Source organism: Rhopalosiphum maidis, chromosome 2 (assembly GCF_003676215.2).
Source record: "Rhopalosiphum maidis isolate BTI-1 chromosome 2, ASM367621v3, whole genome shotgun sequence".
Classification (NCBI taxonomy): domain Eukaryota; kingdom Metazoa; phylum Arthropoda; class Insecta; order Hemiptera; family Aphididae; genus Rhopalosiphum; species Rhopalosiphum maidis.
In genome coordinates this window covers 74,471,428-74,615,606 of record NC_040878.1, presented here as the reverse complement: position 1 = coordinate 74,615,606, position 144,179 = coordinate 74,471,428, and the positions used below count along the sequence as shown (strand labels likewise).

The window sequence follows — 144,179 nt, the reverse complement described above, 5'->3', positions numbered from 1 at the left end:
TAAACTGAACATTTAAATAAAATTTCCGACGGATGACAACCTTTTATGCATAATATTATACGTAACCTACATATTATACACTGTGTAATGTGTATATTGAATATTTAAATATGTAATTACACAAGTATGAATCAATAATTATTACACGAACAACATACACTTTTAGGTGATTTTTATTGTTTCTGTGATTAGTAAACATTTTGTCATCGATTGAACTGTGAACTATATTAAATTGTATTAGGTTGTATTTAATTCCATACGTAATATATACAATATACATAAATAAATAATAATATATAATAAATATTTATAAACAAATTGTAAAAACAATATTTCAGAAATTAATTGAGAATTCAATTGTTCCATCTGAATTTTCAGGCTATTTTCGGATTTTCCATTACCTAGGAGTATTAATTGTTCTGAAAAAGCCTTCAATGTAGGATTATGTATTTAAATAATACCCTCATATTTTTTTTAGCATTATAATTTCTGTATGTTTCCAAAGATAAAAATTTTTCAAGCATGTATCAATTTGGTCAACCGGTGTTCCTTGTGTTATTATTGGTAGTGTCTGTCGAAAGTTAAAATAACAACTACTTTTCCCATTATAGATTTATTGTTGTTTAAATCTTGTAGAGTTCTGTGTAAAGCTTCGGGTCCTTTTTTATTCACCATTGTACATTCATCCCAAACAATTACTTTAGTTCTTTTTAGTAATTTACAGGTTGCTGGGTTATCTATTATATTACAAGTAGGCTCTTTAAGTAAGGATAGTAGGAACTATAATATTTGTACAGTAAAATAACTTAATTTATCTTAAGATATAATTGCAAAAATTGCGGAAATAATTAAGTAAAATATCTCGAATTACGATATAATATTAATTCAAGAAAACGAAATTAAAAAAATTATAATTTTAGGTGTTATAGAGGTGGTAAAAAAAATTTGAGAAATAAATACTATGTATTCAAGATATGGGAGAGAATTGAAAAAACAAGAAATACAGTTAATTGATGATAGTGATGAGGCAAGGCTTCAAAATTCAAAATCAAATAAAAAAATTAATATTTATACATTTCCTAGATTGCCCTAACTGTATGGTATGAACATATAAATACATTCTTTGGAGAAAAAGATATGATTATTACAATAGAAAGAGCGTGGATAAATGAATATCGAGATAAAAAATATTTGGCATTAATGCAATCATCAGAAACAAATTATAATGTAAAACCCTCTGAAAGAAAAGGGTAATTATTCGTATAATATTAATTCACGATATTCGGAAAATTTATTAATTATTATTGCTAAAATTTTCAGTTTCTATGAATGTTATTCGTTGAAATATAATACAGCGGAAAAAATAGAAGAATCAAAACCATCTACTTCTAAAAATATAAATTGACGATTGTATTTATAATACTAAATGTATTATATTAATTAAAGACTACGTAATTTTCAACTTCTTTTACTGCCTACATTAATTTTTGTTACGAGTATTTAGAATGGAAAATCATTATATTTAAAATCAAGTATATTAAACAAAAAAATTTTTCTACTTTAAATTGTTGTGGTCACGACCCGGGCTAACCTAATAATATATTATTATAATTAACAACTGACAGTCAATAAATATAACCATAAAATATCTATGGCCCGGGCGAAGACCGGGTAACCCTAGCTAGTATTTTAAATTTAATATATGTTTGTGCAGGGTGATTCACAAAGTATGATCAGCCTTATTTTTCTTTAACGTTGAATTTACTATAATTCTAATTTATAACATTTTTAATTACTTATTTTCAAATAGTTGAACTTTTTATACCGTTGGAGAACTGTCCTGTGGTAATACAAACTTCTTTTTTTCAAACGAAAATTAACCTTAATACCTACTAGAAATTATACAAACTATTGTAAATTAGATGATAACTTTGCAAATGGTGATATAATCAAATTTAAATTTGTACGAATAATTTGTAATTTGTACATTGTATATACTAAAAACAATGATTCTTAAAAATGTTTGAACAAAAAAATTAGATGTATTATTGAAACTAGTATTTATTATGATCAAACAGTTTAAAAAAAATTAATTAAATTTTATGTTAAATTTCCAAATCGTTTAAGTCACTATAAAAATAGTCCACGTTATAAGACGCTTCTTAAATTGTACAAAAATCTAAATACTTAAAAATATAGCTCTTAAGTAAGTTAACTTAAAAATTTCAAAAATCAGAATTTGAATAAATGCATTGTTCTTCTTTTTTTCGTCCTCTGATTTATACTATTAGGTCATCAGCTTTTGTAATACACCTAAATTAATAAATTCAATTGCAAAAGAAATCATTTAAATTGGAATGCTTGGTGAATTACTATTTATCCTACATGTATAATAAATTATAGGTAGTACGTTATGAAGCTCGCTCAACTGCTTACAAAATCAGCTCAGGCATTATTGTCTATCCAAGGTCGTCAAATACAATAACAATAACTATATAATATTATAGAATATTACAAGAAAACATTGTTTTTGCAAAACACGTGTTGTTCAAGTGAATGGAATTACTTGAGAGTTGAGGGCGATATATTTGATGAAAATAACCATACGAAGAAACGTGTCTGTAATTTCCTCGTTTTCGAGACTTTGTAATAATGCAACGTTGCTGTCTATTTACCATGACTATTCATTACGTGAAATTCATAAACAACACGGAGGTAGACGGTGTACACTGTACATGCATATATAATATATACAATATATTGTAAGTGTATCAATAATATAAACTTTAGATTTAAACCTACAGCTTTACAACACCAGTGCAGCAATACTGCGCGTGTAACATTATTCATCCGACTGACATTTAATCTAGATTTTCAATAATTCAACAAATGCTAAAGAATATATGGATGTACTTTAAAGTTCAAACAATTATTTATATCGAACATACGCCGTCTAGGAGTTATTAAGCTTTATGGTGATGGAAAAAAATGACGATAAAAGAAACTTTGATAGCCAAATTTCTTTTATCAAAAACTATTCCACAGAACTTTTTTTTGAAAATAAATTATTAGTTAAAATCTTGTATGTTAAATTCGAATGAATATATTCATTATATTATTATTATTATTTCTGAATTTTCTGAATAATTAAAATAATTTAATTTCAGATATAATATAAAAAAATAAATTAAATCATTATTATTTTTTTTATTGTTTAGCTTTACAATTTGATTATTTTTTTTATAGATAGAATAAATTAGTACTTATTGAATAAATCGTAATATGCAAGTTGAGATAATAACATTTACCTATTATATTAATATTTTTTAAAAAGATAAGTTTTTATTTAATTTAATACATAGTGTATATTTTCAATAAAACTATTTTGTTTTCAATAGAAACTGCATGTGTAGGTAGTGGAAATTTCACGCTCAATTAAAATTTTGTTGTTTTTATGATTTTAAAATAAACTGATTACTAATTTAATCTTTAAATAAATCTTTCAAAACCTGACGTAGTACCTATAAATAATTACAGACATTTCCTTTTTATTTCAGATGACTCATTTAATTTGTTTACCGAGCAAAATAATTACAATAATTAATTCTCTACGCATTCATAATACCAAACAATCTATGTGATTATGTGATAAATTCGACGTCTTTAAACACATACGATACACTTAAATACATCACATACAAACGCATAACAACATACATAAGGTAGATGTAGAATATTTTGCAAACGTGCAATTCTCTCCCAATCGAATGTAATTACTAAAATAGTTTTGTTGTTATTACCGGCAGTGTGAGAAGAATTATTAATCGACATTACACAATAACATATTATGATAAAATAAAACATCAAAACAATTGTCGTTTAGATCTGTACAGATGCAGGGAGGGAGGTTTTTACGTTCACCACGATGAACACCCGTCATTTTCTGGTCGCATTTGACCAGTTTTGATACAATTTTCAAAGAAATTGACCATAAAAAAACGTTTTCACGCAACATTTATTCTGCCAGCACATATATTGGTAGTCTCGCCTCTATCGTTCGACCATCATGTACGCGGTGTTCTGTAATACTTGTTGCCAAAAGTTTTTCGGAGAGGAGTGACGACATTTTTACCACCACCACCTGCATGCCTTTTCACTCGTTTTTGTAAAACTTGTGTTGTACGTGCACATGTTTCAGTCAGAATGGACGTGGGATGCAATTGGGGTGTATAATATGAGCAGGGGCGTAGCTGTGGAGAACGATTGCCGTACGAATGAAAACGTCCATCACACGAAGTCTGTGCACACATGACCCTCGGGCTTCGACAGCCGTCGAATGATTTTAGTAGATTATAGTCTACCGACTACTACAAGGTGGATACAAAATTAAATAAATAAAAAAAATTATCTGTTTTGTCACATGATAAAATATAATAACAGCAATATATTGTATTTTACCTACTGTTATACACACTACGGCCAAGAGATATGTTCTCAATCGAAATGCAATGGTTTCTGTGTCGTTCCCTTTCAAAAACTATTGTACTTAAAGGTAGTTAATATTTACTATTAATTAATATTAAAAAATACTTAAATTAAGATGTCATTCTGGTGTTTTAAAAAAGGTTAAACATATTAATATCAAGTATTATGTTTATCAATTTCCTAATATTGATACAATAATTACAATAATATGATAATACGGCGACTTGGGTAGGCAGTTTAGGTACATCTCTATTATAGATCTTTTTTGCAATGCATCTTATATTCTTATAAAATTATTGTATATAATACAACGTATCATTTTAAATTTGACCAATATACTCAGTAACTTACGATATAAGTGAGTAAGCATAAGTAAAGTGAAACAAGGAGTATTAACATGTATATTAACTAAGATGAATGGACGCGATATATTAAACAACCGATATTAGTGTAGTTAGTTAGTAAGAGTTTATATTTATTATTACAACATTTTTACTTATAAATAAATAATTATTTCGGTTCGTTTTTGAATAACTTAATTTTTATTATTATATCGTTTTTAATAAAACTGTTATAATAATAAAATATTATAATGAAAAATTAAAATATCTAGTAGATAGTTAATTTTCCTTTATATTTTTTTACATATATACCTATAAATATATGAAAAATAAGATATATAAATATGTATTTCTTATTAAATATCATAATTTAATGTTCTAGAATTGATTAATTAACTAATAATTTAAATTATATGTTTTCATTGTACACTTAAATTATATTATTATTATTACATTATTACATATTATAATAATGACGATGCATAATGCATATAATTACTACAATAATACATTTTGCGTAGGATACATACATAGTATAATATACACATTGTTCTTTTATTATATTTACGCACGTTTGCCAATAGCATTAACGACATGAGCTATATTATTATTGTAGTGATAAATATAGTAAATCCGTCAGCCATCAATACAATAAGAACATCGTATTGTCGTAGGTGTCGGATCATATCGTATATTCAATATAATAATTAATAGGTATTATATGTGTACGGAACAATGCGGTGGAGATTAGATGTCGGTGGAGAACATTTAAAGCCGTTCAACTTCTTGATTACGTAATACACTGAGACAACACAATGATATTAGAAATGCTAATTATTATGAAGTAAACAAATGCGTTATGCGAATATACGATAGCAGACAAGGAAAACCGATATCGTAACGTAATATATAGGAGTACCGATTATTAATATATTGTATTAATGTTATGTTTGTTTTTTGGCTTGCCTCGGTACTTATATATACGCGTGTGTATTATATATGATATAAATTAATGCATAGGAAGGTACATAATATCGGTATGATGTTGAAATATAACGGATCATTGAAAATTAAGCGAAATTAATGTCGGGCTACTATTGTAGAGTCTGCGTTATGAATTGAACTTTAAATTGAATTTATGAATATGTCCATTATAGGAAACACGATCTGAAATAAAACACGCACTTTGAAAATTTAAATTCAAGATTCGTTGATGTGTTTTTAAGACTTTCGACATTTTGTATACGGGTTAGTTTATTTGTTCGCGTCCGGAGAATAGCGGTTGTAATTTATCAATTTTGACGTATCACAATAATGTCATCTGCATACAATTTCCTGTTTTTTTTTTTTTTTTTTAAAGCAAAGCACTTAAAATCGGAACGCTGTACAGTAAGCAAGAAAATGGCTTTAGAGACACCGGACAAGCGACCGCAGCAAATAAGCAGTATTGATCGAACAGGCCACAGATTCGGACAGGCCTTGGTACATCGCTAAGTCGTTGATGTGACCTGGCAAGATATCTGTGGTGGATAGTAATTAAATGTTGTGCGCGAATCGATTTTATAAAGGCGAAATATTTCATTTTAAACATTTACAATAGTTCCTCATCCGATCCATAAACTGTTTGCACAAAGGCAGTCAAATAACGATAATTATTCGAGTGTCCTTAGGTATACAGTTTTCGTAAATGTCATCCGACTCCTAAGTAAAATAAATGGTGATTTTCGTCGGATTTAAATAATTTCAATCTAAATTTTATCAATAATTTCAAATTATAAAATATTTTAAATCAAAAAATGCGATATATATACAAACATAATTTCACATACCACTAGTCAAAATTTTAAATGAATCGACATAATATTGTTTGTAAATGTTATATTGTCCACCCGAACTATTAAGAGTACCTATTAAATGATATATGATTTTAAGATTAATAAAATAATTACATCTATCATCCATACAAAATACATATTAAATGTTTTTTTAACAATATTCTACGTATTTCTACAATAGAAATTTAGATTTGAAATATGTATGAAACAAATTACCAACAATATTTTATACGTAATGTTTTCAATCTGATTTAAGTCATTATCTATTGATTGACAACATATCACAATCTCTTTTGACAATATTTAATAGTCCTTTTTTGATAAACATCATGTATTCGTACAGTACAACTGTATCGTTTTGCACGTCGTATAAAGCGTTTAAGTTGTGATTCAAATATCCTCAATTTATGCATTTTCGTCAGTCGGATATTTTCTTGAGCAGTTTGAAATAAAATTTTTCCATTTGTTCTACGTTCGATTCATTTCCATACATATTTGAATATTTCTCATTTCAAAACGGACAGATGAAATACAACATTTTGCGGTGAATTGCATATAAAATTTTATCTGAAACATGTTTTTGTTCTATTTCGTATTAATCCCCTGATCTGTTTTCATAATATTATAATAAAAGTGAAAAAATAAAATGAGAATATTCACACATATTATATTTAATCTTAAAAACACTGTTAATAGTTGCTTAGATTTATTTTTGATTTGATAATACTCAAATAGTTATGCGTACGTACAATAACTATACTAATACTCTAATATATTATTTTCTTTAAGCTTGATTTCATATGAACAAAATATGATAAATAACCAGATTAGCAAATTTAATTCAAAACAAATGTTATTTAAAAAATCATTAAAATTAAATCATTTTTAATGCATTTTTTTAGAACTATTAATACTATTCGCATACATAATAATTCATATGATTTAAAAAAATAATATGTTAATTAAATAATTGTCATTTCTATGTAATTAAAATCGTTATTTATTTTATAATTATTTGTTTAAAAATTATTCGAATTATATATTTTAAAAATTAAAAATTAATTTTATTATATTATAATATGAACATATTTTATATTCAAATGATTATCCAGATAAAAATCTGCCTCAATTTCCAAAAATATATATAGATAGAAACCGCGTAGGTATGTTTGAATAATAAATACAACTTATTGCTTACTCTGTGATCGTTCAAAATATTAAAAATCAACACTAATCAACTATTAAAATAATATTAAAGTAATGAACCTTTTTATAATAATCATTACTTGAATTTTGTTAATTACTCATTTATATGCATATTATTGTTAGATATAATTTTACAATCAAAGGGTAGGTGATAGCATATCACCTATAGTAACTCCGTGAGGTAATTTTAAAATTGTTGTACAGCATTTCCTACTAAAATAATAAACTATAATTCAATTTTTTATGAAACCTGCTATCTCTATAACGGATTTAACTTGAACAATTGTAAATATATCCATTAATTTATATAAATATAGTATATCTTAAATTTAAAATAAAAGTCATTTCATAAATGCAAGCTAAATATAAAAAGTTTTATTAAAATTAAATGGATTAAATTAATATAATGTATATGTATTTTCTACTGAGTCAAACGAATTTAAGAAAACAACTATTCAGTTAGTGGTATATTTTATTAATGGATATTTTTATTATTATTATTATAATGTATTGTAACTATTCAAATTCAAAACATTTGAACTATATTCATAAATATCCCGCTGTGTCATTTTTTTTGGTAAGACTTTTGAAAAATAAAATCGATATTAATTGTTTGATTTTTCAGAATAAATTGAATAGTCACTAAGAGCGTAAAGCGGACAGGAGGTAAACTTTAAAATGCATATAAAATTATTTATTTATAGAATTTTATAACAAATAATAATTTATCATCATGGTTAATTAATCGATTGCCATTTAATTATCGCAAAATTATTATTATATTCCCTATTCAAATAAAACGTATCGCAAAGATAATGGAGACCTTGCTTCTGAGCATTTAAAAATTGTATGACGGGTAACTTGTCATTAACTAAAATATGGAATGTAGTTGAAGAACTCAACATTTACCATCAGCAAATTATTAAGTTCCAATACATCATTTACTTTTACTGTGTTCTTATTGTTAAGGATTGTTAAAAAATTATATTTAATTTACATTGGACGCTTAAATAATCGTAACAATAATTACCAGTGTTGGTTTTATTAGAGAAGCCACTCAATGCGATTTATTGTATTGTTTGTCATCCTTTGTCAAAATTACTTATTTTATTTTCATCAACGTATTTGCGTTTATTCATTTACCTTTGGTAATACAACTTCAAAACTACTGAATGATAATACAATTATTAAATAAATTAGGATAAATGTAATTGACATTGAAAATCCCATGTCGCATTCAAATAAATACTAAAACAATTATCTTCAATACCTACTCATATTACTGTAATATATTTATATAATGAAAAAAAAAATCTGAAAAAACATGCTAATGTAGATGTAAATTACAATTAAATCTGAAGAAGTTTCATTTAAGACTTATCAAATCGTTGATTGGTTTATAAGCCCATAACTTTTATCAGAAATCATGATTTTTCAGTACATAGCGACGAATGTATTTATTCTAAAATGATGCATGTTTATTATTAATTGTATCATCAATAACCTTTTGAAAAGGTTTAGATACTTCAAGAATTTAGAATGATTTTCAGGTACTTATGGAGGGAGAGGTCAAAATTTCCCAGTAAATACTTTTTAAAATAATTAGGAAAAACAATAAAAAATTATGGAAAATCAGAAATTATTTCTTAAAACTAATTTTCAAAAATATCGATTTTGTTTTTGTTGAGGAAAAAATAACAGCTATAGGGTCTACTTTTTTTTGTAGTTAAAAATTCATATAATTTTTAATTTTATATCTTAAGTTTGAAAAATTAATTAAAGATTCCTTTCAAGTCTCATTCAAAGGTAATTAAAAAAAGTTTTACGAAAACTCGCTCTGTAAATGATTTAAGATCAAATTTTGCTGATATTAGATTTTAAAACATAATATAATAACTTTAACGAATTTTTTCTCATCCAATGATGATTAATCATAAAAACTTGAAACATATCACTTCTACTCAAATTATTATTTTTTATACACAGTATTATTTTCATAATACTATGAAAATTATTTAGAAAAATTGTAAACTATTCATATAGGCTTTTAAAAATTTTTATTTATTTTATTTATTTAGTAATTCAAAATATTTAGACTTAGTCATAATCTCAAAAATCTAATACAAGATCATATACGTATTAAGTTAGTTATAAAGTCATTTAAAAAAATTTTTTATAAGCATTTTAAATACACATTTAGACAGCATTGGTTATTTAAACACATTAACTGTGTCGGTAGTAGAAAGAAATAGTTAACAGATATTAAAAATGTCAAGACATAAATCCCTAGATCTATAGTTCACTAATCCCACTTGAATTCATTTAAAGACCAAATGAATTGGTATGGAGTATATAAAATTAATTCCATCAAGTCATTTTTCACGCAAACAATGAAGCGTCTCTTGCGCATCAAATAGTTGATTACCTGTGTCTTAAAAGCCACTAAAAACTACGATTTTATAACGTTTATAATGATTTATATTATCTACAAAATCTTCTTCATTAAAAATGTTTTTCTCCTACAGTTTTATTTAAATATTGTTATTTAATATTTATTGTTAAAAATAAATGATAAATAATTATTCAATTATTTCAAGGTATACTATTGAAAACCAGATAAAAGTTTTATTAAAAAGTAAAAATGAATATGAATATTGATATCAGCTATTCGAAATAAAGAAAATACTTTTATATTTTACTTAATAAATATTGTATATTATATTAGCATATCACATAATTATAGTTCACTATCTACTGATATACTCTTAAAAATGCGATAATTTATTTTAATTTTGAATGAATTAAGTATTACTATTATTAGTATTTTTTTCGTTTGATATACAAACGTTAATACTAATTGCGAATAGATAGTCAAATTATATACATTAAACTCATCAATGTGACTTAAATACATTAATTTTTTATCATTACAATAACCTGTATTTCGATTATTAAGGAACACACGATTCAATATCACCAATATGAGCTTAATTTGATTCATTGCCTTGTTAATTCGTTGTTAAATGTTTTATAAACGGCCATGAATATGATAATTAAAGTGTGATTTATTAGCCATTGCATCTGTATTAAAAACAAAAATAACACGATGATAACTTTTAATTCTTTTTTTAAATCAATATTTTAACATATAAACATGTTGTTGATTTGTTTTTTATCCATTGGAATATAATATAATTGCAGTGCAAATCCAGTAAGTATTATGCTACTCTTTTTAACTTGCCTTGAAATACAACTTACTTATTTAAGGTTTGATTTTCGCCATGAACCATGACTGTGTAAAAATGCAAACTATAGTTCATGGTTTGAATTATTCAATGTTTTAGTACCCATTGAATATATGATTCATACATTTTTTCTTCTGTTAAATCAACTATAAAAAATTATGCAGTGTCTTGTTGTTACTTCGAGTTATCATAAACTATATTATGATCGTTAATGTTTTTATTACACGGAAATATTAAAAAAAAACCCAAATAATATCGTCATTCGAAGAATTGTAGGTACCTACAATTTCCAATCTACAAATAAATGACCTTAACTTTATTTACAAAAACAACCTAACGTGAAAACACTGAAAACTCATGGTCAGAATAAGATTAATTGTCCGTGTCGTACAATAATGAGATTGTTGAGCACATAAGTACTATGTACTAGTGGTTTTCGTGTTCAAAAAAGCTATTAAAAAGTTGTTGGCAAACGTACAGTTTTGACTAATTGTTTAATTTATACGAAATATTTAAATGTATACCTACAAGTATAAATACTACCTAATACGTATACTGTATAAGTGTGTAAGACACATAAGTATGCACAATGTAATATTAAAGAATACAAGTAAATTCAAAAACAAAAATTAAATTTTACACTATTTAGAATTAATACTAATCTAGAATGATATTCACTATTGTATTCAATTTGATTGCAATTAAAATTAAATTTTATATTAAATACGATATTAGTAGTTTGTATGTCTTTTGTTTGTGAAATAATGACAATTTATCTATTTTAATATCATCCAAATATATTTATGATAAAAACAATATATCACATACGATGTTGTCAAATATTTTAACTATGTTAAAATATCACTAAAAATGTTTTCTTATTTTCATAAGACCAATTATTTTATTGCTCCTCCCAAGGAATTTGAGTGAAAACTATTTGTATTGATTACTATGTGAATTATCTTAGCATAAAAAAAAGTTAAATACGATTTTAAAACAAGAGAGTAACATCTACTAAGGTTATTAAATAAACCTTTTTCAGTAAAACCCCTTAAAACGGCTTGTAATATATTATTTTATAACGGCCATGTTATTAAAAGGGTAAATATACACTAATTAATCATTCCAGTTTCGTTACGTAGGTATATAAAATAGTTGTTTTAGAAATTATAAATTTTGTATCAAAGAGAAGATATGGAAGTTAAATGTGTCATATGTAATATACACTTTGAAAGCAGGATTTATTAGTTGACACTTTGTTGAAAATTCCCTGAATTATAAATGTATTTAAAATTTGAAAAGTTTAAACAACTTTCCTTTAACATTGGAATTTATTTGAAAATCAAATTCACAAAAAAAAGACAAAGTTGTTTAATAAGCTATGACTTGACAGTATTAAGTAAAATACTTCATAAAAATAAAATATTAATCTGATTTTATTTTTGAAAGCTTGTTAGTATAAATACAAAAACAATACTAATTTTACAGTTATAAAATATAAGAAAATTTATAAAAAACATATTCACATATTTCGTATCTTTCAAAAATTGGACAGAATACAATGTCTATGTTTTACTGGGTACTATAGTTTTTATTCTTTTACCAAAAGTAATTTTCTCTAAACCTACTGAGAAATACAAAAAATGAATTGTCTTGGGTTTTGTATTCAACTCCTGGCTGATAAAAAGAGCTTGGAAAAATATTTTAAACAACAAGGAAGAACGTATATACTAACAAAACAATATATTATCGTATGGGTTTATTACTCGGACAACCAAAATTTACAAGTCAGTAATTTAAATTAAAAATAGTAAACCTACATTGAAATTTGATTAAAACTTTAAAGGGGTACCATTAGTTACGTAAAGAACGTATTTTGAAAAAAAAATATGTAAATAACATCAAAAAATTTCCAAGAATTACGAAAGAACCAAAAATTAGAATTTCAATAATTTATAATATAAATCCATATTATAGTTATACTATTATAATATAGTCACTGATATTATGTAATATCCAATATAAATATTATTAATGGAAACATTTAAGTTTGAAAAATAAATTTTCTTTAGAGATTTTTAACTGTTTAGAGATGTTAACGTTGCTAACCGACTTATAACATTTAATATTGTTGAAAAAAAATTACCAGTTATTGAATTAATGAAAAGTAAAAATACATATTTTTTTATTTAAATGCGAAATTTATTGTACTATACATTTGTATTATTGACCTTTTTCTATCAATCTCTCCTTCTTGTAGCGCATAGATCCCTGTGGTCCATATTACATAGTGAATATAAATATGATTTTACTACAACTTACAAAATAGAATATAGTATATTATAGAATATGCTATTTGTTTTCCTCTACGGAATCTTAGAATGACTTTTTGCAAACTTACCGTTATATTTATTTCATAGTAAAAATCCTACGATAATGTGTTTATAGTAAGAGTGTGACACATGTTTGAGAATGCACATGTGATGTTGACGTTTAACTTTCTCTTCTCGGAATTTATAGACGATACTGTCTCGCTATCGTGTCATTTCTACGATGATAATAATAATGTATTCCGACACAGTCAGATAAAACATATTATTAATTGCACGTGGAAGGACGACGGACGTATTCATTTGAATTATACGCAGGACAGTTATGGTATGGTGACAGGTTTAGTGTCCGTTAATCAAGTACAGGATTGAAATATTTTAGAACTATCACTCGATTTAAAAATTTTAATTAAGTGTTCATTCAAAGCTGAAAAGCCATACATAGTTACATAATATTTTATTATAAGTTATATTTAAAGTGTTGAGTTATGAACATTTAAAAAAAATTAGGACATCAAAAATATTGTTCTTAATAATTGTATTTATTAAAAATTCAAAAATTGATTGGAGACTAGGTAAGGATAACTGCAGATTACCTACAATATAAATGTATAAAATGCGGCAATTGAATAATATTTTACACTTACACAAAATAAGTATTCATAGAAATTAAAACGTACTTTATTTAATAAGAGTACAAACGCCGTTAATACATAATTTTTTTGTTTTTGGAACTCAAACTTGAGTTACTTATTTAAGACATTTAACTCATTAATTAAGTAATTTTAGGCCTAATAATTTGTTGCAATGTCAAATATAAGCTCTATTTTAATACTTTAAAATTGGCTAATAGAGCCAGAATCTTATCGAACTTGATGATCTAAAAGCTTTAAAGATTTTAAGATTAAAAATGTTTAATGGTTTTATAAAATTTACCAAAAGAAAATATTAAAGAACATCAAAAAAATATTTTGACAACTTCAAAAATTATGAATATATTTCTTATAAAAGAAAATGAATCGAATAAAGATTATTTTTTCACGATTATATTGTCATTACGAAATAGCAATAAAAAAAAAAATAGGTATCTACAGACTTTAAAGAGGGTTTGTATAGAATTACAAAAGTATAAATAATGTATTTAATAACATTGAAGAATTAAGCTAAATTACGTCATATTTTATGTTGCGTCTGTGTTTTTTCCAATTTGTTATTATTAATACCTATAGAAATTAGAGAAATTAAATTTTAAACTTATTCTTTTGGATTTTAAGTAACTTAAATAAAATTCCTATAAAGACAAGTTCTGTATAAAAGTGTTAAGAAAATTTGCAAATGCATCGTGTTCCGGACCCTATTAAACATTATATTAGTTCTTGAGTCCAATACTCAATCCATGAACTATTATGTTGCTGTACTTTTTATTAACATAAAAACTATTCAAATGAATAACTTCTTTAGTGTAATTGCACTTCAAATCGTTCTAAAACACACTTAATATATCTAAATGTGCTGACAAATGATATATTATATATATTATATATACATACATGTATATAATTGGAAGTAAAATTACTTCCGTTTCTGTAATTGAAACTGTTCCTTAAAATGGCTCCAAGCCAATTTGATTGTCTTGTGTAACATAATATATTATTATATTATATTGACATGAACTATTGTACTATGTGATGTAATATTATTATCTGAAAATGTAACTAGATATAATTAAACTATATAATTATGTTTTTGAGTATCACTACACTACCACAACGTGATTTAGACATTCTTAAACATAAATCATTTCATTTTTCATTTTTATAGAATTCGTATCGATAAATATATCTAATGAAATGCATATGGATTTAAAAATGGAATCAAAACGTGATGCTAAAAAGTAATTTTGTATTTTTCCACTTATTTACTTATCAGTAAAAACAATTGTAATATATTTTTTTTTTAACTCACCATTACCAGTGTCTAACAAAATCTATTAAAGTAATATTAATTCTCCTTTGCTTCTTGTAATATTGTATTTCTTCTTCATTATACCGAGCAGCTTAATTTTAATTTCTCAATAGTCTATATCGTGTTAGACGACTATAACAAACCATCCCGTTGAAATGATAATTTTATCGTGCTCGAGAGACAGCGCAGATGAACTTGTGCACAAAGTATTAATAAACAAATCAGCGAAAAACCGACTGGACAATTAATGTTGCGCGTATGAACTTCCGTTGGGATCCTAAACACTCCATATTTCTACTATAAGCACGCAATTTTTTTTTTTATAAGTATTAACTATTGTTTGTAGCTGGCTGAAAACTTGAGCATTACTGTAACATTGTAAAGGTGTTTTACTGGCATGATGAATAATGTGTGTGTACTTTATTACTCACCAGCTACCACAAAAATTATCTTAGGTAAACTAATAGACATAATATATATATATATATATATATATATATATATATATATAGGTGTTCTAGAGAGTTACACAATATATATATATATATATACATTACAGTCTGGCAAAACGTGACATGAATTAATGAAACTCGACATTTCGTTCATGTTTTCAGTAAAAACCAGAGACTTTTGATATTGCCATGTCAAACCAAGATTATAGATTACTGCGGTGAATAACATCGACGGAAAAAATAAAGGCTGCTGGTTCGTAAGCTCAAAGTGAATTGAATTACAGTTTATATTTTATAACCATAATGTTCGTTATAAAGCAAAAATTATAATTGTCGTTAAAATATAAATAAATAAATATTCCTTGATTTCTATAATAAAATCGGAATGGTATACAACCGCATATTTTTCTAGGTTATCGTATTATTTGCTGCATAAGCACATTGTTAGTGCAGTTTATACGACGTTAAGATCGCATTCGTCTATATTAAATGCAAATGTAGGTGTTTTGTCACCATAGATAATATAATGTATTTAAGAAAATGTTTGTCAACATATTTCGGGTAAAGATGATTTATGCACCTACATATTATATTATATTATTGTTTTAAATTTCAGTCACAACATTTTTTTATACTCTATTAATTGAATAATAATAATTTAAAATATAAAATAAATAATTTATTTTTATTTTTACAACATTTTAAAGAGGACATAATATTAATTTAACCCACATTTATTAAATAATCATATGAAACAAAACATTTTTACTCAAACTAGTATGATATTTTTTTGTTAAAATTTACATTTTTGAATATATTATATAATATATTTTTGTGCATACATTATACTTACACATATTACTAGTTTATTGGTGAATGAGACTACGCTTTCTAATATTTACACTTTAAATATTCAAAGATAAGTTTGACTTGGCTTTACCTATGCCGGATTGCGTGAACAATCACTAAGTATTAAATGAACCAACAGTAAACCCTCAAATATGATTTAGTGACTGGTGATTGGTCCATTAAATTTTATTGAACCATTAAATTAACCAACCATTCATGCGACCCTAGCATTAGTGTTTAAATATGTTTAAATGCATTAAAACTGATATTACGTTATCACATGTCGATACATAAATTGTAGACATAGGATTATGAGTTTATAACTATATAATATACAGAATATTGTAATATACAGTTATAAAAATAATTTAATCAAAAATCTGTTTATATATCGATCAACTAATGTTATTGTCGTTTGATTATTATTAAATTGTTCAATTATTTTCAGATTTTGTTTTCAAAGGCAAAATATAATATATTATATCAATCCTCCACGAAATAGTTTAACGCCGTAATGGTTCGCATGCACAGTAATTTTGTTTTCTTTTGATCATTTAGTTTTAGCTTAACTACTTCAACGTCGAGAATATCCCTTTTTGGCTTAAAATGCAAAAAGCGTCCTTGTCAATTTCGTCTGTAAGACCTGACTGGACGGATTCCAAATCGTTAGCCCATAATCCAAGACTGAACGAACCCTTGAGACAATTTACGCAACACAATCTGAGTCATTTTCCGAAATAAACCCCAACGTCTGTGTTAGTCGTGTTTTGTAGGATATATCCTAAACATCCTGTTTGTTTAACCTTGTGCTGTTTGTTTGCGATAATAACTATGTAAACAGCAAACACTCTTTATATAATTATGTTATTATAGAACTATGGTCGCAATAACGAATATCTATAATAATATAAATAATATAATAATTTATTATGATTATGATTTTAAATAGGATTTAAACTAACTATTATTATTTTTTAGCGAAACATTGATGATGTTTGATGATATTTGTAATCTGCATATATATTATTTTAAAGCTTCGACATCTAAACTATTACAGATTTTATGAATAATATGAACAAAACATAAATATATTAATTTACAATTCACAACTGACACAACTAATATTATTAGTGTATTTTCAAAAAATATATTGTACTAAAGTTACAGATTAAATCAATTATACACGTGACATTATATTCGTTGCGTATTTTTTTTTTTTTTTATATTACGAGGAGAAGTTGAGTATTGAGCGTGTTATTTATGTCTTCAAAGAACGCTTAAAATTATAATAATATATAATACATTCATTTTTTTCTAAACTAAATATTCACATCAAAAATTTGGCATTCATTTGTACAATGCGTATACATATATTATTCTATTTAACACATTTAAAAATCATTAACTCTATGAGGAGTATGAAAAAGTCATCATATACTTTAGGCGTATATATTTTAATAAAGCACAAGACCCCCAGAAATTTATCATTTGTAACATAAATGCTTAACTCTAACATCAAATTGTAAACATCACACAGATGTTCATACAAGTCGATTCCAAGTTTCGATAATGTTCACAACATCAATCACAAACCACAACCTTAATAACTTTCTTGTTGAAGTACTTTGCTCGTGTATAAACAAACCCAGTGTCTATAGACTTAAATGTTCAAAAACTTGTCAAAAGTTGTATGTAATATAAAAATAAATAAATAAAAAAAAAAAAACAAACGCGTACAACACAAATGATAAAACGTATTTACAGCTACTCAACAATTAATAATTAACGTTTTGGTATTCTACGTTAGAGTCGTTATAGAGACTAACAACGAGCGTTTAATGCACAATATACAACTTAATATGTAAGACAAATGTAAATGCAAATGATTTTATAAAATACCAGCATATAATATAATATTACATTCACCGGGATAATAATAAATTAGTTAAATTTAAGCCCGACACAGCGACAATATCTGCGGAGGTACTTAAGTCATAGCAGGGAGGATATTATGTCATAAAATCTGTATTAATGGCCAAAAATGATCAATCATTTTTCACGTCGTTTGGTGAATCATTTCTAATGGACTGTCTTGCATATACCAGTAATATATCGTGAAATAGCACCGATGGGAATCTCTGGTTGATTTCATAATGATGATAATAAATAATAATACTTTGAACATATGTATCTATCGAAATAGATGGTTTGAAAACTGAACACATTTTAATATATTTTTACTAACCTCAAAATATCATGAACGATAAGGTTTATTAGATTGTAATTATACTATATTATGTAAAACCATACCACTATATAAGTAAAAATAAATAAAAATAATTTACTTATGAATCGGCACAGCCATAATCATTCGAGAAGAACAATCGATGAATGAAAACAACGAACGACATAATGCTATTCACTTTTCGAGAAATTTTAAATAATACATTTTAGAGAAATTTTTGAGAAACATAAAAATCCTTTATTCAAATTGCTAGTCTTATAATAAAATCTATGTACAACGTGATGCTCACCAATAGCAGTCTTGCACCGGAATTACGCGCGCGTACGACATTTTGTACGCACTGTTGAGAAACATACTGCATACTTACCAAATTATCGACATTATAATGTCAAGAACGCATAGACCTTGCCGGCTAATTAATATTCAAATATCACTACGTAATCGTTGAAATGAGAATTCCACTATTTAGCGCTAGGAGCCCGTGGCGTGAGGTGCAGTGAGATCAGGAAAGATTGAAAATCTAGAAAAACGAGTTTTTCAAACGAGAAATGGACACTGAAAAAACCGCACTGCTCGTCCATAATCCCAATAGGTTAGGTTATAGGCCTACAGACGTCCAGAATATATTATCACATCTTCGATATTATTATAATATTATGCAACGCGTTCGTTCGATTTTTTTGGATTTCATAGGATAGATAATGATATAGATTCGCGTTATAACCGTCGAGTATTTTGTTCAAATGCGCAAGTTGTATTTAATTGGTATACCACGACCAATCCGTCATTAAATCGGTTGAAAATATTTCAACTATTCGCAAATAAACTATTTTGTGAGAACGGTAGTTAAAAATTATTTGAATATGCACGAAGGTATTAAAAGAAAAAAAAATTATTACTTAACAAACGTACTTTCTCAAAATATACTTACATTTTTCATAAGGCTTTCGTTTAATGGCTTCAGTATGACTATATTTTTCGGGAAACAATGTGAAATAGTTTTTATATATTTTTTCTTCTCTAATTGTACGGTTATTCATTATTTTTTTATTTCAGACCCTTATATTTAATAATTGGTACTAAAATATTTTTATCATTCGTTTAAACAAATAAAAAAATTCAATTTATCTAATACATTTAAATATTTAACGTATAATTATTGTAAACCGTATTAAGCAAATGCTTTAAATATTTATAATATTTAATAGTCATCTTTATTGCAATAGTTAATATCACATATATTAATACATTTTAGTGAAATCTATTATAATCACAAATTATCGGATAATGTTGCTAATAAATTACCAAATTTGATTAAACGATACTTATATACGAGTAATTACTATAATAGCTTACAAAATACAAATATTTAAGTGAAAGTGTTTGTTAATTATTTAATTAATTTATTGTTATTTTAATCGAATAATTTGGCCCGCGAATAATAAAAACATCATATATAAACATAAACTAATAAGGAAATTCCATAAGGGTATTATTGAGCAATCGCAATTTATTTAAAGTTGTATTATTCTTCGCGACAAATTGAATTACTACACGTCACGTTCGTATTTAATGTTTTACTTAATTTGTCAGATGAACTATTACTCGATCGAACTTCATGTACGGCTTATCGAATATTATTGTTACTATTAATATTCGTACGGCCACAGGCCCACAAGGAAATGCAAAATTTTATTAACTTCTTGCACACGTCGATTTATTTTAAGTCGGCGCGTAGTGGGTACGTATGATCATTGATTATAAATACTAGCACGATATATACGTATTTATAATCAACGGTATGATGTACAGTATTACGGTTGAAGCACAACAATGTTATGCGCGGTATAATATACGCTCCGTCCGTTTCGGTTAAATCAGTCGGACGGATTTTGACGTACAGCGTGCGCAGAAAAAACTGTAAATAATAATATTGTACGAAACGGTCTTGAAGTAATAAAAAAAAAAAAAAAAAAAATGCAACGCGAAAATGTCTCGCTGTAAACTGTATGCAGTAGGTATACGTTATTGTTGTTATTTTTTCCGTCACCCGTCGCAGTCCAATAATGTGTAGACGTTTTTCTGTGTTTGTCGGATTTGAATTGGCACTTTGTGGCCGCACAATGATGTCCTCTTTTAATAATAATTGTTTCTTTGGGGCGTATTGCTTTTAGTGGCTATTGTCAATCTCGAAAACCCGTCGTGCAAACACTTCCACGACATTCGGCGATGTTGTTTTTGCCAGAAGTTTCGGCTCGGCTAGACTTTTTACTTAATAAATACACGTATATACGCCCTAAAGTTAAAGGTTAAACACCGCGTTTATACTTTGCTTGCGACGACCGCACAACGGTTATACTACAATGGACGGTCGTTATACGCGTTATATGTACGTATAAATTGTATAATAGGAGGTCGCGTCTTCCGTGCCAGTTATTTCGGAAATCATTTCAAAAACTACGCCATTTAATAATACGATTTAAAACAACGTACAAAATATTTTGACGACAGCGTGCTGTGTGATCTATACACTTTAGTTTCGATACCCGACTATATTATTGGCTATATATATTTTGTATTTAAACCTACACGAGTGTGCACATTTACTCGGTACCTAGTTTTAAACAATTAAGTTTGTGTTAAAAAATGTATAAAATAAACTTTCAAGTTATTTCTTTAGTTACACTAATTATATCGAAATTGGATGATTGAAAATTAAACTAATGTTATTATGATAACAAAAATGTTTTAAAATTATGAAAAATAGTATAAATAATATTTTTTTTTCCTTCAGAGTGTATAATAACATATTATAAGCAAGTATAACATTTAAGTACAAGGAATATGTGTCTCGAGTGGAAGTCACCGACTTTCGTCATTTAATAGTAGTATACCTTAAGGTTAAGACTTAAGTTATGACAAAAATCTCTTTAAGGGGGTTAGGTACTACAGTCAATTTTTTTTTTAGTTATGGTAAATTTATTTTTCTTAAATCAAAATCAAACCCACTATACATTTTTAAATGTATCTTTAAGACATTTCAACTTTTTATTGTAATTATTTTTAATATTAAAGCTTTTTTATTGATCTATCAACTAATTTATTTTACTGAATAATAATAAAATAAATAACAATTATACTACGAGGGAATATGGTATTATTTGAAATTATACCCAATTTTCTAAAAAAATTTTAATTTTTTATATTTATTTTTACTTTTTTAATTTAATACATTTAGCTGTGTAAATATTATATACCTAAATAATATTTAGACTTTTAGTTCAAGTAATATTATTGTTATTAGCTCTAAGAATAAAAAACCGATAATTAATTGAAATATCTCTGTATTCAATTTCATGTAGTCGTAGCTTAATAATTATTATTTATTAGTAAAAAATTAATACTATGAATAACAATTGGGTGTGTGGAAAATTGTATTATGGACAACGCGCGCTTGATAAGACATCAAACTATTCAAGATAACTCTAATTTATAGCTATAAAATAATAATCTACCTACTTATGATATGAAAGTGTACTACTAATTACACAATTTATCATTCAACATAACCATGACCAATTAGTCTGGATTTACACTAATCCTGGGCATAAATCATAATAATCACATATAATTGCGTATTGACATTTTTTAGTAAAAATATCATTGTAAAGCAGCATAGACGTTTATTTAAAAAATACGTAGGTTAGAGATTATTATTATTCACAAACTTACCATGATCTCGTTTTTTCACTTATTAAATTGCGTGGTTATTTGAATTATTAATAATAATAATTAACGAATCGTTATTATCCATTAGGGTAACAAAATTAAACTGAGAAATAATATTGCATTCGAATACTGCAACAAATTATTATTTAGTGCAGCTAGATTCGAATATTATTTTTTCTAACCACGCTGCTAAATTATGATTAGTTTTTGTGAGGTCCTAAAAGCTATAAAATGTGTATCATAGCATTTGTTAATTTTTTTGCTGAAGACGAAGCTCTCTCCGAACAATATCCTTCAGACAAGTACCTACAAATTTGCCCTATGTTAAATGGGGCGCTCACGAATTGTCTCCCATCTGACCCCAAAGCAAATAATTATAATAAAAAAAAATTAAGTTTATATAACATTATAAACATCTTAGTAAATAGACTGACTCAATTATAAAAAAAATAATAAATAGTCAATACGTAAAATAATTTAGACGAAATGTCAAAATAAAAATTTCAATACAATAAAATATAATTAATAAACAACACATCAAATTTAAAAAAAAAAAATTATAAAAATAAAAATTTAAGTTTGTTATATTGTATCTTAGCATAGTTTCGGTTTCCATTTTGGATGATTTAATTAATCTAATTTTTGAACATTATGGGAATAGATATAATAATCGATAGTAACTATCGATAATCTAAGCATGCTATGGGATGCAATACGAGCAAAAAAAGGTTACCTACCTAAATTTGAGAGGAAATTCGAGTGTCACCGTTAAATGTATTAATGAAAACTAATACCATACAAATTGTTACGGTGCTCGTAATACAACGAAAGTACAGAGTTGTTACAGCTTACTACGTGGAATACAGAGTAGAAAGTCTAATCGAAACTACCTAAACCTATTGATAGTTTTATAATATAATTTGATCATTGCGTTGTACTGTTATTCGCATTATATGTTAACACCTTTAAATAATATGTTTAATCGTTTAACACAAATATGATTTGTTCGTCGATTAATAATTTCCATTTGGAATCGTGTTCATGTAACTAAATGATTCATCACGTTCGATTTTAAAATGACAATACATCGTGTACTGCTTACCCAAATACAATAGGAATACACTCCACTTGTGCAGAATACGATACGGTTGGTTTTTCGATTAATTCCAATCAATACACGCGAATATAATATTATAATTATATTATTGTCAGTACGTCATTACACGTTTATACCAGTGGATTGGAATTCGACATAATACATTTAATTTTGCCGTAATATATGGGTAGGGCACATAGAAATTATTAAATACGATTTTATCAAGGTCATAGAGAATCCAATGACATATATCATAATTGTACCTATTTAATTTCACTATTAAAAACACCCAAGAGCTGGTAAGTTGTCCCGTGTGAATCGGGTGTGTGTAGAAAAAACTATTATTGCACCGATCTTATCACAGAGCTAAATTAGCGCGTTTATTACTGGGTGAAAAAAATTGCGCGTAAAGTAAGTAGTATATTAGATAAGGTATTAATAGTACATGTGACGGTTTTTTCCGTATACCTCATTACCTAATTTATTTATAATTTGAAGAAAAAAAATATAAGCTGACGATGAGCTAGAAGCAGTTACAAAACAAAAAATAAAAATACATTTCCACGTCTCCCGGTGCGTCCCGTCATTTGGCATTCTACAGTATCATCATTTGAAAAATCAATACAATTTTTTCCTTTATATAACTCCGTTCGACTCGCAAATAACAACGGAAGAATATTGTGTAATATATGTATATATATATATTATATTTGCTGTCATAATTTTAACATCCTAGTGAAAATTGCACCGTCATTGCATAACACGCAGCAGTATGCAACTGCTGCATCGGTGGTCTGGTAAAAAGTTTGTGATTAAATCAATTTAACAGTTTCGTACCGACGGCTAACGAATTCTTTAATGAATCATCGTTTAATTAACTACGATCACAACAAGTACCTACTACACTTCTGGTACAGGTAGGTGTGGGGGGAAAGGACGAACGGATCAGTCTGGCTCCATACTGAATCAACTTCTCTTTTATGCCGTATATCCGATAGCTTTGGCACACATTTACGGGGTGAGTACGGAATGAGCTTTCACTCCCCACCGCATGGTCGTCGCCGGAGTTCGGAAAACGTAATTTCTCAAACAAGAACAAGACCGTACACCAGTGGGAATTTTAATCAGCGTTGAGACTTGAGACTCGTCTAAAAGGTGTAATTTTGATCTGATAATAATTTATTAATGTTCTATTTATTATTACCTTTACCGATATAAATTATTATACTATGAAATATTATGGACGTAACCTATGCGTTGTATATATTATCTAAATAAATACCAGTGTCGTTTTAGTAATCTTATCTCTTTAAATTAACTTTATTTCCAGAACTTAAAAATAAAAAAAAAAAATACCGTAATTAAAAACTGATTATAATTCACATAGCACGGCAATATTAGTACCCGGAGCAACTGTATTTATTACTTTTTGAATTGTATATTTTCGTTGAGAATTTATAATATTATATTAGCATAAGTACATAATTAATAATTTAAAATATTACCTAATTAGCTATTTACGAACCTTTATTTGACCTATACGATGTCTAGATTCGGTATACATTCGTGATTGTCTAATGTAGATATTTACAATATTAAAATTGTATTTTTTGAATTAAACCAAGATACTGAATAAAACCATTGTTAGTTATTATATTGTACGTAAAATACTGCCAAATTATTATTTTAATTTGTTGGTAATATTATTTTTTTTTTAAAGATACTCTACAAAAGGTTTGACATTCTTAGAATTTTGTTTTATCGTTTTTTTTTTTTTATGTCTGAGCACATTCGCTTGTCCAATCTTAATACAATACAAATGGTAAGTATCTTTATTTACTAATATCGAGTGTTAGACTTTAAAATATTTTTCGTTATTAATTGTGTTTACTATATTGTTTTTTCTTAAGCCATAGAAGAAACAATACACTTTAATTGGGTCACTATTACATAGGTTTAATTTCCAAAAATTTGTCACACCCATTACACATAACCATTACGATATTAAAGTTTAGTGTATTACCGATGTTAATGTAAATAAATCTAAACATAATACAAGCATAGTTAATTATACATAATACCCATGTACAACTCAAATGTAGACAATTAAATAAAACAATTAATGTTAAGTTAGCGTTCAAGCGATTAGCTTATGAATTACAACTGTAAAAAGTTCCCAAATATATTCAAACATTTTGTTAAAAATGCAACCTAAACTCTATCCTTTTCGTATATTATTTTACACAATATGTTATCGATTTAGACAAACCATGTATTTAATTCTGCTAAACTATTAAATCAAGAAATATTGTTTGTTTTACATTTATTTCAAATCATGTCTATACAACGTAATTAAACAAAAATAATATTTTCTTTAAAATATTTTTAATTAGTTAAAAACATTACAGTTATTCATTTTAATGAACATGATCATAGCTTCACGTACCTTTATAATTTATCAAATTAACTGAAAAAATATAAATTATTACAATGGATAATAATTAATCTATTCAAGTTATTAAAGTAATAATAATGGTTATAATGAAATCAAAAAAAAAATTGATACATTTTTTTAATAAGCTAATACTAACCTTTGATGTACATAATACACCATGCTATTATAATGATGGTTAAATGCGTAAACACTGTATCGCGAGTTGTAGTCGTCGTTTAATATCTGTGTACATTTTAAGAAAGAACGGCCTTGTCTAGTATGATTAAACCGTAACCGAGTACTTTCCGTACACCGCAAAATAAAATGTTTAAAAACATATATTTTTTTCCCCAGTACTCATCGTTACACATTTTGTCTTTTTCTACAGAATATTACTCCACAATACTACATTCACGGTATTGGGCTTATAATTTTTTGGCGGCTGTCCAGAGAAATTTACGGTTTGCCACACGAGACCGTTGGGAAAGATTCGGGTGCAGCATATTATACGCAACGTCTATAGCAGCTGCCACCTGCCACTGAACGTACTAGCTACCTATTATTTGCTGACGTCCAAACGATTGCCGGTTGTGGGTAGGCACTATTAATAACGCCGAAGTAAATTCAACATTGCTGAAAGATTAGTGCGAATAAGTGCGGTACCTTAAATACAGTATTGACCGTCATTAGAGTGTATAATTGTTTGCGGAACATAATAATATCGTATTTTATTATAAAACGCAGTAATAGTATAACGGTTTCACGGGCCGTAGCTAAATAGTTCGTGCATTTGACAAACTGCGTAGGAAACCCGCGATTACGAACAACAGTAAAACTATTTCTAAAATAATCCGCAAACACGTCCGGTAGTCCGTTCGAGCATTCGAGAAAATCTTGAAGGGACACTTAAAGTACTAGTCATAGGTGTAAGGTGTAAATAAAAAGGCGTTAATAATGTGAAGAGTTAAATGGATCGTTGTTTTATTTTGGTCACACATAACAGTATAAACCTTGATGAGCCCAAACAACCCAAATCCGACACTTTCCACAGCGCGAAAATATTGTTCTCCAACATTAAATCATTTATTTATTAGATTAATAACGATGGACATATTTTATATTTGATTCGATGTCACAATATTATAGTTTGACGAAACAGAAAATAATAAAATATACGGTGTTGTTGTGACTATTGTCTCTGTTGATTGCTTTTGATATTCGGGTAAAAAAATAAGACTCCTTTTGGCGTATCAATAATCAATTACTGTCGCGAATATTTCGTGGATTTTATTCACCGCGGGCTTTAAAATGTACGGCGATAAAAGTTCACAACACGTGGCTATACGATATCAATTAATGTTAATAGGTTCATCGACTTTGCGCCCATCGTTGTTTTATCAAACCAGCACGGTATAAAATAATACAATATTAGCTTTACGCCCCTAAGGCTATACGACGTGACTGTTACTATTATAATAGTACAGTGACAGTCACATAGACTGGTATACAGAGTGACTCATCAACCATGGCCACCCTAATTTTTTTCTCTTAGTAATAAAATTATTTAAACTTTGATATTTTGAACTTTTAAGTATAGAAATAAATAACATGTTTTATATCATAAATTGAAGAATGTATTGTGGCAATACAACCAATATTATTTACTTTAAAATGTTAAAAAGTTGATTTTTTTTTTTAATATTGATATATCTACAAAAAAACTTGAAAGAGTAATAAGTTTCTGGGTTATTCAAATATACACACTATGGAAAGTTATTTTATAAAAATGATTTTACTAAAATGTAAATTATATTTGATTTGGAATTTATTATGATTAGGCAATTTTTACATATTATTAAAAAATATTAATAAGTTAATATTAACTATTAAAATGGTCAAATCATCATAGCCCCTTGTAATGCAAACTTATTATCAGTAGCGTAATTTTAATTTATTTTTTGGATATGGTATTTTACGCCAATTTTATTATTTATTTGTGCCACGACTAAAAACGAAATAGAATATATTGTAATCTGTGCCACACTTTTAATTTCAATTGTTGGAATTTAAGTATACTTATATACATTTATTTGTATCTATAATGTTGCTGAATTTTATACATTGGAACTATACTTTTTTTTTAATTACTTTTATAATTTTCTAGAAATATATAACTATTAAAATTAACTTGATTAATCAATAATTAAAAACACAATACGTTAATCTGTAAAAATAATTGTTTTAGTTATTTTATTATTATATACATTTATTTATAGTTATAATATGACTGATTATGTTTTTTTTTTAATCACAGGAATTGTAGGTACTTATATTTAATATTTTTTAAAATAATTTTCAAGAAATGTATAACTATTAAAATTACTTGATTGATCAATGATTAAAAATACAACAATATGTTATTTTGTAAAAAAAAATTCTTTAGTTATTTAAAAGTGGCGCAAATTACAATTTATAAAAGTTTAAAATTGTGCAGATTATATAATGTCCTTTTATTTAGTTTTATGTGGTACAAACTATAACCTTAAAAAATGCCGCAAATTACCAAATAAATTTTCGAATGTGGCACAAATTACATAAATATTTTTTTCTTTAGGTTGTTTTTGGCGCAAATTACGTAGGCCCTTTTTTTAATTCGCATATGACGTATAGAGCAGGCCACTTAAGTGCAAGCCTTTATCAATTATTCAGTTCAATCAATTTATAAAGTGGCCAAATTACTACAATATTGGATTTTAAATATGCAAGTATATACCCTGCGCGATCCAAATGACGCCACTGCTTATTATGATAACCCTAATATGTTATACTTTGTGTACACTTAAAAAAAAACTATTCAATTTGGATGAATCAGCATTTCCAAAAATAAAAAAAACATCTGATTTAACATTGACAGAAAAAATGATGATTATCATTTGAAAAGAAGAAGCTGGTATCGTCACGCGACACTCGTTGGGTGGTACAAAGAATCTAAGTATTTGAAAGAATGGTAAAATAATTATGAACAATGGGGATGAACTTGATTTAATCACCCTATATAATAAATTATTATAATTATTGCTATGAGCCGATATCGCGCTCTGTACACCAAACCGCAAAGCACTATAACGCACGTGTGTGTATTACGCACACCTCTGCGCGTAATGGAAAAAAACAAAAACAATACCGATCATCGTCGCACACACCCGTACCAACACCGCACTTGGTGCACTGTTCGTGTTGTTCTTTACAAACTATCACCATTAGTCGAGTACGCTCTACAAAGGGAAATACAAAATACACATAATAAAATATATCTACATGAGCTATTTGTTATACTGTACATGTGTATAGCTGCGATCGGGTTAGGTTTGATTTGCGGACGTGAGTATAATACTATATTATAATAACACTGTGAGACAGACGTAACGGGTTTTTACAATGAGCTGTAAATTATAATATATTAATTAGGTATAAAAATGCAAGATGATTCACAATGATCCTCACTGAGAGCTATCATATTTGAAAACCGTCTACTTATTAAAATATTTTTCTGGAAAAGTTAATGTATTAGTACGTGTAATTTTCACAGCACACTATTTGTATACAGTGCGTTCTTTACTCTCGAGCCTTTAATTGAACGTTGCGAATGATAATATGATCTTAACCGTATCATAAGACATAAATAATAAATATACTGTTAACAACTGACACAATATTAAATAGGTTTAAACAATACTCGTATAATTACGCACACGTCACAGTATGAAGTACTTCATACATTTTCGTGTACGTTAATAATGTGGCATTTAAAATGGACACGATGGTATAAGTTTAATTTTTTATAAATGTAGTTATTTTTTTATACGCCTTTGATATATAATTAGATACCTACTCAAACTTTAAACTCGACTTAACTTAATTCTTATTATACTTCTACGGCATTGAATTAATTTAAAAAATGTTAATTAAAAATGTATTTTCTATTTAGTAATATTATTACGGTTTCCATAATTAAAATTGCAACTCAACAATATGCTTACAAATACTTAATAATTAATTTAAAATTTAAATATTATGATGCTCAGTTTAAAAAAAAAATATGTTAACTAAAAATCAAAATAATATAGAATTTTTATAACAACAACAGTGTACAAAGTACTAATACAGTTAACACACTGAACAACTTTAAAATATTTTGTTTCTCCCTAAATCTGATATTGTATAGTATTAACGGAGAGAATTATGTTAATGATCAAACAAGAAAGGTTGATTGGCGAGTCAAACATATTTTTCAAAGAATTTTCAATATTAAAGTACCGGAAAAAACTGATAACGTGTGTCAAATAACCTATGTACAATCATATTATGATTTTAACGACAATTTGAACTGAGAAAAAAACTAATTAAAACATGACCGTGGTAATATGTTAACAACTCATTATTTACGTCACTAGCACAACGAGATTGTCAGATACTAATATTACTGTCAGAAAAAAAATAAAGCTTTTATGTTTTGCTATACAAAATAAATAAAAAATAATAAACGTAAATACCAACAGGATATTTTTATGGCTTTTAATATTTTTTTATTAGCACACCTGTAGTTTTTGCGATGAAAACTAAATCACTGATTTTGGTTTAAAACTGTAATGATGAGGCAAGAACAAACAAAATTAGACGGCCCGATTTATGGAAAATAAAATATTATCGTACAATTTTTTTGAACTAAGACTTAACTTTTACAGCGCGAATGAGGATATGTTTTCAAGATGAAGATTCCGAATGAAAAGTCACGAAAAAATTATGAGAAACGCATTTGAGGACCCTTTGGATTCTTGAATTATTTGATTATGTTTTGGTCGTTTATTCATACTGAAAACATGACATGGGAAAATATTTTTACCGATAATTAAAAATGGAATTCAAGCGCAGGTACTGCTATACAATTTACTCCCACGCGACGTTAAGCCAACACAGGGCTGTACACACATGACCTTAAATCGTTGTCGACTTTTTATTGACCTTGTTGCTACTGATGCAGAAATTCACACTAGTTGACGCAGCTTTTCCATAAAAATGTGTTTGAAAACACAAAACACACACAATGTCATCTATTTGTCGGACTGAAAACTTTAATCAAAAATGGCAATTTGTTAGCTACAAATTAGTCGCAATAAAAATATACCAAAACTAACTTTACTTTTGATACATAATATTTTGATTAATAACTTATATTCAACCAAAATTAATAAAAAGGTAATGATAGCTTTATGTCAAATGAAAATATAAATTTAAAATCAAACGGTAAAATAATTTTATATCAACAATGCATAGACCATACTAAGTTTTCTCGTGGATTAAGGAAAAAAATCCCTATGTGTGAATTTTGTAATATTGGCCTATCAGTACCAAACATTTTAACCGAATCCCACACAATATATGATTGTATCTAACTCAACATAGGATACTACCTAGATGTCTCACTAAGATCAGTGCTCAAAACATTATAAATAATGTATAAAAAATTTTATGAAAAATACAAAACAAATTGCTTAACAAAAAAAAACAAATGTGGCTAATAATCATATTATTTTAATTCCGGATATGTAATTAAAATAAATTTAAAAAAATAGATTACCTATGTCAAAAAATTTGATTGATAAACTCCAATAAGTGTTATGACTAGTTTAGGTAATTAAGATTAAAAAAATTGTCACCATGAAAAAAGAAATTATATTTTTAAATAAATAAGATAAATATAGGTAAGGACTAAATCTATGCAAATGTATTCTCAAATTATTTTAGTAAAAAGTATTAATTAATGATAAGGATAAAGAATTAATAAGCTTAAAACAATTTGAACATAATAAAAAACTTTATAAGTCCACGCTCCGGTTTTGCTTCAACCAGAGGCGGTGTGCCCCAAGTCAGTAATTTATTCAGTAATTAATAATTAATTTAAATTTAAAACAACGACTTATCGTTGCATTCAAAAGAAGATTTGGAGCGAAACTTGGTTTATGGAATGTTTAAAGAATGTGTTTAAATTGTTAGTTCTCGTTTAAGTAAGTCGTGGTTCAAGTTTTTAAGCATGTGTTGGGAAAAAATAATGATGTGAGTACATTTTCCAATCTTATTAAAAAAAAAAAAATTTAAGTATATTTTCAAGGTATTATAAAAACAATATAAATATATACTTATATATATATATATATATATATATATAATATAATACTTATGCATCCTTAAAATTAATGTTTTGAAAATTATAATATAACATCGATGATCACAGATGTAGACATAAATTAACAGTGCATTTTTTTACAACTAATATAAATAATTCTTGAAATGCAGAAAAATTGAATTCGTCAAAAACGTGCATATTTTAAAAGTCATAATTGGTATCCTTTTATTTTTATGTGTCAGCAATTATTTGAAGCATAAATAAGAAATTTAAAAAACGAAGTCTTTGTTGTTGATACAGTTTCTGATCAATTTTTAAATTGTTATGTAAGTTATACACACAATATAAAAAAAAAAAAAACAATCTCCTCGTTCAAAATCTGAAACCTAAAGAATCATAGATATCAAGTTAAATAACGTTATGTTAATTTAATACGTAGATAAGGTAGCTTACTAGCGTAGGAAACTCAAAACATAACCTAACATTTAAATGTATTATATTGGTGTTTTTATACAAATGTAAAAAAAGAAAAAAACAATTACCGTATAATTAGTTTATCACTAATATGCTGCATTTTTATATATGCATAAAGAATGTTGTCCAAAACGATATTGTTTAAGTTGTTATAGCAAACTATTTTAAATTTAATTTATAAATTAAAAATCAAAAAAAACACTAGCTACCAAGTATTTTTGTTTATAACTCGCAGACCTTTTGTAACTTAGTACTTTTGAATGAATCTGTATTGTTTTTAAAACAATGTGTATTCTGTATTTTTTTTAAAAAGACTTAAATAGAATTAATAGTATTATAAAATGATAAAAAAAAATTATTAACTAAAAGGATAATAAATAAAATTCTTTATTGTAATTCAGGTAATAGTGTTCTAGTTAGGTACTATAAGGATATAAGATGTTGCGACATTTGTGACAGAGATTTATTTTTATTCATATTATATGCGCTATAAATGCTCAATGATATTATTATGAAATACGACTACTTTACACGTTACATAAAATGTATTGCAATATCACTGTTAAATGATTATACATTTGTTCGTTTTATAGTAAAGTAGAAAAATGAAAAATGTTGTATTAAATAAATGTATAAGAAAATAGTTACTATGGAAAACATTAATAAAATAAATATTTTTTCACTACTACATTCGATTTCAATAAATTAGATGTAGACATGTCCAAATAGCATTTTTCCTGAATATCTGAAAATATTGCTTTCCAAGCACAAAGTTCATTTCATACATCAAGAAATTAAAAAATGTAACTTTTATTTTGTATTTTTTTACATTTTTAGTGCATTTTTTATGTTTTTAAGTCTTTTTTACATAAGAATTTATAAAATTTGAAAAAAATCAAGCGGCAACTGATTATATAATGCTATTGTGAAACATAAGATAAAAGTTAAACGAGTGTATCTATATAAATTGTATATTCATTTTTTGGAAATAATTATTAGAATAAAAAGAAGATAGGAGAACTATAGCACGATGAGAATGATACGAATAATTAATACCTAAGAATAAAAATTTCATAAAATTAAACATATTTTTCAATATTAAAAGTATCTTTAAGAACATATTCTTAGTGCATTTTTAAAAAATTCTATTATTAGTGCATTAAATCGCATTTTTTAAAGGCATTTTTTTTTTTTTTTTTGAGCATTTAAATCCGTTCCTAGTTATTATCAAATTCGTACGTCTTTGCTTTTTAAACTGGTTTAATTTCTATCAATAAACATAAAATCAATCTTATATTTTGTATTTTATACAAGTAAACATAAATACATCTTTAAAATAGTTTAATTATATACAGTAATTGTTTTTAATACAATATTACATGGTTTTATAAATAGTATATGTAGGTATTATGAGTTACAACAATGTATTAAAGTATTAATTGTCAATGAATGAATTTATTTAATTAATATTTTATGTGGAATAAGTAATAAATAATTGGAAACTAATATTTTTTGTCATCGGATTTTTTTTTTAACTGATCAGTAAAAGCATTTTTAAATAGCTCATTTTCAATATCGATTTTTAAAATCGCAAATTCAACGCAGATAGTGTTTTATTTTTGAAGATATCCAGGAAATCCAAAAAACTACTGAAAATGTTTCACTTTATTGGAACACCAGAGTTCATAGAAATATATTTTTGTAATTCATTACAACCTTTTCATAATCCTAAAACCTAAATATTTTATAGATGTGAATTAAAGACTTTTTTTATAGAATATAAGGATGAATGTTCAAAAGCTTTCGTGTTAGAAACTCAAAAGATCGAAAATCTAATACAAGTGATAATTTTAAAATGGAATTTTTGATTTTTCACAGACGGAATTAGTAGGTTATAAATATTATCAATAAGTAAGCATTAACCATCGGCAATTTAAAAAAAAAAAATGTCGGTATTAAAACTTCATGGTTTTGAACGAACTCTGCTTCCAATCGTTATTTGAACACGATGATTTATCAATGGTTTCAAACTTAATGTCACAAAGGACCACTATTCAGCGTCAAATGAGTGGGGTAATACGAGAATGACAAATACCATTAGTCTTTATATATATATATATATATATTTTTTTTATGTAACTATTGAAAATGTTGTTATACCTTAGCGACATAATATCTTTTAATACAGTATACAATGTTGTCCTTTAATTGCCTTCTATTGTATTATATATATTTTTATGAAAATGTTATATTTCTTTAGTATAAGGTGACAATATTGAAAGATTTCATTCAAAAAAATACAAGTTTTCAATGGTTATACGAGAATATTCCTTTTAATTTTTTAAAACACTATACATATACTATACGATTCGTGAATTTAAAATTATTTAAAAACTTTCTATGTCGATGAATAACAAATTGTTTATAGTAACATTACATGGTTTTATATAATAATACACCAATAGTTGATGTTGCAAAAAATTGTAAAAAAATTATTTATATAATTTTTTCAATGTTGATTGGTCTCTCTTTCATAATCTTTTTGCTGCTATATTGTACTATAATTCATTATAATTTTTTAGTCATGCGTTGAACGATTGCCAAATACCATGTTCAACACACTATAGTTCTTTTTATAAAAATCAAAATATAACATTACTTAAACTACTACAATAAATTGATTTAATTATTTGCCATGTTTTATTACATGTAAGTATCATAATACACCGTTAACAAATACATATAATATATGACATGATATTATGTTATCAAAAATGGACAGTGTCTTAGAGACCTTGTACCTAGATTATTTTTCCCTGTTTATTGTATCTTTTTATTTATTTATTTGTTTATTATTATTGTTTTATTAAGATAAATAAAGAGAAATGATCATACAATTTTTTTGACATTTAAAAATAAAATCTATAAATTATTGAAAAAGTTTTTTAATTTGTCTCTGATAATTTCAATAGCCGATTGACGAAATAACAAAACTATTTTTAATACGGGTTTAAAAAGATTTCCAACATAAGATATATAGCACAGAATTATGTTTAAATTTACTATGAAAACCAAAATCATAATATTATTTAATGCAAATAATGATGTATATGTATGAGTAAGCCATTTAGGTGTACATATAGGTAATATTGTTTTCATTACTTATCTTTATTTCTGACAATAATTTATCATCGATAGTCGTACCTCTATGTTATAGTATCATAAATAAATACTATTATTTACTTATAAAATAGCCGAGTTAATAATGCAGTATGTACCAAATAATCGAAACATTCAAAATCAGCCCGAATAATGTATTAAAATCCATTATTTTGAGGCATTTTAGCTACTCTTATTAAAATAATGTGGCATAATCATATTGATAATAATATGTATATTATATAAGCAGGTAACTTATATATGCGTATCATGTGTATAGTTGTTTTTTACGAATTAAAAATATTATGTAAAAACCAAAAAATTTTTACTGCAGTCATAAAAACATCTCTAAGGTACTGTAAGGTAAAGTTATAATTTGATTCGTTTAAATGTTATTAACGCAAATTAAAAAATTCCTCAGTGAAAGCTTAGGTTATCATTATGCATATCTTATTTGTTATTAAAATATTATTAAGATTTTGACGATGTCTGTTTACAACGAATGATCATAAATTCATAACATTTCATAATATTATGGTACACCATTACGTTTTTGTTATCTTAGTCCTCCATACGCACGACCCACATATGTTAATAACGTTCAATACAAACTGGTACAATCGAAATCATATTTGATCTTAGTACACGAATGTTATTTTTGTTGATTAAATATAAAAAAAAAAATATGCAATCATTCTAGAACTAGTCTGAACATAAAAACGAATATTATGTACTATAGTACTGTATGTAGATTGTAGATATTGTTTTTCCTGTGATTTGCATAACAGTTCGGTACACTTAATAATAAAATATAATATTAGGTAATTGTTTTAATTTTATGGAGCGTAATTTTATTATGTTGCGTATATGTGAATTACAAAAACATCAAAATATGCCACCGCACCGGTATGGAATTCTTTTTACAAATTATCAAATGTACAAAATTATACAATGAAAATAATAATATGTACTACAAAATATTATTGTGAAAATAAATTATACGCGCTGATTCTCGATTAAATAAAACCGAATTCAGATAACATACAACAATACAAAACCATATCACGTAACCATAATAGGTAAAAATTACGATGAATCACAATATTATCAAAATAATAAAATATGTGATCAATTATGACTATAATATTTTTATATAAAATTATAAACGAGTAATAAAACGAAAATCAAACATTTTCCAAGAACTATAATTAGTAAAATTCTCGTGAAATAAAATATACGTACTCGTATTAATATGAAAATTACATTATTCGTGTAAGGTTAAAAAATAAACAGTGCTTAATGAGCGATCAATTATAAATTATATATTAGCCACATAAAACATATTGATTAAAATTGTCTTTGTCTGAAACCTCCATACAAAATTGTGGTTATACGCTGTTAAAAAGGGAAACGAATATTTGGATTTAAAAAAACACTATAATGTTAACCCTTGAAACGATGCAATTATCTCGCTCAAGTGGTTTTTCTAACAAAACCTTTATTTAACTGTGTGGAGGTGGAGAAAAGTCGTTGGTATTCACTCATTTACATTGCAGACACTTTTTATTCATACCCCCAAGGCTTTACCTTAACGTTTTTTTTTCTAAGCCAAAACTTTGAACGCTCTGAACGACAAGTGCGCATGTTATCTACCCATTGACATAAGTACGTAAAAGTACTTTAAAGCAATGGACAGTTGACTTAAACATCACAGCTAACCTATATGTACCCACCTACTTCAAAGATTTTAAGAGTGCCAGTTTCGAATACACAATTTTCAATTTCCAAGCTCGTTAGTTAGAATGTGTACTTTTTATTTTTTTTAAACACAGACAGTTTACCGGAATCATTAATTTGTGTCGTTTTTCCGTGTCACGCGCCGTCGAATTAGTAATTAAACAAATTCTATTAATCAATCTAAAATTAAATTTGAGACAATATAATAAGCTACACTTGGATAAACTTTCTGTTACAACAAAATTACATAAAAATGTATTCTCTGCGACATATTTTAATTTTTAGTCGCTGATAAATCTAAAAAAGTTCATTTAACTGATTTGTCGGAAAATCGCACCACACATTAAACGTGTATAGATTAAAATATATTCGTACTAAAAAAGGATTATTTTATTTATCAGTGTTATAATTATGTGAGTGTACCTACATTATACATTTTTAGTACTTAAAGTTGTAAAATATACGCATAATATTTTTATATAATTTATATAAAAAATTGTAATTGGTTATTTTTTGTCCAAATCATATGTCAAACGACATCTGTTTTCCCTATTACACCTCTCTTTTTGAATTTTGAAATAAAAACCAGTTTTATTGTCATGTATCATTTTTGCTTATTTTTACCATAACTCACAATAAAATGTGCGATGTTGATATTCAATTAAGGATTGCACCATATTTTTCCTGAGATCCTATTGCAGGATTTGACTAAGCAGGCGGTAACACAAATATCAGAACATTCAGAACAGCCAAAAAAGTTCATATGATAGGATATAATCCAATCATTTTACCGCCAGTGATTGGTGTGGTGGCTCAGACAGTTCTAATTAAACGTCCGAGTTGCTACGCTCTAATACATTTCGACCAGAATTTTTATTGATCAAGACAACTGTGCCTAGTATATGATTATTATTATTATACACGAAGGAGTATAATGCAGTCATAAACTACACGTTTAAGTTTTACCAATCCAAATATAATTAATCCGCCTCCAAGTGTTGGAGCTACTATTAAATTGAATTTAATTATCAGCTAGCGTAGTACGGGCGAGGGATAATTCGAGATCGAAAAACACATTAGGAAGGATCCTCTGAATACGATAATGTACTGGAGAAATGCGAGATATATTATCTAGAATTTGTAATTAAAATAGCCGACAGTACGCCGGTTCCTACTGCTCTAAGTATTTATTATTTTCAATATTAAATTGTAATTTTATTATGCTATTATTATAATAATTCATCATTATCAATTTGTATTTAATTTGGAGAACAAAATTGCTAAATTATTATAACAATGTTAAAAAATCATTAGTTTTAGTTATAATATGGAACGTTTTCTTTTTTGTTATTTTTTAAATTTAATATCATATATCATAAAAAAAAAAGTAAAAATAATAATAAAAAATATAATATATATGGATTATTTTCTCTAAAACACGATATAATTTATGATAGATGTGTAACTAGTCACGAAGCAAACGTGATGTACTATGTATGTAAATACGTCATTTTTGTTTTAAAAAATATGATATTCTATATAATCTACAAATTGAAGCTTGAATAAAATTTAATTTTTTCTCCTAATAATACGTAAAATCAAAAATGTGTATGTTAGTCGTTATGTACATATGTGCACGGTATAAAAAATATTGTTCAACTGGAGATCGGCATTTAAGAATAGTTCTATAAATGCAATGTTAAAAATGCAACATAAAAGTTGTTGCAGCTTTAAATGGCGCGATGTGGATTATTATAGGTATCTTCTGTATAATAAGGTATATTATTATTACAACGTTAAAATATAAAAAAAAACTTAAAAAGAATTTCCGAAATATAAAATTTAATACGGAGAGTTTAACTATAATGGCGTCTTATAATTTTATCGTCATTTTAACAATTTATCTGGCACAGTATAAAAATGAGTGTTTTTATTTATATAATTTAACTAGATCCTTAAATTCAAATATATTGACATCAAGCATTTTGTTTTCAACGATGCATTTATACCGATCGAATAAGTAATGTGTTTGGAACAATAAAGAAGACCATTAATATGTTTTCGACAAACATTTTTAAAAGAAAAAAAATGCTAAAGAACATTCCATTGTCATTTGAACATTGAGATGTATAATAATATCTACGAAGTTAAACTTTTTTTTTTTACATTAAAGCAACTCATCCTTAAAAAAACCCTTTATAGTAAAATTATTATTATTTTATTTTTAACAGCCATTGCATACTTCAAAGATACTATACCTACTACCTACCAATGACACAATTGAAGGTACCTTCATTAACTTCAATTTCAATGCGGAACTATTCGAATATTTACGAATAATAATAATAGTTTAGGTACGTAAGAAAACAGTAAAATAAAACCTATAATTACGTACCTACGTTTAATGTAAGTATTATTAAAATTGTATTAGTTTCGTTATCAACCAAATTCCAAACGGTTTTTTTAAATCATTAACTTTATTGTTTTTTACTTTTATGCATACACTGCAGGCTAAGCACTATACATCAATTCTTAATTTGAAGCAACGAAACTTAATCGTAAAAACCGGAAACAAAAAAAAGGTCTTGTTTGAAATAATGATAAATGTTATACATTATACAATCGCGCGTTGCAATTAGTAATGTGGTAAACGCCTAATACAATTGCTTAGCTCTAAAAATTGATCTTAAAATTAAAAATTAAGAATGTATATTTAATTATCTAAGAACTTGATTTTATATATATATTAAAATTTTGATGACCTACATAAACAATTTTAAATCGTATATTATGTTGTAGCCGTTGTAGGGAGTAGTGGATGAGTCATCGTTCAAATACTTAGCTTAAGTTAGGTATAGGTTCACTATTAGCGTTTTCGCGACGACGGCGATGATAATATTATAATATTATTTTACCACTCTGTGGTTCCAAGGTTTTTATCGAACCAACATAATATTATTATTATTATTATTTTTATTCTTGTAACGTATATCTCTGCGTAGAATTTTTTAGCATTTCCGAACTAAGAGCGAGGTCAGCGGTAACACAAATGCCTGTATTATTATGTACAAATATATACATCTATTTACGCGCAATATTATACACCGCGTTCCAGACGCCCACAGCCCACTCGTAATATTATATTATGTATAGGTTGTCACATAAAATAATCGAAATAATATGTATGTATAATCGAACGTTTATGCAACCGTTGACTCGAGTTATAATGATATATTATTATTATTATGTTGAGCTAATTTGAGGAACACGACGATATAAATATCATAAAATATGTGCGTTGTGAATTATGTCTGCAATTATTTATTATCACAACGACGCGCAATAATGTTATTACTACACTAAAATCTGTTTCAAATTATAGTAGTACATTATATTAAGTAGTAGTCGATGGACAAAAAAAAAAAAAAAATGAGACGTGTCGATTTGCCTTGAACGACAACATCACGATCACGATCCGAAGTACCTATATAAATAGTATCCCTATTATACGTGTGTTAACTACCACCTCTTCATAGCGATTCACCAAGAATTCGCTCCCCCTTTTCCCCTCCAATAATACAGTTATTCAAAATCGGCGGATAATCTTTCTGAAAGTGTTGACGTAACAAAATCAAAAATGTACTAGTTTTTGAGTCATTAAACTTCGTGTACTTAGATTGATAATTCCACGGTAAAGGATTTGGAAGATATGCTGAATATGGTAACTTGAACATTTTATTGATTAATATTAATACATCACCATCTGTGAATTGTAAAAACAGTTTAAGTAAAATAAATACATTATATCTAAAAAATATTCGTTTGAATTTTGAATTAAAAAGGTGCATCAAAAATTTTATAGGTTAGGTTCGCCAAATGATTTACACTAAAAAAAAGGTTAGCACACGTTACAGACGATTAATATTATACATTTATAACCTATCTGTTTTTTATTTTTTAAATGGCGGGCGCATTATTAAAATAATATGGTCTTATGTATATATTGAGAAAAGTGTACTTCTATGTGATACATAAATCTACCTGTATATACGCTTTCGTCCTCAATCCTCATAGTACAAAAACATTACCCCACTCGATTTTTTTTTTTTTTTTGACCAATTGACCTCTTTGAATGTTTAGTATGATACGGAAGATAAACGCAATACGGTTTTAAGTGGTGGTCCTGTATTTAAGTCGTGGGGGAAAAATATGTTTGACACGACTTTCTTCTCTCCGATAAATAAGGTTGGAGGGATGGTAATAATTTGATCGTACTTTCGCAAACCATTTCGAATGATCGTCGAAAAACCACGTCGTCACATAACCGGTTTCTCGAGTTTTTCTAACGAAGCACTGCTAATGCAGTGGTATGTGTACTGCCCGACTGACGAAGACTTCGCTTTTCGTATGTTGAATTGTTGACCTAGGTTCACTTCCCTTCCCTCGCCCATCCAACAAACGGGTGAAACGTCTGCGCGCAATTCACAATCAACAACAACAACAACAACAACAATAAATACATCCACTATATACTTACACATACACGGTAATCATTTGGGCTAGAATAAGTGATAATTTGCATATTTTTAAAGCGATAAATAAAATATTTATTGCATTTTATATCCATATGATTATTTTTCAGGAAAATTAAATGTAAAAAACTAAACATTAAAATATTATTTGAAAATTTCAAGTTTATTGGATTTGAATAACATGGAATTCACACCCGACGAAATCTTGGTAGTTGGTACCTACTCTGCTCATATTAAATCTTTTAATCGTTACAATTTATATTATAGCCAATGGTTCAATGTTTAATGATTGTTCGATATTCATAACTGTTTACAGAAAATCCGTTTTGGAGCAAATAAATAATTGAAAACACTGTCGTGTAGAAAATACCGAGTAATGACTATAACTTAAACATAACTATTCGTATAAGTATACAATTTATTGGCTTAGACCTAACCTTAAGTAATGGTGCTTACCTGTGTTCGAAAAGAAATGAGTTTACTGCGAATAATTTTAATTTTCGTAGCATTACAGTTATAATACTTAATATTATCATCGGTTAACCTATTAATATTTTAAATTTTTACAACGCAGTCTCTATGAGTTTGACATGGCAGAGGTGGCAGATAATTCGCTAACGGCTCACTACACAGTAATTATAATACGAAATTTGACAGTGACAAGTGTTGAAAGATAACTAGATATTTGAACACGTTTGGATTTCATAAATAGTAGTATGGTAGTATATAATATCATAAGTAGGTAGTACTTTCAATAATTATTGTTGTGTTTACACGAAAGTGTTTTCTACTTGTGAACGTACCACTTTTAGCATTAAAAAAAAAAAAAAAACACTGTTTAATGATACAGCACATTTTAACTAAATGTTTACATGAAAGATAAATAATTTCAACTACTAATATTTCGAGAGATAATAGTTGTGAATTTGTTGCTAGCTAATTTCTATGTACGTAAAAAAATACTATCATTTAAGTGTTTACACGTTATAGACAACAAAATAAATTAACGCCAATATTGGATAGATTTCTTCTAACATGAACATTTACCATTTACCTATGCTTTTGTTCGATAAAATTTTTCATATTGATTTTTTTTTTATTAAAATTAAGCTGACGAAGAATTTATCAAACCAACGTATCTTACGTATGACCACTTTATTTTTGTTTAAACTAACTTTATCAATCTTAAAATTTTAAAATGTCCGTATTACTTAATATTTTATCTCACTAGGTCTTCTCAACTAAATCACAAGATAAATAAATATATAAATATAAATATACCTATAATATTTGTCCATTAGAAATATTATAATGCATTTGATGGGTATCTATACAATATCAAACATCTGTTTATCGAATACACGAAATAACTTATTATATAATTATATAAATAATATCAAAGTTGGGTTATTTTTCTGAATAGTTTCTATTTATTCAAAGTCGATGTTTAATAATTTAATACGAGATTAGTTTTTAAACATCAACAAATATGTGAAACTATATGAAATTCGGTGCAATTCATGCAGGTTAATATATTACTATAAAAACATTTTTTATTTAATATTATGTTATTGGTAATTAAAGTATATTTACAATTTATTGGTACTTGGTAGGTAGTTTTTTAAATAAACATTGTAGGTACCTATCTAATTAAACATTTAAACGTTACTTTTCATAATTTGGAACTAAATATTTGTTGCAGAAAACACATTTAATTTTAACGCATTGGCGGTTTCTACGCTGCATATAATATATTTTGTAAATATTGGGCGTAAAAATAAAATATTCACATGAAATAATAATATAATTACAAAACTCATTACGTTTTCAAACATAAAGCTAATGTTTACACGGAACAGCTAGTCATGATTTTAATTATAAGTTATTTAAAAACCAAATAACGATATTATGCGGTAAATACGTTACAATTATAATGAGTGATATATGACATAAAAACTATCATCAATTAAATGCTTAGAATTAAAACTTCTATAAAAAATGTATATTTATACACAATTTATTATATTAATTAAAAAGTAAAAATAATAAAAAATAAATAAATTATCTGTTTCATATAATATAGTCATTATGGTTTGTGGCATATAGTTAAAGCCATCATTCACTGTATTGTAATGTTAGTAGTCACTGTAAAATTCATAAAAAAAAATGATAAACATAATTGATTTTAAATCATTATTTTTTTCTTTTCTTTTTTTTTTAAAGAGTACCTCCTACACATAAATAATTCATGATAAAATGAAAGTATGAAAGAATATGTTGACTTTTTGGTTTCCAATGCTTATATATGATATTGGATAGTTGATTATTCTAAAACAACGTACATATTATTTTTATCTAAATAAATTAATAATCAGAACATTGATGATATACATAATAATTTATATTATTATTCATCAGAAATGGAACACATTCTATGGTAAATACTGGTCAATGTATAGTGACTGTATGTGACATTATACTGGAAATAGTATGGCAAAGACAAATTGGAGTGTAGGGGAAAAATAATTGTATTATACTATTAAAATTGTGGCAACAACGGCAACGGTATAGTATGCCGTAGTATGGTCATGGTGACTGATGGCGACACAATGAGCCTGCTATCGGGTATCATGTATTATATGTATGTGTATATGTATATCAGTCCGTAGACATAAAACACTATAAAATATTATAAATATAACCATGTATAAATCCACAAAGATAATGATTTTAAACTCAACTTAAGGTTTTAAATATATTATTTTTCAAGTGTACGTAGATACTCGAGAAATTTAAAAATATAATTATAAATGTCGTCATACCGAAAGTGAACACACAATGTGCAATAATACAGCTTAGTAAAATAAATGTCTAGATAGGTCCTTAGCTAAATTCGCATTTCACAATTTATTCGTATTATAACTCATTAGTAATTATTAATTACGTTGTATCAATAATAGCCGCGATACTTCATACGGCAGTGTGTTAGCGATAAGTTTTTTTTTTTTTTTTTAATACATATTAACCATTATTTACCAAAGTAATTATTGTGTTTAGTGTTATTTTTATAATAATACAAATGTATGCATAATCTTTACATTATGAATCCCATTTACTGACATTTCTATTCAAAGTTTACTTAATTAAAAATAAACAATCGCGTAAAAATGTTTCACCGGTCCCTGTATGTGGCTTACGTATTTATTAATTACAGTACTTTCATATTTTAATATGTACTAGGTATATTATAATGAATTAATAAAAGATAGTACGCCGCATCACGTTGTGGCCGTCATCAAGTGTTAATTTGACATTGGTGAAATACATAGACAGAATTTCTGTTTTTATAAATAATAACAAAAAAAATAGTCTGTATCTTTCATGAATGTTACGATTTTTTTTTTTTTTTTATAAATTTTGCTTATAATGTTTTCATTGAAATAATAATAATAACTGAAATGTACCTACTACTGTAATATTTTTTATCGTGAAGAGTAACTATTTTTTATACAACGGTCTTAAACAGCAAGTGTGTTATGATAATAATTGGTTATGGTCTTCACACTTGAACTATCACATTTGTCATTCACGTTTATTCACATTTCACGGCTCACAAGTGTTAACAAGGCGACTGAAAAACATTAAAAAAAATTAAAAACCCATGTTTAATTTTATTGAAAACGTTATTATAAAGTTATTTAAAAAATACTATGTCGTTTCAATAATATAATAGCGATTTGAAACCAGTACATATTCTTGATTAATCAAATGTAAATATATTATATTATAATACAATTTATAAATAAAAATTAATACAAACCAATCGATCGTTTATATTTACTTAGTAAATCAGATACTTTTTTTTCTGTACATGGTAAAACCATATAAAGCACAGATATACATAAATTTATATTGATCGATGAATTGTTAGTAGTATGATTACCGTTGAAGATTAATGGTGCACAACGACATTGCATTATAAAATAGGTATATCATATAACGATAATTCTTACAGGAAACCTTCAAGTAGGCACTCACTGTTCACCCCATAAAAATGCAACAAATATGTTAATAATTGTAATATTGTATTCTTTTATGCTTACCGCGTCGGCATAATATTACATTAATCGGTTGTGTAACAAATATATTGCTTGGTAATATATGAGTATAAAACTCTTGAAAATGAAGAACATATTTCATTTTTTTATCTACAAATAAGCTTTATTTTATTGCCACGGATATCTCGCTATGGTAAAACGTAAGCAAATAATAGTATTTGGTATGTATTAAATTGGTACTTTACTCCACGAATAGGTACCCAGTTTAATAAATTCTAAGTAAACTCTAAACTACTTCACAGCACTACTGTTTCCTAAAAATATGTAATACCTAATCTATTGATATACCACATTATTATATGATACGTCATTTGTTACACGTCTTAAGAAGTTTTACATCACAGAACTATAAAAAAGGTACGATTTAGCTTTATAAAAATTACTATAACAAATTAAAAAAAAGTAAATAAATAATTATCAACCATAAATTAATTTAATAATATCACCATATTAAATTTATTAACATGAAATATAATTATTATGATTTGTAAGTACTTGAATTTTATCAAAAACCACTTATAAAATATTTGCAAAATATACTACAGATACCTCATTTTAATCTTGTTTTGCAATTATTTTACAATTATGTTTTTTTTTTTTTTTGTGACCACTAATTAGAGCACAAGGACTGTTTCACATATCTAAAGTAGATTTAAAATAAAATCTAGTTGATGTTTTAAATACGTAATATTTTCAACTGTTTCAACTGAGCCTAAGCAATTTTTAGTATATACGCTTATAACCAACAATACATCATCTGCCTAAGAAGATTTATTTTTATATTTTAGATCAAAATATCATATACAGTAAGTCTATACAGTATATTGTATAGAGGTATAATATTTTAAAATCTTTAGGTTATATGTGCACATTATGTTATTCTACATAATAGAAGTAATCATTATAAATAAAATAACATTGTCTGTGTCATATTATGTATTATGGTATTTAAGTGTATTATAATAGTGCAATAATGCAATAATGTAAGCGCAGATATATAATGTATAAGTAATACTATTATATTTAAAAGTGTAAAAATTGCAACGTTATAAAAGTACATATATGATGTGTTGAGGATTAATTAATAGGCTATTTAAGTTACATTTAAGAAAATGAATAATTTGATTTTTTTTTTTTTTTTTTTACAAATAAGACTTTAATTCTAATATATTCATGGTGTAAAGTTTATCGAGAACAGAATTGTGTATATTATCTATAAGTGGTTATATAAATATAAGTACCTATAGATAGTATTATTAAATGTATTACTATATGATTAATTTTTTATACGAACATTATAAATAATTTAAATATTGATTAAATAAATAGGGTCTGAAGAGCAGGAGGACCAATTCCCCTTAAGGTGACTTTTTTAATGCTACCTATAATACTTAAGATATAGACGAAATACGTGTTGTCTTAAAACATGTTAGGTACTTGTACTGGATTCGAGGTCAATCAAACGAGCGCATTAATTTTTTTTTATTCGTATTTATGTAGCTTAGTGGTGAGATAGAAATACAACACACATTAATGAATGCAGGGACTGAAAATGTCTGTGTAATTGTACGTTTTTGTATTAAATAGTTAAAAAATGAGCAAGACTAGAAATAGACGTGAATCAAATTTACCATAAAAAATTATTGTACTTATGCTTAAATATGGTCTTTAGGATTTATCTTCTAATTATAGATCTTTGTAGTCGTTATTTCAATTATTATACAATATGTAGCTTGTAACTAAGAAGAAATAACTATATATATATATTTAATGAAATTAATAAAAGTTATTATTATTATGGATCATCATTTATTTGACTATTTATATTTTATTGTTACTATAATACTACATCATAACATAATAAATATTCAATAAATGTATACATTAAATAAATAAATAAATATATTAACATAATTAATAATTTAAAGTAGAAATTTATGAATAATTGTATAAATTATTCAAATTAAATAAATGCCTATACTTAATGAAATTTATTAAGGTGTTAAAATATATATCCACCTGAGTTAACAACTACCAATATTTTTGCTTAAAATTAAAATTTAACTAGGTGTATAGTGGTAATTGGTAATGTATTATGCGTAAGCTACTTAAAATATATAAAACGTATTAAATTTAATAATATATTATAGTTTATGAATATTCAATGTAATCAACATACAAGAGTACCACAAACACAAATTTGATTTATAAATTATATATTTTGTGTATTTATTCAAATGGAAAATTCAAAAATGGAAATTTAGAAATCAACATTTTATTTTTCATTTGAATTATCACATTTGCATGTTTTTATTAATCAACTTTAAACAGTTCAGTTGAATTAAAAACAAAGTCAATTTGAAAAAAAAAATGTACAATTATAAGAGTTACAATAATAATTATACAAAACTACCTCAGTAGTTCATACTTAAAAAAAAATGAAAAAAATAAAATAAAATTATAATAATATATATTAGTGAGCATATAGATTATTTGTATTCAGTCCAAATACATTATTTTTTATATACCTATTATTAAACATAGGAACCTATTAAGTTATTAGATTTTTGTTTTTATTTAAATTATTCTTAACACTTAAATTAATAAATGTATTTCATATCATATAGGTACCCATACTTTCGTGTTTCACTAAAAATAAATAAATAATAATAAACAGACATCCTAGAAAATAAAACGATTTCCGTAAAATATTATAAACGATAAATTTAAAATGTATTACATTTTTCTCATATAAGTATTATCTAATTACGTATATCATTGTACACGAAGCGCTGTGTTTGTTTACAACAATCATCGAAAGGTAAATATTACCATTATTATATCATTATTTTACACAGTCACTATAATATATATATATACATTATAAACCGACCAATGATTAGGTTTGGCACAACCATCCTGGTTGTTCAATGTCTCAATCGCAATATTTACCGAATAAATGTCAATAAAATAAGAGCAGTCGTGTGGAAGTGTTCTGTCGTGATTGTCGAACGAAGTTAGCGCTTTGCTACACTATAAGCGTACCGCCACCACCTCTCTTACAACCACCGCACCAACACCAACACCGCCAATACCGACACAGTCACACACCCGCCATCGTAATCTTATAATTTTCCTATTCCTTTTATTCAAATACAAAGCAAGCGAACTAAAAAGATTAGGTACCCCAAAACAACCCGTTCGAACGAATACCAATGTTAATACAATGGCAGTCCTTTCACGAACGATTCCGGTAATTTCCAGAAGAATCTACTGCGTGAAAATAATCGTTTATTCGTTCACTATATATTGCAAAAGCAATTTCGTTCCACCGATGTCAAGTTTCACCTCTTGTAAAAAACCTATAAAGTAAGACGACAACAATTTAAAACGTATTCGTTCGTTACTAATTTTCTACTATTCTAAATCGAAATACGGAGTCTTATACCCTCATCATTGTTTATTGAATATTCACACCACAAGTAACCATCGGTATTTAAAAAAAAAAATACAAAACCAATTAATTCCTTGTTATTATAATTATACTTACTATTTAATTTTAAACTGTATTAAAGCTATAGGTACATTTTACAGATGTGCAAAAACATAATATGCTGTCAAACCTTGAACTATGACATTTATCTATGAATATAAAACAATTTTTAAACTAATAATTAAGTTTCGTTTAATTATGATTATAGATAATTACTAATAATAATAAAAAAAAAATATAAAAAAACTAATGTAAGTCGATAAAGAAAAATTATTTATACATTTCAAACACTTAAATAAATTATTAAATTGTAAATTAAAAATATTATCAACCTATTTTAAAAGTATTTAGTCTAAAAAGGTATACTTATTATATAATGTAAGCTCAATTTTTTCTGAGACAAGGAAGGGTTAAATATAATTTAGATCACTAAACAGTAAAACTTAATGGAATTTTCTTGTTATACTGCATACATTTAACAAATAAATTAAAAATATCAACACTATAAATATTGCTGATAAATTCATACAAAGTTCTTAGTTTAATCATTTATAAAAGAAAATAAGGCCACTGCCAATATAGTTAACTCGTTATTGTACATAATTATTTATTGGACATTTTACAATATGGTTTTAGCCCGTTGATATCTCCTTATTAGGAATGATTGCACTATTCTGCATAATAAGTTATTATAATAGCTAATGAGTGATTTATGTGCACTTAGTACCTAGATACTAAGGTTATTGATTTTTATTAAGAAATAATGTCCTACGTACTTATCACACAGTAGAATCAAAAAAATTATTAAATAGTTTCATTGGTTCTTGATTACACATACATCATTATTATTATGTATTTAGTAATACAAAAAATATTACCACGATATTGATCTGTCACCTTTGACCTCCTTTAAATCCGTCCCTAAATTCTAGAATACCATGATGAATCTACAATTGCTTATAACTGATGATAAATTACAAATATCTATAGATCTAAAATCATAAAATTCGATTTAATATCTAAAGAAGAAATTGACTGAATACTACATATGTTGGCGATTAATCCATTTTGCAAAAAAGTAATGAATGCGTATTTTACCAGTATTAATTTGTTTGCATTAAAATGTTATGTACAAAATAATATATTAAAGTGTATTGGTTTATATATAATAACCAAATATTAAAATGTAACACAATTAGGTTTTATTTCATTGTTTACTACACTCACTCACATAACTTGATAAAAACCTGTTTCAGACAGACGAAAAAGACTTTACCGTGATGGTTCGACAATAGTTTTTCGTAATTTTCTGGAAAACTACTAGACAATTTCAAAAACAATAATTTTATGCAAACAGGGGCCACATAACACTTTTAGAATACGAATTTGAATGCTGACAAAAACATCAGCAATATCAAATATTGTGATCATTTTTAATTTTATTTTTATTTTTATAATAAATATACAATCTGTACACTTACAATTTGGAACCATTTCTTTTCATATTAGTCTTATAAAAGATAATTTTGTTTTTGCGAAATGAGACGTGTACACTGGTGAGTGACTTAACTGTCTATTTTTTGACAATTTTCATGCGTATCTACGTCGGGAATAGTAGTAGTAGTGATTAGTAATGGGAGGTATTACTTTACTGTTTGAGATTGACCAGGTGGCTGTTTAAATAATGGTTGACAGATTGTTAACGACTAAGTGTATGTTATCTGATGTTTTTAATTTAATAGTTTAATACTAATTTAAATTTCTTTGTTTAGAAGATAATGGGATTTGATATAATTTATAGAACGATTATAAACTTAGGGTAAACTTACTAAGGGTACTCTATTTGTAATGGGGTTGCATTAAGAGTTAACAAAATAAAAAAACGGTTTGAGTTTAAATTAAGAATATTTTCAGTGGTACACAATACATGTCTAGGACATTTAGTAACAAATATATCTAAAATATCAAAATTGTTCATACTAGAGGAATGCCAGTATGTTGGTCCTGGTGGGTATAGGACTTTAACTTGTTTAGTGTTTACAAAATTATGTAGAACTACGCAACGAGGACTGTTTGGGCGACATCCTCACGACTGATGTTTCGCATTATACTCGCCACCTATAATAAAATTGATTGTGTTAAAGTATTCAAGTAATATTATAGTTAAAAGAGCGTATATTGTTACGATAGTGTTGGATAAATTATTCAGCTTCATTATTATTGTGCAAAATTGCTTATAATTTTTATGAAAAGGAGATGATGGCTGAAATTTAATTGAGGATTTGACAAAAATAACAACTCCATCATGTGCAGTATTATCAGAATGATTGGTTTTGATCAGTTAATACCCAGCTGGTATGTAGATATTGGAGTATTTTGTAAATTTCATTTCAGTTATAATGGGTTTAATACGTCTGTTAACCAGAGCAGTTTCTAGTTTATGGATTTGGTTTTTTAATCCATCAACGTTGAAATGAAGTATTAGGAGGGATTTATCAGTGACAGAGATTTTATTATTATTATTATATATTTTTGTTATCGTGTAAATTGGTAATGACTTTGGTAAACAGAGATATACATGGTTTTATAAAAGATTTAAAATCCAAGAAGCTTGACATAGTTTTATCAATATTAGGAGTAGTAGAATTTTTAGTAACGGAGGGGTATTATATTATCAACGGGTTTGTTGGATGTGACTTGAACAAGAATTTATGTTTGAGTTGAAGGATGATTAGAAGATATGTAATTCATTGGATAGCAACTTGATGAGCTGGATTTATTGCTATGTTGGAGTTCTCTGTAAGTTTTCCAACTGGTATAACGTTCATTTTTAGAGGAGTATCACGTGAATTTGGTGAATTGGCTGAGTGGTGGTCCTGTCCAAAGCGGTCATAACTAGGGCGATAGCCACAATAAGCTCTGCTCTGGTGTGACCAAATTCTTAGTATTTCAATTACCTGTATTTTTTGATATTGATGTGTAATAGAGATGAAAGTTTTCTTTCGATATTGGTCTTAGTTTTAAGTCAACAAAAAAGAATGGAAGTCAGTTTTTGTTGAGTTTGTGAAGGACATGCGTAATTTTTTCTAATCTCAAAGAGACGAACTTTTAACGAATTTTTAATCAGGTCTTGTGGGGTAAGGGTAAATGAATGAATGTTGAGAATAATTTTGCGTATTGGTTTATCCTCTTCAAGCTGACAAGTATGATATTCCACATTTTCAGATTTTAAAATTTTACTAGAGCTTTATTATATTAAGTAAGATTTGTCATTTGAAATTTTACGTGATAAGTTATAGATTAACACACAATGTTGTCAAAGCCATTTATTTTTATTAAACCCAAGCAAAATTCTAAAAAAACGTCAACGCCTTTAAAAAATAACGGAGGCGTTTTAAAAAATGCATTTTCAATCGTATCGATATTCGTTAGATTGAGTGAGCAATTCAAAGCGATTGTCCCGATTGGGTGTAAAAAATATATTTTATTTATTTTTATTTCATGGACAAAGTGATACTGGTTCAAATTCTGAACTTGAAGATATAGCGTGATTTCTTTAATTTTTCTGAGTGAGCCAGTTGTTATTTTCAGAGTTTGTATTTGCTTCATTAATAGGCAATATATGTATGTGTTCATTTTTTTTTTTTTACTGGAAGTTTTATTTGCGTGATTTGAATGTCGAAAATTATCATTATTATTTTATATTATTTTTATTGGATTGCATTATAGCGGTAGGTTATTAAGATTAACTAAGCAGTCGTCGACAGCCCCATGGATAAGGTGAGCCGCATCGTGAATATTTTGTTGCAATACTAGACAATGTTTGTCAGTGGCAGTTTAATATTTAATTGTGTATGTTATTTATAATATAAATATGTATATAAATATTTTTTTTTAAATTGCGTGACAATTATTTAATGATTAGAATAGAACAGTAAAATAGTAAACATTTAATCGAAAAATGAATAATTATAACTTATAACTTGTATAATCTTAGGAGCAAAGAGCTAACGTAAACATATATGCGTATCGGACGACTTCTACCGCGGAACTTGTATTAAATTTAAATATAATACATGCAATTCTTAAAAATAGTTACACATGTATCGTATATTAACTTATTGACTGTGTTTCTAACAGCTACAATATTATTATGACTGATAAAGCGGTAAATACTCAATAGCCGTGTATCCAGAAGAAATTTAAAGTTCCCATGTCTATGTTATCAGTTGAATTTTCGGATATTCTATTAGGAACTACCTACGTTTTTACTGCTAAGCACCTATAGTTGTTATTAAAATTTTAATTTGTTTTAAAGTAATAAACATGAATGTAATAAATAATTGAATAAATTTAATTATTATTATTATGTGAACGTGAACAGAATTTGCTTATTTTAAAATTATATAATAATAGTGATAATATGAAATAATATAGTTCAATAACAACTATTTCAAGTATAATAATCATTATTGTACAATTAATATTTTTTATTTAAAATATTGGACGTTTTCTCAGTACAACAATAATATTGTATATTATAACTATATTGCATACTGCTTTTTACATATTAATATAATATTATATATATAATACAAATGGCGTATTTCAAGGGGAATACATTTGTATTGAATAGTAACTGGATTTAATTTAATTGATTATAGTAAACATTGTTATTTTAATTAGAAGAAAGTAATCAATAACGATATATAATATACACACAAAATAAAAGTAATAAAATAATGATATTTGGCATTTCCAAAAAAAATATTATGATGTTAACAAAATATAAAATATAAAATTTTTGAGTTAAATTTTAAAATATGTATAACTATATGAATGGTAAAGCAATTAAGAAATAGTTTAATTAAACATTAATAGAATATTATCTTCTTATTTACAATATATATATATAAATTAATACATTTGTGATTGTAAATAAATATATTATGTTCTAAATACAAATATAAAATCTAATAAATTATGTGTACCTACCTGTGTGTACTATATAGAATATACGTATATATACGTTATAATTAAACTTTATTCAAACTTTAGTACCGTAATTCATAAAATATTTTCGTACAGGGTGATTCACCAAGCATACATCACACCCAAAGGAGGTTTCTTCAATAATACAGTTATGCAAAATCAAAATTTTGGAATTTTTAAATATTTGATTAATTTATGACGTATATGATCTTCGCAAAGTATTTAATGTACTAATGTACATTAAAAAAGGAATGTATATAATATACCAAATAATAATGAACACATTTTACAGAATAGAAATGTTGTAAAAATAAACTGAGCATAGATGTTTTGTTAAAATTATTTTTTTTAATTCAAGGAAATTTATTTATAGATTTTAAATGAAAGTAAATTCGGTCAAACAATCAGTTCTAAAGCGAAATTTCCACTATACTTAATACTCAAATAGATTGGGTTAGCGGAACAGTATAGTATAAATTCCACAGTAGTTTATTAACATGGTTCTTGTGATATGAGCAATATTATATTAAAATGTTTATTATGACAAAATAAAATGTATCATTTATTATTTACGTGTTTTAGTATATATAATCTATATGACTTATTATAATTAACATAATAAATGTATTTGATTATTGGTTATATATAATATATAAGAGATGAGAGTCATGAATTTACGTTATATATTTATGACAATCCACCAAAATTTGACGAATGATAATTATTTTAAAATTAATCAACAAAAAACACATTACTTAGACATTATTTTGAAAAAACATTAGTAATTTAGTTTTTTGAAACTAAGTTGTGATAAAAAAAAGACAGTTAATTATACTACATTTACTTACACATAATCCATGTAATAATCGTAATGTAAATATTGTAATGTTTTAAAATGTATTTTATACTATGAACCGTAAATGCTGTTACTCCATAACATTAATAATTTAATCAATAATATTAAATTATAATATTATAAGGAGTTATTGATGACATCTAAATTCTTTAGCATTATGAGTTATTTACTATATATATTATTATACCATTAAGTTAATTACCTATTTATATGTATACATATATACGTATTATATTTTATTTATTTATACATTATACTGTTGCATCGTAAATCATACTAAAAAATGATAAACCATACTAAATCATATTAATATTAAACTAACTACAACAGTACTAACAGTAGTACGATTGTTTACATTAAATGTGTAAACTTACCATACTTTAGATGTATTTTGATTGCTTTATCAGCTATTGATTTTCACACAGGAAATCTCACACAAATGTTTATTATTGTACTTTAAAAATAAAAACTATTTATATGTTTATAATTCTTATACTAAATTAACAAAAACGAAAAATAATATATTATTCGAAATATCATTCATATTATTGCAGGTAATGTAAGTGTACTACTCATTTTTAAAATTTTCTGTTAAAAAAAATATATATAATATATTTAAATTAAATTAATCATTCTTATTGTGGTTCATATTATTACGCATGTAACTGTTTGCTCAAATAAAAATTATTGTTAAAAATTTATAAATTGCACTTATTACATATTAATGCTTATTATATAATAATAGGATTCGCACTATAGAAAAATAATGTGGTTGTATGATAATGATTGATTATTTATACCTATTTAAATAATATTTTTGAATATGAAATTGGTTATAGTGAACACCTTTATTTGATTTATGGTTTAAATAAAACACAAATTTGTATTTATACGACTGATATGTCAATCGTAATAAAAACATTTTTACTCCTGAGGCAAATGAGTGGATTATGTTTTCACACAAATTTAAATAATTTACTCCATAGTCCAAAGTAAGTACATATTATTAATAATTAATAGTAATTTGAAAATCAAATAGGTAAATAATTTAATACAGAACACTATTATCAGTCTAAATTAAATATACTACTTGATATAACACTTATTGTAACAAATATGAGTAAATTAATTAATTATAAGTGATTATGAAATAAGTTAATTTTTAAATTATATTATAATTATCATCATTGAGAAATTACCGAACCAAAAAGGGCAATAAATTAGTAACGAATGTTGGGAAGTAATTTTAATGTCCATAAAATAATTATTTAATAGTTTTTTGTACTTTTCAGGGCAAAAATTATCTATTTTATAAAACAAAAACTGTTTAAATTAAGTTTTTTATACATTTTTACAATATACAAATATTAATAATTAAACTCAACTGTTTTAACTCCAAAACAATACAAATTTTAACATTTTTACATCAATATTGTAGGTCATGATTATTTTTGTAGCCAATACGCGTATAAAAAAAATGTTTATGAAATGTTAGCTATAGTATTAATATTTTCATATTAGGAGGCATTCGGTATTTAACATTTACATATATCAACAATTAAAATCTTTATGCAAATATTAATTTTATAAATGGAAAAAAAATGTTAGTAAAATGTTTATCAAAACAATTTTAAAAGAAACTCAAATTAAAAGTGAAACGTCAGATAATTTGTTGATATTTATTAGTTTAATACAAAGTTGTAAAATAGTTAAAATCTCTCTACTCATTTTATTAATATAATACTTTTCAGTTTACAGTCTCTACAATTTAAATTAAAGTTAAACCATTACTATTCACCAACGTTAACAATAAACAATAATGTATGCATATTAAAACTTTATTCAAATGTTTGTCTTTAAATATTTATAACATCAATACTAAAAACATGTAATGAATCAAATAAAGCCTTAAAATGTAAGAATTATTATGTATAATTAATAAGTCTAAGGGAATAACTAACTCTATGCCTCTTCGTCCGTCAGTACTGTGTAATATGAATGTACGTATTTGCATATATTATTGTAAGTAGGGTTCTGATTCGAAGGCAATATAATCAATAAGAAAACATTTAAAATGTGAAAAAGGCAAAAAAGCATTTAATCTATATAAAAAGCAATTACAAGATTTACTGAAAAATTAAATAGACTAATAAGTTAGTGTAAAAAAAATTCACTACCATATCCAGTAAAACGTTGATGGTTTGGGCTCAAAATATTTTTATACATATAAAAAGATCTTTCTATAATTCTACATCCACCGATGTCATTATTATTTAAGTTAAATTAACATACCAAAAACTCGATAAAGTATTTAACGATATCGATAAAAAATGCTGATAATAAAACCCATTCAATATAATTTTAAACAATGCACAGTCTTCACAAGCTCTCATTGATTTGTACCGATAATACGTATCTATGTCGTGTATACAACTATCAGATCAATAAAAAATTAAACAAAAAAGTTATTTATAAGTTATAAGTATAAAAGGCAAAAAAGCCAAAAAAATTACTTCCATCGTCTTAGATATTAAATGAAACATATTTTAAAAAAAAATTAGTTTTATATTATAATTATTAAAAAAAAAGCTTTTGTCTTCAAATCCGAACTTTAGTTATAAGTTATAATATGTATAACACTATATATGTATGTAATACAATAACAAGTATCTAATATCATATTTTTTTACTCGATTCGAGTGATTTGACCACTTATTTAAATATAATACAACATGTTAGAGATATATCTACACATTATTTTTCAATAACTTAAATTAAAATAATTGATTCTTTTACTACATAGTATATTAATTCAATATGTGCTCACTTGAGACATTTGTATTTTTCATTTTTAATATCTATAAAAAATGCAATTTATTGAAGTTAGTGAGACTTTATAAATAAAATACATTTGTTGGAGTTAAAATATATCCAATGAAAAAAATATAGTTTTATAAGAATAAATAGGGAGACATTATTATAATATATTTCCCCCAAGTATGAAATAAAAATAGATATATATATATAAGTTATAACCATTTCATTTAATACTTCGAATCGATTATATGCTTCAAACTCATACTTGCGTGATGCACTAAATAGATACACATATATTATTATCCTTGAGATTATAACGATGAGTGGAAAAGTATAGAAATCAGTGTTTTTTCCTTGTATGCAATCGCCAATTGACTACCTACGCGTTTTCCAAAGCGTCGATTTCATTGCAATCTGTAGATGTTTTAAATGACATTTTCAATGCAAGTGGCCCTAGAGGATATATAGGTCGATGTTCTCGTATTGAAATACATGAGTTTGGTTTTTTTTCTATCTACGTGTAAAGATGTCGATAGGCGCAGATAGACGAAATAAGTAGTTCACTTCCGAACACACGAACGCCATTATTAGTGTGCCGTACTGCCGTGGGCAATATTCAGAAAAAAATATTGGAAAACGACGAAAGCGTTATAGTAAAAGCTGTATACTTGTTATTGTATCAATACATGTATATAATGAATATATATATAAATAATTATGTGAAGTACCATAAATGAGAATTGTGCATGATTATTAATACAGTGGCTATAAGGAAGTCGGTAAAAAAAAACCCACCGAAAAATTCCAGGAAAAAATCTAACGGAAAACTCCACTGTAAATAACTCACGATAAAAAGTATACTAGAAAAGTGGCTTAAATAACCAGTTATGAAGCGTTCTTTCACAGCGCATTTAGTCCTTACTCCTTACTTGAACATTTACCCGATTGTTTTCTGATACATACCTAATTATATTTTATTGGATCCATGCAGCCTTCTTTTTGGACATTACAGTTTATAATTGTTCCATTATATTTCATGAGAGATTTTTTTAACACTTCCAAGTAATTTTTGATTTACTATAATATAATTAATATAACGTGAATATAACCAGCATAATTACCATAATTTGTCATCCTCTTTAATTTAAATTTTATTCAACCTTTTTTTATTAAAATAAAATATTAAATATAAAATAAATTTAAAAGGAAAAAAACAAAAAATGAACATACACATTTTTGGAACATCAAATGTCAAATGGTCAAAAATATTTCTAAGTACATACTACCAAATTTTTATATTTTATACTTCGAAATACGTTAAGTTAGCTTAATTAATATATTGTTGTGTATTTACATAGTCGAAAATTTTTTTAAGAATACGTGCACGTGCATACATTAAAAAAAAATTATAAACAAAGTTACATATTTCGATAAAAATATCTAGATTTGTTAACAAAGGTTTTTATTTTAAATTGTCTTAATTTATATCAAATTATAACTATAAAATCAAACATTAAAATAAGTTTGGGTTTTTTTTTAGGGGTTAATTTTTTTTTCGTGAGTTTTTTTCAGCTGTTTATGCTTATGTTTAAAACATTTTGTTTTAATTAGACATTTAAAATATGTTTTAAACGCAAAATGATAAAAAAAACCTTGTACCTACTTTAATATAAAACAAACAAAACAATAGTTTTTATAAAGATGTTTTAAACAATAAAAATACTTTTTTTTTATTTAGTAAATGCTAAATTTATACATTAATAATTTTTTCGTATCTAATTTTATAAGAAAATTACAGCTTACGTTTATGTTTGATGGAATGTGAGATTTGAAAATTTAAGATACTTTGTATAGCCTCAGCGCAAAAATGACGTGCAAATGTGTACTAAATCGACACTCGTTGGTGTTTGACTGTTTAAGCACAGATTTCTATGCGTTATAGTCTATAGACCAATGCTTAAACTCAATTACATTAATTTATTCATATCTATTTATTGGTTATCAGTTTATCATGCGATATCTGATTTTACCTTATAAATCTTATAGCGCACATTGTATTATCAAGTTGAAAGAATATACTTTTATTCTAAAGTTAATGCAATAAAACAAACAACATGGTATGATTGCCAAGTCTTGATTAGATTTAAGTCGGTGCACACATCATTTGCTTACTCATACTATTATATTGCTATTAAATTATTATTAGTCATTATTAATTACAAAACATTACACTATGTCACGTGCCTACTGAAGGATCTAATTGTTAAATGGTTCCGATTATACTTTGTTGTCTGTGACCTGAGTAATTCTGTACTGCTGTAGCCTCTGGCCTCTGCGAATTTTCCCCTGTAATTCTTAAATAGCATTGATATTAGCTTATATCTCGAAATATTAAATTAGGAAGATTAGTTAGGGTTATCATCAGTTGGTATACTAAAAAAACGGGTATCTCCATTCTCCACTGCAAGAAGATATATCGGACATGTATAATATGTCTGTCTTATGGCTATTAAATAATTTACACGAACTACCACCTACAAGCTACAGGGGGTTCACGAGGTTGTGGTAACGTTTTCCGTGTCGCACAAATGTATAAAATGACCCCAGCCATAAGACTTATACATTTGACAAAAAATAGGTATAGGTAAAAATATATAGTGACTTTAAACAATTCGTATTAATATAATTGTAACCTGTTAATTGAATCTTTTAAACTATGGTTATAATATCATCAACAAATCATGTCCGTGGTTTTTATTATAAAATTAAAAATATTAACTGTATATTATGAATTTTAACCTTGAGCAGTAAGTTATCACTGAACACTATAAATGCACATAATAGCAAGTTAGTAAGTACAAATGTATAATGAATCCGTCATAATTACCTACTATATTAAACGTTACTTATTGTATTGAATATATATAATATTATATTAATGTTATATTATGACTCGTACGTAGGTATATAATATGAACTGGCTTATTGATTAAATTAAAACTATTACATCAAAAGTAAAAGTTAAATTAAAAAATTGCTTTTTTTTTAGGTAAATTCATTTGAGACATAAAACATGTTTAAAATGGATATAATTACGTAAAATACATTTTAAGCATATCCACTTGCAAAACAAAAAAAAAAACATTTCAAACATAGGTTTTTTTTTTTTTTTTAATTACGTTTTTATCAAACACTGCTAATGCTTGTAGAGACGCATACACAGTGAGTAGCGAGTATTATTTGAACGCCATATTAATTGTTGTGACAATATTTCGTTTCGAAGTTCGTTAAAACCACAAAACTTTATACGCGACTGCTGGTTTCTAATTATCTTTATCCAAATGAAATCTTTGTGCAATTGTATAGATTATTTCAGAAACATGAAAATCACACAGACCCGTCGTTGTGGTATTATTATCGTTACGTTTTTAGCCGGGTTCGGGCGAATTAAAAAATAGGTATATTATATGGTATATTATATTATGTATATAAATGTGTATAATATTATTGTGTATTGTGTGGTATCGTCTGGCAGGTCGCTTAGCGCGCGATTGCCTTACGGAATGTTCCGAATACCCATGTCCTATATTACACGAGTACATCGTTACAGTACATAGTATACGGATTATATAATACACACGCACAAACTAATGCGTCGTGTGTATGGGTAGCTGTAAAAAAATGCGGCGCAATACGATGCGGGTAAAGAATTCGGAAAGAAATGCGGCGGCGACCGCACGCGGGGGTGGTGATTGGAAACCCAAAGGCGACCGATTGTGTTTTTGTACGATTCGGGCAGCAGGTAGCCCATGCATTATTATTATCAACTTGTATACACAATAAAATATAACAGTCGGTATATACTCCATATTGTAGGTATAATATTATTATCGATATAATGTGTTGAGGCCAGTGAGTGTATTATTGGAGTATAACAATTCTCTATGTATTATATTATCGTCGTTTAGAGGACGTAAGCAATTTACCAAATGTCCATTAATAATTATGCCATAAACAACGTTATAGCTGATGTAGATGGAAAATAGCAATGACCGTCTAAAAAAAAAAAAAAAATTAAAAATATTATTTACATTAATTGTTTTGTACAATAAAATTAAAAAAAAAAAAAAAAACATGTCATTGTGAGACATTGTTGTATGAATTTATATTTCGAATAGGCACAAGTATTTAAGAAAAATACTGTACACGATAAAAATACAAGACATACCTACCTAGCTGTCTGCCTCTTGGTTACCTACTCAACGGATCGATCGCCTAATTCAAAACCTGTTATTCGTAATAACTATGCCTCACTATTTGCCTAACCTTCAGCTAGAAATTCGATAGGACGTCTAGGCATTTCGTAACACGACTACCCGGTAAATAATGTGTTTTCCTAAACATCGGGACGGAAAAAAAAAAAATTAGAATACAAGAAACAAGCAATAATTCGTTATTACCTACGACGGCCGCAGACGAAACTGAATTATTTTTACCAATAGAGAACGGTAAATAGTCGTGCGTAACGTGATGCACCCGTATTGTAATCGTGAACACGTCTAATCACATTAGATAATACAAAATAATAATAAAAAATACGTTTCGCCGCGTTTCTCGGTGGTGGAAAAAAAAAAGCGGTGGCGCATCGAGTGCACTTGTCGCGTGCGGGCGGTCGGGGGCGGTCATGTTCGGAGAATCGCGCGGCGCAGACCTTGAAAACCAGATACTTACTCGGCGATAAAGGACAGAAAAAAAAAAAAAAAACGTCACATCAAAAGTAGTAAGTATAATAAGTATTAAGTAGTGTGTACCGTACGTTGTTATTACGAACTGAGGCGGCGGTATAACGTATAGTGTAGAGTTATTATAGTAAGTAGTAGTAGTAGTAGTAGTAGTAGTAGTAGTAGTAGGTAGAGTAGTGTGCAGTAGTAGTAGTAGTCATATAGTGTGTGGCGTACTACGTCGCGTGGTGGGAAGGCGGCGAGGCGACGGGGCGTCGCGTGGACGAGGTGGGGCGGTGAGGGGAGGGGGAGCGCGTATGCACATTGCACTCGCACCACGCCACCGCCGGACGGCTCTCTCAATCGTGTGGATCTCTCGTCCGCGTGTTCTGTTCGAGTCGTCGTCTGCACCGCCGGCACACGATCGCGTCGCCGTCCCGAACGCTATATAATACGCGCGCCGACACGACCGCGAGGTAAATCGCAACACGCGCCGCCAAAACCACACACGCCTAAACAGGTCGTCGGCTGTCGTCAACACCGGCCAGAAATATTCCCATTACGGTCCGACCGCCGTCCGCCGCATCGTTGGTCGCTCGGATGTCCGCGGCCTGTCGTCCAGCCGCCGCCGCCGCCGCGTCGCACTCGCCCCGTCACAGCCACCAGACGACGCTGTCGCGATGACGCCTCCGCCGCTGCGCGTAGAACCCGAAAAAGACCAGGCCGCGACCGACCGCCGCCGGCCAGCCACGCCGGACCGCTGTACGACCGACGACAGCCAACGTAGCACCACCGACATGTCGCCGCCGACCGGCACCACGGCCGCGGACAACGTCGCGTACTTCCGCCCGTCCGCCGAAGACGACCAGGACGGCGACCGCCGCAGCAGGACGACGACGACGTCCGCCGCCGACGGTGGACGGAACGCGTCCGCAGGGCCGGACCGACACCAGTTGCCGCCGTCCACGCTGACGCCCGTCCAGTTCGAGATGAGCTACGGGACGCCGGCCGCAGCCAACGACCACAACGGCATGTCCAGCAAGGACAACCTGTTGACGCCCAGAGGTCAGTTGTTATTATTATGTATTGTCGTAGTACTTAGCAATAGTCGTAAGAGTCTAAATCGAGAGACGCACAGTAGACGGAACTAATAATCTGTGGAAATATATCACTCGGAAAGTGCACTGAACTGGCCAGGTATAATAACATTATAGCGCACGTCACATTATTTTACGAGTCGTATTATTATTGATGCTATTAGGTACGGTACCGGTCGGATTTCGCCGGCAAACCGCAGTGGATTCTCGGTCAGAACGACCAAAATAGAAGGCCGATAAAGAGACGGCACTGCCTTAACGTCCGAGTCGCCGGTGCTCCGTTCCGTCTCGTTTTAACGACACGACGGCGCACAGGCACACAACATAGACGATAAATAATATTATTATCAGGCGCACACATGGACGCGACCGCCTTTACCCGGTTATCGTGCACGCCAGTCGGTCGCCTACAGCTACCGGGCCGTACCTTTTGCTACTGGACAGGCTACAATGTAGGTCGTTCAGAGTGTTTGGACGGTGCCGGTCCATCGCCGTTGCCGACGATTCCCACCTACTACATCAATATGATTATTATTATTATTATTATTATTATAATAGCGCACAAACAGGTTTGATTTGTGACAGTGCCATCCCCGAGCTCGTAGTATAACGTGTCGTTATGAATTATAATTAAAATGACGTCGGATAGGGCAATACGAAAAAATAGTGATTATTGTTTCTGGTCGACGACGATTTACTATCGAAGTCGCGTGTCGCGGTAGTAGTTGTGTATTTCGGTATTCCGGGAACAGTGTCGTACACCCAAACGTACGTGTCCGTGTGCTTAAAATAGGTGGATACTCGTCGCATATTGCGCCGGATATTTATACACTGTCGATAATGAACGGTCCAAAATGACAAATCAGAAATTACGAAGCGCCGTAATCTTCGTTTGAATGGCATTCCACAATCGAATGATATACGTACAATACACGTGGTACGTTCGCCGGTAAAATTATTCAGCGCGGTCTGTGCGCGTGTGCTATACTGATCGTCCGTAATCGCAGTTGATCAATAATAATATATTATTGTTATTATTGTATACCTACGTATTATTCCGATCAGATGGAGATTAATGGTATGCGTGTGTGTGTGCGCGCGCGGTTATTATCCGATCGTGACCTAGAACACGGCCGATACGTTTAGAATGGATCCGACGGTCGGCGTGTAATACTATTATTATCTATCGACCATTGTTGTGTCGCGCTGTGTGCGCGTATACGCCATTTACGGATGCATCGGGTTTTGTCGTAACGGCGGAAACATCGACGGCGAGCGCCGGTCGTCGTAAACAAAATCGCGTTTTTCAATTGAAATGTAAGAATAACGTACCTACGCGTAAATCGTGACACGATAAATCTTTCAATCTTTCGTGGAAATTTCCATTAATGTTTTTCACTCGACAGTCAAACTTGAGAGTGTGACTTACTGTTGTCGAATACACGCGCGCGCGCGCACACGCGAGGAGGGCTCACTGTTATATTATTATTCCGACCGCGTCCTGACCTACCGTGCGGGGACGTTATACTGCACAATAGTCTTGGAATTCTCTGCAAACACTTAAAAACATTTTGAGGTCAATCTTTGAGTTGTGTTAGTTGTCGATCTCGCAGAGTTTTAGTGTAAACATTTATTTATTTTTTTTTAATTTTTGTCTCGGGGTTTTCGCCGCATTTCCAACAACAATGACAGTTCTACCGTATTTTTTATTTATTTTAAGCAGTAGGTGTGTTTTGGAAGTTATTGTTTACTATATTATTAGGTATTTAGGTAGTATATTATCCAATGATATAAACGAATGTATTCGTTTAAGTTCAAAATAACCCATGTCTCAAACGCTTTTTTTAAACATTACAAATTGATTAATTAAATTTACTGAAACATATATTCGCGTATTCGTTTTAAATAAATGACTGTAACAATGTTTCCGTACGATTTTTATAATCCAAACAACGATAATGACCATAAAACGCTTCGATTTTCAAAAATGGGGGTGTATGGTTTTGGGTGGTGAATTGGATTTGGTTTGTATTTTGGAAAGATTAAAATAAAAACGCCAAGTACATTTTTTATAATCAAGAAAACCAAAAAAAAAAAAATATTAGGAAATTTTTGTGTACAATTGATATAATTTGGTATAAATGCATATTTTTATAATAATTTAATACTAAATTATTCAAGAAAAATGTTATCAACCCACTGTAATACTAAAAATAAAATAAATGCCATAATAGTTATATTAAAAAAATATATATCACGTAATATCCTTAGTGATATAGGCTGAGAGATCATTTCCGCTCAGTGGGCTCGTGTAAACCACCACTAGAACCTTTTTTTAGTGTAAATTCTGCCAGAAAAAAAAGTACAAGTAAAATTGAGTTCATGTAAACTCCGCCAGAAAAGAAAATCAGGTAACAATATAAAATGAATACCCCCTATATCATATTTTTATTAAAAAAAAATCATTATTTTTATAACCGTCTATATTAAAAAAAAGTTAGGCGTAATACACTAAAAAATATATACTAATTAAATATAAAAAGTTAAAATGTAAAATTGCCAACCTAGTACTATAAATTTGATTTAATAAAATAAAAAATAATAATTATCCACAATTAAATAATAGTTTATGTTTAGTATGCCAAAAAATATATAAAACTTAAAAATAATGATAATAATTGTCTGAACAAATCAATAATATAAATTATAATGTGTATGATGTCGAACATAATAAATAATCGCAATAATCATAAAATATGTTGGTGTATTATGTTGAATTAATATCAACTTTAGTAATTTTGACGTATGTCATCGCAACAGATGTCAACGTATTTAATGTAAGTACCCGTTACAGGTAAGAAATTAAAACTGGCAGAGTTTACATTAGACCTTTTCATTACCTTTTTATCTAACCGGTATTCTAGCGGAATTTAGAATCGCCCCCGCGTATTGTTTTTTATATTCAACGATGTATTATTGAATTAAAATTTAATACACCTGTAATAGTGACCCATCCGACATCTAATGTATCCAAAGCAATACCCACTTGCCTACCTTTTTTGATTTTAAACTTTATTTACAAATTTTAACTTAGAAATTAAAAAATAAATTATTATTAAAAAAAAAAATGCCGGGTTGCATAAAGAATCATTACTAAACGTTTGATGATCAATAGTGAGCCACCTGTTCCTTAAATATGCTTTAGTGGCGCATCAGTGGTTCATTAAATTTTAGCGGACCATTAAATTAATACATTTTTTTGTGCAACTTGGAATAAGTAACTGTAGTAAGTACTACTAGGTAATTAATAAATTTCAAGTAAAGTTTATAATAATTTATCTTTTTTTTACGGAAGACACTGGCAGATTTAAGAAGCACTGTAAAATTATCTACTTAATACGATGAGTAGAATATTACGAGTATTATAAAATATATTACCGTCTAATTGCATTAGCTTTTACTTAACTTTCTAGTAATATAGTTATGTTTTGTTTAATAAAAATATAAAATAATAGTTGAATATAAATATAATTATCATCACTGTGTTAGAACAGTATTTTCTAATATTATTAGAACCGCCACGGACCTCTTGGTGAACTTTTGATAGTCATGGACTACTTAAATTTAGCAAATCTAAAGAGACTTTTTTACTAATTAACAAGGATACATAAAAAGAAAATTGAAAAAGGATGTTTATTGTTATAAATTTACGTTGATAGTTAATTATTTAAATATATTAAAATTATCATGTTATGTTTTCATTATTTTATAATTGTTTAATGTGATTTTTGAGGTTGACTTTTCTCAATCAGTTTTTGAATTCTGAGATACATATTGTTACTCATTGTTTAACGCATGTTATCACTTGCATCCAAGTGATTTTTCTATTTTTTTTTTCTATTAGTAGACTAGAAAATCTTTGTTCACATGAATATGTTGTTGAGACAGAAGTGAATAACCTAATGTGATTTCCTGGGTTGAATATGTGATATTGCCCTTCTGTATCAGAGATTCTCAAAGTTCCTACCAGAGTCATCCATGTTTGCAGTCTAACTGTTCGATTGAATGTGTTAAATTTTAATACAGCCAATACATTTTTTTAGATTTTGTTATAATTTCAAATAATTTGGATAATAATTGTTAAAAAATGAATCAAGACTCAACCGTACACTGGATGCACTATGGAAATTATAAAGACAATTTAAAAATATAAATATTTTGTATAAATTATAATTTAGGTAGGCACCTAATATAGAAAAATATTGATTTTTATCAAATGTTCAAGTATTTAAATATTTAATTTAATTATTATGACTTTTCCCTACACGATATTATAACTAATTAAATTTTACACGTAGCAAATTTCAGCTTTCAAGATTTAATTAAATTTTTAAAGATAAATTAATAATTTTTGATTTTATTTAATTACAAATTAGTTCATATTTTATCTTCATCTAGTTTTTACATGATTTTCTAAGATGTTGTAATTTGATATAACAATGATTGTTGTAATAATCAGAAATAAAATTTTTTCTAATGTGATTTATTACTTAATTATTAATTTTTGTTGACATGTATTTCATTCTATTGCCTATTATTTTGTTGAGAACAACATGACTGATAAATTAGGTACTTATCAATTCTGTTGATATAAATCTTGTTCTATTTATATTAAGATAATAAGATTCATAAATAATTTTGTTGAGAACAATATTTAAATGTAATATGACTAATTGTTGAAATATCAAAAAACTCCAATAAATTATATAAACAAATGTATGCACCCATTTGAATTTATTATTATCATTTTGATTAAAATTGTTCAGAATCTAATTAAAACATTTTGGTAGGTACCTATATGATTTATTAACTAAATATTTTATTAAAATTACATACTGTCACGCCCTCGTGAAAATATAACGGTATAAAAAAGTAAAAACCATTTCTGATATAATAAATGCTTACAAACTTTACTAATAATAAAAGTATTTATCATGAAATAAAATACATTTCAATCATAAATTTGAATATTTTTATTTAACTATAGGTTTTCACATTTTGAAGGCCACGGGTTTATTCATATTTTGTTTATGAGATTACAATATTTACATAAATACTAGTAAAGTTTACAATGAAATTCGTGACTCTGGACTATTATTCTATTTATTTATTAAGTTAACACCAGATGGCTTAAGTACAGTATTTTAGAACACAGTAATAATTAATATAAATAAACATTAGAAAGATATATTATGGAATGAAGAACTTTCATCTAATTATATTAACGTTTAAAGAAAAAAAACTAGATCATTTTTCATTATAAATAGTTCAATATACTTAGAATTGATGGACTATCTGGTTTGAAAAAATTAAACGAAATTAATTTATTACATTCTAAAAAAAATGATATTGAATGGGGTGTTAAAAGTACATAGAATTATATGAAAGGGCATGGAAAACGTTGGGAACGAACGTGAAAGATATTGAAGAGATATGGATTGTTACAACACATAATAGCTCCTGACAAGAGATAATGTTCTTTAATAATTTATACATACGACAATAATAAAGAACGGGGTCTTCTTCCTAAAGTATCTAGGCTCAAGTGTAAATGATATAATATATTGTTTTGCAATTGAGTATTATTTTCTGATATATTGTAATAGTTTATAATAAATAGTGTGATATTTCTGTTTTCTGTATACGTGATATATTTTATTATTTTTCTAAATATATTATTAGGTACCTTTATGGTAGAATATTTGTGTACAATTAATAAATATATTTAAATATCAAAAATACTAACCTAATATCGATAGGTAATATAGGTTGTAAAATTAAAAATATTTGTAGTTTTTTTTGTTGGTATGTACTTGTTTTGAGCAAATAAAAAGATGTACAAAATAAATTTAAAAAAAATAACATTACTTTATTATCCTTTTTGAAAAAAAGTTTTTTCGTTATAAAAAGTTAATAAACAGATTTTTCTCGGCGTTATTTTTTCCCAGTCGTCTTTTTTAAATGAGAAATAAAGGAGTTTGTCTTGGGAAACTATATTATTGGCTAGTGGGATAATGTTGTTTACTTGTGTAGTGCCCTGCTTATATACGTATTACAAATCTTATGCTGCAGCTGATTTCGCGTACCACTGACCCCGGGCAGCGACGACTATTCAAGTGTACGAGTATATAGGTCAAATGCACACCACCGAGACTTCAACATCATGATAATAATTCAGGGGGATGGTTACGACAATATCCTGGTGGACGTGGTAGTGGGATAGGTTTTATTATTATTTTTTTCTGCCCGGGGAATAATCTGCTACAGCAGTTGCATTGGCTCGCTGAAAAATGGTTTGGTCACATCAAAAGACATTTACCTCCGTTTATAACGATTACATTCCGACGTTTACAGTTACAAATTAAAATAACAATATAACAAATGAATTCGTGTATGTTATTATTATTATAACCTCTCGCAGTATAATATTCATCTGCATTCGTTGTGTTAGGCGCTGGAAAAAACAACGTTAAAGAACTGACAGTTGTTAGGCAACGTTGAATATTTCAAACTCCTCGGTGACTAAATAATTTCGCTCCAGAAAGCTGGAAGAATTCCAAACAAATCCCATTAACCTTTTTTTTCATCCGTGCGTAGGTATACCACGATATTATATTTTAATATTTTACCATTACCAGTTGCAATCGCTGCGTAAGTACCTTCATTCAGTTTAGAATATATCATAATACTCAATATATAATATTATATCCCCAGTGAAGTCGTAATATTATTTATAGTAGGTTTTTTTACAAATACTTGTAGGAATAGTCTAAATAGGTTGAAAGTTTGTCTGGGTCCTGGGACACTGAATTGAGTATAAAACAGTATGGTCTCCCGAAATTTCGTTTTACACAGTGTTGAGGAGAGGGGTAGTGTTTGAGTTTGTGTGTGGTTTTCATTTTTATAAAAATTACTCTTTCCGTCCCGATTGCAATAATTTTTGCAATTAATATCACAAAAATATATATTTAATATTTATTGCGATAATATCTTTGATTAGTGCAATTCCCCAGGCTATATATCATCGAGATTAATCATTTTCCTGCGTCGGATTCCGAGGTGAACACAACAATTTCAAAATGGGGTTGTGATATTGAAAAAAATGATATGAATATTTTAAGAAATATTTTCATGTTTTTATTATAAAATATGGTGGAAAAAAGCCAAGGAATCGACGCTGGTCGGACTTATGGCGGTCCACGCTGTTCACCTATACAATATTAAACTTAAATAATATCGCTTTATTAGAGGTATATGATGATATGATTGCAGCAGTCTTGCGACACGTTGCGAATAGTTTTACGACCGCGCGGCAAACAATATAATCGTGTACGATTACGGTCAATAAATCGAACGAATTTTCATTCAAGGCCTCGAGTTTATATTGCGGTCCGGGTGTATACGTATACCTACATGTACGTGAATTGTGTATACCGGCAATTACGGTTCGGCGAATTTGTGGGATTAAACAACAGACGCATCACGTTTATTACAAAAATGCCGAACACGTGCGATTGGTGAAGACATGGGTGTGTCTTATACAAAATAAATTATAAATATTATGTATATATATATATACAAAATAAGTACCTGTAAAACGTAGTTGTACAGTCAGTGTAATGTACTGGAGACGTATTTATTTTTTTATTATTAATTTTTATTTTTTTTTTTCAATTATTGCCCTCGAGTGTTTCCGCTTAGCTGCGCGATTAATTATTTCGTATGTGGTTTTATCCGTTATAGATTCGCGAAAGTGCTCTGGTTGAGGGGACAGCGAATTTCTAAGAAAAAAAAAAATGGAACAATTATATAATATATACCTGTACGGTAAGCTAGGTTCCCCTTATTTATTGTAATTTGTATAATAATAATGTACATGGAATAAGTGAAACGGAATAACAGTCATGCACACCAATATAATATGTACCTACGCATCCGTGCTAATATTTGTATTTAAAAAAAAAATTGTATGTTTATATTTTTTTAGGTGTCTAAAAAATTACGATATGAATATGATTAAAATATCTTTAAATAGCTCAATTGTTTGCGGGTTAAATTTTATGTGAGTAATTAAATAATAATATGTTGATTAATCATTTGATATGGTTATTGGGAGACATACTTCTATTAGCTACACTTGTTATTAAAAAATCATATTTATATAATTATAGTAAATTATAATTGTTATCGATAATTAACGTTGAGAACTTTATAATATAATATAGTTTATTATTATTTTATAGCCAATCCAAATTCATAGATATATAGTTATATTCTACGAAAGACCTTGGTTTTGACATAATTTACACTAATTTGTATTCTATTGAAACCTTTATGTAAATTTAGAGAGGTTGATAAAGCCCTTTTGATAATACATAAAAAATATGTTTTTTTTTAATAAATTAATGCTCAACCCAACCTTTTTGGTTCTTAGAAACTAAATGGGTTTTCGGTTGGATTATTATTTCATCAGGACCGTGATTCTGGTGTCATGTTTAAAAATAAATCGAGCTTGTCTCAGTTACACATTCAAGTTGTGTAATTAGATTATTGGATTTTTTTTTTTTAAAAGTCTTTAATTTTTTTCTTTTCTTTAATTTTGAACGAATGCAGATTAGTTGATACTTATAATTTACACCTGGAATATAATAAACAGTACCTATATGTTGGTTAAAATAAAGGGATGAAAGAGTCATTATGCTGTCTTACACAGCTTTTCTAGTCTTAAAGTTTTAATTTAATGTTATAAACTAGGTCAGTATATAAAGGTATAATTAAAACTTAGACTAGAAAAAATGATTTTTATCATATATATATATATAATATTAAGTCTTGGATTGTAAAACCAAAGTAAGGTACCTTATATGATATCTGTTTAATGTTGACACCTGAAATAAAAAATATTGTGCAATATGCTATGAAAGATAAAAAAAAACAATTTTATGTGTGTTTAGATAGTACTTATATGGTATAGGTCCGTGAAAATTAATAAATTTAAAGGTTTGGGATAATGCAGGTTCTTTATTTAATAAAGTTCATGACGTGTATGTGTATGTTTGCCGCACTCTAGTCTCTCTACCACTTAAAATTATTAAATTCTCGAAGAATACTTTGTGTATAGACCATGATACTGTTTACAACATTTATTTCACGTTCTTGTATAAACAATTATTATAATATAAAACATATGATTATTCATAGATGGGAAGTAGACAAAAAATCGATTGTGTCGTTTCTTTTAATATCCAATTCTAATGTAGATTCCAACGTAACTTAAAGTAACCATAGAATGTAAAGATAATTTTAGATTTTGATAGTTTTAAATTAATATAGTGAATTTCGTGAATCTTTATAGTTTTTTTTCAACAAAGCAAGATTTATTTATATATATATGTAAGTATATAATATAATACAATATGTACGCCTTCTACACTATCAATAGATCAATAATCGTTACATATTATTCAATATTGTATGCTTATTTAAGGGTTTAAATTTAAAACTTTTCTGTTTTATATGGATGCCGCCAATATATGCCCATCGTTTTACATTGGGTAAATAAAAATTATATAAATGCGCTTTCTACGTATTTTTGTGTCAAATATCACATGTATTTTATAATTTATTCTTTAAAATATTTTCAAATGATTCGAATTAAAAACTGTTCTGAAATGTATATTTATTCAATATGTAATTATATATGTATATTATTTTATATTTCAATCGGGACTTCAGAAATTGTATAGAACCATCTATACGTAAATTATATTATTATTGTATAATTTTCATTTGGGATATGGCATATATAGTTAAAGATCTGCATGGCTGATCGAATAAATATAATTTTAATTGAAATCGTATTCATTACAGGCAGTAATACAACAACCCATCATTGATGCATCAGCTTATTAAAACCATAATTAAATTAAATTCATGTATATCATAATTTATGTACTTCTTTATTTATACTGTATATTATCGTTGGAATTTGGTATATTTGGACTAATATTTTTCGCTTTATAATTAAATTATTATTTACTATTACATTTTTTTGGTTTAACTTATATTTTGTATTGTATATATATTTTTATTTAAACTTCCGACAATTATTTGATTTAAGAAACGTATGTCGCATTGCCATTTTAATCATTTTATTATAAATATTTTTAACTTAATATTATTCAATTACTGAAAAACTTTAAAATTATATCGACAACTTTTATTAGTAATATATATATATATAATATCCGAAATACCTCAATTATTTAGTATATATTAGATATTTTATTAAGTGAGTATAATATGCGTGATAAATATAAAGTTCAAATTGAAAATAATAGTAGTGCATGTATTAGACACTATAGTGGTATTCTCAATACTACGTAGGTCGAATTATTTGGTGGTACTTATGTAATCGTGTAAAATTGGTCATTTGAATTCGTTTAAGTAACTCGTAAATTATTGTAGAGAAAAAATATTTACAATAATAAAATAACAAGCATCTTCTCTTAAGTAATAGGGTTAGAAAGATTTATTTTGGAACTCATGTCTGAAACTAAACATTGAGACGTTTTTATTTATTTATATTGTATTTTTGATTAAGGTTGTATCGTCATAATAAATAACTCAACTAAATATTTTTCCACGCCTGTTACAGTGGTGGTTGGTGAATGATGGGAGATGTTGGTTAGATCGTCTCCTAAATCATTATTTTTTTTAATTTGAACTATGAAATTATTGATTTTTGCTATTATACAATTATTGATCTAATTGATTGTTCTTATTTATTTAGTTCAACTAAATGAAGGATATTGATAGTAATTAAGGTTTTGTGTTTAAAAATTATCAAGAGTATATAACTGTTGTACTATTTACATTTATTTTGCAGATATATTAACTGAGAAAATAATTAATATATGTTAAAAATTAATGTAGTTCTTGGAAAATAATATTATCTTGTTTTATATTTAAACTAAACGTTGATTTTTAGTTATTTGTTTTCTTTAACTACTGATTACTTTGCTTAACCTACTCGTATATTATTATTAAAATTAATTCTAAGTTTAATAAAACTAATGGCTTATTTTGCCTAAGTTTAAATTACCATAAAAAAAATGTACAAAAATTGAAGTTATACAGAACTTTGTTTTGAATACTTTAATTTTAATTGCACCAAACAAATCAATTATTATTGAATCGAAAATGTTATTACCGAACTACTTAGTACAGTTAGATGGAATCTTGTCTTAAAGTATAATCCGAATTCGATTAAAATTGAAATAATAATACTTAGTTGCGTTTTGACACATTTGGTATAATGATCTAATGTCCAATTATTTAAATGTTAGAATATAGAAAATTAGAGTGGCAGTTTTATTTTGTATAATCGAGGAGGAAGTGCTTACGTTTTAAAATAAGGAAATTAAACAACACTGTAGATAATATTATGGTATATGTAAGATTTCAACAGGTGCATCGAAAAAATGAAAATTAAATACATAATTTATAATTTAATTTTCGTAATTATTGTTAATTTTATATCATGAGTTAAGTAACGATTATAATATTTTACATTGATTCGATTTTCCTGTAGAAGGGAATATACTTTTGTACGTTTAATTTTAATTTTAATAATACTACAAAACAGTTGTTTCTATTACACCGATATTAACCATTGCGTTCTAATAAACCTATTACTGTTGAATATAATATACGTTTACCTATATATAATAATATACTAATACAAGAAACCAAATTACATGTTAAGAATTATTTTTTTTTATTTCATCTTTCACTGTTTATACGGATTTTGTAGGTAATAAAATTACCTGGGCCTAAAGCTGCAGCGTAAAAAGGGTTATTTTCAACAATAGGTGTGCGCAAACGATATATCAAACATTCGGTGTCATTTCATTTGACTGAGTATCATTACTATAGTGCACCCTCGTTAATGGATCACGAACACCGCCCGGATGTAAATGTATTTGGGATACACAATGAGTGGAAGAGAGGAGGAACCAGAGAGAAAAATAATAAGTGAATGAGAAAGAATAAGTAGATGATAAAGAGAGACAGACCACGTCGTGGTGGATGTCTGCGTTGAAAATTTAAAGCTATTTATGAAAGAAAAGTCAAAAATAACGGCAGATTTTTTTAGCAATGGAGGGAAAAAGCTGGAAACGAAACAATATATCTGATTCAAAAAAGTTATAATATACATCATGCTACGTGTCATATATGTTATAAAAAAAAAATTGGCGATAAATTGTTCTTCAAAAAATCGTAGATCAGCCTCAAGAACTATATATTATACAGAGGCGTATTTAGGATGATTTTAAATATTATTTTGTGGTGCATGGAATTTTATTTAACAGTAATACACTGTATAGGAAATATTTTGAAATTTCTTTCTAAAGATCATAAACAATTTTTTTTAAACGTTTTTGTGTCGATTTTTAGCTCATTATGATACGGTTTTTCATCTTATTGACGATAATATGTATTATATAAACTCTGTGCTGCAGGGAAAATATAATCCACTTATATGGCTTTTCCTCCTACCGCAAAGAGGCCACTGGATGCATAAACAATGTATATTTAACGGATATTTATTTATTGTTTAGTTTTAAACCATTTTTCATATTCTCTGCTCTCCTACTCACTCTCTCTCTTTCTCTCCTCTCTATCTCTGTCGCTCCTTCCGAATATGTGCTTCTCGCCACAATTAAATACGTCAAAGTACCTGGACCGTGCAAAAGAACCTTAAGCTGTTGTAGTGGCTCGGATTGCATTTTATTATAATACAGAATAGGTATACCTACTCGTGTATATAATATACAGTGTGTTATCGTAGCAATTAAAAACCCGTCACACGGAATACTCGAAACGGTGGCGTTGTTCGGATAATTGTCCGTCTATTATTTTGCACACTACTCGAAACACACTCACGCATACACACTTCCATTATACATACACGTTTGAGTGTAAAACTCTTTAATTATGTTCAGCCGTGATCTGAAGTCGAAATCATAAGGTAGTTCCGATGTTTTTCCAGGTTAAATCATTGTCGCCCACGCTCACGTGGGTGCGCGTAGCATACATAGTCGTCAGTGTATATATACATGTTTTATAGAACTGAAACGGGGCCACGCTGCCAGAGGGAATCGGAGTGTGTATTCGTGGTGCGGGACTTATTATACACACATACGTATACCAGTATACATGCATTATAAATATAATATACGTAGTACATTTTATATATAGTCGGCTTTTTCAGCGGTCTCGAGTGGTTTTTAAAAAATTGTTGGTGGTCTTTTTTCTTCCTTTTTTTTTTACTACCGTGTTAGGTTTGAGTGAGTGAGTTCCCTTTGTCCCCAGCGATAACGCGATTTACTTGCTTACTCTTCAAATATATCTCGGGCTGCACCACTGTCGCGCATAGTAGAGACCTTGGATGCACTTGACCCACATGCGACCCTTATCGTCGGGAGCGTTGACGGATGGCTGGCGGTGCGGTAAAAATAAATGCACCAGCACAACTCTTGCGGCGGCTCGACGCCAATGCCCCTGCTCTCGTGTAGTCTATCGACTATTTTTTAATTAAAATGCACTAAGACTCCGGATACAAATAATTGCACATATACCGGCATGTATTTCACTTAAAGATATTGTACACGAAAAAAAAAGGAAAAACTAATTTTGCATGGCATAACGTTGCTAAAAAAAAAGAAGAAAAGAATCCTTACATTTAACGGTGTAAAGGTTAGGTGAGGCTTTATTGTCTTTTTTCACATTATAAAGTCCTCGTGAGTCATTGAGATTTCGCCGACTGCACCGAAACAATACAAACGCTGCGCCGTTCATTGTAACATAATTATCGTGAATTAAATTTATATATTTTCGTACAAATTAAAATTATAAAAACTAGGTTATTGGTAGATAACCCTCCTATACCAGTTAGTTTAATTTATTATTGCTTAATTATTTTATGAGTTTATATTTCGTATAAAGTTATCACGGAGAAAATTAACTAAGGGGAGATGTCTGTATCACGTAATATGATAAGATAGTGGTTATATAATTTCCAAATTACAATTCGAATATAACATGTGCATTTTACAAGTTTATATCTACGTCAATATTATAAAAAAATATCATGGCTGTCCATTTAAAGTTGATCAATTGATCTTACATGTCGTACGAGTTTTTATTTATTTATTTTTTATTCAGCAAAACATTTATCGTCAAAATGTGTGACTTTGAATGATGACCAATGTCATGACATCAGTTATACTATATTGAGCATGGTTGAATTTTGATTTTCCGATCGGTTTTGTACTAAATTGAAAAAAATGACGTCATAAGTAGTTTTCATAATAAGAACATTTTCACATTCTTTCCATACTATCTAAAAATTACAAACCAATAAATTATAACAAAATACATAATTTACAAAATAATATTGGTTTTATATTGAATATTTAAGTTTTTTTTTTTTTTTTTAAAAAGAGTGTACCTAATTGTATTATCTATATTGTACCTATAAATCATTATCATATTACATTATTAACCTTGTTTTTAATTTTTATTGCTATTATTATCATAATATGTTTGATTTTACAATGTAAGCTTAACATATTTCGTAATGATGTTGGTATGACATTTAATTTGAAATTTTTTTGCGCTTTCTAAAGTTATTAGTGAAAACTTTTTACAAGATATTGTGTCGATATATTTTGATTAAGATGATTGAAAAAAATGTTGGTAGAAGAGCAGATTGTTTGATCGTTTATGTGTTACCCAGCAGCAGGTTTCGGTGTACTGGAAAACTTTTTTTCGTGTATCTTCTCGCTGATTCAATATTTGATAACGAGTAGCCGTCCGGGACATAAATTAGAACCGACAGACAGCCAACGAATGATGCGATTCATGTGCAAAGAAACTTGTATGTAATATGTACATAACAATATTAGAAATGCATTGAAAAAATAAACCTACCTCCGTAGTCTATCCACACACACGCCGATCGGTATTATTACATACCGTTATAGTACGTGGTTGCTACGTTGTTCATGGCAATGCCCGGTACTTTCATACCCCGTAAACAAATAATAGTAACCATCGCATGTTGGGGACATCACGTAATAATAATATACAGTATACAGGGTGATTATTATACAAAGTGGTATAAACCATTTGTTTATATAGTCGCTCTAACGGAGTACGTGCGTATAATTATTATTATTATACTTCTGCGTGCTAAATATTAATGATTTTTTTACCATGTGGCTAAGATATTTATGAATTTTCACTTAATCCGTATACTATGCTGTATAGGTATTATATTAAAACAAGATAACGGAAACCGTCTCAATAAAGATACATCGTGTATTAATCGATGTCTTAGTATTAATTAGTGTTGTTATTGGTGTTGGTTTCCCTTTGATCCTTATTCTAGCCATTCATAACCTCCTACTTCTATTGTTAGTTTATTTTCTATCATTATAAGAAATATGATAAAACGTGAATAGTTCTATCAGATTAAAAAAAGAAATATTTCCTAGTAGGTATTCCTAACCTGACTAAATTTCCCTTTCCCTCTTCTGACCACTCTTGACGCACAATGCACAATAGGTCGTAACTGAAATTATTTCAGCAATGTACTACTATGTTAATCGGCAGTATGGTGAAAATGCCCATGACTATATTATGCAGAATAATATTATCACATATATATTGTACTAATATTTAATACAATTATGGATGTGCCTACCGTCTGGCGGTCGCTACACAGTAGGCACATGTATAATTTCGAATACGGTTAAACGGTTCCCGAACGTGTGCCTTTAGTATTTAAATATTAATTTACACTGACGACGATAGTCACGTTTGACCTGCAGTGCATCAAATATACGCAGATGAATGGCGCGTGCGGCGTTCGAAATACATAATAATAGTAATAATATAATACGAATTCGCATTGCTATAAATTAACGACCCAACTGTAAACGTACAGAACCGACGCATCGTTATTGTATAAATGGTAAATCAATTAAAAAGTAATATAGCAGTTTTACGATTTACAATTCGCAGTCATTCAAATGACCGTCATATATTTTCTTTTTGAAAACATAACATGCTAGTAATAATATTAGCCGTACATTTATTTATATTGACCAACACACCTACAACTGATTGAGTTCCGCTCGTTTGTCTGTTAATTGTTGACTGTATAAACCAACTGTACAATTAATATTCAGACGTACAATAATACACGCGAAATATATATAATATATATTTACTTACATATTAAATAGTTTGACGTTTAAAATAAATGATGTCAGCGCAATATTTGTTTTCTCTTTCCATTCCACGTGCAAAATAGCAATTTTGAGTTAAGCAAAACCAAAGGTTTCGATGTTAGCTTTAATATTAGGGTGACCCATTATCAAACTTAATATAAGCATATTATTATCTAGGGAATTGAAAATGGTTTCATCGATATTTGTAATTTTAAGTTATTTTTAACCATGTAGTATATTCTGATGTAAAAATTTTCATTACTTATTTTATTATTAAAAAATCAATAAAAACTTAAAAATGAGATAATGCCATAGACAGTTTTCTTATATTTAAGTTTAATAATAGTTATATACGTATATTCACTATTAAATATAAAGCAAAAACAATAAAAACTTGGTTCTAAACGTAAATCTTCTATGTTGTTAGTGGGTCAGATGGTGAAAACAAGTAGTGCGCTGACATCTTCCTTAGGGTTATATTAGAATTACGATATTTAACGATGGTCTTTGGCCATGAGTCGCGCGGTACTCTTCAATCAAAATGTTTGTATAAATAAATGTGTGTGTGTGCGTGTGTGTTGTGTTTTTAAGGACTCTCTGTACAACGATTACATTTTTGTTCCCATTCAACGCACCCTATAAGTATTTATATTTTGATTAACGATATTATAGTCTCGCATATATTTAGTTTGTCGGTCAAGGCAATTAAATCTGTAATCGAAATACGATGCAGTGTCGTTAATCGATGTATTTATGTTCTATGCGCGGCGTCTCATCATCTCGTAATCATCATTTAGAGATTTTTTTTTTACGAATAACATACCAACTTGCTTTATGCTGCATAATGAACTCTAGATTAGACGTATGTATGTGTGCGTGTGTGTACAACCATAGTGTTATATAACTATACGCAGTACACTATGTAATATATGTTATTTTTTTGAGGTATACTCCTCCGGTCTGTATCCGTTCCGTCACTAATCTATGTATAATAATAATATATTATATTGTATAAGTGTTGACGCGCCCACAGTGCCGACCTTCAAAGAACTTTCGTCGTTAATTCGATGATTTTTCGCATTAAAAAAAAAAAAGTACACAATCGTTTATTTATACTGTTCAGTGGACGGTGTTGCGAATGCAGTTATCGTCGCCCGAACTAATGTAACGTGCACGACCCGTTTTAACCGCGTTTTTATCGACAATAATAATAATTTATTTGTAATTTGAAAACTGCGAGGCGCAGTTTTTACACTGTTATCTACAGCTGTCGCTACCTCTGTAGGACAATATTAATACTGCGCAATCGCGGTGTATTAAATAGGTGCATGTTTATTATTATTATCATTACTATTATTATTGTAATAATATCCTCGGTGGTATAGGGTAAATCTCTCTTGGCGTTTTTAATTACTCCGCTTCCTCCGATGATAAATATCATACGAACGCTGAACAATCGGCGTCGGTGTATGTACCCACATAATATTATTATTATTTCGTATATGGACCAGATTCGGCTATAGCTAGAGTAGCAGGAACATCAGAATCATCGCCGACGGTGGCTGCGGCTGTAGCAAAAGCCCTTGGAACGTAATTAAAACAGTACTTACAATAATAATATAACGCGTCGTTCAAGCGGCCAATATTCTTTGGAATTAATATTTAGACAACCTAAAGATTTATTAATAGCCAGTCGTATGTATATTATTATTATAAATGGTAGAAGACGCACGGAAACAATAATGGTCATTAAAAAAAATTTTAAATATACATATTTAGCTACTCACGTTTATTATAATAGTCGCGATATATTATTATGGCCTGCTCGTTTCCAACCGACGAATACCCAATGATGAAATGAAACCTATATTGCAACTGATACGTATCAAAAAACATATTATTATTTATTGTAGTTCATAACGAACCAACGACGACGACATCACAGGTGATTAATGTGTGTATGTGTGTATGTGTGTGTGTGTGTGTGTGTGTGTGGGTGTGTGTGTGTGGGTGTGGATGAGTGGGCCCACACGTTTCCTCGACGTCGTGATGTTCTTATCTCATTTTTTATTAAAATGTATACCTACCCTATATTATTTGTGTACACACGTGTACAATATTAAACAGCGAGTCGTCGGTACATGTCCATCATCGAGCGACAGCCAGACTGCAGCGTGCGAAATAAGATGCAAAGACACCCGTTAAGTGTGACCGTTATCATCGTCGTCATCATCACAAATAATAGCCTGCGAAATAGAGTTTTCTTCACCGGAATATCATACTTTAGTATATTATTATAATATATAATATAAACAAATACTACAAAACGAGCTTGTCGCTTTAACATATACGTATGGCATGGCTTTCATAGATTCGCTTAATTCGCTTCGGTATATATTTTATGGTTGTGGCTAATGAGCGATTTGGGCTTTATCTTAATTGTAAATGAATATAACGAGCTTTTCGTTATTCACTAGCTTATCGATTGCAGTAGAAAATACTTGTAGTCGCAGAAAAACTAAATTAAACAGATTTACAGTACCTACTTAAGAGATTAGGACAATAATGACTTATATAATATTTATCTTATACGAAACATCCGTGTATATTACTGGTGTGTTTCCACGTATTCTTTGTATTTGTCACGTGTTCTTTGTATTTGTCACGTGTTGTTTGTGTTTGTCACGTGTTTTATCATGTTCACACGTGAGTTAATTTTAAAATAATATTAAAATCGGATCTAGAATATTTTCTGAAAATGTTGGTTTTTATTTTGTGAACTTTAACAAAAATAACAATTGATTGTATATTATTCAAAGTATAACGTATCATCCGTAGTTTGACGGCTTTCCAGTTTTCAGTGAGTATACTAATGGAACATATATGGACAATAACATTATATTGGCAATATTATTCAGGCAACGTTGGGTTCAAACATAAGCCCATGTATTGTTTTTGGCACGTTTTGCGATAAAAATACGATATAATAGTTATATTTTTTTTTGATAATAATCAAGATACATAAATACATATTAATAATATAATTATAAGTGAAGATTTTTTTTGCTGTAAGGAAGGCGTTAAATTAATATTTTACAGACTACACGAATTGTACTTTATATTGTATAACAGTGACAATTTATTAACTAATAATTTATCTATCAATCTGCAGACAATTCTCACCATTAGTGTATACATCTTCTGCTATTGGCGCAATTTCCTCTTTGTGTCACGCTGCGTAGATTCTACAATAAATTAGGTTCATTATCGGTATCATATATATATATATAATATATCTTATGATATATTTTGTTTAATACACATCAATTATATAACTAAGATTACACGGCGTTATGAATAGGCTATTTAGGTGCACCACTTTCAAGATTTCATTTTTCTGGTATCTCATAAGTCATAATTTAATAATAAATATTATTATTTTTATTGAATAAATCAATATTATAATCTGTAAATTTGTTTTTATAGTAACCATTAGAGTGGTTTGTTTGTAACTTGCTATCGTGATATAACATGAATAAATAAATTATCCATTGGTTTGTCTTTTATGGTTAGAAGATCACTATACTAATATTACACTAAAGTTTTGGGGTGAGGAGAAGGGATTACTGAGAATGGGATGAGCAGAAATATTTCATTTAAGTGGATTTATATGTTTTAAGAGATAATCATTGTTGTGACACTTTGAGTATTCAAATTTTATAAGCATTGCATGAAAATACAATATTTATTAGTTAGAAATGTATTTTAATCGTATCATATATGTAAAAGTATTGATAAAATTTAAAATTATTATTATTATTATTTTAACTTCAAACATCAGATATCTGACGGGGATAACCTAATTACCTATATATTTGATTAAAATGTAACTGTTGTGATTCAAATGATTTTACTGCATCCATATTATGAACAATCTACAATGATTACTTTATTATAAGTATATGTGACAACAATTCTATTAAACGTTTTATAATTTCGTTTCGAATTGAAGATTATGTTGTTTAATTTTAATTAAAACAACTGGTGTGAAATGAAACGTCTTCTCTCCATTAAAGACTATTCTTTTTGAATCTCATTTTTTCATCTTGACTGCCTATTGTACTACTGTATAACTACTATTACAGTACTCTATACAACTGAAATACCAGTAATTGTATAAAGTCTTAGCAGGGTCATATTGCAGGACAGTTTGTTTACATGTGTCGTTTTATCTAACGAATCGGTAAACATATCGGTTGGTAGTATCTTTGCAACTTTGCAAGATAGGTACTGCTCAATATATAAGATGAACAACAAGTATGGTTGTTTCTCGATAAAATTATATAAGTGTTTATACATAATATTATACAGGTTGATCACCAATAAAGCTCACCTCTTTGTTTTTTTTTATATATTCAATTTATTTAAATCTTGATTTTCAGAATTTTTTATTTATCTATTTAAAGACTATATTTTCAAATACGTAGATTTTTATACAATTTTTTTAGTTTTGGTAAGATAGTAAATTGTATAAAAAGTATAGATAGTCTAAAATATAGTCTTAGTATTAGTTTTAAATACACTTGAAAATTAAAAAAAAAAAATGGAATCGTAATAAATTGATTATGAAAAGAAAAATTAAGTTGAGAATGCTTTGTGAATTACACTGCTTCAATCGTTTGTTGTGAATTGGCGAGAACGTATGGATGTATATTATTGTGACGACGGAAGTTTTGGCACGCATATTTAAATACCAAATATACATAGATATCATTATTTATTTCATCGTTCAACCAAGACACTGTCTATACTTTGGTTTTAGATACCGGAGTATGGTATGTGATAAAACAACCCAGATAATAGGTTGGGTGATATTTAGGATATGTTCTCAACGAGTTGGGTTTTATCAATGTTTTATGTGTATATAAATTATATGTATTATGCATGTATATGTACACAAAAAGCCTCACGCATAATAAATAAAGTTTATATTTTTTCGATCTTTATAATGGATACGAACTTTACTTTGTCTTTGTGGAGTTTCGTTGTACGTAATGCATATATACTCGTACATTATACAGATGACACGGATAAATTATTATTTTGTATGCTTGTATGATGTCACTGCAGTGCGTTGTCCAAACAATATGCAACAGCGTACTTTTATTATCAAGAGTCGTATTAAGAATGGCAAAGATGATATATTTTATAATTGTAGCTTACAATTTATACAAAACTAGTTCTTCTAGAAATTCTTCACATTGCACAGATTACTATAAATACGCACTTAAAATCAATGATGTGAAAAACGGTTTGGTCGATAATGAAACGCAAACAAAAAGTCTGACAAAAATCGTATTTTTTAAGTATTGATTGACCGGCGACAGAATATCGCGATTACCCGTTCGCTAGTATTCATTGTGGAATACAGACTGCGGCCACCTAACTTATATTGTGTAAGGGACTGCCGACTTACGTTGTTCCGCGGTCGAGGCGGCCAACTTAATACCGCTGTCGTAGTGACCATCGTCCATCTGGTTTATTTAAAACGTGGTGTACTTAACACTTATAGGTAGCAAAATGTTGGTAACCCGTTACACTACAATATATAAATTGAATAATATATTCTCGACTTGAGGTCACTCGTACACGGGAAACATCGATATTTCAGTTGGTCGATGTTATTATAAATGAAAATAGTGACGGGTGAACTTAACCTTTTTCTTAGTATTAGCCGTTCGAATCTCAGCGATTATCGTTCAACCGTTTTCAATTTCAACCGATTCGTCGATCGCATGTACGTCAAATGTTGCGCATGGCGACTATACATTTCTTACGAACCGCAATTCTCGCATACGTATATTTGCACGCCCATCATAACTTAAGGTACGGCGAAATGCGTCAAACGTGAACTGAAGATTACAATCCGAGAGTGGCGCGTCAAAGTATAAGACGCACTTTACTTGTCATGTATATATTATTAGATTATTCACAGATCGCTTGTCAATGGGATAGACAGTAATATATTATCGTATACGCTTCTGCGCTACCGCGGTTAAGAACCAGTTATGTGAAACAAGTCATATTGTGTATGATGTACGATGCGTGTATACTTAAGTAGATTTTTAAAATCCGAGTAAAAATTATTGGTGAAATACTCGAGTTATTCTCCGGATCTGTCGATTTTGGTCGGCATATGATTTGATAACGATCCGCGGTCGAGTGTGCTTAAAAAGTATTATTTTAGAAAATTTGATGACGGAGTAAATTTACAAAAAATATAAACGTTTATCCGCGCAAAAGCACTGCAATGACGTCTGCTATATATCGTTAACGTAAATAACCACAAAGGCTATACCAACATTATGCGTCGATGTCCGGTATATCTGCAATGTACTATCTATGATCCAGAGTGTGATTTAAATATTTTATCAGCGAACATATATGGTTGAACGTGCATGCGCGTGGACAATGCAGTTACGTTTAATATTAAATTTACTACGTCGCAATGGCGTTTCGTTGGTTTTTCACTCCACTACAACAAAGGCGTAAAGTTCGCACGAATACCGTTCTCCAGCCGGCGCATAACATGTGTGCATGGTTAACCGTCAGTGAGCGACGAGAAAAATATTTTTATAAATTTTTGTTGTTGTCGTTCGTTGTCCGCCAAATTCGCGGCAGTCGTGTGATCCGGCGGAGGTGGTACACGAATTTCCATTAAAATCTCATTACGCCTCGGCACCCGTCCACCGGTGGGCGGCGGGGTGTATGTACGACGACGGAGGCGATGAGCGGCCCGGGCGCGCACCTCCTCATACGCACAATCAGTGGCGGCGGTGGTGGTGGCGGCGGGCACACACGCTCGCGCTTAACCTCACGCACGACGCCTCTTAAAAAGTAAAAAAAAAAGGAAAACACATGTGTTCGTCGTCGGCGCGAGGCGAACAAAGGCAGAGAAATCAATCCGTCGCCATCCTTATTATACCGATATAATATGTTTATATATATATATTTATCATGATCTACCGTTATCGCCGTAAGCAATAAATAAATAAATAATAAAAACATATATATATATAACGGGCAAAGGTGTACGTGTGTCGGCTCGGCGGTATGTACGTGTGTGTTGTATAGGTGTCGTTCGGCGGTGTGCGGAACAAGCGTCGCCGCTGTCGGCGACAGACACGCGAGGCCACACACACCGGTACATGCATTACGGCAGCTCCGGTGTGGGTGGCGGCGGCTGCGGCGGGCGGGCTGGTGGCGTGCGTGTGTGTGCGCGCCGGCCGCCGATCGATACGCCGGCAGCACGCAAGCGCCGCCGGGGCCGCGCGGCGGCTGAGCGTCGACGGCGGCCGCGCACCGGCGACCAGACAGCCACTGCTGCAGCGAGCAGTCCGTCGCGGCCCTGTGCGCTACACCGCCGTCACACCGCCGAGGCCCCCGCCTTGCCGTCCCACCGATACCGTTCGCAGACAGAACGTCCGCCGTCGCTGTCGCGCCGCACAACCGTGGTTGCTGTCGAGCGGCGGCGCCCGCGCTCGTCCATCGCCGCCGCACACGGGCGTGCGCGCGCGCGCTCCCTGCTCGGTCTCCCCCGTCCTTGGGCCAGCATCATCGGGGCACCGCCACCGGCGGGCGGGCAGGAACGCCAAGCCAGCAGCCGCCGCCGCCGCCGCCGACCAACCAACGACGGCGGTACCGTCGTCCTCGTCGTCGTGTACGCTTCGCGCGCGCAGTGTCCCTCTGGCCGTCGTCCGCGTTGTCGCCGTCGCCGTCGTCTTCCGCGTCGTTTCCGCGTTTTCGTCAGACCGACGTCGTCGCGTGTGCCGTCGCGTGTGGCGGGCGCGCCGCCCGGTCGCTCATCGCCCGTCCTCCCGTGCAGCATCTGAGCGCAGCCGGCCGACCACGCTGACAACCCCACTTTCGCGCCGTGCCGCCACCGCCGCCGTCGACGTCGTGCAGACATGTGCTCGTGCCGCGGCCGGTGCCGGTCCGAAAGTCTGCCGATGCTGCTGCTGCTGCTGACCACCGACATTGATGCGTGCACCGAGTGTCTGGCTCAACGGTCCGACGTTGGTCCGTCGTTGTCCTGTTGAACGCCACCAGGTACCGTCTTCGTAACTCGGATCAGTGATCCGTATCCTGCAAGTATACCGTTGCGCACCGACACCACTCGATAAGACCAACGGCCGTTTTTCCGACCAAGCACGTGTGAGTCGTTTTTATCTCCTTCTCTCTTCCTCTCTTTTTATATCCCTCTCTACTCTGTCTCCTTTCTCTCTCACACACACACTTCCTCCCCATCTCGCACCCTTTCCTCGTCATTTACATTATATAGTTATTATGTGTGTGTGTTTTTATCATATCTCGTTGTTACGGCACAACCGGCACGCGCCACGCATTTTCGCCTCTCTATACTTATACTATTTATATACGTCGTTTAATAACATACATACGCCCAGCCCGCGCAAATCGATCGTCGCGCCCGTTTTTCCTTTTATTTTTTATTATTATGATTGCATTTCGTGTCATTTTGCTTTTTTTCCACACGGCGGTGTTTCCGTTTGAACACGTTTTTGGAGGAGATACCTTGCGCGTATTAACACACGAGTTGATGGGCAAAAAAAAATATCAAAGCCCAAGCGGGTTAAAATACATACCCGACTTGACAATTTTATAGAGTTCGTTATGATAATATTATAATATGTTGTGTACGTCAAGTTATTCCGCGCTGTCGACACTATTTTTGTGACGCGTGCACTAAATTATAATATTAGTCATAATATAATTTGCGCATTTAATAATACAACATTGTACAACGTTTGGCCGCGCGATGGTGGCACTTTATACGTATATACGATACTGTATAATAATAATAATAATATATATATATATATGCACATATGAAAATTTGGATATCGTACGAGTTTCGTGACAATTACATTCGTCGTTGTTTGTTGTTTTGTTAAAGTTTCTTTGGAGGAGTTTTTTTTTTTACCAGTATCTGAACTGTAGATTTGGTTTGTTGCACTGTGAACCGACCAAACGGTCAAAACTTAAAATATCACGTTTCGCAAAAACAAAAAACTCCTTAGATTGTTGTCACGCGCGCATTTTCGTAGAACGACATGATAATATATCTATACTATCGTTTCCGTCGTCTTTATGACTCGGCCGGCACACGTCGCCGTGAAAAAAAAAAACACGTTTACCAACCCGAATCCGAGACTCGGTATACAAGTTATTATACTATACTATTTTAATCGTTTGGAATCGCTAGTATATAACTCATTTTCATTTAAACGTTTACAGTATTGATATAGTTCACATATAATATATTATATCATATTATGTTTAAGCACGTCCTTTCGGCCGGCACACGATGATTTAACGTAGAAAATTGAACACTTGCCAAGTGTAAACAATTCACCTGTTAAATAACACTCGTTCGTCTTATTTATTTATTATTTTTTCCTTTATAACTTGGATATAGTTGGAATCATGGCGTTTTTTTTCTACTTTTCATTTTTTCCCCACACTTTTTGTTAAAGAAATTGTTTGGATATGCACATATACCGTTATCTCTTATTACAACCATGTTTTTTCTCGTGCTTTTACAAAAAGAAAACTCCTTTGTCGTGCACAGTGAACGCATTGTTTTCCAGAAAATTATTTAGGTGTAATTTTAATGGATACAACACCTACCATTATTCAAGAGAATATTTCAAATTGGCCGTTGTCAACCAAACAATGAGTAAATTAATTTACTAACATTTGCTACAATTATTTTTGTAACGCATTTAACACGTAAATTCTAGAATAATAAAATTATGTAGGTACGGTGACCGATTCATTTGTTTCTAAAACAGTAATTCAAATATTTAATGCTTTTGTAATAAATAATAATTTACATTTATTTTAATATACTTTCATAAATTTACGAGCTTGTTAAAAAAGTTATTACTATCACATGTATAATTATTCTATAAATATACAACGACAAAGTATTTTCAGTAAGAAAAGTAGCACATCATTTACTTAATATTGTTTTACAAATCTTTCCCGATATGACGAATAATAATTATTGTGAATGTTCTACGTTTTTCTTGTTGGTGATACGTTCGATGTATGTTTTTGCGAGTTGTTCATAAAGTAAAAAATAAATTACTTGTGTCACGCAACTTAGGTTTTTAAAAGTAAATATGACATCTAAGCACTGTTTGATTTTGAAAAAGCTAAAAAATTGTTATTTAAAGGTTGATATGTTTTCCAAGCTCAACATTTTGTCAACTCAACTTATCTTTTATTCTTATTGTTAAATTTGCTTTTAAAACAATTTGCGTTCATTCTAGTTTCTTAAGAAAAATAACAGTTTGATAAGTTATGTTATTACGAGTGAAAATTTAAATTAAATTTCAAACATATAAATTTAATAGTTGTTTTGATACTTTATAATGGAAGTATTCATCAAAACAATATTATGAATTTCAATTACAAGAAAAAAGAATAATTATATTTGATTAGTCAAAATCAATCTATACATTGACTATTGTGTATAAGATATTTAAATGTATTTAACACATTTCGTGTATTTTGCTGTTAATAATACTACAAATTTTGTTTACTTACATTCCGGAAAGTAAGGAACACAAAAGCAAAGTTATTATTTGTTTTAATCCTTTGGAGAAGTTGCATTTTCAATAGACACATTGTTGTGGACTTTGGCACTACTAAATTTAACTTAACAAGTAAAGTTTTACGAAAACGTTGTGTTATTATTACTTATTAATATAATGGACCAAGTTTTATTTCCAAATGATAGTCAAATGTATAATAATAAATGATAATATTGTCTATGTTTTTGTATAGAAGTTTGATAATGCCATTATGCGTGTTTGTGTTCATAACACCGATATTGTTATTATTTTATACATATTTTTTTATGTTTTGTTTGTCCAAGTCGAACGACGGGGTCGAGGATTTAACTGAGGGATTATTTCAATCGAATACGTGTTTTAGTGATGTGCTCAAACACTTTGTTGCTTAATATGGTATAGTATTAGTCTTTTTGGATGACATTATTTATACCGTCGGCGTGACTACATACAATTATTCTGATATTATCATGGTACGCGCGTACATCATGGGTACCTACGATTTGCGTACACAACAAATTGTTCACAGTGACTGAGTGTTCTAGCGAGCATAATAATATAGTATAATATACGCAGTGCTTGAATTGTAGGGGTCGCGGGGGTCAGAGTCCCTCTTCTTCTTATAAAATATTTTTTGCATTCCGCTTCTATTGATATCCTAATTAATAAGGTGATTAAATATTCAAGTACTTTTTTTTTACACTTTTGAATTCCTCTTTTTAATATTTTCCTAATTGAAGCATTTAGTAGTTGTGTGGTGTGTATTTAGTGGTTTTTCTTCATTTTTTTTATTATTTATTTTTTTGGAAAATTTCATGGGAAATATGATATCTGTGAAGTCGAATGAACAACGATTGACGTATCCGCGTATCGATTTCGTAACTTGGCGAAACCGGCGACGGATCGCATTATTATATATAGCGTATGGTCTTTAAGGCGGAGATCGAACGCAGGCTTATAGATTGTCTGGTCTGTGGAACTCGTGACAAAAATACAACTGTAATACGAAAATATCACGTGCACGTATATTCATTAGGCGAAGGGGAGAGTGAACAGAATAGTGTCAATTGGCAGCGCGCAACTTCGGCGTGTAGGAAGTGGGCTTGTACGAGGGTTGGAGGGGGAGTACTTTCCCGACTCATCCATCATAAAAATACATCAGAGTCCCCCCCCCGCGATCTGCAGGTCCACACACCGGCGTGTTGTGATTTCATTCTTCGCCTTTCGCCTTTCTATTTTTTTTTTCGGTTTTTTTTCTTACATCTCGTCCGTTGTCGCCCTCGCGACAAGTCTCTGTTTGCGAAAAACTGTTTCCAATACGCTTTCAACTAGACACACTCTCCCACAAATGCAGCGTCGTCGACGCTGCCGCACGCGCTACCTCCACGATATTACGAATAATTATATTTGTGTATCTGTTGTGATATTCTACAATATCTTCGTTATAATATTCTCCGAATCGATTATTAAAACGACGTTGGTTTGTATGGTGCCCTTACAACAATATTATGTTATTATTATTAATACAATGTTCGGGTCGAGACGCACGTCGATGCAACGGGCAAACGACCGACTTGGAATATTGTAATAGCGTGACGAATTTCGGTCGGGTCATGGTTTACTACGTAGTTGTGCTGTATAATAACATAATAACATAGTGTTTGTCGTGTAAAAATATGTCGGACCTCGTCAATAATACACAACACAGTATTTTATATTATCATAATGTTATACGTCACAGAATTAGTGTATAAGTACACACACACACACACCAACTATACAACATCTCCTTTACGGTCGATTCGCGACGAATTCATCTCGAGTCGCGACCATTATTATAATAATGTCTAAGTACCTGTATAAAATATTAATATGATTACCGCGTCCGCGCAGACGTTGAACTGCGCATTTCGGTTTCAAGGTTAAATCATCGGGCGCGCAGAACGGCCGAACACAATAATAAAATATTACAATGCGCACGGCACGCACGCACACACATACACACGCCCTATTAAAATAAAAACATATCACAGCTGCCCTCAGGGAATCGCAATAATTGGTTTTTCGCGTTTTAAATATTATAATATAATTACCGCGGCGCTCGTGTATGGGTACCTCATAACATTACGCCGCGGGCGCGAGGCGCGGGACGGACGGGCGTATCGCCTGGTAATGCAAATCGTGCGATTTCGAACGCGAGCGCACGAAGAAAACGACGGCAAAGGAGTAGAGGAGTAGGAGGAAGGAAAAAAACAACACCCCGCAACGTTCTCGCCGCGTGTAATAATATATAATATGTTATTAGGGCGGCTTACGTTACAACATCACATTAACCCGTTCGCGTTTTACACGGCGGCGGCATGGCCGCAGGTCGGGTGGGCCGCGCGAACGAGATTTCGGTCGATAACGAAACCGAAAAGCTCGGGCGGAAATCAAATTTCAGTGTTCGGACCCGCGGCGCGCGTACACAGTTTGCCGGGCTCGCACGCGAGACTCGCGCCTGTCCGTCAAAATATGATCCGACCGATTTCAAAAGCTTTTGTTTGCGATAATGTGCGATACATTTACAACGAAACGGCGCACCGTCTGCTCCCCCCCCCACCACCACCCAGACCGCGTGCCACGGCCGAACGTCACGACGACTCCCGACCTCACCTCACGTCAATTATATTACAATATTATTATATTGTCCGATAAAATTTCGTTTCGGCCGTATATATATATAATACTGCGTAATAATGTGATGCATGAAAAAACGGTTGTGTTCGAAAGAAACCGCTTCGGACGTTTTCGCCCTCCGGCGATGGCCAATTACATCACCTATACGCGCTTTTGTGTCGAAAACCTCTCGGCCCCGCAAACGTAATATATTATCCCGTTTTTTTGTTTTTTTTTTTTTTTTTGTTACCCCGAATCAACCTCCCTCCGCCCCCCCCCCCACCGCCGCCGCCGCCGCGCGCCGGAACTGTATTGTTTTCTTAAGCGTCGGACTGGCGAAATTTAATTGCGTTTCGCCACTGCACTCCGCGTGTACCTCGTTAACTACAGGCCCCCTGCCCACGCCGTATGCGATATAATATAATATAATATATCTCTAATGTTTGTTCTGTCGGACGTGTTATTTTTTTCCTCGGAGGATCAACTCAGCCGTGCTGTGCGCAAATAATCGTGTCCGGCGAGAGATTTTTATTCTCCGGTCGGTCCGGGTCCTACACACGCGCGCCCGGTCAGAGTTATTCGTGTGTGTGTACACATATAGGTACCCCTAAATAATATCGCGATATCGTAGTGGCTCGACGCTCGCAATAATGTGATCGATAATAATATGAACGGTACATTATACCTATATATATATATATACGGACCACCTACGCTCGTAATTTGTCTTGCGATTTCAAATTTCAGTTCGAGTACGACGAAGTATCCCAGCGACGTTGGAAATAATTTAATATCCGTTTCCGACCGTACGAGTAGGTATTTCGATATTTTTCATATACAATATTTAATACTACTTATCTATTGCGCGGTTGATATACCATAGTGTAATATACGACATATATTCAGTGCGCATCTATGCAAGCTTTTGGATATTGGCAATGACGTTTTTGTTTTAGTTTTCCCACCTATTATGCGACATTAAATGTTTCGGTTTCAGTATACCGTGTAATTCGATTTAATTGGATTTGTAATTTGCACATAACTAATCCGTGTAATAAATTTGACCTAATTAGAACATTGTTTGTCTAACATGTATAATATTCGACAACAATATTTTGTTTCGTAGTCAAATTTAATTTTGACAAATTCAAAATCGTTATCACGCAAACAAAAAGTTTTATTGGATAAAGTACAAATACGTAGACAGTGAACGCGTATAGTAGTTGAACGATGAATATACATATTTTATAATAATAAATGCACTTAATATTATTATGCCGTTATATTTTCAAAATGTTATATTTAAATGAGACGACGGTAATATCGTACATACATCGCAACTTAATAAATGTTGTAAGTAAAATATTTTATTTTTCACCGAGTAGAATGACATCAAATGACGCAACTAAAAGTTACGAAATAAAAATAAAAAATGGCGTCTATTTATTTTTTCTCGTATTCGATTTTCGTGTGTAATGTTATTACCACTGTGCGAATAATTGAGTTCGATATTTTAATAAACTCTTTTACACCTTGTCGTGCAAAAACGATTCCATTATTTTTCACAGGAATTAAATTTATAAAAAAAAATTATAGAAATATATTCGGATAAAACTTGGGTACCGTATTTTTATTTATATTTTTACGACAAATCTAAACTAAATACCGTGTGTACACATGAGGTAATAAACTGGTAAATTTTCGATGAAATCGATTTTTTTTTTACACGTTTGCATTTTTAAGCGTGCGTGACCATTTGCGACCGTAGCGTTTTATCCGCGTAGGAAACTCCGTCATAGTATAATCTATAATCATTGAAATCTGCAATGATGTACAACGCCATTCGGTGGGATTTATGATAATGATGACGATAATATAATAATTATAATATTACCGACGTCTTGCGTGCTCTCTAATTGTCAATCCAGCCGTGTAATTACCGTCTAAGCGATTATCGCATACTGCGTAAATTAGTAACAACACCAGAATGCGAGTTTGAATTTCCCGATGCTGGAGCGTATGTCTTGTGTGTGATATATAAGCGTAATACTCATGTAGTCGTGTATATATATATATATATATATACATATGCACAGATATACGTCTTTTTTTTCAGCGCGCGTTGTGCCGTAATAACATTGTTTAAATATTATAATATAATATGATGTATTAAGTAATAACATTTGTAGTATCGGTTGTAATTGTGTATTATATGATATATCAATAATATGTTTGTGTATGTGTACAATGCGTCCATCGTTAATGCAGCCTAGCTATGTAACCTATACACGTATACACATATACGTCATCTGCAATGAGTTAGCTACGGACATGTTATATCGTACTGTAGGTACATATTAATAATATCGGGCGACTGTGCTGTACAGTATGTGATGGTCGAAAGCACGTCGTCGTACCCCAGCTGTGGAATTTGCATTAGAATACCGGGCGCAGTAGGTATACGAGGTAATAAATACGTGGCAAACGAGTTGTGTCAAGACGGAAATTTAATCAGAGTTTTACAAATGTGCACGACTCGAAATAATAATATATGCAATACATTCGTATAATATATCATGGCAGCTTTTTCTGCTACAGTTTATTTCATAGTTTGTGGAATCACCGCGAAATTCGTCACTATGTTTCATAATATCAATCCGCGAGTTTCTGATTATTGTACGGATTCGCCGATAATGGACCTCGTATACGTTATTCCACTAGAGTGTTGACATTAAATTAAAGAAACAAAATTATTTGAACGGACTCGAGGAATAAATTATATCGTAAGCGTCGCGTACTGCCCTCGCTGAGACAGTTTTCTAGATAACCGGGAATGGAGATTCCTTAGTAAATTTGCACGATTCAGACTAAACTCGTGCGCGCACTGATACACACACATATTATTAGGTATACAATATAAATGACGGTTACACTACTTTTTTTGGTACATTTTTATGATTTTGAAAAAAATAAATATTCTATTCAAAGTCTAAGGAACTAACTGTTCGCGTATAGTGTGTTGATTTATATTGTAACGTTAGAGAAAGTTTAGACCGTGCGAGGTGCCAAGTGAATGCTCCCCGTCCCCCGTCCCACAAACGTGTGGTGCATAAAGAATTTTTTTTTTAAATCAATAAAAATCTACCGAAAAATAAGTGTGACTCGTCGATCTGGAACGGTCAACCCTTTATTATGTGTACAGTACGAGTCATATAGATTGGCAGAGTGGCGTGAACAAGAAGGTCCCGGGGGTTTTTCTCCTCGTTCGGATGTTATTACCACTTGATGTTTTATAACGGAACCGACAATATTGTCACCATTTTAAATCATTTTAAAACCGATAATAGGTATAGCAAATAATGTTTTCTGCTAAAGACTTTTTCTATCGTGCACGTGTTATCATTCGGGAATTAACAGATTCATAATCATATGATTATTAACGACCCCGTGCGGCGCGGCCGGAACACACACCGCGAACGGATGCGAATCTGTCTGACATCGACTGTACACACATAATAATATCATCAGCCGTTAGGCATTTCCTCGTCTATATACATATTCGACCCGTGTTGACAGACTGTGTGCGTGTGTGCGGTGTGTGCGTGTGTGCGTGTGCGTGTGTGTGTATATAGACAGCGCTGTACTGCACAGCGATGGCGGGCTGATGACCAATGCGCTGTAACGGATTCGGCGGAAGGAGCAGGCCATCGTCTGGCGGCGGTCCGCGCTGATGTCCGGCCGCAGATGGGATGGAGGCGGCGGCTGCGGGATAGAGTCCGAGGAGGAGGAGGCCGGTGTCGGCCTCATGTCCGGCGTGCACGTGGCCGTTCGTCACCGGCGGGACGTCGTTGTCGAGGAGGAGGAGGAGGAATCGTCGTTCGGCGGCCGGGGGTCCGTCGGATACGGCGGCTGTTCGGGTGGCTGTGGCCGCGGTGGAAGTGGCGTTAGCGGCAGTGGTGCCGGCGGATGTCCCGGACCGTCGTCGTCGTCGTCTTCGTCCGCCGCGTGCTGCTCCAACAACCGGACGTCCGGCGCCAAGCACGTGCTCGTCTGGAACCAGCCGGAACTGGACGATCTGACGGCCGCGGACAACCACAACGGGTACAGTCACCGGCCCGTGCCGGCCAAAGGTATAAAAAATCAACGCACGTATTTTATAGTTGTTCTTATTACGTTGCATTCGAGTTGAGTTCCTCCCTTTAGTACATTTTCGTTTAGTCGGTAATATATTGTATTATGTCTATCGACTGCAGCGCGCTGTGGAGGCAGATTTGAAACCGTTTAGTGGTTTATTTAGGGCGGTTCAGCGACGAAATTTCTTTCGTTGTTTTTATTCTTCTAAGAAGAATATTGTAATGAGTTAACAAGATAAGAATATGAATGTTATTGGGTTTAATGTAATGATATGAAAGTGACATAACAAATTAGTATTTTACATTTAGTAATTTTATTATGTATATGACAATAATATTATTTAACTATATCTATGTCGTTAAGTCGACTTTTTATTTTAAACTAATCACATTTATCGCTTACTTATGCGTGATATGTTAAGTAGGGTATAGGCGAGAATAAGTGTTTCTGATTTTAATTTAGGAAAATAGAAAAAGATGATAATGTTACAATCAATATTTCTTACTTATATCTTTTATATGTAAGATTGTTTAATGAGATCCGATTTAAGTTTTTACTTATAGAAACACAAAATATTTTTTATAAAAGAGCACGAGATGTAGAAATCAAACAAAATTTAAAATTAAAAATGATAAATCTATATTATAAGACAAAACATGATTATTTAATTAAGGTGGCTTGTGAAGGACTCGCGTTAAATTTATTATTCGTCACTATCTGTGTATAACTCTAATGGGTGTATATACTATATTATCTGCATCGTATTTATTCAACATTGGTCGGCATTTGATTCCGATATATTTAAAACCCTGTGCTGAATATTTAACGGTATAGTTAAGTACCTGCGTCAACGCTTACTTTATGTCCATTAATATATTTAATATTGAATAATCACTTCCAATGCTCGACAAGATATTGAAAAATGCATAGAAAATATTGAAAATATTGAAAATTAAATTTTCTATGAGATTATATTAAATAATTATACTCGTATACTCTATGCACATCAAGCACCTATATAGACGACTTGTCAAAAATGTATTATACGATTAACTTTAATATATAAACTACAATTTAATTCAGGTGGAAGATTTTGAAATTAAAATGGTTCTTTAAAAATAATTTTACTTCGATCACTCGTTAATAAATATTTTATAATGAGGTATAAGTACCTATCTATTATTTATAAAAATGTGAAACGCTATGGAGCTTGGAAATTCGTTTAATAAACTTATTATTTAATTGAGGTTACATAATCAAATTGGATCCTATTTCACATTTTCACACTGTGTTGGATTATTTCAGTTTTAGTTTAAATTTACTGCTGGTACGTGGATGTTTAATTTTTAAATAAGAGTAGACATTAAATATGCACATCCTATTATACACCGAGTTTTTACCGAATATATGTGACTTTGTAATTTTATCATTGAGCTCTTCTCGTAGAATATTATTATATTCATTTATGCTCTTACCTGTACAGGTATTTGTTAAAAGGCTTGTAAGGTACCTATTGCATAATATACAAGACACAAATATAAGGCGTCATACATTTATTATTTTTAAAATGGCCGATTACTATTGAACTTGATTATATGATGCGAGTCGTAAAAAGTGATTAACGCCTGTGTTAATACAGGAGAATCAATAATAATAACGCCTATGTTAATCAATTTTATAATGTTTTTAATTAGTTTTTTTTTTTGCACGAAAGAAGACCCCAGAACTGTACAAAAAAATTTTTTTGGGGGGGGGGGCGATTTTTTAAGATATTTTTTTAAGCCTACTCAATTTTAAAATTTTGTATGTACTATTTTATATCATTGAAATAAACTAAAAATATGAGTTTATTTGGTTTTGTATTGGAATAGTATTGAATTTAAATTACATCGCGAATGGAAAATGATGATTTAGATGTCTTAAACATGAAAAAATAAATAGAAACACATATTATAATAATAATATGTATTGATATTATGCAATATTCGGTATTATTATTATTGAAATTATTAATACAACGCAAAATGTATATTTTCTCACTGTAATGATAATCTTACATGTTCAGTATTGCATGGGTTTTGGCAAAGCTATCCAAGTTAATAATTAATAATTTTTATTTGGTTTAATTAAGCGCAAAATTTTAATTTAACTATTATAAAAGTTAATGTTAATTATATTTTTTTAAATAACTAAGTAGTTATGTTAATTTTATTTTTACATATTTTGGCTTTAACTATACAGCGTAATACTTCGAGTGACAAATCTGTAGAGATATATATGCATTAGTAAATGTTACGTATTAATGCATAGTTATATCTGATTCAATTAAGAGTTTAACTATTTATAATATCTCCGAGTTTAAATGTATATACAATTATATTAACTAGAAAAAAATACAAAAGTAAGTCGTTGGTATTGTTACTTATGTAAAAAACCCAAAATAAACTAAGCTTATACGTCTTATTAACTCATAAACATCCTACAGCTACGTACTGTCTCATTATAAATATCCACACATAAAATATTTATAAATTTATTTTTAGAAAATAATAAGGTACAATGCAAATGATGTAAAATAAATATTCGCGAGGGTTCAATAGATTGTCCCGAAAAAAATTGTGGCTGCCATTTTTTCTATTATTAAACTTCGTCAAATTGAAAATCTTTTGGTCTTTCCCCGTTGCTCATTATACATATTACATACATAGAAACGGTACTAAAATCCGTCGTTTTTGAGTCGCCATGACCAAAGTTCGGTCGGCAAAAACTATATCGTAATTTGTAAATTAGTAAAACATGGTGCATACCTGTACAGAGTATTTTACTATTTTTTTATTTTGATTCTGACGTGTATTCAACACATTATGGCGTAATGATATTAATATTAATTATTATAAAACGAGTGATAAGTTTATTTCGGTATGAGGGACTTATGCCGACCGGACCGAGCGAAGCGATGATCGGTCATGTACAAAAGACCTTGAAACAGTTTCACGTTGTGCCAAATGTTTTTTGAAAAAAAATCACTGTCAATGTTGACTTGGCCAATAACTACTCGATCATCCAAAGTCTGCGCACATCTCGATGATTTTACTTCGACACTTCCCTAACAATGATGCTTATTATAAATCCTATTTTTCTTTTCTCATTATCTCTACAACACTACTCTAGCCTATCGCTATTATCCAATTACATTTGGCACTAGGATAAAATTGGATTTGCGAGGAAACAATAATCCAGAATGCTGCAGTTCAATTAAAACGTATTTCCACTTTCGCCGTCGTCGTGTTGCCAATTTGTGTAGACCGATATAAATCTCAATTCTCCATTCATTTCATCAGAATTAATTGAATAACATTTTGATTTAGCTCCTATGAAAGTGATTTAGTCTATTTATTATTTATTTTCAAAATAAAACGAGTGAAAAATTTTATTATGTATCATAATCAGTGTATATTTTTTGAGAAAATATTCGATTTATCTACCATATAGGTTAAGTATAAGCTTATGTATATACACTCAATTTTATTCGTTAAACATTTAAATAGAACAATCGAAATCATTACACGGCAGTATTTTAATAAAAATAGTAGATGATTATAAAACAATTATTACAATAGTTATACAATATATGGTTGTTCAACCGTACACAAAAGTAACATATGCAAATATAATAATATTACTCATAGAATAGATATGTTATTAAATAGTAAATAATCATATCAGTTTCCATTTACTTAAATTATTATTGTATTTTCAAATGGGCAGTGTCTGTATTTTTACCTTTCTTTGTTATTGAAAAATGACTGTTTGTTTGAAATGTTTTCGTTATTATTCCAATCATTATTATTTTTTTTCTTATTTCTTATCTACAGCGTTTTCAAACCATTTATCAAACTACTGAAATTGTATCCTAATGTATATATAAATATATAACTAATCAAACTTATACTTTCATAGCAGAATATACCGTTTCCAACTTGAACATTTTTTTTTTTATAATTCTACTATTGTATATTTAGTTCTGTAAAATTATTAATTTTGTCATGCATAAAAAAAATTACGATAAATTATTTATTATTTAAGTATATTATTATAATGCGGAAACGTAGTCATATCACTAAATTAAGCTATATTTCACTAAAAACTAATCTGTAAAACAAATACTTACAATATTTTATATATACATATTGAATTGAATTACAACTTAAACGAGTTTAATAGTTTAAAAGTTATATTAAATTAAATTAATTGCTATAAGTTATAACTTATAACACTTGATTACATAGGTTATGAAAAATATTTCTATAACGACTCGTGATGTATTTCATATAAGTATACCATAGTTGTTCATATTTAGACGTTCGACTGATAATAAAGCGATATATTATCATGTATTGATGCTGATTTTATACAAATGTAAAGAATACTATACATAGGTATGCGTGCGGATATAATATTAACCAATTTTAACTTAAAGTTTACCGCAGTTACGTCTTAATCAGTTTAAAAGAAAATCGTTTTTGCTCATGTCAGGTCTCTAAGTTAAACGACTGAACGCTCACAGTTATACTACTGCATTGATAGTTTCGTTGTCGCTTTTGGTGTAATAGATAAAATTGATTGGTCCATTTTTGTATAATATGGGCGTAGATCACCGTTTTGAGACTTATAGATGAGGACGGAGCGGATATAATTATAACGTTCAAGACTTCCGATAAACTTAACTTGTTAAAAGTTTCCTGTAAACTTCGAGAACTGACAACTATATTACAGTACACAAAATTAAATAATATAAATTTTACATTTTGATTTGGTATTTGAAAAATATATTACTAAATGAGTCATAGTGAAATATTTTTTAGATATTTTTCTTACATATTTTTTCTTGTATCGTCATCAATTGCATATTTTATGCCAAACACAATATCTATATACTTAGTTGAATAATATAAATGGTTATTTTTTAAATCTTTATTTTCTTAAAATGTATAATTAAGAAAAAATAAAAATACCTATATTAAAATGTTTCCATTACTTAGAACTATCGTTTTGATTGTGTTATTATTATTGACTAGTTTAAAATAATATATTTATATTATTTTATAAAATTGTTATCGATACAAATTTAAAATAACTATAATTAGGAAAGCGAATAATCATAATAGAGTAGCCAGAACTCTGGATTGAACAAGTAGTAACCTGCAGCTTTACTTGGTTATAACTAGCTATTAAATAACTATAATCAACGAAATTTAATATCTTAAGTGTTGAATACAGCATATCATATAATATATAATTTGGTTGTGCATGTCTGGTGTTCTGGTAAATAATATCAGAAAATCCGCTTTATCAATTTGCATAATAATAATAATAAAAATAATAATATAATAATATAATATGCTGCCATTTTAGGTGTTACATAAGGTCTAAAGTTCTCTCAGTGCTATTAATAACTTGAAACAAACTAATTTTGTAAAGTAATAAATAAAACAAACAATATTAATATATATATATATATATATTTATTTATTTTATATATACAGTGTGTAACCCTTTACGACATAATATTCCTGATGTATTATATAATAATGAAATAAAAATATTTTTTTGTAAATCGTTCACATAACATAATAAAATTTCATTATTAAGGTCAAAAATACATTTTGTTTTTTATTCTCTAATTAGTTTATTTAATTACTATGCGCGGTTTTTGTATATTAAACTGATCTTTTTTAAAATGATCGTCATTATAGTTTGAAGGACATAATAGACGCTTTTGACCTTCCGTGACAAAAGAATTAAAATTGTGAGTACTGCAAGCATAATAGAGCTATGGTATGAAAAATATTTTAATTATTAAATGACAAGATTTAAAGTTCGTAGAAAATTATTTAATTATTTTTAATAAATAAATACGTCAGACCAATCATATACGATATACCTATCCTGTAATTATTGTATAAAAGTATGCGGTCAATCAGTGGTAATTTGATATAAATTGATGTATGAGGTCAAAATATATTTATTCATGATGATGGTACATTTTTATAATATAGTGTATACTGTATATACATTATATTATTATTTATTATTGTTATTGTCTATGCAATTTTATTATTTTAAGAATGAATTAAGAAACATTTAAAATATTGATACACTCAACCGATTTGAACAATTAATCATATTTAAAAAAAACTTATTTTATCGAAATAATAATTGATAGCCTTTATATAAGTTTTATTTGCCAAGGAAGAGCGTGTATCTGTCCTAAAATATTTGTTTTTAATTAATTGATTAAAATCATTATGAAACGCGACCTTGTAAACTGTTACTATAATCATTGATGATAAACGATGCTATTACATAAAATATTACCTATTACATGTGGAACGAATAATTATTATAAAATGTTATGTCCGAAAATTTAACGGTGCACATAATATAACAGATGTTAATGGAGTGAATTTTGTTATAATCATTTAATAATAATTGCTGCTATTGTCATCATAGTATTTGCTTGCAACATGTTATGTTTATAATGAACTTTATGTAGATAGGCTATATTGCAGATTTTTAAATTTATAATTATCTTTCTTTCGTTTTCACAAATTTGATTTCATGATATTTTGTGAGTCAACATTTATTTTTTTTTTTTTTTGAAAAAGGTATTAATTGTTTTTAAATTATTAATGATATAATATAATGAACAGTATACATTTTTAATAAAGAACCAGATATTGGACGATTAAATTAAATATTTAATACAGGTACAATTTTATATTTTTATTTTAAGTTTATTCTATGCTTTAACGGATAATTCAGCAGTACCTTTATTACCTATTTTAAACTATACATACAAGTTTTCAATTGATTTAAATTTTTTAGCTGAAATATTTTGTATTATTGCCAATTTTAAAATAGATAGTTTTTTTGCTGCAACTTTGATGACATAGTTTAGTTTTTTGCTTACAGCGACAATGTACGCTTTATTAAAATTGATTTTGATAATATATGATCAACGTGTTTATCCGCATGAATATATGTAAACATATTTGTATATTTATTATGCGCAGATACATTATTTATATAAATAACAAACAAGGTGCTAAGTTTTGTCATTTTCTTAAAAAGACAACAATTTTTGTATTATTCTCTAATCAGTTTATAATATAGTAATTAAAATATTGTATTATATGTAGCGTACTAGCGTTTATCTGTATTTTGTTTAACTGTTAGTCTGTAAATTAAATACCGAGCTGAAATATGTCGAACAAATAAATACTGTGTGATCTCTATAAATTTGTGAAAAAAATTACAATTTTGGATTTTTTCGAATCTGAAAATCTTGTATGAAGATTGGAGGATTGAAGTTTTATCATTACTTGTTTCATCTATATAGGTACTTATTGTGATGTAATAATCGATTATATTTTATTTATTACGTGATACACTTTCAAAAAAAAAAAAAAAAAACAATAATTTTAACTTAAAGCAACACAATTCCCATTTATACAAAAATAAATGTTTGAAAACCAGGGGGGTTTTAAGGTAATATATTTATGTATATATATAGTAATATTGAAAATTAAATAGTACTTCAAAATGTGAAAATAATATTAAATACTGTACAATTATAATAGTATACAGCGATAATCGCCGGTATTTGAATTATATTTTAAAATATTTAAATATAATTTATATGCGTTATATCAATTTGTATAATGATTATAAAATTGTCTTATTTCAGTCTTATTACATGATTAATATGTTTTTATATTATTCTCAAATAATATTTTGCAGAAAAGTTTTTTTCAGCAATTTATTTTGGTGTAAACAAAATTCTTATAATTTTCGGGTTTTGGCGAAAAAGTACTATAGGCAACAGGTAACTGGATTATTTGTAGAAAAGGGCTTTTTTGATGGAACATGTTTTGTTAATTTCGTTTACCCAACTTAATATGTGTGGTGTGATTTCGCATGTGGTATACCTAATTCAATTTTAAGTACCTATATCATTTCCCATACCTAAGAACTATCGTGATATTTTAATGATACCCTATGAAGTGTTTGACATCAGTTATAAATTTTACGCTCTCTTAGACGTGTAACAACAATGATAACGTATTATATAATGTCATCAGGTGTTGCCATGATGGGAATTTTTTACTATTCACTCGCATAATGTAAATGATTATTTGATTTGAATAAATACTAGTGGTATAAGTACGCATGATAGTTGAATCCTAAAATATAATTGATTTGTTAGACCAAAACATATCGTTATAAAAATAAACATCATATTCAAATTTAAATAAATCACATCCTTTTCTTCAAAACGGATAATTTAGGATAAGGTTCAATTGTCAGGACGAAATTTGGATAATTATTTTCATAAATTAGAGATTATAAATTATTTTTTTATGATAATATTTAAAATAATATCATAGTATTTTACCGACTATTCAAAATACTTTTCCAAGGTCGTTCATGGCATTTAAATATTTTAAATTATAAATTACCATGAATAAGTACTACAGTAATCTAATATCATTTATAAATGCAGTTCAATTAACCTATCATGCACTTTGAGTGAACTGTTATAAGAAAAAAAATATCAATTAAGAAATTTTTACTGGCGTGTGTAAATATATCAAGCAAACAAATAATACATAATATGAACATATTGAATTGCCGTAAAAGTTTTCATTAAAATTAGTATAAAAAGGTTTGGGATCAAATAATTCATATTTCAACTTTCAAGTGAACTTTTTCTGAATGTGGTTGTATTATTATTATGTTGAACATTTATCATCACAAATAGTACGTAAAAAATATATTCAATATACATTATACATGTTAAAGCTTTTGTTTTTTTTTAACCATGTGCTGTTTCTTTCTTTAGTATTATGTACACCATTTATTGTCCAAAATATTTTTTCTACTACCACAAATTATGTATAAAATAAAAAAATTTGGGTATGGTACATGTTTCATTGCTTGGTTGATTAATGAGTAACTGTACAGAAAAAGAACATTAATTATAGACAGTAGTCTTGCTACCATTCTTCATGGATTACTGTTTGAAAAATACGTTAAGCTTGAGTATGGCGTTGAATATCGAGTTACTATAAAATTAATTGGACAATTAACGTATGGAACGATAAAAGCCGATAAAAATGTTGCAATATGTAAGTACATTATATTGTATATTGGGTGTAAAAAAAACTAAAATAAAATTAAAAATGAATGATGTCGTAAAAAACTTCATTAGCCTTCGCGGTGGGCGCAAAGTTTCATTCATAAAAAATATAACTACGTCATTCCAGACGGTTCGCGGTAAACCAGAAAAATCCACGGTGGTGCATATTTGTTTTGTATACCGCAAATATTCGGTTGGCTTGCCATAGTTTCACTTCATGACAAAATTATAATTTGCGTATTTTTTTTTTTTTTTTTTGAACTATTGATTAAAATACAGATTTTTTTCATAGTATATATTTGTAATTAATTGAAATTTTTTTATTCTGCATAAAAGAACTTAATCTGTCACGACCTGTGTAGTTGGCACTGTTTGCTGATGTTGAAAACGAATAAATAAATAAAAACACAGTAGAGAATGAATTATGGTTTTTGCTTTAATTTCATGTTTCGATCGCTGGTAAAAAGAAACCAGGGACATGGCATGCTAAAATAAAAGGAAATTTTCATGTTTTAAACATGTATAGTTTTTTGTTCGAGTTTTGGTGGCGGCGGGGTTACTTGGTTACTTAAACCTAGGTTGACCTCGCCGTTAAAAGTTAGGTTCTCACTGCAGTGATGCGTCCGTCAGTGGAAACCTATATGATAATTATTATTAAGTGGATTTTTATAATTATGATTAGAATAAGGAAAAGCAGTGATAAATAATTTTTTTGTTCTCTTCAGCCTGTCGCTATATTATAGTGAATATGTCTTGTCAATTTATCGTTCTACAATAAACTTACCAAATTTTCTAGTTCTGTTTTGTCGCTATGGATATCTGATGTGACATTGAAATAAAATAATTAAGAAATAGACTCAGATGATTGAAATGTATTGCAATAGGTACTGATTATCTACAGGATAAACTCGAAAGTTCTTATATAATATTATATATTAATAATAATAATTTCTTTATTTGCGAAAATAAATTCCAATTATATAAAATGAAATATAATGACAGTATACATCATTAAGTATATTTTGTATACACATATCTAACTATATATATATATATATATTTATACTATATACATATAGTAGTGTACGCAATGATGGATATTTTTACAAGATTGAACAAAAACAACAAAGTTGGTTAGTAAAATATTTTAATACTCTCTAGTATATCTCCAAGTCAACATTATTTACACATAACATAGAGCGTGTATGGCAAACTGTACTATATTATTGGTTTTATTTAAACCATATTTATCATATATTCATATCATTACAAAAAAGTATGTATATTTTATTTAGAAGCACACTGATATCGGTGCAAAATAAAATCACTAAAAAACACTTGAATTATCCACAATAAACTTAAATTCCATTTTCTTCTCATCGTACTTGTGTAGTTTTTGCTGCTCAATAATTTATAAGAAATATGGTGCCGGAACCAAGTTTTCATGTAAACTCTAAAATGTAGAGTATTGGATTATTTATATTCAAATTACTTTGTATTTATATTCACTATTTATTCATATTTGTTTGTATAACATGACTATTGGCAATTTATAAGACTTAAAATGTTTGGTTTTACGTTGATTATGCTATTTAATCATTTTTTAATAAGTGATATATATATACAGGTGAAATAAAATTGGAATATGGTTTATATAGTGGATTGTTTTTAATTTATTATTTTCACGAGGTTTTAGTAATGTTATTATGTATATAATTTAGTATGTATAATATTATGTATGTATCTACTATAAAATGTTATTACAAACTATTTAAACTGTTGTCGTTTCGTTTAATTAATAATTGAAATAAGCGAAGGCGAAATGATATAATGGTTATTAAATATTGAGTCTTCATTTGAGTAAAAATGAAATCAATTAAGTTCCGCATGAGTTATTAATTATTGTGGGAGGTTATTACTTTTTTAGTTTCCCAACTTAATCCGTTGGGATGGATATTTATTTTTAAGCAGTGATGTAATTCGGTTTTAAATTATTTCACGGAAAATTATTAAACGAGCATCAACTCGGTATTAAATAAAAAATAAAGCATTGTTTCAGAATTTGAACTTTAGCTGTGTAATGATGTATATAATAATATTTATCTGGTAAATTTACTCATGGTTTCAATAAAGTTTATGTTCAAAAAACGAAATAAAATCATTTAAATCATAGCAATAAGTACTGTTTTTTTTTTTATCAATCTTAAACTAACTATTGGCCTTCAATGTCTATTGGCTACAATAGGTTTACTAGGCTATACTATGTTGTATTATACTGTACAGGTACTTATATAATAACCATATAATATAATGTTCTACTACAATACTGTGCGTTGTCTGCGCACGGCTGCTACGTGGTTATCTCGATTGTAATGTTTCAAATTTACAACGCTATTATTATTACATACATTTACTATTATAATATAGATATGCCATGTAATATAATGTATTGTATATATATCTGTACTTATTTTATAGTATTGTTGTTATTACATCTGCAAGGTCTGCAGCGTGGGTATTTTTATACGAGTTTTGCGATAACAGCATGCCGCCGAGGATGCGAGGTTTTTTTTTTTATCCCGAATCGAACGTTGCCAAAGGGGGAACACTCGCGCACGGAGGCATGGCGCGTGCGATGATATCGTCGTTAACTCGCGTACGAACCGCGTCTCTGTTGTCGTGTCCCCGTCACGCAAAGGCCAAAGGGGTTTTTGATTCCCGAACACACCCCGGTCTCGATGTAAGTACGTATATATCGCCCCGCTAAAATGTATTATTGTACATTCGATATTGCCGCTGAGCATACTCGTCGTTGGCTTTTCAGCCTCTCGACAGTCTACAATAATATTATTTAATGATATACGACCACGATGTGTATTTATTATGTTATACGTACTCGATGGCCACGATTATTGCTCTGTTATATATGTAATATGTTATCGATCGACCGCCACCCAATCATCGTTTCTAATCCAGGATTAAAGGATTGGTGAGTGATAATACGGAAGAAGAGGGCTAGTATGTATATGGTCGTTAGTTCAGTGACTTAGGGTATAAACACCATAATTAAACGCTATTTTACCGTAGATTACTATATTATAACTGTATATTAATAAAATAATGATAGTCGTGTATTAATCTGAGTCCACCAAAGTATTTATGTATATAATATATATTCGTTTTATAACAATTGTGTTTTTTACTTAGAAAGATATTTTTATAGTGTTAAAAATAATTATTACATTTTATAGATAAAAAAATTATTGATTATGCATTAAAAATTCAAGTTTTTGAGTTTTTTCAGATAATATATCCTAAGCATTTTTTTTTTTAAAAATTTCCAAAAAATTTTGGACGATACTAATTCAGTTGAAATATAATGACTAATGATAAATATTTGCTCTCAAATATAATACACAATCGCTCCAATGATCTGTCCAAACCTATATTCAAATTTTTTATTATTATTTTTTAAATAATATATTTATAGTATGTGATGAAAATAGCCAGCCATTGAAAGTAATCGTATAAAATATAAATGTATTTAGCTTATTTAGAGTAACGCCTAGGTCGGGACCTAATACCGGGTTCTCAGGGATTCTGGTTGCACGTATTCCGGGTTCTGGAAACGCGAAAACCGCACGTCCGCTTAGTATATTTCCACGGTGCAACTGTAATTAATAACGGATATCCGTCGGCCTCCGGTAGATGCATACAACAGCTATAATAATAATAATAATAATAATAATACATACCCACGACATCGTTTTAATTCCGTTTGTGCATGCGATTACGCGCATATATATATAATACACAGTATATAGTAGGTATATAGTAATTTGTTGTACGTATCTATATATTTTATTACGCCAACAACGGAACGAACGGTCGAATATAATTATAATTATAATTATAATATAAATTGGCCAGGTTGGGTTAGTAGTGATATTTATATTTACTCTTATGACAATATCTGCAACGTTCAACTTGACTAAACAAGTATCGTCTAAAACTTTAATAATAATGACACATTTGTAATACATTTACGGTCCGTCGTCGCTAGTTAGTATACATTTATAATCTTATTTCCCATTCTCCTTGGCTCTAAAACTATTTTATTACATTAATTATATGTTCAAAATCGTCGAAGCGTAATTAGTTTGTACAGAAAATAATATTAAGTTATGTTTGGTTTGTATTGTATTATCGTTGGTCGTTTTGTTGTTAGTAAACATTGCGAATCGTCCATTTTAACAAGTTATATATTATTATACAATATTTTAATCATTTTTATTATTCTGCCTGATAATATTGCTATACATATGAAAAATATAAATTATTCGAGTTAAACTGTAGCGACGTACTACTTTAATATACTTAGTTGAAATTTATTTCTGTAGCTTATTGGTATACTTGTTGAAATACGATTTAGTATAATAATAAAACAGACGAATGTAGAAAGATGTTTGATGGATCTAGACGTCGATTTTCATTCTATTTTGTGTTCCTTAAAGTAAAAAAATAAATAAATAAATAAATGTCGATTTATTATCCCGTGTATACCGCATTGAGCAGATTACATTTTTGAGCTCTGGCCAAATATTCCGGTAGACCGGAATAAAATTAATTTCAGTACATTTAGCCAGGCAATTCATTACACGACTTATCTCTTCCAGCACCTTAACATTTCTTTAACAGTTTTAAGTGTATAGTTATAGCCGAACAATTGGCGTTATTTGAATAAAAAAATATAAAGAAACGGGCCGAGAACGAGTGAAAAAGAAAACATTAAAATCAAAATAGTATTAAAATATAAATACAGAGCTCGGAGGAACACTATTTGTATAAACAAATTATGTGTAATACGTATCATATTTGCGTGGAAAAATATTAACCAGATAATTGGAAATTTACGTTGATTTCGGTTGGCTGATAATATATACACGTGCTTTTGATGCACAGTCGACACAATTAATTACTATAATCAATTAGTTATATGCCTAGAATGTTAATTTGCTATGTCAATTGATTGCACTGATGGTATATTGATGTACAAACACGCGTAAACGGAGAACGCTAATTCACGAACGGCCCACATATTGTACGTCCAGATTTTATTACAGAAGTAACGAACATAATAATCTGCACCGCCAGACCCAATGGTGATGCGGTGGATGGTATTACGTATTAATTGTACGTATACGTGTAACCAAATATTTTGAAAATCGACCATGTTAAAACGACGATCATTATCTCGGGTGGTGTAATAGATACAACTAAAGTAAAATTCAAATGAACGGAGGATCGTGTTTCCACGTATCGGTGTTTTAATCTTTGGGGCAAAAAATTATTCCGTTAAAATATTATTGATTACCAAGGCGAAGGATGCTGCGTCTGATTGAAATGTCATGTTATTACGACGTATAATAGCTGTTCTTAAATAGTCAAAGTGCATTAGCGACTAATTTTTTTTTTTTTGTTGCCAAGGATGCTTATACGTTTTGTGAAAAAATTGCTTACCGACTAAATGACAATTATTTACATTGTTTGTACTCGGTAGTGTTTAATAAAATATTAAAACACTAATAATATTATAGTCAACAGTAATAAATAATACTCATAGATTATCGATTATTTAATGATAACGATGAACTTTAGTTTGGAATCCGGGCATTATAAATATTAACGTACACAAAACGAGTTCAACGAGTTTACGTATTTATGATTCAATAATTAATATTATATTGGTAAATCAAAATATGAATCTAAAGTTGATTGAACAGGTTACTCCAGTCAACTTTAAACTCGTATTTCTATTTATTAAAATTTAATCGATTTTAGTAGAAGAAAAATTGGTGATGTTAATTTATATATTAATGACTTGGAAGTTAAAGTACGCTAAAAGCAAATAGTTGTTAACCAAATGGATATATATTATGCGGATAAAATCATTAGCCTAAGTAGGAGTCTGACAATTGACGAGATGTGATCAATAATGGTTAAACATTTCTTTCGGAATCAATTAAAATGTGAAAAATAGCTTTTACATGAACTTAAAACTATTGCTAGCTTATAAGTATTACCTAAAATAAAGAAAATATCGTTTAGTCTTCTGTTGTTATTGAATCATTAAAACTGCGTTGAAACGCGCCAATGAAAATTATTCAAAGAACTTAATTAAAAATAAAATGATTTATTTTGGTTCACGATTATTAATTTGCGGCGCAGACCAAAAAAAAATTCTATATTTTTATACACTTTGTATTTATTAGAATTATTTATTCTACACTTTCCGGAAATGTTTATATTCCTCTTCTCACTACCTACTTATATCCTGTGTGATACAGACATACAGTTTTATTCTAACGCAAGTTAGGTATTCATGTGTATTGCACAGATAGATAACAGATAGAACCTAGATCTACTGTCTCTTATTTATTACCAGTAGTGTAAATTTCGAGTATTGCTTATAATAATATTAGACATTTATACGACCATTTTAAAAAGGTAGTTCGTGTTAAATTATTATGACGTAACTTTTCACGAAATTTGGAATTATTCGGCCTTTTGAAAGGGTAAAAATATTTCGCGTAGCGCTAATATAATATGTACATTAATTATTACAACAATAGTAGATCTTATAGTCTATAGCATCCATCGTTTTAATCGTTAGGCATAGCTGTAAATGAAAAAAGAGAATTTTATACTATATAAATAGTTTTATACACATTCTTTTACATTAGACGTTTTATTATAAATTAATTTCGCGGGGACGCATTTACTATACACAAATCCATTTTAACGCTTATTTTTTTTTCGTTTCAGCATGGATTGGCTCCCGTCACATCGTCACGTTCATGTTGTTCCTCGGTATGGCCAACGCTTACATAATGAGGACCAATATGTCCGTAGCCATAGTGGCCATGGTCAACCAGACGGCGCTGGAGAGGGACCCGACAATTCCGGACGACGAATGCGAGGGCTACTACACACCCGCCGCGAACACAACCGTACACGTGAGTATACTATATCGCCACCACACAATATTACAGAAACCGCACTTTTGGAACGCCGAAAATAAGAATGAGTAGGAATTTTTAATTTGATATTGACGTCGCTTAGAATTCCGCCGTTGAAAAGTCAAATACTTCAAATACGTCTAAATGATGTTTGTATTTGTAATACAATTCTGCAATGCAGTTGACGACGGAACAGCGATTTTGATCGGAATAACTAAAAAAAAGAAGTCTTACACGATTTTTAATAAAAGTCGAAAAAATTTTACCGATGAAAAATTATATTTACGAAAATCCGTTGGCAAGAGTAATATAAAAACTTTTCGTAATTCACTCGTAAGTGTATATAATTGTATATTTCAATTTTTAACTACGTATTCTAGTTTATGGATAATTATATTTTGGACTAATGAAAACAATCGTGTTTTATTTAAAAAAATGTAAACGACTTTTATTAACCTCAAGAGGGCTTAACTGTTATTTTTATATTATACAGGTAGATCAATTTTAATATTAATTTAAGATCTATTATAGGTCTATGCAATCGTCTTAAAATTGTTTTATGCAAGGGTAAGAAAGCACGTAATCATAATTTAAAAGTTGTAATACATCAGTTGTAGATATGAAGCTCATTTAAGGAGAAAAGGATAATTAATATGCATACGTAGTTTAATATAAAATACATTTTTGATAATTTATATTGATAAAACAACCAAAATGCACTAAGTACTACATAAACAAGTTCAAGGTCGTTATGAACTACACGTCGCTCTTCTCAAATCCACTATCACTGCAATAAATTATTATATAGGAACATACTTAAAAAAAAAAACTAAAATCTTAGAATTCAGATAATAACTAATTATTGTATACACATATACTTATACATAATTATTTTTACTTAAAAATAACTATATAATACATACACTTATAGTTAATAATATTGTATATTATCTAAAATAACTTCCTCGATTTTAAATAATATTAGTAATTTTTTGCATCGTAATACACTGATTATTTTTGTTTTTTATTGATTCCATTCTATTTTTATTATGTTTAATTATTTTTATCTAAAATAATACCAATCAAAGATAATTGATAATTGATATCATAATAATATATACGAAGCTTCCAAACCTATTGTTTTCATATGAAATCGTTGGAAAATGCACGCATTATTATAATAATATTATATGTTTATTGTTTCAGAGCATGTCCAACGAAGGATCATTTTTGTGGAGCACGTCCCAACAGGGCTATGTGCTCAGTTCATTCTTCTACGGCTACGTTATAACGCAAATACCGTTTGGGATACTGTCGAAGAAGTATGGCGCCAAGTATTTCCTTGGCGTTGGCATGCTCATAAATTCGGTGTTCGGCTTCTTGGTGCCGTTATCTGCCAACTTCGGCATATTTTCCCTGATCACCATACGTTTCATTCAGGGGCTCGGAGAAGTAAGTTTCGCTGTATAAAATTATATGACGTAGTATTTTATTTACAGAAATAGATTATGTTTATAGGAATACAACATTCAGAATATTATTCTATTCAAAACGTAGTCGATGTGTATACAATATACATATATATGACACAGTAAGAGTGGAAATAGGTGAAATCATATTGTTAGTTATATGCCTTTGCTCAATAAATATTAATTTGTGTTTGCGTTTTTATTGAGATTTTTTTTATTTATTTTTTCTACGAGCGAATGAATACAAATAAAATATATAGTAGTAAGACAGTAGGTACATATTTTTTTAGAATCCCAAGAGTGGTCGTAAGCGAGCGTCCAACAGCAGTTATTGGTTGAATAGAATATTTAACACTTTGAAAAATGTATTCTTTTACCCAATTGGATACGAAATATTATAAATTATGGAAAACACTCAAACCATAGAAAATATATTTAACGTGTTTATGCAATATGCGTAGTCAGATGTATTTTTTTTCACTATTGCCTATAATTGATGTGGGTAGGATTTACCGGAAGATCTAGATGGCGCACATGTTCTGAATGGTTCCCACGGGGGTTTTAAATATTGAAATGTGATAAATTTAACGAGTTTTTTAACCTAACTTCACGGGATGATTGAAATCATTATACATGTATATATTTTATCCCACCTGTATATCCACGTTTAAATTTATATTTTTCCTCTTCCATCGAACAAACAATGAAAATACATATGGAATAATATCCACATTGAAATGATATCATTTTTTTTTTTTTTTTTTTTTTTTAATTAATAACTAAATTAAAAACTATAATTTTGATATTATTTACCTATATCCTATATATACATACATAATACTTATTGTATTATGTATACTATTTCGGGATTCAAACATCCGATATTAAACCGAATAATAATTTATTTTTCAATTACCAAGGTGTTGACAAATCGCGAGGGAGTGGAGTTCATTTATACGAAATACACGTGACCTAGTTATTGCTTTTGACGTTTTTGGAACTCGGGATTGACAAAAGTTTCTTAAATTTCGAGCTGTCGTGCTCCGATAGCAGATGGTGTTGATTTCGTGAAAATGGTGTGCGCAAAAATTTAACGTGGTTAGGAAAACGGATTAATGACCGTATACATATTACCTACTCTACCCTTTAGCTATAGACCGTATTTTATTTTTCCAACGTCTAATATAGACTCTAATGGCTGTTTGTCTTGTTTGTTTTTTTTCAGGGACCCATAGTTCCTTGTACACACGCCTTGCTCGCCAAATGGATCCCTCCGAACGAGAGAAGCCGAATGGGAGCATTCGTTTATGCAGGTTAGTTGCTATGCTTATACCACCAATATTTAGGTACAACCAAATTCTACAGTAGTGTATCCTATACTATTTATTTTATGCAATTTTATTAAAAAAATGTTTTATGTCTTTGTAAAAAAAAAACATCAATGATAATAAAAGAACGCCACATTTTTTAAACGCGTGAAACAACAATAGGTACTTGTAGGTGATCTCGTTACCAACGTTAGTGGTAGTACCTTTACAAGTATAATATGGTCGTTATTCTCGGGGTTTTATTTTTTTTTTTTTGAACATTAAAATTATAACGTAATCCCTAAAAGAGTTAAACTTATTAAAGTGACACATTGAAATATCCTGCTGAGTCATCCTTGTTAATTTAAGCGTATACAATTTAAGTCATGTTTATTTAATCCTAAATTTATGGCTATACTTACTTATTCAACTAACGTACTCTATATTGAATAGGTGCGTTATGTTTTGATTAATTTAATATAACTGGAATTTTTATACTCGTTTTTTTTTTTTTTTTTTGTGAAATGGCCGTGACTCAACACAAAAGTTTATCACAGCATATCAGTATAGACGTTTAGTGTTGTTATAGGATAAATATGTGTACCGACATTTTTTTTTTGTTTTTCTAAAGTTTTAAAAAATTAGTCATAGATTACTGAACACTTTCAAATGCAACGAACTTTTACAAAAATATCCATAAAATATCATAATCACTACGAAACAATTATAAAACTATAATATTATTCCAATACACCGTTACACTGCAGGATCACAGGATACATAATGGAATCATTGCATAGTTTATCATATTATATAACGGATCGTTTATGCGAGTACACCGATTTCAGTATTCGACAATAAAATATTATCTTTTGGCCAATAATATTATCAACCGTAATCATAAAATAATTTGTTTTTTACTTTACAGGGGCGCAATTCGGCACAGTTATTTCCATGCCACTGAGTGGCGTACTTTCGGAGTACGGGTTTGCTGGTGGATGGCCGTCGATATTTTACGTGTTCGGTGCAATCGGCACCCTGTGGTCCGTCGCATTTTTGTGGCTCGTACACGAGGACCCGGAATCTCACCCCACTATACCGCATGACGAGAGGAAATACATTATTAGTTCCGTTTGGGGAGCTGCTGGTGTGTCCGTGAGTGTATTACAACTATTTTGGCGCGCGTGGTAGAACGGTAATAACAATTAAACTACCGGAATTTATTGGTTTTCAAATGATAAAATATACATAACCTACTCACATATACACACACACACACAGATCACGAGGTATTGCAAGCACACACACACACACACACATCCTCGTTTTGAACACTGACCCTCTGACGCGCCGCACCTACATCCCCGTGCATGGTGGGTGGTTGTGGAATATTTATGAAACTCGTGTCGGTACCGTATACGCTGAACACAAGAACCGATATGTAAATAATAATTAATTAAAATTCTATCGGACGTAGGTATTATTTACTCGCAAAACATGATATTATAATTAATACTATACAATATAGTATTCTGTCCAAATGTTATATATCATGTTTGTGTATAATAATATCCATCGCGATCGCTTCGAAATAGAACTAATAGTCGTTGTCGTGCCTATAATATTACGTTATTATGCACGAATAGTATGTGCGTATAATTTGTTAAATATATTATAATAATATTATTTGGAAATAAAATTCTGCTGTACACAGTTTATCTTTATTATTAATAATGAGATATTAGATTACGAGATTTATATCGTATTCGACAAAGCACTGTTTATGAACTAACACGTTATTAGTTTGGTGATAATATTTCTCCGTTAGCCATTTTTATTGATGTTTACACATAAAAAATAACTAATTTACGGGAAATATAATAACTCAACTGCAGGCGTATATTTAATAAATTACGTCTAATTACGAAATCCATAAAAAATACCTATTAAACGAGATCAAACGCGTCAAGGATAAATAATATAGACGTTTACAATATCGTGCGTTTAATATAATCGAGCTCACAAAACAGTAGCTTTTTAGCGTTGAATAAAATTTCTTTTTATTACGGTATTCAGTTTGACAGGAGCTTAACGTTTTTCACTCAATATATTACACAAAGTAGATTATACGAACATTGTATGGTTTTGTTTTTTGCGTTTCACTTATCATTTGTTCTGTGCGCATAAATAAAATACTCGTCTTGGTCATAATTTGTCAAAATGCTAAGTCTTACAATAACGTTAATTAATAAAACTTGTATCCGTTGTTGAAGGGTATTTAAGACATACTTAAAGAAATAAAGAATGTTTCGAAGTGTAAGTCTTGTAATTGACAACTTTTAGCTGTAACTATTTTGTCGCCTTATTAAAGCTTTGATAATATTTTTAATAGCTTGTGTTTTATTTCATAAAATATATTAATGTGTCTAACAAAATATGAAATGAACATAATATATTATAAATTTATAAAATTGGCATTCATTAATTTATTTAAGTATTATATATTTAGTATAATTGTGTTTAGATTTCAATAAAATATTTCGTAAATATTAATTGTTGATAATGTTGATGAAGGTCATATAACCGTATGACGTCAAACAATATAATTCGATATCCCAACAAATGAATTGAATTTCAGCCTATAAATTAATCAACCCCCTCGTACTAGGTGGAACTCTTATTCGAAATTTACACATTTAAAAGCATAAAACGTAATAATATCTTTATTCAACATTAGAACAAAATGTACAGTTTGTTAAGTGAGTTATAGCTAGTCACCTTTTATGGACGAATCCTTTGCCACACGATATGTACAATTTATTTATCTCTATTGGTATACTAATTCGTTTTTATTAAAATTATTTTTAATTAAATCATCTATTTTTTCATAATAATTATTATTTTCCGCGCAAAATAAAACAACTACCGTTGGCAATTTGATGAACTAAAAGGAAATTCGGAGAACATTAAATTATGCTGAATTGATCGAAATAATATACCCGAAAAATGCTATTATTTTGAATATTGATATATTGTTGAGTGTTATTAAACAAATTAGTAAGGTAGGAAATTATGTAACGTGCATGTATCCGTTTATACTATTCAAGTTTATTTACTTGATCTTTTATAGTTTTCTATAATATTTGCATACAAACAAAATATAAAAACCTTAATCAACTAAATTTTCCAATTTTTTTTTTTTTTTTTTATATACTTTACATATCTAATGTCTTTATTTTTATTTGCTTAATGTTATACATTTTTAAAATATGATAAACCCTTATATCAACAAAAAATTACTTTTGATATCCCGTTTAAGTATGAAATTTCCTTTCAAGCTTTCTCTCCGCCGTAACTCACTGGATATACATTATATAAACACTCCAACAGATACAACGGTAAGAGGAACACCTCCGTTCATTATTTATTTTATTTATGCTCCCGGGGATCAACTTCGGCGCGAGTTGCAGTGTGTTAAATTTATCAGTGTCCTAAATAATGATATTGTTTATGTTTTTTCTTGGGTTATGATTTTTCCTTTAACGTTTCTACTTCTAAATGCGGTTTTATCATATTGTTTATTTTTTTATCTATGCTTGTAATTTAATTTCTCAAATTCATCGTATTTTGATATCGTTGAACCTCGACTAGTGAATCTAATTACGGAATTTATGAATAAAATATAATTTAATCTTGTAACATTTTTTACACAATTAAGCCCGTTACCTTATTTTCAATTCCTCTGATTATTTAATCAATTTTTTTTTTTGCAATCTTTGTTTTTTAGTATTGGTCCAATGCTTGATTCTTGATTATAATTTATGATTTATGGATTCAAATAAAACTTTTAATCATTATTTATATAATTTAATTCTATAATCTCTCGAATTACATATGACGTGAAGATATTTTTTATATACAATTAATAAAATTGTTGTTTTACAACAAATAATAGTTTATAAGTCATGAATTATGTGTAGAACCGTGAAACTAAAAAAATATCTCTTAAAATATTACTTTATTATATACATAAGAATATAGTTGTATTAATTACTTGATTTTTATTTTAACAGATTATAATAAAAAAGGCACTGAACAAAATTAATAAATAAAGCTATATGTGACTAAAAATATTTGTATTACACTTTTTGTAAAAAACTTTTGATAAATTAAAATAATAAAAAACGTTATTGGCTTCATCGTCAAAGAAAAACGATTGTTTTAAAAAAACAATTTACTTTTTAATGTATTTATTATCTCAACATTTCTTATGAGTCATGATGTCTGTATAATTAACATTTTATTTGCATTTAATACATTTTTTTTTTTACTTTGTAATTATTATGCATATTTTTTTTAACATAAAATATGTCTTTGAGTCTCTGTTTATTTATGCAGAAATTTGTTATTTGAAGTTATGTACAATGTTCATTAAACTATTAATTTGTATAATTATAAATATAAATAAGAGTATGCCCTAAAAGGAAAACTAAATATAAAAGTATAATGTATTCCTTAAATAAATACGGTATTCATTGGAATATATAACAATATATCATAGTATATAATTTATTTTGAAAATAACTGATCGTATAAACTTTATACCTACACATACTGATTAAAAAAAAAAAAAAAAAAAAAAAAAAAAAAAAAAAAAAACAATAGCATTCCCAAATAATATATTATTATAACCAATGTGTTTGTTTGTTTGTTTGTTATTAAATACGCGGACATGCAAAATAATATACATTCGTAGGTGACCCGTGTTCACATTAGGCATGGCCGCAAGTACTGTTTGGAGTGTATTATATAATATAAACTATGATGTACGGAAATTCGAATCGTTTTATTTTACCTTATTTAAAAACATAAAAACTATACTATTCTCGTTTAGCGGCTACGCGCAATAATAGTCATGCGCAAGTGCACTGTATTGTAGTATTTCGTATAATATGCAATCGTTATGACGTCTCGGGCAATGGGTTTTTGGCCGTTGTGTGCGCAAGCAACGAGTACAGCACAATAGATATGTTATTGTTCGGCGGAACTTTTATAAGCGCAATCCCGTTTCTCAGAACTCGTTGTTTTTATTTTCCAGTCTCCCCCCGTGCCGTGGAGAAGCATATTAAAGTCGGCCCCGTTCTGGGCCATATTGGTCGCTCACATGGGTCAAAATTACGGATACGAAACGCTCATGACCGAGCTGCCGACTTTCATGAAACAAGTGTTGCACTTCAATATAAAAGCTGTAAGTATATATATATAAAACTATAATAATATTTTATTACATTATCTACGTATGTGTGTATACGCACTGTTGTGTTGTATAAATATTATAGGACACTAGAGCTATATTACCACTGTTGAGGAGGATGAGGGGAGGGAGGGGTTATTTACTTTATCATCGTTTTTATTGATTTACCTGTACTACTTCTCCGGTAATCGATATACATTTCCATTCGTTTGTTGTTTGATAGAACGGAACGTACTCGTCACTGCCGTACCTCGCCATGTGGGTGTTCTCAATGGTGGCCAGCCATATAGCCGACATGATGATCTCCTCGGAAAAGTTCACGCACACTGTCACTCGAAAAATTGTCAACTCTATCGGTAAGAACCACAATAACTCATTTTTACCGACCGCCAATACCTGGTTTACGGTTACAATAACGATATTCACCCAGTGATAATAATATGCGACGTCGAACCGATGTGCAGATGGCGGGTGGAATGTTTAAACATTATGTTTATTGTTATTATTGATCTTTTTGATCTCGTATCTTGGGTTTGGTGGGTACATATTTTAATAACAGCGTCTCATATAGGTAATAATTAATTTAAACAGCCGATTCTTTGTATTGAATTGCATTTTATGACCTTCGGCGCGATTTTGCACTAAATAAATAAACTAATAAGGTAAACGTTCGGAAAGAGTTTCCCATCAATGTTGTAATATGTTTGTAAAGTGCAGACCGTATTGAGGAGGTTTTGTATAGAACAAACCTTTTTAAAGGCTTTGAAGTCTTAGAACTTATCAAATTATAATATACGCATGTATAATACATTTTGCATGTTAAGCACATAGAAAACGTTTAGACGGGAAAATATAATTTTGTACCCTCGAGGAAAAACGAAAAATGTTAGCATGCTGTCTGCATTTAATTTATTTTCAAGGTTGTTAAAAAATTCACGAGCCCGAATAAAAAATGTTTACCGTTTACCAGATTTCTAAAATATTGATACCTAATCGAAAATCGTTAACAATTTAAAATAATGTGTGATACATTTGTTCGTTACCTGGTACGAATAAATGTATAAAAAATTAAACTTGAATGTTTAATATATAAATTATGATACTGTATTATAATATTTATGTATCAGATTTTAAATGTCATTGGTTGGAAATCGAGTTAATTTTTTTCAGCGTTTTCGTCTATACACAGTATGATTATCCAAGTATGTTCACCACCATTTCGTCTTTTAATAATATTAGTTTATTCAAATCATGACTTTTCGATTTGTTTGATAAATATTTAAAATAATATTTTAAAATATTTTATAAATTGTTATACCATTTAAAGAGCGTTGACGATATACACTTCTTTTTTTTTTTTAAATCAAAAACATTTATTTTAACTGTACATTATTAAGCTGATGATATTTTTAAAAATATTTATGAATCTAAGTAAAATCCTGCTTGGCGGAGGACTCTGTATAAACTATACATATATTATACCTTATTACCTATATTATTATACTATAAAATGTGTGTGTATTTTCGTACAGACCTATAAAAAGAAAGTATACTATTTTGAGATATTATTTCGACTTGCGACCATATATGCGTACGTGCATACCATATTCAAGTAGGCGAATGTGGTTTCGTAAAAAATAGTCATGCATTTAAGGTATCATTATCGCCGTTCCGTGACATATTGTAGTTATCTAACGATGCGTCTATAAATGACATTTTTCTATTCGCAGACACACATTTATATGCCGTATCCACGCCCGAATTGTTATTTAAAACAGTTCAAAACAACAGATATTATAATTAATTTAACGTATTCAACTTATTTAACTTCCTATATAAGACGATTATGAATTGTATTCCATAAAATAAAATAGAGTTTAAACTTACATTTTTTTAGATTAAAAAAAAAAATTTTCTTGTTATTGACTAATTTATTTTGAATATAAATAATATCAATTCACGGTGTGATATAATTGTAGTTTTTATGAATAAAATTAACACTATCACAATGATTTATAACGGTGTAACTGTGTAAGGTCACAATGATAGAAAACGAATATTAACCATGTAAAAACAAACGAATAAGGTATCTTCATCGAAACAATAAAAATAAATTGATATTTTAATTGTTTTTCACATATTATACATTCCTATTATAATTATATATATACACGCTAATCCTGTACAGTGTTACTCCTTGAAAAATTAAATAATACCAGTGGATTTATCCTGTCTTAAACTTTGTTAAAAGTAAAGTAAATTACTCATATTTTTACTACAGCCATTTGGTTAATTTTGAACAATTACAAAATTCTGCCTAAAATTGTTTACAATTATAATAAATATTTTATTTATGTAGCTTATTATGACAACCCTATTTAAACAAAAAAAAAAAATTGTTTTTTATGCATCATAAAATCTGTGTGATTTTTTTCTTTAAAATGCTAAATTTTAAAATTTTCCTCAAGATCCACTTTCTTAGATATAGGAGTACCTATAATGTATCAAATTTCAGAATCACGACTATGGTAGTCTTGACTATAGATCGTTTATACCCACACCTTTTATAAAAATAGATAAACTTATGTTTATTGATATGTATCTACAGTTTATTTTCGGGATAAAACTCTCTAATATTGCGAAAAAAATATATCACTAGATGAAAACAAATAGTTACCTTGCACAATATTAATCGATATAAGTCTTGTCCAATGATAGTCGTGTGACGTCAAAAGCAGTACCTAACTGCAGTTGTTGGTAATCTCAACAGCAATTTTGAAATGTTGATTATAGTAGTGCAGCCCGAGGGAAATCGCTAATGTAGGTAGCAAAAAAAAAAAAAAAATATTATTCCTATATTTGTATTAACTTTATATATATATATATTATATAGTATCACAATATAACAGCAATGAAAATACATAATGAGAAATCATGAATACTTGAAATATGTTTTCCTACAACACAGTATTATATTATTATTAGTATATATTCAAATAACAAAATTACGCTGTAGGCACATTTATAAATCAGAAATTATTTTTATTAAAATATTTATCAATATTGTTAAAAAAAAAAAAAGTGGGCAAGTGGGTATCGCTCTGCTGTATAGTAGAGATGTAGAGTAGGTCACTGGTCACTTTAATGGATGTGTTAAATTTGAATGCAATGACAGGTATGGTATCATTGTATACGAAAACAATTCTGAACGGAGATGATTTGTCAGTCAATGATTTTCGCGGTTTTAATATATTTCGTAAACATTTTTTAACTTTAAATGCTTATAAACAAAAATTGTGACTAACGATTTTTGATTTTTTTTTTACTACGATAAGTAAAACTTATAATAAACCTTGTATTAAATTTTAAAGATTTTTTGAACAGCCAAATTTTTTTTATCGGCATTTTAAGAAAAAAACTTAGAAAAGTCGAACATTTTAATTGTCTTTAAGTAGCTTAAAAAAGTTTAAAATATTCTGAAAATTTAATCGTAAATAGATAATCATAATATTAACATTTAGTGAAAATTTCAAGTATTTACAATGATTCGTTTTTGAGTTACAGCAAAATAAAAAAGTCGATTTTGTCGAAAAGTGGTTATGCGTAAAAATTCCTGTTTTTCCGTTATTTTTTCAGGGTTTTTCCCGACGCTTTTGAAAACTACTGACCCCTCAAAGTACCAACTAGATGAATCTTCCTATTCAAAGAGGGGCTGAAGTCAAAAATCGAAGTGTTATTACTACTCCAAAACGTGATGACAGACACACAAAAAAAATAAAAAAAAAAATATAAAAAATAAAAAAAAAAACACACATTGTAAAATCAATACATTCATCACTCCGTTCAGAATCTGAAATATATACTGAAAACATATTCTAAGCAACATTTAGAGAATGTTTTTTTTTTGTTCATAGTAAACTTCTTTTAATTAATATTGTTATAATAATAAGTCGTACAAATATAATACACGGTCAACACTGACATTTCTAATATTTTATTCAACCGCTCAAGTATATTTTTAAAAATGAATTTGAATAGTTACATATTTATTTAGTATCATAAGTTTTATTCTTTAGGAAATTTAAAAATATAAGCCTATTTGTTTCGTCCACATTATGTTAATAATATTTTTTAATTAAATCATTTCATCTCATCAATATTAAGGGTAGGTTACTCGACTTTGTTTGATGACTTGTAGCATTCGATAAAAAGTTCTGAGTAAGGTTCATTTAGAGCTGACAATGAATAAATCAACGTTTGTCTAAAAAAAATAAAAGATGCTTATTTAAGAAAGGTGGACTGATTATTTTCTAGATTTAAATTTAAATTACCCCATAATTTTATAAAGTAATTAAATTCTTAATAATTTATTACGCCTGATTTTCAAATAAAATAATTTTTTTGGTACATATTTCTTCATATAAAAGTATCTCACTTATCTATTGAATTTCTATATAGTTATTTTTAATTAAATAAATATATATATATTTACATTAGCATATGAGTGAACTTGTGTTCAATTACTCGTTATTAACAACAATACAGTTTTAAATGAAAACAAACTATCAATAAATAAAATTGCATAATAAACCGGTGTGTTCTGAGTTCATAATTGTACTTTATACGGAGTGATTCAAAAAGCATGCTTACCACCGTTTTTTCTCTTTAACAATGAATTTTTTAATCTTATACATTTTAGAACTTTAAGTGTATTCAAGAATCATGTTTTTTAATAATTCGAGTTGTATGCAATTTCGAGGAATTTCTTATGTGGTGGTATTTAGTTTTTTTTAAATCAAAAATAACTTTTTTGCACACTGTGTCCGATGATGATAAAATCAGATAATTTTTTTGAAATCTTATACATTTCAATCAAAATTTGAAAATAGTTTCTGAGTTATTAAATTTAGTGTACTGTTGATAATAGCCCGTGATAACTGATAGAAAATATATGTGGGTGATGATGATTTTAAAATTATGCCATTCAATATTATTATATCTAATTCAGTTGTAAAATTTGTAAAAACTGTCCGAGTATCGAAATGTAAATAAGAACTGGACTAAATGTTACATATATTTTATATTTTATAAGTATTACTAAGGACTATATTATTGCTAGTGTATAAGTTACTTGATTTAGAAACTGTTCAAATTCCGATTTAAATGTGTCAAAATATACATTAAAATATCCAATAAAAAATTTACATTAAAAAGGGTAATTCTATTTTTAAATAAAAAGAGTGTTACTCCTTAAACAGCATAAAAAATCTAACTATATAAAAACATGATCCTAAAGTGTACTTAAAAATCCAAAAAGGAATTAATTAACGATAAAAATGCGTTTTGAGCAAATTACGCTGTATAATATATTATATTCATCCAAAAACTCTGATTATAGGCCATGAAATTCCGATCACTATACGAAAAATACATTAATTTTAAATAGGGTATTTAGATGATAATATGTATTACACTGAACAAAATCTAAAATGGATACAATAGTAATAATAAAAAAACATAAAAATAATAATAATAATAATAATAAATATTTTCACAGGAAATTCGATAGTTTTTAATAGATCCTTTGCACATGTATATTGTAGGTATTTTAAATAAGGCACTGTAAGATATGCAAAACTTGTGTTATTTTAAAGGACCGATATTATACGGTTGACGATGATACAGCGATGAGTTAACATAAAAAATAAAATAAAGTAGTGGATTATATATTATAACTGCAGAAGCCGCCGCCGAGGTTATAATATCGTTAGCGACACGTTCGTAAAGCTAATTTCCGGTCGGAGGTCGCTTTAATGATTTCCGATTACGGACCGAAATTCGACGACGAGCCATCTGCTAAAACTGCTGCTTATAACAGAATAAACACATTGATCGACGATGGATATGAAAACCGTAGAGTGCCTGTACAACAACTATTATTATATACCATAATATACTATATTTTAGTGTATAAAGGGATTCCGTTGATGTTGCTGAATATGCAATGTGTACTATATTATGTATTATACGTACGATGCCATCGGGCAACTGTTATTATCATTATTATTATCATAATCAGAGAATCAGGACCGACTCGAGTGTTTCAACTGACACTTAGGCATACGACGGCTTTCCCGCTCCACCTACGTCCCTACTTTTAGTCTTACAAAAACGCTGTATTAGGCCAACGGCAGTCAACCCCTAATCTGATCCCTGTGTTCTGAGTGCCATCGCCATTCTGATAAAAGTTGAATATTGTTATTATTGACGCGTATATTATCGTTCATGTATCGAAAACGGTACTACGACGATAGTTCTAATAAATGATCGGGTCGAACTTTGTTAATTTTTTCTTCTCTCCCATCCTCTGTTTCTAGGTCAATTCGGTCCAGCAATAGCGCTGATCGCTGCTTCCTATACAGGCTGCGATCCGTACCTAACTGTTGCCATACTGACCGTGGGCGTGGGTCTCAATGGCGCCATTTACTCGGGATTCAAAGTCAACCATCTAGACATATCGCCGCGGTTCGCCGGAATACTGATGAGCCTGACCAATTGCTTAGCCAACTTAGCTGGTCTATTGGCCCCGATCGTTGCCGGCTACGTTATTGACAAAAGGGTAAGTGGAAAGTTATATTGCGTAAAGGTGATGGCCGGCGAACGCTAGTCAACACCTTGCAACGTTATTATAGTTTATTACTTCTATTAATTAAGGTCTTAAACCTCTTAAATTATATTGCAGATAGGCATATTTAAATAATATCATGTTTGGTGTACCATTTATCGTCTGTAATAATTAGTCATATTAAGCGTTATAAAATGTTGAAAATAAAAAATAAAAATTAATAAATAATAAAAATTTGAATAATTTGATATCCCAGTCAAAAGCAGTGTTATCATTCGAATGAGAAAAAAACATTGCTATTTTGGCATGATTTCATCACATAACTATGATTCTTATTATCTCTTTCAAATGCGAATTGTATCGCTTGATTTCCTGTAATGAGTGATGTATCAAGAAAATCTTAACCTCAAAACCCATCAAACTTTGAAGGTGAAAATGCCATTATCTATTTCTTTTTTCATTTAGGTTTTTGATCCATCGATTCTATTGTTTGTTTTGTTTTTTTACTCTTTTGTTTTTGAGATTTTACCCAATGACTGAACACAAATACTTTAAAAAAATAATGGTCGAGTTTGGTGGCCTAAAGTATACGTGTATTTTTACACGGAGGAAAATATACTTTTCAACTAATTACTGTAAAGTATATAGTTTCTTTGAAAAAACAAACATTTTAATTAAAAACATCTTTTTTTTTAACAAAAATTAATATGCATGAGGGGAGTACAAAAATACAAAAATCTACCTTGTATAATAATGTCTCCGTGTAAAAATATATAATACCTTCTTAATAAGTAATTCTTGATTCATAGCAATGCGTTTAATTTATCATATTAAATTAAAAAACTTTTAGTTGAAAAATAAAAAAATTAAGCCATAAAATATTAAAACATTATAATATTATAATAATCACCTAGCTACATTGAAATATTCAATGGTTTTATTTTGCAATGAATCATACAGGCAGGATTTAGATAATATACGTACACCTTTTATTAATGTGTTTGAAAGCAATCAATAGCATATTAATACATTAACACGACGAGTTACTTATTATATTATGTTTATCAGACAAATATTTTTATTCAAATATTTTTCAAAATTTTAATATTTATATAAACAATACATATTTAAAATATAAGAGATATTTTAAGTTTAATATTTATTTCTAATTCGCCAATATGACTTATATCATACCACGACTTAGTATTGAAAAGCTAAGTCTATAATAATACTATATTCAACGAGATAGCTTGATAAAAATACTTCAAATATGATACTTAATTAAACTTGTATAAAAAAATCGTATACATAATAATTAGTAATACCGACATAAATAAATGTATAATTTATAAAATAATTAATCTTGATTAATAAAATCTAAAAAATATGAATGCTTAAATTATGAAAATAATAATGGTAGGTGTTAATCGTTTTGAATCATCCATGAAACATCGTTTAATTAATGTTGTATTTAACTATATCATGTAAATTATATCAATTTAAAATTCTAAAACCCTAAGAAAATTTCCACGTATTATTATTATGTCTATATGGTAAAAAGTAAATAAAATAAAATATTATTTGTGTTAATCTCAAGTATTTATATAAGATATTAATTTTGATTTAAATATTATATAATTAACGTGTCTTTTGTTAAATCGAATGTATTAAGCGTGATTAGTGTGTGACTATAGTATTTTTCATGTTTTTTGGGAAAGCTACTATAAAATTCCAGATAGTTTTCTGTGCATCTTTAACAAAATTCCAATATGAAATAAAATATAGAAACTATTTAAAAATGGTTTTATTTTTTATGACCCTAATAAACTAAATGAAAGTTTTAAATACTTTATTACAAATATGTTTATGTTCTAAAATGGAATTTTTTTTCCATCAAATTTGTGATGATTAACATAAATTGTATGCTACAAATGCATATTTTTTACAACATTTTCATGTAAACTTCCATACAGAGTTTGCATGTTAAATTATACTTAATGAAATTACAGTGTTTACTGCCCTATAATGTTTTTTAAACTAGGTGAGGAATGAATAAAATGATTTATTTATCATGATATTATCATAAATTTGCATTAAACTGATCTGATTACTACTTTTCAACTTCTATAACGATTGATCGCAATGCGATATGCATTGGATATATGTATGCAATATACCTAATGGGATTTTACAACACTAATTTTACACCTAAAATACATCTTAGATAGTATTCTTTACATATACAAAGAATTTGTTGAATATTTGTTTGAATAATAAATAAATATTGTGTATAATATGTGTTAGTGTGTGTGTGTGTGTGTGTGTGTGCATATGTGTATTTCAACAAAGTACATTCAAATTTTGCAATACGAAATAGCAAGGATTACTGTAAAACTTTATCTAACTCGCAATATACGTATGGCATATATAGTATGATGTGTTACAAAGTTAAAGTAAATGCATATAATAATATTATGATATGTATGCGTATACGTCTGTACGTTTATAAATGAGCATACACATATTAATATGCAATAGATAATTACAAACAGGTATAACATTTCGTCAAAACGATTTAGGCAATCAAAAAGTGCAATAATCTTTAAATAGCACTGAAAAGTATTGATGATTTAAACAGATAATATTAAAATACAATAATCCTTAATAAATCATAAATATTTAAAATAAAATGTACATGCAAATATACATATTTTACAGTACGAACAAATGTGTTCCTATTTAATGGGCCTCGCTATACCATATATTTAAGGAGCAACGTTTAGGCAATTTTCAATCATTGCGTCGCCTTCCGGGATCTATGTTTAGTCGTAAATGAATATTAGTGTGTGTGTGTGTGGTTCAATGCGGGCACCGCTTCCTTCGGCACTATCGTCCAGATAGACGTAATCATTATCGTAAATCGTAATCTTTATCGCAATATCGCATATCAAAAATTATGTTTTCTTGTCCGACAATAATAAATAGCTGCAAATAGTCTGCGGTGTAACGTAATTAGTATTGTTTATTAGGTAGTACATTAGTAGGAAAAAAGTCATTCTGCCCTTTATTAGTATAAAGTATAACTCCGCGAGTCTCGCCCAAGCCTCAGTTACCTTTAAACTTACAATCAGCCAATAAAAGAACACACAGGCTTTAACATAAAGGTTTAAAATTTAAAAAAATAATAATGGCTGAAAAGGGAAAACAACGAATCATATTAAACAGCTGCTATATTAATTTTAATGTAAGCATTATAAATTATAATAATTGTGATAAAATAGTATTAAATTATTTAGATAAAATTATAATAAAATATGTACAGTGTATAATAGCTTATTATTCGAAGTATTATGTGTAGCTTATCCCCTTTTTTTCTTTCTTCGTTTTTGCTTCCAAAATATAAGCTGGGTTTCTTATTGACATACTTCTGGTATGTCTGGAATCAACCAATTCAGAAAGTAGACAATTAAAGAAAAACATTTTTAGTTTCGGAAACATCTTGTTATCCCAAAATATATCATCGCGTATTCGCGTTCTATTGTTTCATATTTTATACCTTCATTTGTACAATATGCTATCATACCAAATCTTCGTCCAGTAACGTGTAGTTGTCCCTGAACTCGGTAGTAATATCTATGGTTGGTATTTATTACTATAATATCTTTATTTTTATTAATTTTCCATAATGTAATTTTTCTTTGAAATATTCCTTCTTCGGGCGTTATATTTGCTGCTGATAAAGGACATTTAAGTTCAATTAATGTATCATCGCCGATTAAACCATTAAGTGTTGCCCCTAAAAAATAATCCTTGGAATCTGTGAATAAACCACATTTTGATATTTGCACATCTAAAACTTTTTCCAATTCCAATCTAGCCTCTTCTTCATGTCCATGCCCATACTCCATTGCTTTACAGTCTATATCAGATTTATGTAGTATACTTTTAACTACACTATCACATGCCGTGTCATTGTGTAAGCAAATAATGCGTCTAAAATTCGAAGCAGTAATAAAATCTCTTCTGTACTCAAGCCATATTTTAGATTCCGATTGTTCAATAGTTTCTCTTTCAATAATTTTACGATTAGCTGACATTTCCTTTAATAGTTGTAAAACATTTTTTTTTTCTTCTTCGTATTGTTCTTCTGTCATATCCGATTTTTGAGAGTTTTCGCCATACGATGAATCTATATTATCACTTCGAAATTTCAATTTTTTTCTATAACTTTTATGTCTTACTTCATTTTGACGATTTTGTTTATTTTGGCGTTTCAGTTCTAACTTCATTGATAAACATTTTGTTCCAGGGCTACGCTCGAATAAAGTTTTGTGTAAGAAATAAAGTGGGCGTTTTGTATTTTTAATTACTGTAGCTGCAGAAACACGGCCTTGGTATGATCTATTCATGGCAAAATTAACTCTTTTTCCACCAATTAATTTAGCGATAATACCGTTCAACGATTCGACGACATTACTGTCAACATTGTGCATTAGATTGCGGCTGTGTCTGACAAAATAACGAATAGGTTGCATTAAATTATAATAAAATTGTGAATCTGTAGCTTTAATTTTTTCTAAATAATTTATGGTATTTTCTTTGTTGCAAAAATAAGACGAGCATTTATTATGTTGTCCAAAAATGTGATCAATTGAGTTCAAAATATCATTTCGTAAATCGTTATCGTTATCTTTATTTTTTCTTCTGTATTGTATCGTTGAAACTATTCCTTTACGCAATCTTAAAATATTATTTTGTCGACACGTATTGTTGGAATTAGAAATAGTAGTTTTTGACAAAAAACCATGTGGTGACGAGGCCCCTTAAATCAATATTTTAAATTGCGTTTTTTTCAAAGAATATTCAACTGTAATAATATAGTTAAAGAACTTTCAAAATATAATATAATAAATTCATATCGCGTGTCATACACATATAATATACATAAAGTTTATTATTATTCTTAATACTGTTTAACATAAAAATTAAATAATATAACTATAATTAATCAAGCATTATATTTAAGTCATTTTAATTAATTTAATAAAAATCCATATTTTAGTAAAATGCTATTTGCATTAATAATAATTAATAATAATTTCTTTATTCAAAAAAATAATTGTTTACCACAATGAAGTTATCTTAACAATAGCATGATGGGCTAATGGAAATATTAAGGCCTTGTACACAATATATTTTATTATTTACTATTGTTATATTATTCAAAAGCACTTTACTTAAAATATTTTTTCATAACAAAATTTTAATTTATAAAATTAGAGCCGTTTAATAACAGTTTTATGTGTTATATATAATATAATATTTTTATGTGAAAAATATATTCAAAATATCTCGTTGAAAAATTGTGGTAAAATAAAAATTATTTTTAAATCATTAACTTTTTTATGAAATAAAATAATAAACACTTGTCATGGCAGTTACCCAGTTTTTATTTTATTTTACTTTAATATTAATCCTTTCATTTTCGTGATATAAAAGTCATATTTATAGACTCAAAGGTAGATTGGGAAAGGCAGTAAATCGTGTTAACAACTCTATTAGCTGTAAAATGAATATTACTTCAATCTTCTGATGATAAAACTTCACCTTTAATCATTCAAACTAGATGTTAATAATTGCATTGTTTTACCTATATAACCTATAAAGACACTTCTATCAGGAAAATTTTTTATAAAATATTAACTTCTTAATTTTTAATTTTGTTTCTATTATTTTAAATTAATACCAATCAATAATGTCAATTTCATTGTTTAGACTTTTAATTTTATAAAGTTTAAGTTCATATTATTTTTATCAAACAAAAATTCATTTTTAGTTATTGGTTACATTTCTACTTAAAATTAGGGTCACTTAAAAAAATTTTTTATTTCTTCGATCATTTTAATGATTTAATGATTTTGAATCTGGCAACAGATTAGTCATTATTTTTGTGATTAGTTTACGTATAAATAAAATTGATAATCACCTGCAGAGTCATTATATAATTTTCGTACTAAAACCATTCGAAAGTGCATGTTATTATTTTGTGGCAAGGAGAGACATATTTTATTGGAAGATAGATAAAATAATTTTGTTGCCTTTATGTGTAATAATAGTTCAATGACTTTACTGTGATGTTAAATATAACAATATACAATTTGATCTGAGACAAAATGTATCATAATGCACGTAGGTATATAAGAGGAAACAAATATGCGCTGATGTCCTCTTAAATGAATATCTTTATTGGCATTAGTTTAATCATTTAGTAACCATACTAAAATATAAAAATAAATAATAACTAATAATATAACCTTATTCATATTTGTGAAGTTATTATTTCAATTTATGTTGCTCAGTATATTATTGCTAATCATATATAAATATTTTTTTTTTTTTTTTATCAATTTATTTCCGATTAATTACAACAATTTATGTGCATACAAATAAGTATTGAATAAAACCATTTCTTTGCCTCTACTGTAGACTTCACAGAGTTTGATTGTTTGAACTTTAGGCTTTCCTATTATATTTTGATCGAATTTCGTGGGGAAAATCATAACTATATGGGTTAAACTCACTCAAAATATTCATCTTATTTTAGAGAAACCAAACAATATTTTTGTTATAAGACTTACGCATGACAAGTATATGTGATTTTAACCTTTCCACGTTAGACTCTGGTTTTCGAAAACGATATCGATATCGTTAGGTCTATATGACCCTGAGACAAGTTTTAATTCATCAACGTATAATAATTTAATTCAAGATATTGTTATGGTATGTGATATATGTATATATAAGACATACTACTCAATATTCAAATTAGGATAATGGTTAATCTGATCTCTCCCGAATTACCATACCAAATAAGAAACTTAACCCGAATCAATGACAACCCGTTAAATCCGGATTAAAAATGTCCGGATAACACCCGGACCATGAATAGGTATAATATAAATTATAATGCGTTATAATAATTATATGTACCTACACATTATTATAAATTTTAATATATACAATATCGATACAATCGCGTTAAAACCAAAAACACAACACACGGGGCGCTTAATACTATTTATATAATATTATTATACCAAACAACATGTATAAAGTTTATCGTAATATCAATCGATGCCACTGCTAGCCATGATATGCTAACCCAAATATAGTGTAATATAATAATACCTATATGCAACGATGATCGATAATATTACTATAACATAACGTGTATTATAAAATATATTTTACTCTTATACTAATTTTTCCTTTTATGCTCATTAAACGTTTCAGCCCACCCAAGCAGCCTGGAGAGTGGTGTTCATAACGTCAGCGGTCGTGTACATGGTTTGCTGTACGATTTATCTGATATTTGGCAACGGCACTCGCCAGCCGTGGGACAATCCGTCCAACGATCAAATTAATTTGGAGCACAAGAAAAATAAAAAGAAGAACAAGATGGCCATGGACATCGAGGACACCGTTCAGTGAACGGCGACCCCTAACGTCGTACCCACTGTCACCCTATACTCAACAACCCCAGCTCCCCCTCCCCACCTTGCTCCCAAAATAACCATAAAACCACCCACGTCCCACTAAATCAACTACCATCCCGGCCGAATCGCGCGAGTATTCCATGTATATTACATCTATATATGGACGCGCGCGCACGTTTTTGTGTAAAAGTGAATATTGTGTTGGTTAACAAAACAAAAAGTAAAGCACATCTGTGAAAAGGTTTGAAATATATAAAAAAAAAAAAGGATAATTCTTCGTAACGGTATATTATATAATATAATATTGTTGATAAATGTATACACACTTTATTTATTATTTCGTTTTAAAAAAAACTTAATTTTTTTTAGATTTACATTAAATTTACTTGGGTGTCGAATCTTGACACCATAGAAAGCACATTCTATTAATTATATTTATAATTATATTTTTTTATAATAATTATTAATGAATAATTAAAAAAAAGTCGATGTTAGATCATTATTGTCTATTTTTAAAAATAAAACTTATTTAATGGATAAAATATGAAAATAAGTTAAATTTTTCGTTCTATATATGACTATTTAGCTTTTAAAAGATAAAATAAAAATATATATGAAAAATTGTGATATTGTTAGAAGTATATTGTTGCTCCGGAAAAGTACATAGCCTGATGTGTTCTTGATTTTCTCAAAATTTATGTCTTCCCCATTTAAAAACATTAATTATTCCCTCTCAATTTTCCGATTATATTTCGATAGATTGTAAGTAAAAACGAGTAAACGCAATAAGATTAAATATATATGATTAATTATGTAAATTAAAAAAGAGAAAAACCAAAAAAACCATAATTTGATTATTATTAAATGATCTTGTGTTCCTTCGACTAGCTCAATATATTCGTTGTTTTAGACATGCATGTTTTGATAAAAGATGTGCAAAATGTAACTAAAAAATTTAAATAATCTTAAGCAATAAATAAAATAGGTCATAATATTTGTTTTTCTGTAGGTGACATTTTTTGAGAGCGTGTATGGTGAACTGGGCATTTCACGAAAGGGGAAATTATGTAAAAATTTCTCATTAATTTCTTTCACATTTTGTCAGTATTTTTTTTTCACATACATATTATAAAATTATTAATTATATTATTATCACTGCATAATTTTTTCCAATGTGATAGTTATTATATTTATTAAATTATTCGTTAAAAGATTTATTATTATAGAAATAAAGTTACATTTTATGTTTAAGGGTCTGTTTCTGGATTATATATATTATTGTTGTATTCATTTTTAGGATTTGTCGTTTAGTGAGAATGATAATATTACTGTTACAAATATTAATAATTATAATACATTTTTAATTAAAAAATAATACGTTATAATAGTTATTTATTAGAAATCCATTAAGAACTACTCTATGTACCATAAATGTTATAGGATAATATATTATATTTATATATAATATATATAAAATGTATCATTTTTTTTTCTAAATTACTACTATAGTTGAGCCGATAAGTTACCAAAAATCAAAACAAACAAAAAAAAAAAAATGTAATAAATTAAATAAAACTCAATAAACAGCATATGACGAGAAATGTATCTTAAATCACTGCTCTATCGAAATAAAAAAAAACTATCAAACATAATATATATATATATATTTATTTATTATATTATACATGGCTCATTATTTAGTAGATAGTTTATTATTATCTTAACGTTATGTTAATTTGTTTTTACCTTATCCTTCTATTTAACAGGGTAATAGTATTATTTAAATTTAGGCCTAATATTATTATATAGTACCTAACTTAAGTTCATACCATTGTCTGATGATAATGATGATAATATTATTATTATTATTATTATTATTATTACTTAGGATATTTATTTATTTAATATAATTTATTTATTATTATTTTTTTTTTTTTACCTTTAATTTGTATTTTTCGCACGTTACTTAAGCACAGTTAATTTTTATCACTGACTTTCAAATTTTACTTATAACTAGCAAGCATAATGATTATTTCTTTAACCCTTGAATGTTGGTAATGTACGATAAAAATCAAAACATTTTTGTCACCCCGACTAAGTTTATTGATATGAAATCATAGAATACAATACATTGTAATATTCCATTAAGGCGAAACCATCAATTCGCGGATGTTCTAGTTTTTAATTAATATCGTTCATACAATTCGGACGGGGGTCCATTTAGATGGTAGGGGTGGGGATTATTTCAGAGAAAAAAAATCTAGTTGTTAATTTAAATAATAACAGATGGACAAACAAAATACAAGGGTTAAAGAAATACATAATTATTTATTCAATTAATGTATTTTAAAAAGAAGCGCGACCCAATTTAAATGAACATTTATTAATCCGAGACCACACTCGCGTGCGATGCTGTATCGTACGTTTTACTGTACTTATATTGATATAAAATAAAACAAAATTAAATGACTGTTCATTAGTTGAAATTATGTGTTTATTATTGTTTAGGTTGTCAATTATTATTCTAGAAATAAATACATGAGTTGTCAATAACTGTTATTATTGTTGTTTTTTTGCATCCTGAAAAGAACCACCTTATTTTGACGACTCGTTTATTTCGTTGTATTGTTTCAAAGAACAACCGAGTTAAATGCGACCTTACGTAAAAACATTGTAAATATTTTAAATGCAATATTGATAAATAAGTTTTATTTTCAGATATGTATTGTGATCCACTCATTCGGGTAGAATATTTCGAAATAAACTACAAGACGACAGTCAGTGCATACACTGTTGACAATGTTTGTCATCATTAACATATTATAGCACCGTAGTGAAATCGACGAGATAGGAGAGCGGACGTAGAAATAAGTTCCCCGCCTTCTCTTTGTTCGTCACAATATCGAAAAAATTAAAAGAAGAATTACCGCAGTCGAGCTCAACCCACGACAGTGCAGATAACAATATATTCTCTAATTATATGTGATTTTTTTATTTAAATGTAAAAAAAAAAATAGATCCTGAAGGTAGGAACATTAAATTTATCCCATTCGCGGAGTTTTCAACTTAGAAACTGGTGGCAATAAGTGCGCAAGCCAATGATGTGTTCAACGATACTTGTTCACAGACTACGTGTAAACTTTCAGGTTCGATACTTATAAAACGTATTTTATAACAATCACGCGAACTTGACGAATAGAGTCAACCTTGCAAGTAAGTTACAACGATGGTTAAATTCAACATAAGGTCGAGAATGAGATACCATCTATAAGTCGCAAAATCGTAGGTATTTTAAAAATATTTATAAAAATCGTGTTAACGCACATAAGCGTACACAACGACGATGGAGAATATTATATATTATACGTTTAGTCGTACATAATATTATTACGTGTACGCCGTGCACTTGCTTAGCACGCAACGTGAATTTCACATGCGTAAAATTCATACGTGTAACATTATTGTTTTTATTATTATAAAAATTTCTATATATATATATATATATATATTATACATACCCATACCCTCGATGCGTGTTGGTAAATCACTCTCCCCTGTTTCCCGTGCACATTCATAGTGTGGGGCCGTATTATTAAGATTTTATTATTATAATATATGACAACCATCAAGTACGATATACGAATCGATTTTCACATTTAGTAGGTTACGTCACAATAAACAAGGTTTTGACAACAAACATTTATTTTGTTGTCTCGAGTATCATTGAAAAACATTAAATTTTTTAGTCATATACTCTTATCCGTGCATATATATAAAGACAATTTAAAACGAATTCGATTCTAATATTTTATGTACTATTGTCCTAATGTTCTTATTCCGTGAGTTATGTTTACTGATATGAATCAATTTTTGATCATCAAAGATGTTAAGTTTGGAAATATTTTTTCATGGTTATCATGTACTATTAAGAATTTTTAATGTTTACATGAAGTGATAGAAATATAGAAACCCGTAAAACGCGTGATACACTACTATTGATTTACCATATACTTGAAATTCTTAAGAAAATAACTATTTATTTAATATTCGAAATAATATTTGTGTATGTAATAATATGTTTTAACGAACAATAAGATATTTTTCTAATCCAATTTTTATGTCTGTGGTTTGTCTATTCAATAGACTCTATTATGAGATTTTTGGTTTCAAATATTTTATGAGTATAACCCATCTATTCGATATCAATCAATTTTTTATGATCACAACAGTACAGGTAGTAGAATCACATACATTGATAAGTCGTTAGATTAGTACGTTTTATTTGTGTAATTTAAATGCGTTTAGTGTTTTCTGCAATTTTATATGATGTTCCGCGTAAGGTAACGCATTATATTACTATGATATCATTGAAACATATTATTTTGCCACCTAAAATTAATTACTGTGTTTGTCACCAATCGAAAATTATAGTGATTTCTAATCTTTCAATTATGTTAATTATGGATTTTCGACGTTTACACATTACAATCGATCGGAATAAGAATTTTTTTAAATTTTAATGGTCGCTTTTAATGGCCATCAAGATTTACATTGCATCATTATATTGTAATTTTTGCGTATAATGACTTTTATAAGAAAACCGTAGAAACTATGTTACAATGTATACTAATCAGCGTCATATAAAGATGTATAGGTACCTAGTAAGCTAAACCATATTATAATACGATATCGCCAGTGCACTTATCTTTGACTGCAATGCCCTTAACAGTGCGGTGGTCTGAAATATTCAAATATCTCTGTACGTTTATTGCTGTGTGTAAGACGTGTTAATTTATCAACTGAAATGATTCGATTTTTTTTTCTAGCCGTTTTAATTCGGCCAAGGAATAAGATCAATATCCTGATAAAACGGAGATGGGTGCGCACCTGAAACCTTTTGAAGAAAGTAGTTTTTCTTTCGGTCGTATATTTGTACCACTGGACAACCTGCCGTTTTACTTTGGATAAAACTACGTTATCCGTTTTGATTAAGGACGACAGGAGAACAGTTCGGTTTTTTTAAATCGATTGCCCCGCACAGACGACTATATAATACGATTCTCTCGGAGGTATTGGAACGTAATTGAAATTAAAGACGGGTGCGCGTAGAGTTAAAATGTGAAGAAGAAAAAAGGTTTATTATATAAAACTCTGAACCGCCGCCGGTGGCCACAAAACCCAGTATAATATATACTTTACGAACGATAATGGTAAATAAATAATATTGTTACCGAAACGTTATTAAACTTACCGATTTTTCTCATTTCTTTTTTTTCCACGCTTATCCGTTCAAATCACGTTTTGTAATTATTTTCAAATCGATAATGTTATTATTAGGTAATAAACGAGCTTCCGAGTATTTTTATTTCGATTTTATGACATGTATAAGCTGATATTATATCATAATAATAATTGAAGGCCTCACTGCAACAACAGGGCAAGTCTACTTTTAAAATTTGTCTTAGCCAATGGAAAATTAAAAAAAAATGATCTTGAGTCGTATACACACATTGTTGTCATAATAAAATCGTGTCTTAATATATGGCTTCTCTAGTGCATATTATATTATATTCTTGAAGTTTGAAAGATACCTATGGTCTTTCCGGGTTTTCACTCATGAAATTTAAATATATTTTCAAATATTTACTAATTATTAAGTAAAAAAAAAAAAAAAAATGCCTTACAATCAATAACAACCAGTACAAGTGACTTTCAACGTAAATAATATTGACCTATTGAATAATACTTTGTACTGATTTTAACAACATGGAGTATAATAATGTTTATGTTCATTATTTTGGCATGGACTTGCATTACTTTTTGATCATAAAATATGATATTTCTTACCTAACTTAGCTAATACAGTACGTATGACCAATATATTAGTTGCAAAAACTAGCCAAGTCCGGGATTGCCTCGTTTTTGACTATAAAATACTAAACGAGGTAACTCCATTTGCACGTTATCTCAGTACATAGCAATTGGACAGACCTAGTTTTTTTTGGACAATATTAACCATAATAATATGGCGCATTTAAAACATTCAAATCTTATTAAAGTGGACTTTCCTTATTGTTGCAGTGAAGTCTTCAATAATTGAAGAAATAATTATTATTTAGAAATGTTAATTTCAATTTTGTACTTAGCTATATCTATATGGCTACATAATAAAATAGATGTCGGTAGAATTATTTTTATGCCATTAGTTTTTTCTTTTAACGATAGTTCATTTTTAATACTTGATTTGTTTGAAAGTAAGCGATATATTCTAAAAAACTTATATTTTTTTTTAAGTGCTATTTTTATTCTATAATGGTGATTCTTTTTAACTTCAAAAACTTCAAAAAGTGTTATTACTAATAATTATAGTGATAATAAATCACGAAAATAAATGTTAAATCAATGCATTATAACTCTACTCAAAATAAAATACATTTATATATATATATATATATATATATATTATAATAATTGTTTACATACATTGCCAAAGGTTTAAAATATGAAAAGAAAGCGCAAGGTAGTTACATACGTGGGTTCTACTCCTAGAGTAATGTGTAATAAGCTTCAACTGACGAGTTCTAAAAGAATTCATTTTGATAATAGGTATTTGAGCTCTTATACTTTTTTCAAATATCTTGCACAACCACAAATATTCGTATATCGTTTTCAAACGTAAACATTCAACTGTTCTTAATTGGGTCCTAAGAATTTCAATGTAGGTACTATTCTTATTTAACTTATACAAATCCATTTATTATTTAATGTTTTTTTATATATATATATAATAATGTATAAATAAAACGAAATTTCTACGTAGTTTGGCAATAAAACTAAACAATTATAAATTAATACTTTATAATAATACCAAATATATTTATATTATATAAATATAATAAAATAATACAATGATCCCAAATCGAATTTCCCTTTAAATTTAAAATCACTAAGCTTTTTATCAATTGCGCCTCAACCGTAGTAACGAACACTCGCTTGTATGTATTATTTGTATTGCTTATATCTTTGATTAAATATATATATATATATGTAACCGTCTTCAGATCTGTCATATTATTATTTTCGTTCACTTGATAACGTCTGGTTGGGTAAGTGTATTATAATATACACGTATTATTGTATCATGATATACCTGAGACCACCCGAATCACTACTACAACTCTGACTAAATCGTTAAAATTAATAGCAAACGGAAACCTTCCCATCTTCACCCAATATCTAAGTATTTTGAACTTATTTCATCGTTTAGCTTTTTTCTCTCTGTATAATCATGCCAAAAATGTAAACATTAACACACCAAAGAATTCTGAGATCCAACGGCTTCAATGAGTTCAAACATAGATGTATATATTTTTAGTTATCTTGTTGTTTCATTCTAATTATTAATTTCAAACATTTTATATCGATTCGCTAGGTCAACTCAGTACACTATTTTCATTTAATCAATAGATGCAATTGCATTTTTATTAGTTCATTATTGTTCGCTGGATGCCAGTTTGTCGAGAAACCATTTACGAATTTATAATACTAAATAGAAACTTTTTACGAACATACAAACATAAAATTATGTATTACAAAATTATACA

At 28.8% G+C, this 144,179-nt stretch overlaps 1 protein-coding gene across 3 annotated transcripts; it reads left to right on the top strand.

The window, feature by feature from the left end:
* The first annotated feature begins 63,644 nt into the window (after positions 1–63,644).
* Positions 63,645–137,790, top strand: LOC113555022 (putative inorganic phosphate cotransporter). 3 transcript variants are annotated; one of them, XM_026959298.1, is made up of 10 exons: positions 88,544–88,967; positions 97,702–98,199; positions 114,231–114,421; positions 115,631–115,876; positions 117,119–117,206; positions 118,129–118,355; positions 122,299–122,448; positions 122,678–122,810; positions 128,832–129,073; positions 136,373–136,570. In XM_026959298.1, exons 2-10 carry the CDS (start codon positions 97,800–97,802, stop codon positions 136,568–136,570), a joined length of 1,875 nt encoding a protein of 624 aa, XP_026815099.1. In that variant the 5' UTR covers positions 88,544–88,967; positions 97,702–97,799. The 3 variants fall into 3 exon arrangements, with proteins under 3 accessions (XP_026815101.1, XP_026815099.1, XP_026815100.1); XM_026959300.1 differs by lacking the exons at positions 88,544–88,967; positions 97,702–98,199 and adding an exon at positions 63,645–64,360; XM_026959299.1 differs by lacking the exon at positions 88,544–88,967 and having other exon boundaries at positions 97,800–98,199; positions 136,373–137,790.
* The last annotated feature ends 6,389 nt before the right edge of the window (positions 137,791–144,179 follow it).

Bases quoted from the DNA above. Each gene is read 5' to 3' on its own strand.
- LOC113555022 (XM_026959299.1), top strand. From the start codon at position 97,800: ATGTCCGGCCGCAGATGGGATGGAGGCGGCGGCTGCGGGATAGAGTCC. The intron at 118,356-122,298 runs GTGAGTGTATTA...TTTATTTTCCAG, and splicing joins GGGGAGCTGCTGGTGTGTCC to TCTCCCCCCGTGCCGTGGAG. The intron at 129,074-136,372 runs GTAAGTGGAAAG...TAAACGTTTCAG, and splicing joins GCTACGTTATTGACAAAAGG to CCCACCCAAGCAGCCTGGAG.